General features: G+C 37.4%; 2 protein-coding genes and 1 pseudogene across 10 annotated transcripts in view; 2 read left to right on the top strand and 1 right to left on the bottom strand.

The window, feature by feature from the left end:
* LOC116880907 (sodium channel protein type 1 subunit alpha) overlaps positions 1-20,154 on the top strand; it is a 152,539-nt gene extending 132,385 nt beyond the window's left edge. For all 8 annotated transcript variants that reach the window (XM_032880360.1, XM_032880359.1, XM_032880353.1 and 5 more), the window contains 6 exons: positions 6,086-6,367; positions 8,779-8,832; positions 10,361-10,498; positions 12,557-12,661; positions 14,459-14,729; positions 16,869-20,154. In XM_032880360.1, the coding sequence (XP_032736251.1) occupies positions 6,086-6,367; positions 8,779-8,832; positions 10,361-10,498; positions 12,557-12,661; positions 14,459-14,729; positions 16,869-18,046 (2,028 nt within the window). In that variant the 3' untranslated portion in view covers positions 18,047-20,154. The remainder of the gene's footprint in view (positions 1-6,085; positions 6,368-8,778; positions 8,833-10,360; positions 10,499-12,556; positions 12,662-14,458; positions 14,730-16,868) is intronic.
* Positions 20,155-40,690: 20,536 nt separating this feature from the next.
* Positions 40,691-118,260, top strand: TTC21B (tetratricopeptide repeat domain 21B). 2 transcript variants are annotated; one of them, XM_032880351.1, is made up of 29 exons: positions 40,691-40,771; positions 44,180-44,309; positions 44,400-44,510; positions 47,786-47,952; positions 50,459-50,581; positions 54,118-54,275; positions 59,359-59,443; positions 60,607-60,705; positions 62,675-62,867; positions 63,360-63,457; positions 63,765-63,965; positions 67,646-67,775; positions 71,318-71,475; positions 72,963-73,187; positions 74,921-75,159; positions 76,563-76,635; positions 77,121-77,231; positions 77,928-78,066; positions 81,998-82,104; positions 89,194-89,382; positions 90,777-90,887; positions 91,890-91,971; positions 99,833-99,983; positions 100,175-100,336; positions 102,370-102,565; positions 106,116-106,340; positions 112,045-112,165; positions 116,218-116,285; positions 117,702-118,260. In XM_032880351.1, the coding sequence occupies exons 1-29, from the start codon at positions 40,751-40,753 to the stop codon at positions 117,777-117,779; spliced, it is 3,951 nt and encodes a 1,316-aa protein (XP_032736242.1). In that variant the 5' UTR covers positions 40,691-40,750; the 3' UTR covers positions 117,780-118,260. The 2 variants fall into 2 exon arrangements, with proteins under 2 accessions (XP_032736242.1, XP_032736243.1); XM_032880352.1 differs by lacking the exons at positions 40,691-40,771; positions 44,180-44,309; positions 44,400-44,510; ... (1 more) ...; positions 50,459-50,581; positions 54,118-54,275 and adding an exon at positions 54,341-54,546.
* Positions 118,261-137,951: 19,691 nt separating this feature from the next.
* On the bottom strand, positions 137,952-138,038 carry LOC116880972 (annotated as a pseudogene).
* Between the last annotated feature and the right edge of the window lie 6,141 nt (positions 138,039-144,179).

The following is a 144,179-nucleotide window of genomic DNA, read 5'->3' as shown; positions in this document are numbered from 1 at the left end:
AGAAAAGGAGTTCCTTTTTTTAAAAAAAGTCTTTTTTTTTTTTTTTGCCAAAACAAAGCTGCTTAGTAGGTGTGATTCTAATAGAAAAACATTGCTTTTTTTCTGCCTAAAATTTAGTTGTTTATGGAAACTTAGCTGTATTGAAGGCTTCCAATTATATCTTCTAGGTTGTTGATAGCCTTACCTGTTCTTTTAAAATAAGATTTATTGTAAATGTCACTTTTTATGAACATGAGACTTGTCTTTATTTTCCCTAACATATATAGAAAGTTTTTCCTCATTAGAAACAATTTAACACAATATAATGCAGTCTTATTTTATTTCTCACAGAGATCTTCACATTTTTACTAATATGTTAAAGGAAATTCTCTCCAGGGTATGTAAAAATTAAGTTTATTTTCCAGTTAAAATGTCACTTTCTTTTGTTTCAGACTGGCCGTTTCAGTTCTTAAGAAAAATATTATTTTTATACATTCTACTTGAAAACATATTGCCTGAATCAAAGTGATACCTTTTAAATGCCTTTTGAAATCTGAACAATGCTAAGTATTTGAAGCGGTTATAAACATTTTGAATTTAACCTTTTGAAAATGTACTAAATCCATGATTCAAATGGCCAGATATTCCCATGTTTAATACTTTATTTCCATAACAACATTGGTCTTGTGGGTCTACCTTTGATTTTTACAGAAATAACTTTATCTATAATTATTGATCGATAATGCTTTTTATATATGTAAGGAGAGGTTAACTTTTGCAACTGAGAATGTTAAAAACATAAACTTCTTATTGATGCTGATAGGAGATGAACTCTTCTTTAAATTATAGGATTTATGAATATGGTTACTTACCTCTTGTTATAGCATATACATAACCCTAAAATGGCTGATCGTTACAACACGTTTGGCATTGTAGAGACAAAATCACCTGATTCTTGATTCTATTTCTGTGTTTCTAGTGTTTGGATTTTTTTTTTTTAACTTTCTAAAAATGTAAACATGGATGATGGTGAGGATAGACGTAATAATGATGACTATAATTGGGAAGTGATATTTGAATATATTCAGAAACTCTCATTTTATTCTTTTCCCTAGCAGCATAAAATCACAATAGCTGTGTCAGAGTGTAAATCAAGCACTCATTTTATTTTTGTTGACTTGTCACTTTTTCAAGCATGTGCTTTTATGCAACATTACCAAATGAAGCATGTTGTGTAGTGCTTGATAAGAAGTTAGAAAGTAATAAATTATCATCACGTTGCACTTTATGTTTTGCATGTTTTATGCCCATTTCTGGCTGACAGCTTTTAAACATTTATTGTATTTCAAATTTCCAGTCCAAATTTTTCAACTTGTAAAATTGAACTGAGTGAATTGATGTTGTGAATATCGAGAGTAAAATAAAATTTGTACTTAAATTTGTATTTTAATTTTCCTAATCTAAGAAATCTTAGATACCTTCTTTTTCAAAAGAACTCAAGTCTTGATAGGGAAACAGACAGAGACCATCATATACATAAAGTAACACCAAATGTTCTGTCATATCAGATTTCTAACTAATAACAAACTATATATTTCTATTTTATATAGGATAATCTTGCTCCAACTTGGATGGGGTGGAGCGCTGGTTCCTCCCCTCAGCCCTTTATTATGGGTACTGTATTACCCCTTTTGCTACCTTTCATCCTTTCACTGTGACTTTGTGTAGTGGGATGAGGGAGGGATTGGGAAGGGTACTATTGCACCACAGTAGGGAAAATACACTCTACTCTAATCCCCTACTTTCGATTGTCTTAAATTTTCTTTTGAGAAAAATACCTTTGTGAATTTACCCTCTGTGGATCTGAACACCAACTGTTGATATTTTTATTACGTTTCACTGAATATGATTTAGTTCTATGTATATGGAGTCTATCCATTTATGGGGAGATTTTCTGATCGGTGAGGGTGGGGGTTTAGGAATGAATGCGTGAAAACTTAAACTTGTTGATTGATGATACTGTTTGAGGCATAAAACCCCTTGCCATTTTTTACACTGGTCTGGGGCCTGAAAACGGCCATCCAGATACCAGCAGTCAATTCCCAGCCTTGTTGATATGTGTGAGCAGATGCTGGGGTTCAATATTCCAGCTTTCATAAGACTGGTATTGATTACGTGACCATATTCATTTTTATTAAGTGAAAATTTATAAGGGTTGTTTTCAAAATGTAATAAGGTAAAAATATATTAAGAGTTGAGTCAGCACATGTGATTTGTGTTTTAAATGGGGAAAAGTTAATATAAAGAGATCCACATGTTTGAATTTTACAGACCAGAATACCTACCTAGAAATAAAACAGAAACATTTTACCATATAGAATTTAATGTATAAACTCATTTCTTAGAGCCCAAATAACTTTCCAGGATCTTAGAAGATATCACAATGCAAACATAAATATAAATGAATCTATATTTTGTTTATTCTTGAAGTTTAAAAATAATATAAAAGGAGAGTTTTTATTCTTAAGAGAGATGACATTGGAGATTTTGTTTGGGTAATTGTATCATATCTTTCAAAGATAATTATCTTAAACTCCACAACACAAATGTAATCATTAGACTTTTTAAAAGATTCCATTATTTTTCATACTTAAAAATGTGTCATTTTGTTTTGACTGCTTTTGATTTTTATTCATTTAGCTTTTGCATTTAGGTTAAAGAAGCATTAGAATCCATGAGTAGTAGTATTTGAAGTTTAAAGATAATTTGCTCGGACAAGACATTTCTATCTGTATCAAAATTCCTAACATTAGTTTGCATACTTAATTGTCAATCCTTCATTTTGTGTTGATTTAATAAAATACAGATAATGAATCAGATATGGGAAGAGTTTTTATAAGAATGGATTGTGGTAGAATAGAGAAATTCAACTGATGATGTTTTGCAAAACATTTGTGAGAAGAAGCAACCTCTAGTATTAATTTATTAAGACAGATCCTTCCTTAGACATCTTCTTTTCTGCATTCTGAAACCTCAGTCTGTTCTTTCCAATTTATTCAGGCCATTGCTTCCCAGTGCCTTTACCTCATGGGAACCAATTACTGCCGTTCCCTAGAACCTGAAAAGAATTAATACACCTCCCTCTGTGCTAAACCAAGAAATGGCTTGGGACTCTTGGGAAGAGACAATTCCTTTCTCTGAACTCTGTTGCTCCATTTAAGAAATTTTAAATATGATGGACCTTTGTATAGTAAATTTCCCAATACTTATGCGAAATGTTTTCCAACATTTAGTTCTTTTATCTTCATAAAAGTAAACCTTTTCTCTAGACCAAATGTATGCCAACATTGCAAATCATTTCCTGAAAGACACTGCTTCAGAGTACTTACTTGCATTATGAATTACAGAGAGTTCATTTTAACACAAAACTAATCCCCAAAGCAAACTGCTCAGACTTATTGGCTAACCCCCAATTTTTTTGTTGTGCTGGGCTCTTTATTCTCATCTCATATCCAAAGTAACATTAAAAATTATGTTTTCATCAATAAATGCTTACTTAGTTAATCTTTACTCCACTCATTCATTCAACCATTTTCCCCCTAAATTCAAAGTACTCTGTTACATTCCCATATTTGAAGCATTCAAGATCTTGGAGAATTCACAAATATATTTTTGCATCTTAAGTTAAAAAAAGAAAAATCCTCTTGTCTATCAAGATTACAGGAATGCAATTAACTCTAATGCAGAGCAATGTGGGAACCAGATAAATGGGAGCAACTCTAAGGAGAATGAGTGAGGTAGAATGGAAAGAGCAAACACTAGATGCTACTTCTAGTCTACTTTCTGAATTTAATCTATCTTAGCCTCATTTTTCTCATTGCCAACAGAGAACACCATATTAAATTATCTCTATGGTCCTGGCCAGCAATGGAATTCTGATTCTTAAATTCAAAAGAGGAACGCTCATCTTTATTTTGGAGGCTAACGTGGAGGGCGAAGTGAGGCTCCATGAAAGAAGTGCCACGTGAACTAGACCTTGTAGAAGAAAGAATGTTCCAGAAAGGGGGACACTGGGCAAGGGATTTCAAAGGCATCTCAGTTGTCTGGTAATTGTATCAGTTGGGTTGGCATGAGGGTAGGTGGCTAGGGAAGTTTAAGCTAGAAATGTAGATGGGTGGGGTGATTTGAATACCAATGTAAGGAAAATATTTGATGATCAGTGGGGATCCACTAAATAATTTTAAAGTGAGACTTAGGGATGATGAATTCATATCAGATAGATGAAAGGAAGGAGAAAGTTAGAGGACTCTGACAACAGTGCCAGTATGAATCAGAGGCCAGAGCTAGGATGAATGGTAAAAATGGGAAAGAAGTGCCAGAGGTGAGAAAGGGCTTGAAGAAAGAAGTGTGGAACCTACAGGTTGACATGTAAAGAACTTCAGGAAATAAGTATAGGACACCAGTATGCTGCCCAGTCTCTAAACTGGCTGTTGTATGTACAAATGTGCATTCTAACATGTACTCTGTGTATACACAATAAAAATAAGGTGTTGTTTTTTTTTTTAAATCTGGGTGATAGACAAAATATTCAGAAAGTGAGGGAAAGAACTAACTTGATTCCAGCTATCAAATTTTGAATCCAAGAGAAATCTAAGTGTATCCACACATTTAAAATATATAAAATAAGGATTTACTTGATCAACTGTATTACTGCACACAGGCAGATGAGGTAAGGTAAGGTACCATGTTTCAGTTCAGTAAGCTGCGTAGGCTATATGACCTGGATATTTCTGGATGACTCCACCATCCTATATGTTATGCTTGTTTCCTTACCTTTGCCAACAGTGGTTTTACAGTTTCCTTTGGCCCACCTAGCATACTGTTTTGGAACCCCGTAAGGCCTAGTGTTCTTTGCAAACTTGCAATACAGCTCAGAAGTGTATGGAGTTGGCTCATGTATTTGTTTTTTTGGATAGGCGATCAAAAAACTTTGCTCTAAAAATACACTGGCATCAAAAGGCAGATAGACCATATTTTGATGCTTATTGTATATGTTGGATCAGTTTGACAAGAATAATAGAAATACGCAGGTAGAAGTAACTTCGCTATCTGTGTTCAAGTCTGAGGCATCCTCTGTGCTTATGAGCATCTTAGGTCCTGTTAGCTACTCATAAATGCAGCTCCAATGGGTACCGTCGAGGAGGGAGGACAGCCATTCCTCCAGTGTTGCCAAATATGAAACTCAGATCTTTAATCTGGGATCCAAAAATTAAGAGGGAAAAAAAATGTTCCTATAGAAAAAAGAATAGATAATTATTTAGCACAGAATTTGATATTAATCACATCAGATTTGGGATCCATGTGTGGCATCCCTCCTTTTCTTACTTTCCTAGGAATCTGATTTCTATTATGTTTCATTTAAAATAAGTTTATTGAATTAAACTCAGTAAATGAAACAACTGACATGACTGGAGCTTGAAATAAACGATGTGATGATCTAATGAAATACATAATGCTAAATTGTCTTGCTTTTTATGCAAAAAATATTATTAGTCTTAGCAATGCATGAATAATTAAGGACAAAACTATAGTAGGCATTTAATACTATTTTTATATTTATACATCTGAATTTTAAATTTATTGAAGTATATTGGTCAAACCAAATTGTGTCCAAATATTTTAGTTTCATTATTTAATATATTGTCTTTTTAAAAATTAATCTTCTGTATTAGGATTTCCTACTTCTCTTTTTTCTAATAAACAACAAATATTATAATTTCATCTGGCAGCAAATTCCTCTGATTTTGCCTTTCCTTTAACCTTTTGGTACTTCCCCTTCTCTTTCTTTAAACTTTTTTTTCTTCTTTCTTTGTTATATTGTCTATATTTGTTTCCCTAAATGTATTGCTTAAGAACAAATGGATTTCATTTTAAGATTTTTTTGCTTTGCTTTTAAGTCCTAGAATAGTCTTGATCCAAAAAAAAAAAAAAAAAAAAAGAAAGAAAGAGAAAAAGAAAAAGAAATACCAAAGATTACTAGGGGAATGTCTTTTCCTTTTTAACAAATAAGAATTCTGACTTTTCTTTTTTTCCATTTGTGTATTAGGTGGTTGTGAATGCCCTTTTAGGAGCAATTCCATCCATCATGAATGTGCTTCTGGTTTGTCTTATATTCTGGCTAATTTTCAGCATCATGGGCGTAAATTTGTTTGCTGGCAAATTCTACCACTGTATTAACACCACAACTGGTGACATGTTTGACATCAACGAAGTGAATAATCATTCTGATTGCCTAAAACTAATAGAAAGAAATGAGACTGCCCGATGGAAAAATGTGAAAGTAAACTTTGATAATGTAGGATTTGGGTATCTCTCTTTGCTTCAAGTTGTAAGTGAACACTCTTTTCTCTGAAATTTGTTTATTGTTTGGAATAATAACAAAGTAATGACATACATCTAAGTTACTAAGAAGAGTGTAGTTATTACGAAGGAGGTTTATAGCATACTTTATTTCTAATTCTGATTTAGGAATACAACCGTATGAGCCCAGATGGGTGGCAGCTTGGGTCCGTGTGAACGCAGTGCAGCATAGTTGACAGTGACCAGCTATTTGACTTCTTCCCAAAGATTTTGTTTTCTCCCTGCCCATATTGTTCTCTCTTCCCATATAAACAAATTGATCATTTGTTAAGAATGCTATTATTTTCCCCATTGCAACTGGAGAGCTTTTGTCGCTGATGGATCAACCTCCCCAAACATACACACTTAACACAACTATTGGATCGGAACTAACTTGTGCCAATTACCTACTACTGAGTTGTGTGATTTGGATTGAAGACCGGGGAATGAATGATATGTAGGTTTTAGGGTTAGATCCTCATAGTGAAATAGAAATAACACAGAATAGTGCCTGAACCCAGAAGTGAAATACAAACAGCTGTGGTCTCACTTCAAATGACCTTTCAGTGCAACTACTTAAGTCTATTTTATCTAAATATTCATGCTTTTTCCTACTGGGTTTCTAAGCCTGATTTGTGAAAGAGAAAAATAGTTCACAGTTTACAAAAATGCAAAAAGTGGTGGCCCTTTAAGGATTTGCATTTGATGCTGCTTTTGGCAGGATCTGCATCACAGCAAGGCAGTGGCTAAAAACAGAATCCAGACTGAAAAACTCAGAAAGATCTTGCTCTATTTTGGCCACTGAAAACTCAGTTTAAAAAAAAAAAAAAAAAAAAAAGGCTATAAAAGTTCTTTCCTTGTTTTCCACAGAAGCTTTAGGGCAGAAATCCATTCCTATTCCCCAGGATTATGTTTTCAATTGCTCAACCAGGAGACTAACAAGCAAACAAATCTGCATTGGTCAAAACCCTCTTGCATCTCTTTCAGAGGTGTCTGTACTATGATGCCTTTACAAGTTCTTCCCATCTTCTTGTTGGAATTCCGATTTCCCTTCTCCATGTTTCTCACTTACTCTGAATATTTATGCAATTAACATAGGGATTTAAAAAAATCTGGCAAGTATGAATTCTTTCAATATTATTGTGGACCCACGATGACATTTTCTTGAGAGTTTATTCTAACCCTTAATTAATAACCACACTTGTAAAAATCACTAAAGTGTATCACTTCCTTTGTAAAATTGAGAAAGGAAAAAAATTTTCAAGCAATTCCTTAAAATGCTAAATAATTCTGAAAATGTAGGGTAAAGCTCTTGCAGGAAGCCATTAAATAAATTCCACCACTCTAAAGTACTACTTTATAGTTGCCTTTATGCAGAATCACCTCTGTTGATTGAAATGGTTCCTTGAATGGCTTTTTCTGTTCCTGTACCTAGTGTGTAATGGTCTTGTTCTATCATTGACCTCAGCCATTGACACTCAACATTTCCCTCTCTGACACACAGACAGCTTCTATTTTCTAGCTAAGAATCATTAGTTTTTCTTCCCTGCCATCACACCCACCCTTCTTTGGCTTTCTTGCCATGACATCCTGCACTTCACAAGTGTTAGTGTTATGGAAACAAAGATGTGTTGGGATACAGTTGCCGAAAGCTTTGCTAGACTTGCTCACTGGCTAAGAACAATCCTCTCAGACTTCTAGGGTTTAAAATGTATGTCCTATGACAAATAACAAATTATAATACTTTAATAGACGTGGGATGTCTCTTGAATCTGGTACACCCAGTGTCTACTGTATTATTTTCCATTTTTGCCCATGTGAACTCACTTTCATCAGAAACTACAGAGAAAAAAAATAGAATAAAAGACTATTTCTGGATGCTATGCTTCAAAATTCTTAAAAGAATAGTTGCAATCATGACTTTATATAATCCTATATGATCCTCAGACTGTTATGATCAAGAGAAATGTTAAACCTTCAGCCACTGTCATCAGCAGACAGATGGGCTTCAGTGGATGACTGGAGATCTAAATTGTAATTAATTGCCCCCTACACATATTGTCAAGTGTGTTGGCATTTGTGAAGCTTCCTAAAAGTATTCCACCAAATTTCAATAGCACTTCAAATTTGCATTATTCTATTAACTCTAAGGACTTGAGAAGTATTTGTGACTTAGTTATCAAGCAGGAGGACATATCAGATAATCATTTTGTTTATTATGAGTTTTAGAAATGAAAAGTCTTACTAAGATATGGTATTGGTCCAAAATCCATGTAAAATTTGTTTTGAAATGCCTTTCAAAAGTGTTCCTTTAAAGAAAAAAAATAGATGAGTAAGCATATTTATTAAACATCAGGTCTGAATTATTCCAAAGTAAAGCATGCATGTCCTTTTTATTAGGCCACATTTAAGGGATGGATGGATATAATGTATGCAGCAGTTGATTCCAGAAATGTAAGTATTCCTTATATCCTGCCTTCTTATAATATGTTTAGGTACTAAAATTAATTCAGCAGAGTGTAGCAGCCAAATGGGGTGATTCTATGATGACTATATTTAAAAAGGGAAAAACATGACTCAAATTATTATTCAAGTATAGCAGTGTTTATCAGAATGATCTTACTAAAATAAATCAAAACAAATTTTAAAAAAGTAACGCATTCATATATTTAATAACTAATGAATATCCTTCTGTTGAATATTTTTCTGTTTTGCTCTCTTTTTATCTACTATTAAATAATCAGGAATAGTTTTGGTGTGGAAAAGCAAATGTGAAAAAAATATATGATTGCTGTCAGTAGTTGAAATGTATAGTTAGTCTCCATAAATACACAGTGTGGGAAGTTAGGGATGTTGTCCAGGCATCCTTAGATTTCTATAATAATCCTTTTCAAATTCATTCTTTTACATGGTTTTAACATCCATAAATGTACTGGAGCTTTTACCAATGATGTTATCACTTAATGATCAACATTTCCCTTAAGTTTGGTATCAACAAAGGAAAGACCTATTTTATTTGGTTTCTCTTATAATAGCCTCTTCCAGGCTTCAAGGAGAGAACAGAAATCCCTGCTTATTCCAACTGTGCTCTTCAACACCATGTAAAAATGTAGTATGTTTTATTATTCTTCATCATTCTGCTCTGAAATCCAATCTGTTTAGTCTATTATCATGAAAAATAGCTTCTGTCTCTGTAATCTTTAAACTGACCCAATAGAGCTCACTTATCTTTTTTGATGTACACTTGCCATAAGTGGATTTAGTTTTATTTTGAGTACTTTCCTGATACCCTCCTGAGTTGTGTTATTTCTTTGTTACTACAATTTTGTTTTGTGTGTGAGGTTGGTTTTAACTGTTACTTTTAGAAGGACATGAATTTTCAGGGAACTATCTGGGGTGAATAGTTTACCCTCTACTATGTGATATATGGTAGCTCACTGATAACTTACTGTAAGTACAATCCAAAGACTAAATTATCAATCGAGTATTTGTAAGATGGATGTCAAGGTGTTTGCTCAATCTAAAAAATTCAATGTCTATTGTAATGTTAAAGGTATGATGCTGAACACCTAAGTGAGTAACTCAATTCTTGTTTGCCAGATAAATTCACGTGTACACAAATGTTTGTGTCTAAGCATAGTCTACACATATTTTCTGGAATAAATTTTTTCATCAATAATTTTTAAAATATGGAAATTCAGTCCTTTAAAAAATTTACCAAATTTAGCACTCTACTCTCCGAATGCAAGATACTAGTTGTACTTATAGTTGTAAAAATAGATTCTAAAGTGTTACAATAACTATATTTGTTTACATGAAAATATCTCTAAAGGCTAATTATAGAATAGCTGATTCAGAGTGAAAAAGAAAATTACTGCTAAGTATTACTAGGCATTTTCTTTTCTATTCTCATGAAAAAGCACCAGTGACTTCCACCAACAAAATGTATTATGATATTTTACAAACTCTTCTCCTTTGGTAGGTGGAACTCCAGCCTAAGTATGAGGAAAGTCTGTACATGTATCTTTACTTTGTTATTTTCATCATCTTTGGGTCCTTCTTTACCTTGAACCTGTTTATTGGTGTCATCATAGATAATTTCAACCAGCAAAAAAAGAAGATAAGTATTTCTAATATTCTCTCTCCCACTGAGATAGTAGAAGTATTTGTTTTCTCCATTAAATGAGTACTTTGATTCAGAAGCCAAGTGAGCATATATGTTAAGAGCTAATTTGCATCCTTTCCTTTGGCAACTCACTACCCACCTGTTTCAGGGTATAGAAAGTCAAGAGCAACTGTGCTCCATATTCCTGTATTAAATAACTCCACAAAACCTCTCTCCTCCTTTTTTTTTTTTTTTTTAATCCAGGGGCCACATTTCCAACCCTTTGGGAAAGAATAATTAGGGAAAAAAAAAAAAAAACTAGAAAAGAACCCAAGCACTTGTCTCTTTTCCAAGGTCAACTTGTTGTTTCATCCCTGTAATTTACCTCCTAAAAATATACTTTCTAGTCAAAACCCTTAGAATGTTCACAAATAAATTAAGTATAAGACGTATTCTTCTCCAAGTTTTCCTTTTCCTTCATGTATAATTTCTACCTCCTTCTCCCTGGTATTTCATTATAAACTATTAGTTCCAGGTTGAACTGAACAGCTCTTTATTTTATCATTATCATTTATAAAGCCCATTTTATCATCCTAATTATATATGCACATTATAGAAAATATGAAAGGTAAAGAAATGTCATTACTTGGGGGTAATCACTCTTCACATTTTATGATTTTCTGTTCATGCTTTTTCCATATATGTTCTTAGTACCAAAATTATTTTATCTATAATTGTAAATTGTTGGGACACATGAGTGGCTCTGTTGGTTAGGCCTCTGACACTTGATTTCAGCTCAGTTCTTGATCTCAGGGTCATGTGTTCAAGCCCAGCATAGGCTCGGTGTTGGGCTCGTGTTGGGCTGATGCTGGGTGTGGAGCCTACTTAAAAAAAAAGAGATGTTGCATATATATATATATATACATATATATATATGTATATATATATATAAATTCCCTTTTTGACTTAACGTAAATATATTTCCATTCTGTTAAGTCTTTTATATACATTATCATAATTTACTTAGCCATTTCCCAACAAATTGATGATTTATGTTTTCTAATCTTCAATGATTTAAAAAGTGCCTTGTCAAAAGTCTTCATGCAAAAAAAATGAGTAACTATTTTTTTGCTTAATTTCTAAAGTATTTTGCTTCTCCCATATAATGTGCCTGATCATACTCATAATCACACTTACAATAATATCCATAATATCCATACAGGTCAGCACTGCTTCACTGGCATCCAACAGCAATACTTCATATTTGATAAATGAAAATTGTTTTGAATTAATATATCTTTTATTACTAGTCAGTTTAAACATGTTTTTGAGTGCTTTTGCCACCTGTATTTCTTCCTTTGCTTACTATTCCTTCATCTTATTTATTCAGTATATTTTCTTCTTATGAGTTCTTCTGTTGTATGAGATGCTTATAGAACATTCCTGTCCCCAACCCCTTTTACTGTTATGAATATTCTATGGTCAATGTCAGGTTTTTATTTCACTTACTGGCCAAAATTGCAATCCTCTGTGCCTCCTGGCCTATCACATCCTTGTCATACTAATGATCTCTGATGTATCCCCAACTCTTCTACCAACTTAGCCCATTTCCTTTTTATCCATTTGTTCCAATTCTTGGCAGAGTGAAAGTGGCATCTTATGAGTAACATTAACCCGTCTTGCAATATACATACTATAATGCATTGCTACACAGGAATAAGAAAATCACTATCTTTAACTTATGAAAAACACTATGTATAGCATTAGGAACTGAGTATTTTGTGCTTCAGTGAATCAAGTTTTACCACTCACTGAGTATATGGCCTCTCAGTTTCTGGTTTTTTTTTCTGCCATAAAATAATAATGAAAATAATAAAGTCAATATTGGATAATTAGAGAATTAAATAATACTGTAGTACCTAAAAAATCCATTTCTTATTTTTCAAATTCAAAATTCTAGGCATAATTATTGTATCCATTTCCTTTTTTGACTGTCCCTTTCCTGTTTTAACATTGAAAAATTATGTGCAAAGGGACACAGTTTTAACCAATTTTTATTTTTCTTTTCTATACTTTGGAGGTCAAGACATCTTTATGACAGAAGAACAGAAGAAATACTATAATGCAATGAAAAAATTAGGATCGAAAAAGCCACAAAAGCCTATACCTCGACCAGGAGTAAGAAATATCAAATGATATGGGAAAAAATAAACAAAAACAAAAAATTTCATGGGTTTTCTCATAGAAGAGATAGCAACTAACATTTCCAGCAGAAAAGATTAGAGCTTCATTAATTCATGCCTTTTATGGTAATGGTAAAAAATTTTTAATAAGAGAGAGACCACCAAAAAAAAAGAAGAAACAAAATACACCCTATTTTGAGGGGATTTACAGCAAGAATCCAAACTAAATGGTGAAGACCCATAAGTAGGTGATAATGCACAAAAAAAAGTTGGTCATATAACTCCAGAGTATTTGCCAAGTAATCTTAAAGAGAGGAGTAAACCTTGGATGGGGTTAAAATACATGGAATTTTCTGCTAGTTTAACAAACAGACAAAGTGTTGAGTGAAATAATATCTTACTTCCATTTTATTTTCCATTAGAGGTATGGAAATACCTCTAATGGAGGTATTTCCTCTATTAGTGGAGAACAAGTGGAGAGTGGAGAACAAAAGAATTCTAGTATCTACTGTTTGTATATATGGCTGTAAAGTTAGAATTTACTAATGTCTTCAGAAGTCAGGGTCAATAAATACAATTCATGATGGTAAATAACACTTCTCATGTTTCCATGATAAAACCACCAAACAACTCCTGTGAAATGGAGAAGGCTTATCCCACACTGTATTGATTTTTGTAATGATGATCTAAGGAGTTAAAATAATTCCTGGGGTATATTAGGAAACAAAATGCTAGTGACATTCACAGCGTGCTAGCCGATAGTTGTCTTCTTGATGAGAAATACACATTGTTCTCTGGTAAGCCTTAACACTGGCGGAGAAATGGGTCAACTATGCATAGGAAAAATGTAAGATAGAAGATATCTTCAGGGTGCCTGGTTGGCTCAGTGGGTTAAAGCCTCTGCCTTCAGCTCAGGTCATGATCCCAGGGTCCTGGGATCAAACCCCGCATCGGGCTCTCTGCTCAGCGGGAGCCTCCTTCCCCCTCTCTCTCTGCCTGCCTCTCTGCCTACTTGTGGTCTCTGTCTGTCAAATAAATAAGTAAAATCAAAAAAAAAAAAAAAAGAAGAAGAAGATGATGATGATAACCTCAGAGTTCCCAAGTGGCCTTGGAAAATGAGTCAGACAATGGCCGGCAGGGACTAAAAGTGGCAGAAATGGGGAGCAGAATCACAGATCGTTGGCAGAGACATTAATTTTTGACATCAAAGCATAAGGAATGTCATTCTGGTCTGATTATTCCTGTGTAGGCTCAGCATTTTGTGTCAAGCAGCAAGGATTGTTTGGTGAAAGAACACCAATATTGCCATACACAGGCTTTAAATGCATATGTTATAGATGTGTTCTTGAAATTCCAAGCTCCCCTTAATAATTATTTGAGAATAAGACAAATGGAATGTTAATAGATACTGTGTTTTGAAGTAGCAGCATGGACCAACTGATCATAGGATATTCTTGTAAAACAAAAGTAAGCAGGTTTCTTAACTTTGCATAGTCTTAATATATTAATCTGCATTTTGTGCCTCTGAATGAAGTGTGTAGTATGCAGTATTTCTTATCAGAAATCCTCTTTTGACAGGGATTGTTATTCTGTGGAATACATATTGGTAAATAGAAATTGCGATAGCTAAAATTTTAAAAAATTAATGTGCAAGCCATCTTTTATGAAATTCAGGGTCAGTGGTTACTATGTATAATATTAGAAAGTTAATCAATGCAGAAAGTGCTTATGCAGATGCTAATATGTAGAGGTAAACTCCTCTGTTGCTAAAAGCATTTCTGTTTCCCTACAGAACAAATTTCAAGGAATGGTCTTTGACTTTGTAACCAGACAAGTTTTTGACATAAGCATCATGATTCTTATCTGTCTCAACATGGTCACCATGATGGTAGAAACAGATGACCAGAGTGATTATGTGACTAACATTTTGTCACGCATCAACCTGGTGTTCATAGTGCTGTTCACTGGAGAGTGTGTGCTGAAGCTCATCTCCCTCCGCCATTATTATTTTACCATAGGCTGGAATATTTTTGATTTTGTGGTTGTTATTCTCTCCATTGTAGGTAAGAAGTATTTTAAAATCTCCTAAGTTCAGTTTAAGAAAAGTAAAAGTTGGAACAGTCAAGTTTAAATGAGAGGTCACGCGACCACTCAGAAATAACTCCTCTGAAATTTTTTATGTATTTCATCCAGTGTGTTTATTTTTCTTACAAAATGAGGCTCTTACTATATGTGTAGAATTGTATCCTAGCCTAACTATTTTAGGCTATAGTGAATCTAGTGGTAAATTCCCATTCATTTGAACAGGGAATGATCTATTAACTAAGACAAAAATGTGTGTGACATGTCGACATTGAGTAATTTGTAAAACATCTAAATGCCTCTGATGAGAAGAGAACTAGAAATTTAGTCTGGTACTCAGGAGGGACACTACTTCAGATATACAGGCATAGAGCCATCAAGATGTAGATAGGAGTGGAAGCTGGTGGCAAGATAAAGAAAGGTATAGAGTGAAAAGAAAATAAAGATAAGAACAAAATGTTAGCAAATACAGATGGTAGTTTCTTTAAGGGTATCAGGTAGAGATTTTCTAGATAACCTTAAAATGGGGCTGTAGTAATGATGCACAAGGGGAGGTGGGTTGGTATGGGACATCATTTTATTATGTCTTTTATTATTACTTCAAAGTCTGGAATGTACAGCACATCATGTGAGCAATAGGTCATCTCATTAAAAGGAAGTGATGAAGTCTATCTGTGGGCCTGAAGTATTCAATCTTCCCTAAACCAGATAATATGATTGGGTCAACATTTTACCATTCAATATGGGGTACCTCTGTTGGGTAGATTTTCATGCCATTACCCCCTCTGAAGAAGTTGGTCTTATATCTAACCCATATGTTCCAGGTAGCCTTTGATTTCCACAACAATCTATGGTGTAATCAGTTGTGGAAAATATACTAAGGTTGTATTCACCTCTCTTCTCTCTCTCAATCTATCTTCCTCTTTCTCTTCCTCTCTCACACACCCACACGTACTTAGACTAACTTACTCTTTATAGAATGAGAATCGTTATTTCATTATTTAAAGGGCAATTGGAGAAAAAGGCTTAAAAGAAGCAGGCTGAGAGACCAACATTAGACACTGGAGACCAGTAAGAGCTTTAGTTTGGATCCTTCTAAAATTTATACCAGAATACACACACACACACACACATATATATATATACACACACATATATATATATATGTATGTATAATATTATAGTGGAATCTTAGGCAAGTACCAAGTTCATGGAGAGATGAAAATAGCATTAAAAATTACAGCATTAAAAATTATAGATACCTTTAGATGGATAAGGACTCCATAGGCAATTTCAGAAAAAAAAAATTGTAAATTGTTTTCATATAAATGTGTACTTATATCCTTGGGTACTGCTGTTCAAACAGACTTCATAATTTTTAACTTTTTTTTTAGATTTAGTCTTGGGATTTTTAATCCACTGAGCCACCTAGGCGCCCCAAGTCTTGGGATTTTTGTATAAGCTAAAGGTAGTCTTTAGACATTCCTGTAAGACAAGAAGTATTGTAAAATTGTTATTGAATATTGTCTGAGCTTGGAGTGCCATAACAAATTACTACAGACTGGGTGGCTTAAACAACAGAAAGTTATTCTCACAGTTCTTGAACTAGAAGTCCAAGATCAAGCTGCCAGCATGGTGGGTTTCTGGTGTGACCTCTCTCCCTGGCTGGTAGATGGCTACCTTCTCGCTATGTCCTCATATGGCAGGGAGAGAGAAAGTTCTCCAGTGTTTCTTCTCATCAGGGAACCAATCCTACCATGAGAGCCCCACCCTCATGACCTCATCTAAACCTAATTATCTCCTCAAAACCCTATCTCCAAATACCAGGGATTGGAGAGTTAGGGCTTTAACATATGAATCGGAGGTGGGGGGGGGTGGGCAGTGAGGAAGAAAGGACACAATTTAGTCTACATCAAGTTGAGTTTAATACTGAATGTCGAAATTAAGGTTTATTTATAGTATTATTATAGACAGTTACATATGCTATATGTATGTCAAATTTAAGATTATGTAACTGAATTTCAAGCTCTTAACTTTATGTTGGAGACTTAACAGAACTGTAATTATTATTTTAATGGATAGCTTCTTCAAAGGTTGCTATTATCATTTTTTATCCACAGGCATGTTTCTGGCTGAACTGATAGAAAAATACTTTGTGTCCCCTACCCTGTTCCGAGTGATCCGGCTCGCCAGGATTGGTCGAATCTTGCGTCTGATCAAAGGGGCCAAGGGGATCCGCACGCTGCTCTTTGCTCTGATGATGTCCCTTCCTGCCTTGTTTAACATCGGCCTCCTGCTCTTCCTGGTCATGTTCATCTACGCCATCTTTGGAATGTCCAACTTTGCCTATGTTAAGAGGGAAGTTGGAATTGATGACATGTTCAACTTTGAGACCTTTGGCAACAGCATGATCTGCCTGTTCCAAATTACCACCTCTGCTGGCTGGGACGGACTGCTGGCACCTATTCTCAACAGTAAACCGCCAGATTGCGATCCTAATAAAGTAAACCCTGGAAGCTCAGTTAAGGGAGACTGTGGGAACCCCTCAGTGGGGATTTTCTTTTTTGTGAGTTACATCATCATATCCTTTCTGGTTGTGGTGAACATGTACATCGCTGTCATCCTGGAGAACTTCAGTGTTGCTACTGAGGAAAGTGCAGAGCCCCTGAGTGAGGATGACTTCGAGATGTTCTATGAGGTTTGGGAGAAGTTTGATCCTGATGCCACCCAGTTCATGGAATTTGAAAAACTATCTCAGTTTGCAGCCGCTCTCGAACCTCCCCTCAATCTGCCACAACCGAACAAACTCCAGCTCATTGCCATGGATTTGCCCATGGTCAGTGGTGACCGAATCCATTGTCTTGACATCTTATTTGCTTTTACAAAGCGGGTTCTGGGAGAGAGTGGAGAGATGGATGCTCTCCGAATACAGATGGAAGAACGCTTCATGGCTTCCAACCCATCAAAGGTCTCTTATCAGCCAATAACTACGACTTTAAAACGAAAACAAGAGGAGGTGTCTGCCGTTATTATTCAGCGTGCTTACAGGCGCCACCTTTTAAAGCGAACTGTAAAACAAGCTTCATTTACATATAATAAAAATAAAATCAAAGGTGGGGCTAATCTTCTTGTGAAAGAAGACATGATCATTGACAGAATAAATGAAAACTCAATTACAGAGAAAACTGACCTGACCATGTCCACAGCAGCTTGTCCACCTTCTTATGATCGGGTAACAAAGCCAATTGTGGAAAAACACGAGCAAGAAGGCAAAGATGAAAAAGCCAAAGGGAAATAAATGGAAACAAATAAGAATAAATGGGTGGCAAATTGTTTACAGCCTGTGAACGTGATGTATTTTTGTCAACAGGACTCCTTGAGGAGGTCAATGCCAAACTGACTGTTTTTACACAAATCTACTCAAGGTCAGTGCCTACACTAAGACAGTGACCCCTTTTCAGAAAACTGTGACTCTGTGTAAAGGGGAGACGACCTCGGCAGGAGGTTACTGTTCTCACTACCAGCTGATACTGCTGAAGACAGAGACAAAATGGCTACTCAGACTGTAGGGACCAGTTCAAAGGGGTGCACACCTATAATTTGGGGGTTGTTTAACACGAAACACTTTAGTGTAGTAATTTTATCCACTCTTTGCATTTCAACTGCCACATTTGTCACATTTTTACAAAATCTGTTAGGGGATTCATCTTTTTTTTAATCCATACGTTGTTTATTATATGTGACTATTTTTGTAAATGGGGTTTCTGTTATGAAATAGACAAAGGGCCTCTTCAACAGGTATGCCACTGGGGGTTAGCGCAATCACATGGCCTCCCATCTGCACAAAGGCGTGGTTTGCATGAGGGCATGCTGCACTTAGAGACCATGCATGAAAAAAAAAGTCACAAGGAAAACAATGAGTTCTTAAATTCCATCCATGTTCCTGGGAGGGGTAATTGGGTGATAATTGGAGGTGCTTTGCTGATCTTGTTTTGTCAAATCCAGCCCCCAGACCAAGTAGATCATTATTGGGGGGGTAGGCCATTAAATCTTAGCAGGTGCAAACTTCCTTCAACTGTCTGGAGTCATAAATGTTGTGTTTCTGTTTATTGTATTTAAAAAAAATAATAATAACAACTGAGAAATGAGCATTGCTTCTCCCCTGAAGACTGAAATGACCAAAAGAACCCTTTATAAATTTCTGCTTAATCCTGCACTTTAGTTAGCCATCTTCAGCTCAGCAAGGTTGACAACTGTATATGTTAATGAAATGCTATTTATTATGTAAATAGTCATTTTACCCTGTGGTGCACGTTTGGGCAAACAAATAATGACCTAAGCACAGTATTTATTGCATCAAATATGTACCACAAGAAATGTAGAGTGCAAGCTTTACACAGGTAATATATTGTATTCTGTACCATTATAGATAGACTGGATGCTATCAGTGCATGTTTCTATTACCATGCTGCTGTATCTGCTTTCTCCCACTGCTCAGAATCTCATTTATGAGAAACCATATGTCAGTGGTAAAGACAAGGAAATTGTTCAGCAGATCTCATTTCTTTTAGTCATTAAGCAATAGTTTGCAGCACTTTAATAGCTTTTTGGTTATTTTTAAATTTTAAGTGAATAACATATGGTGTATAGCCAGACTGTACAGATATGTTTAGAAAAACAACAACAACAAACACTGCTTAACCTGTTAAAAAATGTGTTTAGAATTTTATAAGCAAATATAAATACTGTACAAAGTCATTTTATTTTATTTTTCAGCGTTATGTATATAAATATGAAGAGGAAATTATCTTCGGGTTGATATCACTGTCACTTTTCTTACTTTCTGTCCATAATACTTTTTCATGGAAGACATTTGCTAAATAAGAAAAGAAAACAAGACTGGGTAGTTGTAGATTCCTGCTTTTTTATTACATTTGCTAATTCTAGCTTATTTCACAATCTTAAGGGGCAAAATAGGTTCACGAGTCACATCCAAATTATGCTTTGCAATTGGAAAAGGGTATAAAATTTTATTTACATTTTTGGTAGTGCCTGCGCAAGCTAATTGAAGGTAATGCTTATTTTTCATTTTTGTCCTTTTCTTTCTAACTTTTGTTTATGTTTTCATTTCTTTGGAGTCATGCTGCTCTAGATTGCTCTAAATATAATGCGAGTTCTGCAATTTTTTTTCCCATAAGAACAGAGAATAGTAAACTTAAATAGACAATTACGTCAGGACATTTTGTGTTTCTTACAGAAGCAAACCATAGGCTCCTCTTTTTCTTAAAATTACTTAGATAAACTGTATCCGTGAACTGCATGCTGGAAAATGCTACTATTACCCTAAATGATGCTAACCAACACTAAAAATGTGTGAAACTAATAAAGATTACATTTTTTATTTTATTGTTTGCCCAGTTACTTTTTGTTAAAAGAATTTTATGAGAAGATGAAGCTATCTTATTCTACAAGTTGGGGGAGAAAGGAAAGTACACACACAAACGGGTCTACCTGAGCTGATAGTAAGAAAACCTGGCATAGAAATGGGACTAGGAGGAATGACCTTCCAGGGGCTACAAGAGGTAGGGTGTGAACTCTGCTAGAAGGAACTGATACCAGCGCATAAACTGGTGGCTTTAGGTGGAAAAATAGTATGGGAGCCAGAGCAATGGTGGATGGCCCTTTGAGGTTCAAAACGAAGCCCTTAAATCTGTATTTACAAAATTAGAAGTTGCCTTGTGGGTATTTTTTTGCTCCGCTAGAACCATGCTCCATGCTTCTCCATCCTGCTCAGTGGGAGGGTGATTTTGTGTGTTGCATCATTGGGCTCCATTACCCTCTGGCTCCCAACTGGGAAGCACCAGCAAAGAAAGCACCAGTGGGAGAGAGTGAACTTGGGTATTTATTCCTCAGATCCTTCTTTTTCGAGCTGCTCTCAGTTGGCAGGGGTACATTCAGCAACATGAAGTTATACTTTGGGTCAGACAATCCCATTCTACAACCAAAGCTACTCAGAAGTCTGGTCATCACTTCCCTATTCGTTCCGTTAGACCTGGGGCTGGACTTCCCTATTCCTGGTAGCTTTCCACCCATCTTGCCAACATCCTTTCAAATGGCCCCTTCATGAAAACATTCTCTGTTTCATCTGTCTCCTGTCCGGATGACACAGTAATTACATAACTTACAAAATGGGACCAACGACAAACATTTGCTTTAGGTCAGCTTAGTCACTCAATCTAACTGACTATGGTAGATAAAGGAACAGGAATTGGGGGGAACTACAACAAAGTCAAGCAAAGAATTCCATTCTTGGAGATCATAGAAAGGCTGCCATAGTGGTCCCAATAGTAAGACTGACAGTCTAAAAAACTTAGCTAAATGTATAAAGAAAGGGAAGCCTTCACTTGTCATTAGGTAGTACAATCTCTATTATGAAGCTAGAAGGGGGAACATGGCCTTGATGGGGAAGGGAGCACTCATGCACAGTGCTTCTCCTATTCTTCTACACTTTCTGATTTGTCTCTTCATAATAGCATGACAATTAATTCTGATTTATTAGTGGCTGAAAATAACTTCCTGTTTCCAACCAACACAAATAAGGATTATAGAAGAATCTCTATAGATTTGTTTTTTGGTTTTTTTTGTTTTTTTGTTTTGTTTTGTTTTGTTTTTACAGTCCACATCCACACCACACTTACTGGTATTTTTCCAAATATAAAAAGAACTCGTGAAACATAATCATAAGTTCCCATATTCCTTTTGGTATTATTTTGCACAATATTTTTCATGCCAGAAAGTAATATAATGCTCAAGGAATAATGCATCACATCAGTGGAACAAAGACCCTATCTTAAAGGGGGTTCCCACTGTCCAAATTGGGGAAAATTTGAGAATCAAAATAAATAATGATAGTAGTGGATTATAACATATTTAATAAAATAAGAATCCACAAGTATACACTGATATAAATAAATGGAAAAAAGCAAAATCTCTTTCTTACAGATGAAAGTCAACTAACAAGTATAGGAGAAATACTGGAGTTAGAAAACCACCATTTGGCAACTGTGATAATGACAACTGATTCATGCAAGAACAATGAACACTAAACTCGTGAATGAAAGTTTGATGGGGAATTAGAAAATTACATTGTCTCAAAGTATCTCTTTTTCATTAATTAAAAATTTTTAAGAAGAGGTTACAGTGGAGAAAACCAGAAGATACTACTTTCAAGTATATCATCAATTACAGGGCCAACTACACTCAAAAAGATACATACCTTCTTAGTATCCAGAAATAGCTTAGTGATAAGGAAAATCAAATTGAGGACATTGTGAAAAATAATTGAATTCTTCAAAATGTTAAGGTCATGAAAAACAAAGGTCAGAAATTGCCTGAGGTTGAAGAGCTAGGAGAACTAAACACAATCTGTGATTCTGTATTGGATACTAGACTGGGAGAATAACATTGACTATGGATATTGTTGGGGAAACTAAGTTTGAATATGGACTGTTGGTTAATTATTAGTATTATGAAAGTTGATTTTTCTCATTTTGTTAAGTCTAATGCAGCTATTACACAACTATAAGTAATGTCCTTCTTGGAAAATGCACACTAAAGTATTTAAGGGTGAATAGGATGATGTCTGCAATTCACTCTCAAAAGAAAATGTGTTCAAAAGAAAATGAACTATATGTGTATGTGTATATTTAATATATAGATAGATATAGAAATAGCTGTGGTATATCTTTGGGGAAAGGAGGAGTTTTTTGTTCCTGTTGAGTTATTGAAGTGTGTATGTATGTATGTTCACTCTATCATTTGTTTTTTGTGTCCTAGAATTGATTTTGACCCTCAAAATTAGAAATCCTACCTCTAATTACTTCAACCAACACTGTATTTTAACTATAATTTTTTTTCCTGGAAGTCGTCTTTCTGAAGTCACTTAATTGAATACATTTCTTGCCCTTTATGATACTCCTTATATTTTCAAAAAAAGAAGACTTTAAAAGAAATATATGACCTAGTGGTTAAGACATCTGTATTTGAAACTAGACATACCTAAATCGGAGCTTTATGATCTAAATTCTGGTGATTTTATCCATATCATAAAAGAAAGTGGCTTATTGGCGATCTGAGCTGGGACCAAGGCATTGTAGGTATAAATTAATAGCCCAAACACAGTTCCACAGACCAGCACCCCCATGACAAGGTTTTTATACGTTAAGAGTTAAGCCAGAAAATTAAGAATAATGTCATAAATACTTATAAAGCTTAATATAGTCAATTTAAAGATTACCATTATAAAAGTGTGTCTTTTATATTATTTTCAAAGACTAAAATCATTTTTATGTGGAAAAAAAAATTTTTAAAGATATTAACCATGAACCTGGGGGGCTCAGTCATTTGAGCACCTGACTCTTGATTCCCACTCAGGTCATGATCTCAGGGTCATGGGATCAAGCCCTGCCTTAGACTCTATACTAAGCATGGAGTCTGCTTGACATTCTCTCTTTCCCTCTCCCTCTGCCCCTCCCCCTGCTTGCTCACACTCAAGCACTCTCTCTCTCTCTCTCTCTCTCTCTCTAGTACACACATTTAAAAAAAGGAAATTACAGTGAGAATAAATAATAGTGACTTATTTGATATTTTACTTGGCCAGATTAAAAATTGGTGACTTTGTGTTGGTCTTCTCATTTATATTTTACATGAATTCAAAAGTCTAGGAACCATTGGGGTAGACAAATACTACCTGACCTCATAAATTCATGTTCATATGTGTGTACCCAAAAGTTCAGCTTAGAACTATAGAAACTGTATTAAAGACAGCAAATATGTCCTGTAATTGCACATTCTATCATGTGTGCCCTGGAATTTCATATTATTATAAGAAAAGAAATGTTTCTCAATCACCATGAATATATTAAAATATTTATAATCAAAAAATATTATTGCTTCAATCAGGTGCAGCTGATAGTACCGTTCTTCCTGGAACATGGAAATACTCCTTGAGGTTATCAATGAACAGTGATTCAATCCGTGTGGCAGCAAAGGCACTGAAGGAGGAAAATACACCAGGCAATTCAGTGTTGCTGGAGGAGTTGCATCACCAGGAAATGCTTACCAGCTGAATAATCCGCAGGCCAACCATATACTCAGTGTTGCTCAAGTGCTTTATCATCCCCTCAGAACCCTCCTCATATTTGTGGAGAGCTCTGCCTCTTACTCACCAAGAAACATGATGACACTGTCATGAACATCTTCAAATTCTTTCCTATCCAGTGAAAAAGGTCTTCCTTCCCCCCACTTCCCTTTCCTTCCCTTTTCCTTTCTTCCCTTAAATTCCCTTCTTTGGTCCTTGTCTTTGCTTTCCTTCCTTTCCCCTTCCTTCTCTCTCCCTGCCTCTCATCTCTTCCTTCATCTGTCTGGAGATAATTTCTTCCCATTCATTTTTACACACTCTGATACTTTGCTCCATAAGCAATTTACCTTCTCTCATATCTTTATTCTCTCTTTTTGATTGATCCTTTCTGTCAGGTTTTGCACTTACAAAACTGGTTCTTCCGATCTTGAAAACTAACTTTGCTCAAATCTGATGCGTCTTTACGCACTGTCCCATTACCTCGTTCCTTTAATTGATTCCTTCTGAAATCAGGGTTCTGTACTCACCACCTTCACTCTTACCTAAAATTAAATGAAATACAGGTCCCAGTCATGTTGACGAGAAAACTTGGCTATGAATAATCTTGTTGGGGGCACCTGGCTGGCCGAGTTGGTAGAGCATGTGACTCTTGATCTCAGGGCTGTAAGTTTGAACCCTACATTGAGTATAGAGATTACTTTAAAAAAATCTTGTTGACATAGCACATTGAGTTTTCAATGTGTTTTGCTGAATTTTATCAATAAATCATGAGGAAAAGATGAAAATACTTACAAAAGGTATTTACAGGAACAAAGAACATTACCCACATGGAACAAAGATGTACATACTCTGTTTTGGGTTACCATGAATTACATCTTCTCTATTTAATTCTTACTAGAAGGGAAAGACATCCACAGAGTTATTCAACTGTTAACTGTTGCATTTTGTTTGTTTTGTTTTCTAGGAATGTTGCCTTTATGTATAAAGGATAGAGACCCAAAAGCTTTTTTTTTTTTTCTCCAAGTTTTTATTTAAATTCCAGGTAGTTACCATGTAGTGTAATAATAGTTTCAGGTGTAAAATTTAGTGACTCAACACAAACATACAACACCCGGTCCTCAACACAAGTGCCCTCCTTAATTTCCATCACTTATTTAACCCATTCCCCACCCACCCACCTCCCCTCTGGTAATCCTCAGTTTGTTCTCTAGTTAAGAGTGTGTTTCTTGGTTTGCCTCCCTTTTCCCCCATGTCCATTTGTTTAGTTTCTTAAAGTCTATGTGTGAGTGAAATTGTATGGTATTTGTCTTTCTCTGACTTATTTCATTTAGCATAACCTCTCTAGCTCCATCCATGTTGTTGCAAGTGGCAAGATTTCATTCTTTTTTATGGCTGAGTAATAATCCATTATAAAAATATATCTCACCTTCTTTATCCATTCATCAGTTGAAGGACATTTGGGCTCTTTCCATAATTTGACTATTGTTAATAATGTTGCTATAAACATTGAAGTGCATGTATATCTTTGAATTAATATTTTTGTATCCTTTGAGTAAATACCTAATAGTGCAATTCCTGGGGTAATTCTATGTTTAATTTTTTGAGGAACTTCCATGTCTTCCAGAGTGTCTGTACCAGTTTTCATTCCTACCAATAGCATAAGAGGGTTCCCCTTTCTCCACATCCTTGTCAAAACCTCTTGGGTTAATTTGAGTCATTCTGACAAGTGTGGGGGACACCTCATTGTAGTTTTGATTTGCATTTCTCTGATGATGAGTGATGTTGAGCATCTTTTCACATGTCTGTTGGCCATCTGGATATCTTTGGAAAAATGTCTACTCAAGTTTTCTGTCCATTTTTTAAAAAATTTTATTTATTTGACAGAGACAGAGAGAGAGAGAGGAGAGCACACACTAGTAGGGGGAGTAGCAGACAGAGGGAGAGGGAGAAGCAGGTTCCCACAGAGCACAGGGAACCTGATGTGGGACTTGATCCCAGGACTCCGGGATCATGACCTGAGCCAAAAGCAGTCGCTTAATCAACTGAGCAACCCTGGTGCCCTGTTTTCTGCCCATTTTTAACTGGATTATGTGTTTTTGGTGTGTTGAGTTTTTTTAAGTTCTTGATATATTTTGGATACCAACCCTTTATCGGATATGTCGTTTGTAAATATCTTCTTATTACTTACAGGAAGTTGTATTTTAAGTGTAAATTTTTCATGAAAAAATGTATTATTATAGAAAGTTTAATTTGCTCATTAAGATATTAATGAATTCACTCTCCTGTGCTAAAGTTGCCAAAATGTACGTGTGGTGGGGGGTGGGTGTTTGGGAAAGCATTAAGATATAGGTTTTATCTTTCTACATCAAGCTGTTTGATAGAAATTGTGGCTCTAACAGATTCAAATACCACCCAGTGCTGATACTTACTCTTCCAAAATGACTTCTTTCTCTCTTTAATGCTCTCAAATCTGGGTCCTATTCCTGCCAGGCTACAGTTAGCCAAATTCAATGATCTTTATTTAGTCATTATCATATTTGACAGATTATTAGAATTTGGTGTTGATCATCATCAACACTTCCTTTATTGAACTGCATCTTCCTTTGCCTTCCATAAAACTATTTTTGATCTCTTCCTATATTTTAGAATCTTTGCCTTTACCATTTAATTAACTTTTTCTCTCCTTTTGTATTTACACAACAGCCTCAAGCTTTTTTGCTGAGCTGATGTTGTAATTTCAACTTTCTTTTGGTCTTCTATACTTGCATGTTCAACTATCACTTTCTACTTAATAAGGCCAAAGTGATTTGAACACATTCTATTCCTCTCAGCCACCAACAAAACTACCCGGAAGTCAACCTGCTTTCCCAGTATCTGTTATTGTGGGTTATCCTTCTAGTTCAACAAAGTAAGTAAGTATGTGTAATGGAGTATATACAGGGATGGATGAGTAACTCTATGGGAGGATACAGGAACAATTACGACAGTGAATCCTGACCTGGGTTTGAAGAATAAGAGGGGCAGAGCAGCCTGAGGGGCAGAAATATTATAGAATAGTGGTCGAAGGGATAGATTCTGGAGCCAGATTGCCTGGATTCAATGATCAGCTCTACTGCTTACTAGCTGAACAACCTTGAACAGTTTCTTAACCCTTTGCCCTCTCAGTTTTGTCATCTGTGAAGCAGTAATAAAAATTTTTCTGAGGATCAAATGAGTTAATACAAATGAAGTTTTTAGATCAATAGTCCCAAGCATATAGCAATTACTATTCACATGTTTGCCCAGCTGATGATCACTAAGACACATATGGAAATGGGAAACGGCATGGCACGTTCAGAGCATTCACAATAAAGTGAAAAGTGAGTATTTTTTTTAAAAAGGTTTTATTTACTTATTTGAGAGGCAGAGAGAGTGAGTGAGAGAGAGCACAACCAGGGTGGAGGGGCACAGAAGGAGAGGGAGAAGCAGACTCCTCTGCTGAGCAGGGAACCCGAGACAGAGCTGGTTTCCAGGACCATGGATGGGATCATGACCCGAGCCAAAGGCAGAGGCTTAGTGGACTGAACAACCCAGGTGCCCCGAAAAGTGAGTATTGACAGCAACTGAGAGGCATGCAGGGGTCTGATAATAAATGGCCCTAAGTACATGTCAGGGCTTTGGCTCCAATGTATAGTGATGAAGAGTCATTAAGACATTTGTGCAATAAGTGAAGGTAGAAGTGAAGATTCTAGAGAAGATTTGACTTTAAGGAAAAGGAAACAAAGCAGAGACATAATTTAAGACACTACTGGGAGAACACAGGCAAGCAATGATGAGACACCGTTAGCCTTATAGCCCTTCCTCATCTCACTTCCTCCCTACTGAAACTAAACCCCCACTTTTGGGTTTCAGTGATAGCTCCCTTGTAGCTTATCACTGCAAGAGAATTTCCTCTCCTATGAGCTTCCATGGGATTTTGATGTATATGTCCAAACCCAAACAGTTTTGAGAATTCTATTAGGAGGAGGAGGAGGAGACCATAACAATTATGCAGAAGCAACAGGCATAAACACCGACTCTTCCAGTCAAACCAAGACATAAGATCACCTCATATATGTCATTCATATGGCACTTAAGCTGCAAGGATGTAGTGGTTTGGAATGTGGTTGTTTCCTCCGACCACCCTCCCTCTCCACTTCTACCGCAGGAACACACACAGTGGATAATGTCTGATAGGCAGAGACTGGCTTTAAATGCCTTTTATCCTTTGTAGTGCTTTGCACACAGAATGTTTTCAGTAGGTATTTAGCAAATGAACAAATTAATTTTTAGCTTTGCTCAAAATAGTTCTATTTTCAAGAGTTATTTATCCCTCTAAGATATTTTCCTCTTATATATTATAATATCATTATAAATTGTGGCTCTAACAGATTCAAATACCACCCAGTGCCTACTTGGTCTTCCAAAATGCCTTCTTTCTCTCTTTAATGCTCTCAAATCTGGGTCCTATTCCTGCCAGGCTACAATTAGCCAAATTCAATGATCTTTATTTAGATAAAGACATAGATATAGGTATAGATATGTATATACATAAATTTTTCCAAGTTCATAAATTGATTTTTATCTCCTTAGAATTTACGGATTATATAACTCACCCCATTCTTTGCTATGGTGGAACTATTGAGCTTGCCATTTTAAATTTATTCCTCTAAAAGGAATTAGGGCTTCTGGACCTTGTTTCCTCTTCAACATCACTTGGCTTGATTCTTACCTGCATTATTAATGCTCATCTTTCATCAAAGATGGTGAAGAAATGTCTTGTTCAGCAGTATTTCCTGCAGTCATAGAAAACACAAATTTCTAAAGGCAAACAGATTGTGCCTTTGATCAACCTCAATTTTAAGTACAGCCATTTGCCTAAACTGAGAGCAAAGTCTGTTGAGTTATACTGACTGATAACCTAAAATAGGTGCAATGCCAGAGCAAACTATAGATAGTAACTACAAGATTGTGATCATATAAACACGTAAGGAAATGGATAATAGGATTTGTGGAGAATGGTGAAAGTACCTGGAAATAGTTTTCTTCAGAAACAAGGAGAGTGAGGAAGGACTTCATTCAAATACAGCAGAGGCTGTATGATTTGCTAAAATAAAATTCAGTATGCAGTTAATTGCACGAATCTAGTATACCATCCAGGTATGTCTTACAACTTTAACACACTCTCTTTTCTCCATACCAAAACCTAGTTATTTCCAAGGCATTCTCCCTGGATTACACCTTAAGTGTCTAAAACAATCCAAGGATAACTTCAACATGGTTGCTCCAAGTCTCTAAGCCTAGATATAACCTCTCTTACCTTTCCACAATCTTAGGGCAGTTTTCTTTTTTCTTTTCTTTTCTTTTCTTTCTTTCTTTCTTTCTTTCTTTCTTTCTTTCTTTCTTTCTTTCTTCCTTTCTTCTCCTTCTCCTTCTCCTTCTCCTTCTCCTTCTTCTTCTTCTTCTTTTAACTTATCTAATTCTAAAAACCTATCAGGGCAATAGCTAATATACAGTTTTAAGCGTCACCTCAAAGTATGTCAGAATCACTAGAAAAGGATTCAAAAATATCTGTCGAGTTATGCTGTTAGAATGAGGCCAGAGAAAGCTATAGTAAGCTCCCCAGGAGAGTCTTATGATTAACAACAAGTCTGTGAAACCCTCACTGAGGGGTAGGCAGCCTGGTATGGTTCAGGGACTTCAGGAACTCATCATTAGTGGGTGATAGTACTTAGCCAATAAAATATTTAATGGTCAGGAGCTGCTGGTGTCACCACAGATCACCCTCAATTTAGAGTTTGATTCAGTATGATACTTTGAGGTGCCCAAAGACTTCCCAGCAATCTGGGATGAATAAATAGAACAAAATAGTTAATCTTCAGCACATATGATAAATTCTAACATCAGGGACACAAAATTAGCTCACACAGACCTTTGTGAAAATTAGGAAAGATGCCCCTTTCTCCCCTGGGGAAAACGTCTGAGCACTGGGTTAAAGAATTTGGCAATTGGGTCATGGTTTTTTGGTAATGGACAATCTAAACCACAAGTGGTCATTTATTGATACAGACTACCAATACCAAGAGAGATCACACAGGGAAGACTAACTTTTGGCCAATGACCATTCTAATAGTTTACGGCTATGGAACACTTTTTTCTTTTTTTTTTTAAATTTTTTAAATTGTTTATTTTTTCAGCGTAACAGTATTCATTATTTTTGCACCACACCCAGTGCTCCGTACAATCCGTGCCCTCTACAATACCCACCACCTGGATCCCCCAACCTCCCACCCCCCGCCCCTTCAAAACCCTCAGATTGTTTTTCAGAGTCCATAGTCTCTCATGGTTCACCTCCCCTTCCAGTTTCCCTCAACTCCCTTCTCCTCTCCATCTCCCCTTGTCCTCCATGCTATTTGTTATGCTCCACAAATAAGTGAAACCATATGATAATTGACTCTCTCTGCTTGACTTATTTCACTCAGCATAATCTCTTCCAGTCCTGTCCATGTTGCTACAAAAGTTGGGTATTCATCCTTTCTGATGGAGGCATAATACTCCATAGTGTATATGGACCACATCTTCCTTATCCATTTGTCTGTTGAAGGGCATCTTTGTTCTTTCCGTAGTTTGGCGACCGTGGCCATTGCTGCTATAAACATTGGGGTACGGATGGCCCTTCTTTTCACTACATCTGTATCTTTGGGGTAAATACCCAGTAGTGCAATTGCAGGGTCATAGGGAAGCTCTATTTTTAATTTCTTGAGGAATCTCCACACTGTTCCCCAAAGTGGCTGCACCAACTTGCATTCCCACCAACAGTGTAAGAAGGTTCCCCTTTCTCCACATCCTCTCCAACACATGCTGTATAGGAGGCTATTTGAATAGAAAAAAGTGTTCCATTCCATGTGTTAGAATGGAACACTTTTTTCTATTCAAATAGCCTCCTATGATAAACACGAGAATTAAAAATTATGATAGGGATCGGGACTAGCACCTACTGGTCTTTGCAACCTTTATTGAAGTGTGATGTGGTTTTGTTTGTTTTTGATTGGGCTGTGAAAACAAAACAAATGCCTTTTATTTTTTTAATTAAAACAGGACAGAAAGGTATATAAGCTTATTTTTTCACTTTCTTTTTTGAATAGTTTCTTGAGTGACAGTCTGAGCATCTTTGTATGCAAATTATTGTATAAATATCATGTTGTATACGTATCACATTGTTCTGCAATTTGTCCTTTTAATTAATATATTCTGGGCATATTTTCAATTGGCACATATAAATCTACCTCATTCTTGGGGTACCTGGGTGGCTTAGTCAGTTTAACATCTTACTCTTGATTTTGGTTCAGGTCTTCATCTCAGGGCAGTGAGATATGGAACCCCAACATCAGGCTCTGAGCTCAGTGGGGAGTCTACTTGGGACTCTTTCTCCCTCTCCCTCTGCCTTTCCCCCAACTCACATATGCACTGTCTCTCTCTCTCTCAAATAAATAAATAAATCTTTTTTAAAAATTTTAAGATTTTATTTATTTATTTGACAGAGAGAGACACAGCGAGAGAGGGAACACAAGCAGGGAGAGTGGGAGAGGAAAAAGCAAGCTTCCTGCAGAGTGGGGAGCCTGACGTGCAACTCCATCCCAGGACACTGAGGTGAAGGCAGACACTTAACAACTGAGCCACCCAGGTGCCCCCCACCAAAAAAAAATTAAATCTACCTCATTCTTCTTAAATGGTGCATAGCCTTCCATTCTATAGATTTAATTAATGGGTCACTTCTTGATGCACATTTAGATTTTTTCAAGTTTTCTTTGTAGCTAACAAGACTGTAATGAATATCTTTGTTCCAGTATTTTTGTGAGATCCGTTAGTATTTCTGTTGGATAGATTTCTGAAATAGGTCAAAGATATTCACATTCTCCATGTTTACATTAGACAGTTGGGTTAGGTATAGGTGCTTCTCCTTGAAGCAGGGGCCTTCAAAGGATGCTCTTTAATTTTTCATCTCCCAGCATCTCTTCCAGGACAAACAGTTCTACAACCAAAGACCTCTAAGGACAGGAACCACGGTCATCTCACATGGTATAGAATAGTGCCAGCACTGTATTTTTTTTAAAGTTGAATAAATTAACAATCTACCAACTTGGATAGATATTGAAAACTGAAAACTCTTCTCACAATATCTTGGAATTTAGGATCAAAAACATAAAGTCAACAATACATTTTTTTGTAGTCAACTCAACACAAAGCAGCATGCTTAACAATGCCATATTTCAGATGACAGAAGCCACATATCATCACATTATTATTCAAAGAAAATGTCCACTTGAGAATGAAAATGAGGAGTTATTGCAAATGCTACAAGCCTAGATGATGCTATCCAGTTCCTATTGTATAGGAACTGAATCTGTGAATGATAAATAAATAAATAACGTAATTTAATTCAATTATCTTTGAACAATTATACTTAAAATAAGCTATCTCATTGAGCAATATAGTTTTTCTTTTAAAATATTGAAAAGTAGTGCCACATTTATTTCTGAAACAGGAATTATCTCCATTTTTCATTACAATAACAAAACATGATTACTAGAACAAAATTAAGCCTATAAAATTTACATAGTAGAAAATGAGAAGCCCAAAGACAAATACTGTTAAAACTTGGTTTACATTTTTTCATAACTTATTACTACATGTAACATTAGATCTAAACCTTTACTTAACCTTTCAAACTTCCTAAGCTATTGTTTGTCAATCAGTCTTCTAGAAGACTAGAAATACTGTTCTTCTAATAAAAATCTATAACAGCTTGAACTCATCATTTAACTTTCTTGAACATTAGAATCGTATTTACAAAATGCAGAGTTTGAAAAGACATGAATTTTTAAGGTGCATTCTAGTTTCAAAACATTATTTTTCTGAGAATAAAACCAATTCTGGCAGCATAAAACAATAAACTACCATAATTAACATGGTAGTTATCAAGTAAACTTTAATTTTCTAGGCTTTTAAGACAGCATACAAAGGATTTTTGGAGAGAAAGGACAGCTGCTATCTACACATTGATTTTGCTAGAATAACTATCTGGAGAAGAAAAAGATACAACATTATAGAAAGGCCACCAGTTCTTGGGAACCCATGAAAAATGATTTTCTCTCTGCTTTGGAAGTCTGTATTTCATGAGAGAGCTTATGTCTCGGTCTCCAACACAACTCTGAAATAGAACCTCACCCTAGATTATCCTGCCAAATCTAGTCTCCTTAACACTGTCTGAATTATTGTGGGGAAATAAATTATCAGGTTTTAGCATCTGTTATATTTGGCTATACATCTTGAGGCATCTTCTAAATCAATTATTTGGAGGTCAAGTTTTGTCTAGACCTAAGCTACTTAAGTTTCAGAAGCCATGAAGTTTTTTTGGTCTTAGACTTCATTCCATCCTTTGAATTATGAACTTTAACTGTATAGAAACTACGACTTCCTAAAGTGCTCTTACTAACTATTGAAATACCACACAACATTCCTATGCTAGACTAAGGCCAGATATTAGTATAGCATCCAGATTCTTCTCTGTGTCCATTATAACACCCTAATGATGAAACAACTTTGCTCGATAAGTAGTCTTAATGTCATATTTTACAACTTTTAGTAAAACAGTAGGTTTCAAAGCGTGGTTCTTGGACCAGCAGCCTCAGCAATCATGTGAGAATGTGTTAGAAATTAATATTTTTGAGCTCCCGCACCCCCAAATTAAACTAGAACTTTCGCAGGTGGCAACCTAGCAATCTGGGTTTGAACAAGCCCTCCAGGTAATTATGATGTGTGCTCAAGCTTGAGAACCACTGTTTGTCTTATGCATGAGACGACAATGTCCCCCAGTGGCCAAAAACCCACACACTATTCAAATACATGTACATGTTTCAAATAATTACCAAAGACAATGTTCACTAATTTTAGCGGGCTTGAAATTCAGTCCCCAAATTCACAGGTATGCAGAAACTTCTTATTTCTTTTTCCTCCTTTACATCTAATAAAATCCAAAGCTCAGTATCAGTCCATTGGATTGCCAGGAAATGAACTCCACTCATTATTAACAACCTCCTCAACCAGGACTCAACCAGAATCCAAGAGGCTCATATAGTGTTCAGAAAAATGGAAGAAGTTTCTTGACCCTCCAGTCCAAGAGAGTGTCTGATGACATCCTTATTGTCCAAACCCAAGTGGTCAGTATTATAGAGGTCAGTATTAGAGAATCAACTCTCCTGGGTACACCATGCCACCATGTATCTGAAATTCCTCTCCCTCTGGGTGCACTGCCACAGATTAGAGGCAGATTAGATGCCTGAAATTATAGGATCCTATTCATTTTCGTCTCTGTCTCTGTTTCTGGAAAGGGCTCCTCGTTTTCTTCCCTGAGTGGCACTTCTCTGACCCCTTCTACCCACCAGGAAGCCCAGATCCTTTATAAAAGATCTTTTTACTTTATGTAAGATCCCGAAGTCTTTAACATGCTGTAAAATTGAATTTCCTGAGATGACAAAATTATCCTCTCTCTGTGCTGTCTTCTACACACTTAGCTCCTGAGCATCTGAAATGTGTCCTGAGCAACTGAAGAATTTGATTTAATAAAGAATAAAATAATAAAATTTAATTATTTTAACTATGCAAATTTATTTTTTAAATTTTTTCTCTGACATTTAAAAACTTTATTTAAATACATTTCATTTAGATGTGTGTAATGCAGAAAATGCAATTGTTCTCTCAATCCCTATCCCCAACTCCCCAAGAAGTACCCTGTTAATGGATTCTACTTTTCTGTATACACTGTTCAAATATGTATTATAATTCACTTACAGATTTTAGCTCATCCATTATCAGTTTCTTTTTCTTCCACATATATATTTATTTTATTTTTTATTTTTATTTTTCTTATTATGCTCAGTCAACATATTGCCCATCATTCATTTTTGATGTAGTGTCCAATGTTAACTATGTAAATTTAAACAGCCTCATGTGGCTAGTGGCTACTTCACTGGGCAGCACATTTCTAAAGACTTTTGCTTCCACTCTGCTAGAAATTATAAACAGTCTAGTCATCTACGTAAATCAAAGAGAATGGAAAATCCGGAGAGCAATACAAAAGAGCATCTCAGGAAAGTTCTCTGGGGATGAGTGTAGGAGTGTTCATTGTATTGTTCAACTTTTGACATGTTTGAAAATTCCCAAAGTAAAGAGCTGAGGAAAAACATACTGCCACAAATTAAAGCCCAGTTATAAATGGATTTATGAGCAGGGATCCTGTGGTGTGAGCTCCAGCTGTTTTAATTCAGCTAATTCAGATAAATGGTAGGGTCAACAAGGAGGGCCTTGTGAAGGAGTAGCCAGGAGTTGGATGTGAAAAGAGAAAACCTGGAAAATTGAAGGTGAGGGGGAAAAAAAAATCTCCTCAGCTGCCAGAGGGAAAGATAAGCTCTGCTTCCAGGCATCACTCTGAATGGGAGAGGTGCTCTTTTTAGGGGAGATGGACTCCAGTTCCTTCACGGTAGAGGAAATGCCATGTGCCTCAGGGTAAGGTGACACGCTAATGAGCTTCCGGCCTAATTTCTGGTAGATAAAGAAATCAAAGTTGGAGGAATACGAGGTATTTAGGGCAAGCACATTGAAATGACAAGAGGGGAGAGGCAATTCAGTGAAGCAGAGGTTATCATACAGTGGCTGTTAATACAAATGCTGAAATGGATGCAGGGAAGAGAGAGACCTATGGGAAAGGCAGAGAAAGGAAGGGCGGTGAGAAAACTTATACCCGACATCCTTAAAGACAATCACACTAGAGCATAGCATCCATCATGACCTCACGTGTACTGGGCATGAAGCCACTCTTCCCTCACTTATTTTGGCAAACTCTACATTTTACATTAGCATGTGTTGCCCCTGAGGAATGTTGGTGACTAGTTAGAACCACTGCTATAAACAAAGTTAATAAGAGACACCTACAAAGCAAAAGCCTGATTTTTCTCAACCCTAGGATAAAAAGTAGAACAGACCTCTGGTTATGTTACCTCCAGAAATACTAGAACATCGAGGGAGATAGCAGTGTGAATCTGATGTTGGGTAAGATTTTTCAACTATGAACTTGGACCGAAGTGAGTGAATTCTAGGCTGAAGGGGGAGTTATCACTATTCTTCATTCTTATTTTATCAACCAGATAAAGATTCTTGAAAGGAGTAGAAAGACAAATGGCATCTTGTTAAGATGTTCTGTGTTTCATGGTTGTCAGCATTTAAGTAATTCATTATTTCTATTTCAAAATACCAGGCTCTTCTGAAAAGTATTTTTCTGTATCTTCTTTCTCCTGCTTTTGCATAAATGAAATGTCAACATATAATCAAGAAAACCAAAGAAAAAATAACTCTCCTGCTAAGTCTCCATCATGGCATTTAAGTAGAAATAGTCATTACTTACCATAGGTGAGCCAGAAGCAAATTGTTCTGTTATCAGGAAGTTCTTAGCTATCAGATATCCAAGCTGCTTGGGTATTTTTAAAGAAAAACAAAATATCAGTGGTTGAAAATAAGTCAATTTTAAGAATTGAGTAGAAGGAGTCTCTGGACTCTAACAAGTGATGTTAATTTCACTTCCTTCTTAATACATTAATCCCTAAAGTTGTGAAGAAACCACCTAATTTAGTCTCTCATTTAATGGCACTTCTTAAAACAGCTCTTAAAGCTGTCATTACTTGTAATTTATTCATTTCCTTTTGTGGCTACCTATTCAATATCTGTCTACCTTTACTAGGCTTTAAAATATAAGACGGCAGGAATGAGAATTTTGTCCTCTGTCATAGGCACTCATTAAACATTTGGTTAATGAAATGAATGATTAAACAATACATTGCTAGAAGTTAGATTACTTCTTCAACTACTTCTTTAGTGTTATTAAGCAAAATAATGTGAAAACCAGGTGCCTGACCATTACTGCCTTCTCAACTTAAATGAATAAAATTGTAGAATTTTAAATAGATGAGTTATGGCAATCACATTTTTTATGTTAGCAGATACCATGCTTCATATATGATTCAAAAATAGGGTACTTTTGTACTGTGTTATTTGGAAAAGAGCACTAGACAGCATATGAAGGGTTAGATCTTAATCTCAGAGAGGTAAGGTGGTTGCCCCTTAGTCAAACAGCTCATGAGTTAAGGAGCTTTGCTGTAATTGTCCTATGACGTTTTCCTGTAAATGTGCTATGAACTTTTACACAGTTTCAATTTTTTAAAGACCTTACTATAACCTCATTTAGTCTATACATTGACAAAGCAGATATTATAATCCTATTTCCAATTACTCATTATAAATATATGAACTAAAGCAGAGAAAGGTTAACAACTTGGCCAGAGTTGCAGAGTTATTAAGAGTCAGAGCCATAACTCAAATTCCTGACTTCAGTTAACCTCTAACTTTTCCATGATGTCACCACTGAGAATGAACTGTGTTCCAGTTTATTTGGATTTCACACGTTTTTAACCTCTTTATCTCCTGTTTCAATTTTAGAGTAATAGCCTTAAGAAGAAAAGATAAACACTTCGTCTTATCCATTATTCATAACTGCTTTGGAAATAGAAAACTGTGAGACCTCGGGTGGATTATTTCGTATCTTTGGTTTTCATTTTACTCCTTTGTAAAATAAAGAGTTGGACAGTCATCTCGAAAGTTCTTACCAGATTCCAAATTCCATATCTCTGTCTTATTTTTCTCCTACTTTTACTTTTATCTTCACCAGAATCACTTCTTTTCCATAAATGTTTACCTTTAACTTCTAGAATATATAATGAAATAACATAGATAAAAGTAGCTTAGTTTAAGAATAAGGGAAAAGAAAGCCAAACAGAGACAAAATAAAGGGCCTCAACAGTCCTACAAGAGTTACTAAATGCTTACAGAAGCAATAATCTATTTAATATTTGAAGAAGTTGGGAGTACAAATAGTTACATGTTAAAGTTATTCAAAGCTTACCATATATCTAATACTCCTGTGTCCATTAAATATTGACTCATTTAATCTTCTTAACAGCTTTCTGAGGTATTAGTCTCAGTTTATAGCTGAAACACAGAGAGGTTAAGTAATTTTTTCAAATGTATAACTAGTGAATAATAGTATTAGGATATGATCCCAGATGATTTATCTCTAGAGGCTAAGCTCCTACCCACTATACTGCATGCATGGCCTTAAGGTGCTCACCATATAATAGACAAGATTAAATTAACAAACAGTACACCAAGACCATAATACATAGAATATACAAGGCTGTAGGTCTTGAAGGGGACCATACATTTAATGGAAATTACTGGTTGTAGAATGCCGAGGGTATGCCAGGAACTTTCCATGTATGTCAAGTGTTAGGTTTCTTTGGTAATTAAGGAAATTAAGACTCAGGAAATTACTTCTTCCTGAATCACAAAAGTGAACAGACAAGAGCTCTACCTAAGGTCTGAGAGACCATATTCTCGCTACTATCCCATGCAATCCATCCAGTTATGGTGATTCTAAAGCCTTCCTACAGAATGAGATTTAAGATGAACTCTGAAGAAAGAGTAGATTTTCTCAAATGGAGAAAGAGCTCAGAGTAGGGGAAAGCATTCCCAGAAGAAAGAATGGTTGTTCCATTTGCCTGGAATAAAGACTCTGGGAGGGGTAAAACAGGTTTGAAAAGACAATGAGGTGAAGGGTCTTAGATGCCACACTGAAATGTTGGTAGACAAAAGTGAGCCAATGATAATGTTTGAGCTGAGGAATACATTCCTTAGTTTTTCAGAGAAGATACTTTTTCCCGGCCTGGGATCCAAAAGAAACTTCTTACCTTATGCAGAGAACATCAAGTTGCCAGGAGTGTCAAAGCAAATTCCCAAAGTAGATTTAATCTAATGGACACTCATGGAGTGCCAGGCATGGTGTTTTGTGTTAAATAATTAAACTTAGAACAAAATTCAATAAAGGAAATTCTGTAAAGGGTTAAATTAATATGATCCTAGCACGCAATCGCTTCTCTGCCTTTTGGGTAAGATCAAGTATGGTCCAAGCAGGTAGCCTTCCAATGGTCTGATAGTCGAAGTTTAGACTTCAAAATTCTCAGAAAGGTGGCTGGGCTACCTGTTCCTTTAACCATATTGTTGGTATTTTCATTTAGATGAACTTTTCACTTCGAACCAAAACTAAAAAGTTCGAGATTATATACTTTGATGAGCACCATGGCTTGTGGTATTTTCTGCGGCATACCAAGCGCAGATTATGCCACATGCTTTGAAAATCAGACCATCACCACCACTACTTATCTTGACTATGTATATGGAAAACGAAAAAAAAATCCTCATGAAATAATATGTGCCTTTTTTGGGTGGATCATTTTTTAAAAGGAAACCAATGAAAAATATTACCTAGCCTTGAAGTCTGGGAAAGTAACCACTTTTTCCTTCTAAGTTGTCATTACCTAACCTATTAGCATGGATAAAAACTAATGTTCATTGCTTCCACAACAATTTTTTTTTTTTTTTAGATTTATTTATTTAAGTGAGAAACAGAGCAGGAGTGAGCACGAGGGGAATGGGGAGAGGGAGAGATTATCTGAAGCAGACTCTGCATTGAGTAGCAGCTAGACGCTGGCCTGCATCTCACCACCCTGAGATCATAACCTGAGCCCAAGCTCAAGAGTGGGCAGCTCAACCAACAGAACCACCTAGGCACCCCTCCTCCTCAACAAATTTAAAATTTGATTATAATAACTTCCAAATATATCAACTAAAATGATTACCAATGGGATGGAAATTTGGAATCTACAAAGAACACTTAGATCTCTAATCTTTACAACTATTTTTAAAGTACCATGAAGCAGAAATAGGAATTCTCTAACTTCATTATATTTCAGTTTAATTCTCTGACCTCAAGAAATCTATGAGCAGCTGACAGAATTGCCTAATGGGTGCAAACGTAAAAGTTCGCATAGGAATTAATTCTTTTCTTAAATAAGTTCTACACCCAAGGTGGGTCTAGAACTCAGGACCGGGAGACCAAGAGTCACATGCTCTACGACTGAGCCGTCGGGGTACCCTATGTACAGGATTTAATTTTGTCAACTTAAAATCCTGGGGGGGGGAATGCTTCTATCATTATCACAGCTCGCAGAAAACAAGGACTAATTTAATGCGCATTCGAACAACAAACATCGGATTGCAGCAATGCCTGTGGAGAGCTCAGGAAGCTTATCACCTTTCTGTTAAGAACTGCGACTTCTCTGCGCCACCTTGCGGCGATAATAACCTACTACATGTAGAAGCAGGTTTTTCTCTGCACGGGTCAGACCTCCAAAGAGCCGCATTGCGGGAACCGGCCTCTACACAACCGGGCAGAAAAGGGTGTCTTTCTCTGTAGCCAGCGATGGGAAACACTGTTCTTTTTCCTACTTCCTCCCCTATTTCCTTTATTCCTTCATTCTAAATCCTCGGACCCTCCCACCCGCGGTCCTTCCAGGGCCGTTCCCTCGTCTGAAACCCCTTCGCCTTCTGCGCCATTGGTCGCTCCTTCTCTCCCGCAGCCGCCCTCAGCCCTTGCCGGGGGTCCACGCAATACCAACTCCCCCGCAGCCCCTCCTCCCCGCAAATCCCTGCGTTGAGTGCCCGCCCCCTGCCGCCGGCAACCAATGGCAGCGCGGCCCCGCCCCACCCCGCCCCTCCCGCCGCGTCCCAGAGCGCGAGCGGGGTTTGGGCCTGGGCCGCGGGGCCCTGAGACCCTGGCGCTTCCGCAGGCCTGTGGCGGGCGTTCGTCCCGGAGGCCTGCGACCCAGCCCTGTGGGAACCATGGATTCGCAGGGGCTGAAGGTGAGAGGGCCGCGGGCTTGGACTCGAGCAGCCTTTGCGGGTGGCGTGGGACCTGGGGAGGGGCAGAATTAACGAGGGCGTCGTTACCCTGCTGTGCTTTTGCTGCCCCCGTTCGCCAGCTGCCCCAGTTCGTGGCTGCATCACCTGCGCCGCTCCGTGGGCCCTGCTTTGAAATCTCGAGGTCTAGCCAAGCTGCTAAGGAATTGCCGTTAGGGGGCTTGTCCCACCCGGTCTGTGGTTACTTTTACTTTGCATCCCGTGGTCTCAGAAAGCTTGGTCGACGAGTCACACTTACTGTGCCTCCCGGTGCGATATTAAGGACTTCGTTAAGCAAGCTAGTGTCAGTAAACCGGTTGGACAGAAAGGGGCGCGTAAAGATTACATGAAAAACAAAGACACAGGCTTGAAAATGGAAGAGTGTTTGGGGATGATGGTCTTCTTTATCTGTCACTGATTCATCTGTGAAGCAAATGTTTTATGAGGGACCCCTTAAGAAATGAGGATCTAAAAACAGGGACAGGAGGCTTGAAAATCAGAAGTTTCTTTGTAGGAAGGTAGACTTCTCCGTTTGTTCACTGATTACTTGTTCAGCGTGTTGATGGAGGGCTCACTCTATGGCCACTAGAAGCTGGAGATAGTGATGAGCAGAACTGAACAAATAAACAACAATTACCGACAGATATTTTTTGAATACAGGCTATATTGCTGGCACTATTCTAAGCCCTGAAGATAATATATGCCCTTCAATATTAAAACTAAGAAAACTTCTCCCAGTCTTGGAGCTTACATTTGAGTAGGGGGAATCAGGCAGGTAGTAAAATGTTAGGTGGTGATAAGTGGAGGAAGGACAATTTGGAGGTGATAGGGAGCGCTGGAAGCTTTTTTGCCTGAGCTACATTATTTTCTGAGCCCTTTCCCCATCTCCTTAATTTTGTTTTCATCATTTTAACTTATCCTTTCCCCTACCACCCAATTGAACTCTTCAATAAAAACAGTTTCGTGCTAAATAGTTATGTTGATTCCTCATCACTTAGATTGGAGGAGCAAATCCAAGTCCGTAATATGAGGCCCTACTAGACCCTACCTTTCTCTCCAACCTCCGCATCCTATAATCGGTGTCTTAAGACTCTAAAACAGGGAATGGGAAACTTTTCCTATAAAGAGTCAAATAGTATATTATCTTGGGTTTTTCAGGCCATAGTATCTCCGTCCTCTAATCTGCCATTGTAGCCTGAAGGCAGCCATAGACATACTTAAACAAATGAGCACGACCCTGTTCCAATAAAACTTTATTCATGGACACTAAAATTTGAATTTCTTAAAATTTTCACGTTATGAGTAATTTTTTTCTTTATTTTCCCCCTCAACCATTTGAGAATGTACAAACCATTTTTGGTTTGCTGACCATATGAGGAGAGGTAGTGGACCGTAGTTTGCCAATCCCTGCTCTACAGTATAGAATGACATTCAGTCCTCTCCATGCCCCCATCCTTGTGTATCACTGCTGATTTCTTATGTCTGTTGTTGCAGTTCCCCTGCCTGGCTAAGTCCTTTGTCTTCCTCAAGGATCTCAAAAGGGAAATAGGGCGAATGTGTATGAGTGGAGGGAGAGTGAGGAGTTCACAAATCAAGAGGCACTTCTGAAGTCCTCCTGGAGGCTCTTTCCCTTAATTTTATTCTTCCATCCTCCAACACCCCAACCTCATTCTTCGACATCCCTAAAGCACTTTATGAACTCTTTTCTTGCTTGCATTGTATTTGTTAGTCTTTAGATTCTAGTCTCAGTTTCAGGAGAATTTAAACTTTTCTGGGTCAGGAACCATATCTTACTCATCTTCACATTCACAGCATCTAGCCCAGTGCCTGGTACTAGTAGGCAGTAAACGTTTGTTGGACTGAACAAACCAAGGAGTGGTAAGGTATGGAGAGTCGGAAGTAAGACTAGAGAAACACAAGAGTCTTACTGACTGGTTAGAATCACGGGGATTGGACAAACTGGAAGGATGAAATGACTTGATTTCAGGCTTGGGTAGCAGGGGAAAATGGAAAGATGAATCTGGAGGTTGGATGAGAGGTCTTGGTGGAATACTATGTTTTTTACTTAATCAGTATATGGGTTCAGAGGAACTTACTTTTTTTGGAGCTTTACAGCAGTATGATGTCATAATTAATCCTCACAATGATCTGTAAATAATTAACAGCATTGTACAAATGAGCAAACTAAGGTGCTGTAGGATGGACCAGAAGTTTAAAAACAGCTCTTTTCACCTTTTAACATCTGTGCCCTTTGTATGATATCTTTCAGGAGAGTTGTAGGTGCCTACATGCTGAACAGAAATCCTCAGTTGTGGCAAACTGAGAGGTCATCTGCGATCTTAAGGAAGGGCACTGGAGCAAAACTGCGCTTCACCGAAGTGTGCTGTGGGGGGCACAGGAAGTAGAGGGCAGTAACTGTAAGGAGGGAAGCTGAGTAAAAGTTACAGAGAATGTTTGCCTAACTGCTGTAGAGAAGCATGTGGACTGTAGCCTCCAGAAGCAACAGACCATAAAAAGCAGTGTAGACACTCATGTTTCAGTCCTGTCACTTGGTGTTCATCCTTATTTCTCACCCTTGCTGTACCAGCTGCAGAGTCAGAGGAGGTGAGGACGGGATGGCCCACATTGGTTAATGGAGGTGAATCAGGTGTACCACAGCCATAGTGAATCTGGCTTCCCTCTCTGATTAGGTTAGCAACTAAGCCTTAGTTATGATCCTGAGAAAAAGGTGTTAAGTATAGATGCAATTAATCAGAACTTAGTATCCCCTGGTACTAGATTTCTGCCATGTAAATCTAAATAATACAATTTTGAAAAGAGCTTAAAGATAGTTAATTTCCATTAAAAATCAGTTTGGATCATCTGTTCTTTGTTCTTACAGTTATTTGTTGTGGAACTCAGAAAACAAGACAACATTTGACAATGAATTTCTGAATTCACTTTGTCCTTACTATGTAATGCTATAACAACAAAATAGAAGCAAGATTTTTAAAAAAGAATCCTAAGGTTTGGCAATGGAAGGCTCTTATTATTCCTGTTTTTTGTCTGTTCCAATTTACTAAAACCTTTAAGAAAATGTGGACAAAGGCAAGAGGTGCAAGTAGCCTAATTTCAGTATTGTTAACAATTTAGAAAAAGAAGACTGAAATTATTAGGAAACGTTGAGTTTTTTCAAAAATTTTGTGTTCATTGTGTCTTGCATTCCTTACTGTTAAGTGCTAGCCTTTAACAATATTTCCAGGAACTTGGGAAAGAAAAAAAATTCTCATTATCTAATTTTAGATTATTCAAGATTTTAGATTAATATGTGTTTCTTATAGCATTTCAGAACAGCAAAGTCTCTTTTAACATTTAGTTCTTATTTCCTTTTAGACTTTGATTAATTACTATTGTCAAGAGAAATATTTCCATCATGTGTTACTTATTGCCAGTGAAGGAGTTAAGAGGTATGGCAATGACCCGGTGTTCAGGTTTTATCACGCCTATGGTACATTAATGGAAGGTACGTGCTAATTATTAAACCTGTTCCATACATTTTAAATTCATGTTTTGTACTATGAACAATTTTTCATGTTATCATTTTGATTTTCAGGTAAAACTCAAGAAGCTCTTCGCGAATTTGAGGCGATTAAAAATAAACAAGATGTATCACTTTGTTCTCTAATTGCACTGATATATGCCCATAAAATGAGTCCTAATCCAGGTATAGTATTTAAGTATAATGCTTAGGACAATTTTTTCTACTCAATTCATTTTGATTTTCTTCAATTAACTTTGCACTTAGTCTGATGATACTGTATTATAATTTTCTGTAGATACTATTTTATCAGTTTTTTTTTTTATCTTCCTGACAAGGTTACAGATTTATCAAGCACAAGAAATATGTGTCTTATATCCCTTTTATATTCCTTTATCTTACGGCAGAAGTTTCATTAATATATAGGGATCATTTGAATTCATATCAATTTGAATGTGTGTTAGCAATTATTGAGCAAAGGATAGCCCAAAAGAGGTATGTACAGAAATTGCTCTGCAGCAGCCTGCTTTATAGCTTGTTAAGTGCAAATCTATAGCTACATGCAATTTTTCTCTTCCCCTGTATCTTCAACTTCTTAGAGGCTTGTACACGTCCCCACAAGGGGGGTTGCTAGCTCTTAGAAGTTATTCAGTAACTTCTTATCCAGTAGTAGGTTAGGAAGTATAAGTACATAATAAAGAGAACTTAATGCATAAACCAGCAATTAAAATTGTGTGAACTGTGGCTCTTAATGGCGGAAGCAGAATATCATAGATAATAAAGAGGAAATAGTATTGTATTCTTTTATATACATTCACTAACAGCCAATAGCATTATGAATATAGATCGTGTTTTAGATAAATAGACAATAATCAGATGTCATAGAATTTTTTTTAATACTAGAAATTTTTTTTTCCTGAGTAAAGTATCACATACCTCCTTCACATACACTTGCACAGATCAACAAAAAGTTATTTAAAACATTAATATGTTTAACAGGTAAACAAATCTAATGATTAGGTACTTACTTTCTGCAAGGGACTATGTCAGATATAGTTAGAGAATACCAAAAAATTGTAAAAAGTGATCCATGACATCAAGTTTATAGTCCAGTGAAGAAAAGAAAATGTAGAACCCACAAAGGTTAAATGCTAATTTCGCTATTAAATAAAATTATGAGAAAACAAATGACTCCATAATTAACTGAAAACGGTATATACTATTAATCCATAGAAGAAGGCTGTGAAGGTTTTGTGAAAGATAGGGCCATAATCTGGTCCTTGAAGGACAAGTAGGATTTGAATATAAGGCATATTTGTCAGGCAAAATCGATGGGCAAATATGTGGAGGTTGTTCAGGGTTAGGTTCTTGTATGGATGGGTCTCTGATCCAGCAGGAGTGTGTTTAGGTGGAGCAGAGAATTGGCATCAAGAGATAAAGTCAGTAAATCTAAAAAAAAAAAAAAAAAATACAAAATATTTTCCTCTTAGAATCAAGTTTTCATTTAATTGGTTATTCTCGAGAGTGTTGGTTCTTTTGGGAAATTCCCAATATTCCCAAGAATATTGGAAATATTTCCAAGACACTAAAAAGATGAAGGCAGGAATACTGTTTAGAAACACCCGAGCACTGACTCTATACCGTAGATGATTGTGAGTGGGCATAAGCTCAGGAGGGACCAGATGTCCATCAGTATTGCCTAGGAAGGGCCTAGGTTGTTCATGCCCATTCTTCCTAAATGCTGACATAATTCCTGATTATGCATTAAGAACTTGAGCTGATATCTGGTAAGAGTCAGCTTTGTGCAGATGGTGTCACAGCTAACAAATGCCCCACTTGGGACATGGTGGACATCTGGCAGGAAAGTACAAATCCTGCCCCTGCCCTGATGAATTCTTGTTCTGTATCATGACTACTTAATGAAAACTTTCAAAGGGGTTCATGTATTTTCGAGGGTCTTATTGCCAAGCAATCTGTAGCCTTCCATAAACAGTTTTGTGAACTCAGAAAGTGGTTCCACATGTAAGTTTACAGTAGTACAGAGATAAAAGGAAGAGATATTACTGTTTTCTGGATGATCATTTCCAGAAAGGTAGTTGGTTAGAATCACAGCTTTCAATTTTGACATTTCTTATAACTTATTGAATAGCTGATCCTTATTCTGATTCAGTTCAGGGTTTGGAGCTCATTGACATTGGTATCCTAAGCACACACGTGATAGATTTAATGGTTAGAGATATTAGAGGTAGACCATCTTTTTAAGGGAGCAGCCAAGCATTTGGTATTAAACCATGTAAATAATAGTAATTATATTACCTTTTACTGGCCTATGACAACATCCAGGAATGTTTACATATTCTAGAATTAGATTAGGGAGTTGCGTAATTTGAGTACTATTCTTGGATTAACCCCTAATAATTTTAGAATCATTGCTAATTTTTCTAAGTCTTATTATTTTAAAATTTGCATATTTAGCCTTTAGATCTTGAGAATGACATAAATTGTAGAACTGTAGTGTATGTCGCAGGGATCATTAACCACACGTGGCTGCTGAGTACTTGACATGTATCTAGTTGGAGAAACTGAATTTTAAATTGAATTCTAATTAAATATGAATTTAAAACTGATGCTTGATTCAGTTATTAGAAAAGTTATGTTTGGGGGTGCCTAGGTGACTCAGTAGGTTAAGCCCCTGCCTTCGGCTCAGGTCATGATCCTGGAGTCCTGGGATTGAGTCCTGCATCGGGCTCTCTGCTCAGCAGGGAGCCTGCTTCCTCCTCTCTCTCTGCCTGCCTCTCTGCCTACTTGTGATCTCTGTCAAGTAAATAAATATAATCTTAAAAAAAAAAAAAAGAAAAGTTATGTTTGGAACAGTGAATATATGAATCTGCTGTTTTCAGCTATAAATTTTATGGAATCTATTTTTTTATTAAAGGTTTTTTAAATTTATTTCAGAGAGAGAGAGCAAGAAACAGAGGGCGGACAGAGGGAGAAGCAGCCTTCTGAGCAGAGTACCTGACATAGGGCTCGATCCTAGGACCCTGAGATCATAGCCTGAGCTTAAGGCAGATGCTTAACAGACTAAGCCAGCCACGCACCTCAAATCAAGTATTTTTAAAGAAAATTTAGCATTGTAATTGAGATACACTTTCTAATGACATATATCAGATTTTAAAAATTTAATAAGAGCAAAAGTGTCTCCATTTCATGTCAGTTTTGTGTTGGAATGAAAACTCAGATCTATTAGGTTAAATGTATTATTGAAATCAGTTGTATTTGTTTCTTTTTAACTTCTTTGATGTGGCTACTAGGAAATTTTAAATTACAAATATGGCTTATATTTTATTTCTATTAGTGGTGCTACAGAGAGAAGTACTGTATTCTGTGCTCTGTTAATTGACCCATTATAAACACTTCATCTAGAATCTAATTTTCATTTAATGCCTTTTTTCCCCTCCTAGATAGAGAAGCTATTCTGGAGTCAGATGCCAGAGTGAAGGAGCAACGTAAAGGAGCTGGGCCGAAAGATTTGTACCATGCAGGCTTATTTCTATGGCACATTGGCCGTCATGACAAGGCGAGAGAATATATTGACAGGATGATCAAAATGTCAAATGGCAGTAAAGAGGTAGCTGGGTTTCTTATTTTGAAACAGATGCACTACTAAAAGAAGTTCGTATTTTCAGTAGTATTCTTTGTTACTCTATTCTTATTTTATAAATAGCAGCTTTATTTCAGTATTTTATTATTTTGTAAAATTTTGATTGTCTAAGGTTGTTTGTTTTTATTCTGTTTATTAATTCATGAGAAGATCTCTCCCTGGTTGCTTTCCTCCCTTCTTTCCTTATCTCTGTCCTTTCCTCTCATTCCCCTCTTGAACTCTACATATAAGGCACTGATATTTGCACTAAGAATACAAAGATCAGGATTAAACTTTATTTACATGGATGGCTCAGTCTAATGGTGTCATAGAGCAGATACCCAGCTAATATTAGGAGAACTTTTGTAAGTGGTATGAGAGACATGTGATGAAAGTATAAAATAATAATTAACGGTTATTGCTCACTTACTTTGTGCTCGGCCTTGTACTAGTCTAAGGATTTAAGGGGAGATCACATCTATAAATGTAAGGAGAATGAGGAACAATTTCTTGAAGGCTGTAGCATTTGAGCTGAAACCTGAAAGATGGATACAGTTTCCAAATGCAAAGGTGATAGAAAAGGGAAGCAGGTACTCCCAAGGTGGGAAATAATAAGTGGAAATAAGAAAAACAAGGAGACTTGTTGGTTCTGGGTACAGTGAGAAGCTCCCATTTGACAGAAACACTGGGTGCATAGATAAAGAGGATGGAAGAAAAGCTTAGGGAGGTGGATTGGGACAAAGTGAAGGGCCTTGACAACTAGATACACATATTTATATCTAATTTGATAGGCACAGAGAGGTCATTGAGATTTTTAATCATGGCAGTGGTATTATTAGAGTGCAAATTCTTAAGACTGATTTATTGTTGGTTTATAGGATGAACTGGCCTGGGGAGATACTAGACTGCCGCCCCCAAAATGGTGGTACGTGCTTTCTGGCAGAAGGTTTTGAGGGCCTACACTAAAATATTGTACTGTGGGTATGACTTTGAAAATTATTAAATATCCTCAAGAGCTGTCAACTGTATAAATGGCAGGGCAAGATTTTGAGGTGTCAGATGTCAAGGATGTCTCTCTGAGGTCTTAAACCTGGATAGTTCAGAGACCAGTTAACATGAACAGAGAATGTTGGGATGAGAAGGTAATTTTGGGGGGGTAATATATTTGGTTCCAGACATGCTGTATCCATCTCAGGTGGAACAGTGAGATGGGGATAGTAGATGAGCTTTTAGAAAAAGAAAAGTTTAAAGAGGTATTGGACTAGAAAAAAGGCTGGGAATCATCCACACAGAGATAATAGTTAAAATGATTCAAATACAGACATTGAACTAGTGAGTAGAAACAGCATTTTTTTTAGGGGCACCCGGATACTCAATCAGTTAAACCTCTCACTTTGGGTCGGTTCACGATCCTGTGGTTTGGGATCCAGCCTGCATCTGGTTCCCTACTTAGGAAGGAGCCTGCTCTCTGTCTCCCTTTGCCCCCACCCTCACTTCTGCGCACACACGCACTCTCTCTCTCTCAAGTAAATAAAATCTTCAAAAAAAAAAAAAAAGAAATAGCTTTGTTATAATATTCATATGTCTTTTCAAGTGAAATACAGGGAGGTAAATATAATCTTAAAGATTTATAAATTTATGAGTAAACCTAGAAATTTTTTTTTTTTTTTTTTGACAGAGATCGCAAGTAGGCAGAGAGGCAGACAGAGAGAGAGGGGGAAGCAGGCTCCCCGCTGAGCAGAGAGCCCGATGCGGGGCTCGATCCCAGGACCCTGGGATCATGACCTGAGCCGAAGGCAGAGGCTTTAACCCACTGAGCCACCCAGGTGCCCCAAACCTAGAAATTTTTTGATAGAAGAACAGATTTCACAATGTTTTTGGCCACTGAAAAGTAAAGTAACCTATATCCGTCTTCTTTCTGAACCTATAAACCTTATAACCGACTGACTCATTGGCATTTCTGGAAGTAAACATCCATGACTTCTTGAATCTGATTTCTGCCATTTATCCCTTCATTTAAAACTCACTGGACTGGTCACAAGGATTAAGATAGTTGCCACATTATCTTAATTTTTAATATGTATCAAGCAAGACTCTTCTGTTCTTCCATCTTGGTTTACTTGGTCTGTTTGTCCAAAAAAGATTCTTGTTTGTGTATTGAATTACATGTTTAACAATTATTATTAATAACTTAGTAGCAAAATTCTGGGTAAGAATATTGATTATTCAGGATTAATGGAGTATTTGGCTAGTTAATGTTGATATTGAATACATTGTATCCTTAAAGTCTGAAATACATAACAGTCCCAAGACTCTAGGCTGGAAAGTGTTTAAAAACAGTTTTGCTGAACACTGTTTTAATTATTCATAACATTTTTTGGCAGAGTGATTTCTTGTTACTAATCACAAAAAAGGACATTAGGTTACCTCTTTCATCAACATTTATTTTGTTACCAATAAAATGGAAGTATGATTAGAATTTTTCATTCTACAGGGACAGGTTTTGAAAGCATGGCTTGATATCACAAGAGGAAAAGAACCTTATACTAAAAAAGCACTGAGATATTTTGAAGAGGGATTACAAGATGGAAATGATATTTTTGCTCTGCTGGGTAAGGTGAGTTGGAGGTGGGGTAAATAAATCATGTTTTAAAATTTATTCATAATCTGGGGCGCCTGGGTGGCTCAGTGGGTTAAAGCCTCTGCCTTCGGCTCAGGTCATGATCCCAGGGTCCTGGGATCGAGCCCCGCATCGGGCTCTCTGCTCAGTAGGGAGCCTGCTTCACTTCCTCTCTCTGCCTGCCTCTCTGCCTACCTGTGATCTCTCTCTGTCAAATAAATAAATAAAATCTTTAAAAATAAATAAATAAGTAAAATAAAATTTATTCATAATCTGTTCGAAACCCAACAAAACCGAGTAGCTCAAAAAAGGTACTAATTGTCATGTTACTTTTATCAGCTCTCAAATATAGGTGGTACTTGGATTTTATTTGTATAGGACAGTGAACAACAAACTAGAGAAATAGATTCCTTACCAAATTCCTGAATCTTGATTGGTTTTAATTGTTGTTGTTGGTGGTGGTTCCTATATTACTTACCCACTAAACATTTATATTTTGCCTAATATGTGCAAGGCATCACTGTCGATATAGGGATACCCTGAAGCAAAATAAAACTACTTGCTTTTATGGGGCTTATACTCTATTGTTGGAGTCAAACAATAAAATAAGTGAGAAAATTATGTAGTGTATTAGAAGGTGATAAGTGCAATGGAAAAAATCAGATAAAGGAGGAGATATAGAGCTCGGTTATGAATTTGTAGGTTTAAATGATGTGGTCAGAGAAAGTAACAGTTGAGCTGACACTTACACAGGAGGTGAGAGTTGAAGCTCTGTGGGCTCCAGTGGGAAACCATCACAAATAGAGGGGATAACAAGTTGAAATACCTTAAAGCATGTTCAGGGCATTGCTGGGAGGCCAGGAGATGAAAGTGGAATGAGCGAAGTGGAGGTTAGAAATGGAGGCTAGAGGAAAAGAAGGTGGATGTGGGTACAGGTGGGTGTGGGGTGAATGAGGAGAGGCAGGACTGATTGTATAAAGCCATTGGCTTTTAAAAAAAAATATTTTTATTAACATATAATGCATTATTTGCCCCAGGAGTACAGGTCTGTGAATTATCAGACTTTTCATTTGAACCAGGTAGATGGAAAGCCAATGGAAAAGAGAAATAATATGACCTGATTTACATTGTGAGGGATGAGCAGTTAATTGGCAGAGTCATTAGAGATCATTGGTAGTTATAAATGTATAATTCGGGCCCTTTCTTCAGTTCCATTGATGCCTTTAGAATGTCTTAAAATTTTTCAAATTTTTTTAACTTAACAGGAAATCAAATTCTATTTAATTATCTATTTAAATAATCATATTTCTTAATTATTAAATTATTAAATATGAATGATTATTATTAAATAATTTAATTATTTGTTTAAATTTATTTTATTAAATTTTAGGAAAACAGCTTGTTAGTTAAGTAGTAATTTGGGGGGATATAAAAGAGGATTATTAGTGTCTTGGCTGTTAATATCCCCTCATCACTCTTGTCAATTTCTGTGGCTTTTTGAGTTGTTGTTCAAATTGTTTAGATACGTGCCTCTAGTACAACTACTAGTATTCCAGCTGGTTGGAGTCAAGTTTTATCTAATGGCACTGCTAGAGGAATTGAGTGTTTATCAAGTTTTTAAAAAGTTTTTCATGATCATTTTTCCTCCTCCTTATTCCTTAAAGAAAACTAGTGATAATTTCCTCAGATGGGGCTATGTCAGGTATTAATATGGTTTAGGAGGGATTTACCTTTTTCCTCCAATACTTAAGATTGGTTCAAAATCTTTTTCTGATACAAACCATCCCAGTTATGTATTTATTTTTCAATTAATTCAATAGAGGATGTTTGCATTAGCCTAATTCCAACTTGGAATGATGTGAACCAAATACATAGCAAATTTAGTTTCATTTAATATGTGTGTGACATCCTATGGGAGGTGATGGTCTAAGGGAGTAATATATGTGTGGTCTTTTAACATGCTTTTCTTTTTTTATGTTACCAGCTATTTAGGCAGATTTTAAAGATACATGTAATTTGAAAAAATTCTCTGCATTAATCTTCAGCTTTCAGAGATTTTAATAATTTATCTTGACATAATGGCATTTTTGGATGGTTCTCAGACTTTCTTTAATTATATGGCAATATAATTATATGGGAATATACATGAAAATATAATCTTAAACCAGTTTTAGGATTATATTGCATCTTTTGAGATTGGATGCTCATTTTGAACTGAGATATTCCAGGACTAAATTTTTTTTTTTTAAGATTTTATTTATTTATTTGATAGAGGTCACAAGTAGGCAGAGAGACAGGCAGAGAGAGAGAAAGGGAAGCAGGCTACCTGCTGAGCAGAGAACCTGATGTGGGGCTCGATCCCAGGACCCTGGGATCATGACCTGAGCCGAAGGCTGAGGCTTTAACCCACTGAGCCACCCAGGCGCCCCTCCAGGACTAAATTTATTCCAGGACTAAATTCCAGGACTAAATAGATCTCAGAGCAAATTTTAAAAAAAACTTTGATATGTGATAAATATGCTTCATATCTTTTCTTAAACCACTAACTCTATAGCTTTATTTTTTCTGACTATAAAATTAATACACAGACATTGTAAAAAATACAATTCAGAAATATCTGAATTAAGAATAAATATCACCATTAGAGATAACCAGTTAAACTATTATAAATGACATCTCTTCATGTCAGTAAATATAGATCTACAAATCCACATAACCACCTAAAATTTCATTAAATGGATAGGTTATAATTTAATCCTGTATGGACATTTTGGTTATTTTTTTTTCTATTATATCTATTATAAATCTGCCATAAATATAATCTACATTGTTTTGTGACCTTACTCAATTATTTCCTTAAGATACTTCCTAGAACTGAAAATGTTGAGCTAGAAGGAGTTGTTTGAACTTTATTTTGCTTATTTTTAAAAGTCTTATCTTCTTTAGCCTGAAAGTATATTTTTTTTAAGATATAAAAATCTCCTCATTTTAGATGCTATTTGCAAATGTCCTGGAAATATTTTATTCTAAAAGGTAATTTTTCTATTCTAGTTATTTAAATTAGGGTTTTATTTTTTTTATTTTTTTTTTCATTGAATGAATAAAATAATTTTTTTTAAATTTTTTTTTAATTTTATTTTTTATAAACATATATTTTTTTTCCCCAGGGGTACAGGTCTGTGAATCTCCAGGTTTACACACTTCACAGCACTCACCATAGCACACACCCTACCCAATGTCCATAACGCCACCCCCCCTCCCAACCCCCTTCCCCCTAACAACCCTCTAAATTAGGGTTTTATAACAAAGTCATTTACATAAAATAGTTATAATGTTCTGTGATGTTTTAAAATTTTTGTTAAAAATTTGTTTTGTATTTCTCATTATTAAATAACTGTTCCTTACAGAAAAGTCAGAAAACAAAAATATAGAAAAATGTTAAATAGTAGTATTCTGCCTCTTCCAGGATAGCTGTTGTGAGAACCTCAGCATTAATGATCACAGTTTTGATGTAACTTTTTTTCTTCCATTAGGCACAATGCCTTGAGATGCGCCAGAATTATTCAGGTGCTCTGGACACTGTGAACCAGATAATAGTAAACTTTCCAAGTTTCCTTCCTGCTTTTGTAAAGAAAATGAAACTACAACTTGCCTTACAGGATTGGGACCAGACTGTTGAAACAGCACAGAGGTTAAGTAAAAAAAGATAATGCAAGTACCTTTGGATCTGGTTATACTTTCCAGGAAAAAAAAAAAATCTGTATTTTTTTATCATATTTTAAATTTGATTTTTTCAAACAATATAGAATTGAAGAACTTAACTTTGCATTGTTTTTAAAAACTGAACTTACTGATTTACATAAATGTCTGAATAGCTGTCCTAAGACACTCTTCAGTGGAAATGTCCCTGCCCTTGTGAAGCTCAGTTTCAAATGAGAGGAACCATGTAATAAGCAGAACAAGTAAGAAGTTATGTAGTATGTGAGAGTTATAAGTGCTATGGAGAAAAGATAAAGCTGGGAAGTGAAATAGGGAGTGTGGGGAGGGGTTCCATTTTATGGGATGGCAGTGAGCAGCTGACTTTTGAACTAAGGGAGCAAGCCATGCTTGCTTCCATGCCATGGAAGAAGACTTTGCAGAAAGAAGGAAAAACAAATGCAAAAACCTTGAGGCAAGGGGCGCCTGGGTGGCTCATTGGGTTGAAGCCTCTGCCTTCAGCTCAGGTCATGATCCCAGGGTCCTGGGATCAAGCCCCACATCGGGCTCTCTGCTCAGCAGGGAGCCTGCTTCCTCCTCTCTCTCTGCCTGCCTCTCTGCCTACTTGTGATCTCTCTGTCAAATAAATAAATAAAAATCTTTAAAAAACAAAACAAAACAACAACAAAAAAAAACCTTGAGGCAAAAGTTTGTGTGATGTTTTTAAGGAGTGGGAGGGAATAAAATGACTGGACAGCGAAGTCAGAGTAGAAGGATGGAGCCAGGGGAGCCAGGTTGTGGAAGGTCTTGGTCATCTTACGGACTTGGATTTTTCTTCTGAAGTGTGAAGTCATTGGAGGGTTCCTTTTCTTCCTCCTGATCTTCCTTTTTCTCCCTCCACCTGCTTCCCACTACTCCCACCTCTTTTGACGTGTAAGTTAAAGAACCCATCTTTTATCCTGTAGGTTTTCCATAAGAATTTTATTATTGCATGCCATATACTGTATAACTTATTGCTATCCTCTGACTTTCCTATAAATTGGTACTGGATATAGAGGCTTGGTTAGATTCATGTTCAATTTTTTATTTTCTATTTTTTTGCAATTACTAGTAAGTGGTGATGTGTTCTTTCATCAAAGGGACATAATCTTCACTTGTGTTTTTGTGGTCTTAGCAGAATATATCTTTTTTAAGAGTAGTGGGGGGAAGGGCAGAGATAGAGAATCCTAAGCAGCCTCCAACACCCAATGTGGGGCTTGATCTCATAGCCCTGAGACTATGACCTGAGCCAAAATCAAGAATTAGACACTTAACTGACTAAGCCACCCAGGCACCCTATTAGCAGAAATTTGTGCTCAGTACATAGGTGCTGTAGGATTAATGTGGTTATATCATTCTTTCTTCATTTCTTAGCTGGAGTACTATTAAAAGGAAAAAAAAAGATTCTAATTTACTGGTGGTTATCTGGTGTTATAATTCATTTAAGAAAAATTGGATAAATGCTTGAGTCTTTTATTTCTGGGTTTCAAAAAACCAAAAAAAAAGTTAAATATTCCCTGGCGTCCTACAGAGGTGACTGATTAGTAGTTTGGATTTGTTTATATGACATGGATTAAATTTGTATGTTTCTAACCATTTTGGTTATTATACTTGCTCAAATTGTCTCATCTTTGGCTCTTAGTAGCCTCTTCAAGTTAGTTCTCAGGCCCTTTTCATATGAACCTAGTAGTCTTTGATTGTTTCCTTGCTATTTGATAGAGAGCAAGATATACTAGGGCCAGGGGTGCCTGGGTGGCTCAGTCGTTAGGTGTCTGCCTTCAGCTCAGGTCATGATCCCAGGGTCCTGGGATCGAGCTCCACATCAGGCTCCCTGCTCAGTGGGAAGCTTGCTTCTCCCTCTCCCACTCCTCTGCTGTGTTCCCTCTCTTGCTGTATCTCTCTCTGTCAAATAAAATCTTTAAAAAAAAAAAAAAAAAAAGATATACTAGGGCCATTTTGTGTATTTACTACCCCAAACAGGTATTAGCCATCGTGGAATGCAATCTAACCCTTTAAGTGGGAAATGATATTTGAAGGCCACAATTTGGACATTAATAACTCTTTGATATTTATATTTTTCTAGATTTCTAGGCACTGTGTGTGAGTAAGGAGGTAAAGGGAGTATCAATATAATATATAAAAAATATATTTGTGGGGATGTGTGTAAAAACTAGACTTGTTATATAGTTTTTAAACTTGATTTTTCTTTTTTTTAAAGATCTATTTTAGGGGCGCCTGGGTGGCTCAGTGGGTTAAAGCCTCAGCCTTTGGCTCAGGTCATGATCCCAGGGTCCTGGATCGAGCCCCGCATCGGGCTCTCTGCTCGGCAGGAAGCCTGCTTTCCTTTCCCTCTCTCTGCCTGCCTTTCTGCCTACTTGTGATCTCTGTCTATCAAAGAAATAAATAAAATCTTTAAAAAAAAATAAAAGATTTATTTTAGAGAGAGAGAGAGAGTATGCGCGCATGGTGGGGAGGGGCAGAGGGAGAGGGAGAGAGAAACTCTAGCAGACTCAGGGCTGAGCATGGAGCCCGATGCAGGGCTTGATCTCACAGCCCTGAGATCATTACCTGAGCTGAAACCAAGAGTTGGACACTTAACCAACTGTGCCACACAGATACCCATACATTTGATTTTTCTTTAACTTAGTATTTTGTGGATGTTCTATTATATCCATTCACACAGATACACATAATTCTTTTTTAACAATGAAAACATCTATAAAGTAAACATACAGATAGTTTATATTTTCCCATAGGTAGACATTTAGGCCTACACACACACACACACACACACACATGTTTATACATGTAAGGTATATTTCTGGAGGATGATTTCCCAAATGAGGGATTAGTGAGTTAAAGGGAATCTTATTTGTTAGGGTAGGCTAAGCTCCTATAAAAAAATAGATATGAACACATAATGGAAATTTCCTTCTGATACGTAACTATTTTGAGTGTGTATAAATCCTGATCAGGCCGCCTTCCTCCACATCATCATTAAGGGACCTAATCCCTTTTTGTCTTGCAACTCTGCCTTGTCCTAAAACCTCATGACATCTGTATCCAGCTGGTACAAAGGCAAAGAGGGTGGAGGAGTCATTCCACTTTTCTTAAAAGCCCAGGTCTAGAAGTGGCATACGTTGCCTTGTGTCCAGAGGGCCACCTCTAGTGGCAAAGGTGGCAGGAAAATGTAAGCTAGATGTGTGCCCAAGCAAGTGAAGAGAGAATGGAGTTGAGGGGACAAATTGCAGTCTCTTCCTCACATATGCATGTTTGAAATTCTGGAAGACACCACCAAATTGTTTTCCTAAGAATTTATACTAATTTATGCTCCCATCAGTAGTCTACTGGATGCCCCCTCCTCCAACCTTAACCAATTCTGGCTGTTACCAGTGTGGTATTTTTTTTTTGTTTGTTTTTATTTTTGACAATCTGATAGAATAAAAATGGTAGAATCTGGTAGAATAAAACCTTATTTTTATTTTCATTTCTTCAATTATGTTGAGATTGAGTATCTTTTTAATAGTAAAAGCTGACTTTCCCCCTATATACTGACTGGTCCTTTTTTAAATATATTTTTTAGGTCAAGTTCTTCATCACATTTCTTTTTTGATAGTTTTCTTGGCTCTTCTTCTGCAGTTGACTGCCAGAATTAACTTACCAAGTTTAAAAAAATAAAAAAGAAAGAAATCTTACAAGATTTTGGTTTGAATTACATTCAATCTATAGATTATTTGGGAGAAAAACTTTTTTAACTAAAGTGTGTATTATCATGTGTCATTAGAGCATATAGGACCGTAGCAAACAACTACAGATCTCAGGGCATATGACTGTAAGCACTCATTTCTCACTATGGTAGGGACCCTCTGACCTCGACCAAGCTTGTGTGGTGTTCTGCTTCCAATTTTAAATCCAGCTGGCTGGGTGTGGCAACTCACTGCAGTTTGGTCTCTCTGGTCAGCTCTAGGATTGTTCTCTGGGCTCAAGCCAGAGAGCAGCAGCTATCCAGAGGAAACTCTTCTCGTGGAGATAGCAGAGATGCGTGAGAACAGGCAGAAATATTTAATGCCTCCGAAACTTTGGGGGTGGTACACTGCCACTCCTATTCACATTCCATTGACCAATATAAGGAAAATGTCCAAATCCATAGCTAAGAAGCAGTAAAGTACATGTCAGCATTTATATGAGGAACTGCTCACTTTCATGGCAGAAAGCTTATATTAATGGAAGGTGGGAAGATTGAGGCTAATAATTCAATATGCCATACCATTCATGATGATAAACCTAGTGTGTAGGTTACCCTATTTGTTCAGTTTCTTTTTCAAATTTCCTTGAGTAAAGTTTAGGAATTTATATAGCTTTTGCATGTTTTTTACAAAGTTTTTTGGGAAAGGGGAGTTGTTCCTTTTACTAATAGGGTATTTTTCCATAATTTTTTCTGATTTGTTTTTTTCACATAGGAATCTCTTTTAATGTTGTGAATTACATTAATAGATTTTAAAATGTTTAACCCATTTTTTCATTGCTGAAAGTCTTGCAATAATAAATCTTCCTGGTCAAGGTGAATTCTTCTTCTTCTTCTTTTTTTTTTTTTTTTGAGAGGGCAGGGGTGTTGGGGGGAGGGAGAGAGAGAATTTTAGACAGGCTCCACACTCCACACAGAACCTGATGTCACTGCCCTGAGATCATGACCTGAGCCGAAATCAAGAGTCGGACACTTAACCGACTGAGCCATCCATTATTCTTTTAATACACTGTTGGATATGGTTAATACTTTATTTAGGATTGCCAAAGGATTTAAAGAGACTGATACAATCTATTCATATCTTTTTTAAACATATTAAAGATTAAGATTCAGAGATTATTTTTTAGCTTAAATAATGAGGTTGATAATTTTCATAAAAGGTATATTATTTTACTAATTAAAATTGTTACTTAGACAGTGGAATAGTCAGACCAGCAAACTGCCTTTTCAGACCCTCAGATGAAAGAAAGCACATTAAGTCTATTTCAACATTATGTGAAATATTTTTTTGCAGGTTAATGCTTCAAGATAATCAAAATGTGGAAGCGCTAAGAATCCTGGCTCTTTACTATTTGTGTAGGGAGGGGGACATAGAGAAGGTAAGTTGTATTGTACTATTTAGGTTTCCTGTAGTAAAAAATACATAGTTACAGACACATATGCCCATACGTTAGAACCTTGAAGAGCCCTTTCAGAATGTATGCCATGGTAATTTTTACTTGAATTCCAGAAATACACTTTAACACAGTGATGCGCTTCTTAAATCAACTAATAAAGCAAAAATATCGAATAGTTAAAATACCTTGAAAATTCCTTAAATCAATTACGTTATATGTGGTTTTCTACATAAAACTCCCATGCGTGATTAATGTAACTGGTGATAGGTAAGAAAGAATATATATGCAAAATGTAGTCCTTAGTTTTTTTTAAAGTTTAACTGAGTTTGTGTAATTTAAATGGGTTCAGGATGACATCCCATTGGACCTTATAATATAATTCCTGTTTCTGTAGTAATGAGCACATTGATTAGGTGCTAGGTTATGGAATGCCAAAATCCAGTCTGAAGCAAATAGTATTGTAAAATAGTATCATATAGTATATTATATAGTAGTAGATTTGAATTGTGTTTAGTCTGGTTAGATTGTTAAATGTGACAGGAACAAGTAAGTTCTTCAGTAAATACCAGGGGAATTTTACTAGGGGCAGCTCTTCAGTAAATTTTCCAAGCATTGAAATAACTTACAGCATGTTAGTTTTTCTATTCCAGAGAGTATTTTAAATATAAACCAGACTATACAGGTAATCAAAAATCTGATCTCATATAATATTAATGTTTATAATTTTATTATCTATATCTCATGGGTGTCATGAACTAATTGTTGGAGAGGGAGCTGGGCATATATCGTTAATTGAATATTATGGGTTCTCTTTACCCACCAAGAGGTTTCCATTCAAAAACAGATATTTTAAAAACACACTTGATTTATTTTATTTTATTTTTTTAAAAGATTTATTTATTTAAGTAATTTCTATACCCAATGTGGGACTCAAACTCATGACGCAAGATCAAGAGTCACATGCTGCCTGAACCAGCCAGGGACCCCTAAAAAACACATTTTAAATCTCAGTTCTTTATTCGTAATTCTTGAGCTTTTTAAAAGAACCTTTAATATATTTCACAACATAGATTTTATTAGTGTATATGTCATGTATTCTTTTTTTCTTAGTTTATTTTAAAATTATCCTGATACTTTTGTTTCAGGCTGCCACCAAGCTGGAAAACTTAGAGAATGCATTGGATGCCATGGAACCCCAGAATGCTCAACTTTTTTATAAGATCACAGTAGCCTTCAGCAGAACTGTAAGAGTGCCTGCTGTACAGCAGAGCTTTGTTATCTGTGGCTAGGAATATTAAATAAGTCACAAAGGTTGAAGCATCAAAGAGCATATGGCCTAGAATGAAAATAATGTACGTGTGTAAATATGTGATACATTCGTAAGAAAGGCAGTTCAGGGGAGATATGATTTCTAACCATAAGAAGATTTCATGGAGGTGGGAAAGGATAGGGAAGTGAGAAATTCCAAAGGAAGTGGGAAGCCATTTATTAATCGGAGCATAGGATTTTTTTTTTTTTAAGATTTTATTTATTTGACAGACAGAGATCACAAGTAGGCAAAGAGGCAGACAGAGAGAGAGGAGGAAGCAGGCTCTCCGCAGAGCAGAGAGCCCGATATGGGGCTCGATCCCAGGACCCCGGGATCATGACCTGAGCTGAAGGCAGAGGCTTTACCTCACTGAGCCACCCAGGTGCCCCAGAACATAGGATTTATAACTAGGGTTATTCTTTATTTTGTTTTTTTGAAACTGCGGTTTACCCTTGAACAACACAGGTTTGAACTGTGTGAGTCCACTGACTGCAGATGTATTCAATCAATACAGTATTGTATTTTCCTTATTATTTTCTTTTCTCTAACTTTATTGTAAGAATATATAACATAGAAAATAAGCATTAATAGACTGTGTTTAGGTTATCAGGAAGGCGTGGTCAGTAGTAGGCTATTAATAGTTACGTGTTTGGGAAGTCAAAAATTATATGCAGATTTTCGACTGTGTGGTGTGGCAGAGGCAGGGGAGGGCATGGGTGACAGCACCCTCACCTCTGCGTTATTCAAGGGTCATTTGTATTTGAAAAACAGTTCTAACATGGGTAAGAGACAATTTTGGTGTGGGAAATGGCTGGGATCTTTTTTTTTTTTAATTTTTATTAACATATAATGTATTATTTGCACCAGGGGGTAGAGATCTGTGAATCGTCAGGCTTATATACTTCACAGCACTTACCATATTAATGTAATAGTAAAGAAATGTTTCATTACAATATCCAGTATAAAGAAGATAATCAGGAATGGAATAGAAAAATACTGCAGAATCTCAAAATCAATACAAGGACTGAAAGAATTGAAAAGGTCTTAATTAAACTAGGGAAAAAATAAGGAAAATGATATATACAAGCAGGTGAAATACTAGATATAAAATTGAAAGAAAAAATCAAGGATCGTAATTATTAAATGACATGAGGAAACAATTCTTTTTTTAAAAAACAGATTGTCAGATTGTGTGAAATTTAAAGGGAAAAAATCTGTGCTATTAACAAAAGTTTAAGTTAAGGAAGATATTTACCTTTTTTATTTACTTTATTGCCAGATAATTTATTTTCATTCGTTTTTAAATAAGCTTACAAAAATTTAAGCAGTTTAGTATTTTTTCTCTTAAAAGTTATTATGTTAGAATATTGCATACTTACTTTAGCAGAGTTTCCATTTCTTGAAATATTTTTGAACCTTTTTTCACAAAGATTCTAATGAGTAATCTTTTAAAATATTCACCCTGGTGGCATACGTCAACTTAGGGGGAAAGCAAATCCTTAAACAATCATGAGACAGTTAAAAAACTTTGAAAAAAGTTCTAAAAGGTATTCTTGTACAGCAACATCATTGTAGTATACTTTTTAAGAAGCCATTGTTTAAAATAGCTCATTAGGATTTTAAGTTCTGTTTGGGTATAATCTCTTGCTGTGCTATCTAGATGGTAAATAGAGAAGTCATATTTTTCTTTGATTATTACTTTTTTTCTATTTCTGTGAAGTACAAATACTTTGTATCTTTTTATTCTATTTCTATGAAGTTTTATTTTTCTTTGATTATTAAATACTTTTTAAACATTCTACTTCTATGAAGTACAAATAATTTGTATCTTTAGGAAAAAATAATTCTCTCACGTGAGTAGAAGTGTTTGACTTTCTAGTCTGAAATTTCTTTTTTCTTTTTAGTGTGGGCGAAGTCAACTCATTCTTCAAAAAATTCAGACATTGCTAGAAAAAGCTTTTAGTTTAACCCCTCAGCAATCAGAATTTGCTACAGAACTTGGATACCAGATGATTTTACAAGGAAAAGTTAAAGAAGCACTGAAGTGGTATAAGACCGCCATGACACTTGATGAAACTAGCGTCCCTGCACTAATTGGTAGGCCCGCTCTTTCTAAATGTTCCTCAGATAGATGCAAGTCATTAATTCCCTTAAATATCTGCTGTGAAAGAAGAAAAAAATGTATGTTGTGGTTTTCTAAAATTAAACTGTCCTCCATTATCCGCAATAGAAAAAAAACCAGGAATCTTTAAAATGAAGTTTTAATTTCTTAAGTTATTATCTTGAGAGAACAGATTTTTATGAGGTAATTCCTATAAATCCTGATTTTCTTAGTAACTGATTTTATTTGGGTACAGAGCTGCCCATTTTATTTTCTTTTATTTTAAATCTGAAGTAGTATTGCTTTAATGTCTAATGCTTTCTTATAATTTATTAATACTTTATTATGGAGGGAAAATCTTTTATTAATGTTTGTGTTAGCTTGATGTGTACATGCCAATTGATGTGGACTTTTATTAATGTTTGTGTTAGCTTGACGTGTACATGAATTGATGTGGACTTGGGCTGTTTTGTTGTGTTTGGTTTTAGGATTTATCCGATGTCAGTTAATTGAAGGGCAGTTACAGGATGCAGACCAGCAGCTAGAATTCCTTAGGGAAATTCAGCAGTCTATTGGAAAATCTGCGGTAAAGTGTTTTATTTTATCAGATCCTAAATACTGTTTATAAAATACGAGATTTTAAATTTTAGTAATAGTAGTGGCTTTAGCGTTAATATACATTAATTTTAATATATAATTGCATTTACTAACTTACCTCCGCACAGGATTAGACTTTAAATATTCTTGTATAAGATTCTAAAAGTTTGTCCAAGCTAATACTGAAATTTGAACAAATAATGCACATAAATAGCACTTCATAAACATTTGAAATCTAAGTGGAAATAAGTGACTTTACAACTGAATGGCATAATTAATGACTGCTTAATTTCTAGGAATTAACCTATTTACATGCAATTCTTGCTATGAAGAAAAATAAACGACAAGAAGAAGTTATTAATTTGTTAAATGATGTTCTGGACACTCATTTTTCAAATTTAGAAGATTTACCACTTGGCATACAGTATTTTGAGAACTTAAATCCTGATTTCTTGCTAGAAATTATTACAGAATATCTGAATTTTTGTCCAATGCAGGTAAGTAATTCTTTCTGAGCCTTATTTTCAATGAAAATATTTTCAACACCACTTACATGATGTTTTATAAAATGTATTAATAAATTGTCCTTCATGTGTTAGATTAGTGATCTTAAGATTAGCATCTTACAATAGTAGTATTTGTATCTATATTAGTCGAAATAGTTTTTATATCAGAATATTTATACCAATGACTGCTATCAAATAATAAATGTATTGGTTTACAAATATTCACCTAGAATTGATATAATTGTAAAATCTTCAGTTTAGAAGTATTATTAGAAGTCATTTAATTCAGACATGCATGTGATACTTGAATCTGCTCCACAGCAACCAGGTTAAGTGCCCATCCAACCCGTGGGTGCATTCAAAAATGCAGTTCTTACTCTAGGACTAGGACTATTAGACTATATTCCTATGTTGTCAGACTCAGCTTTTTGTTAAAAAAATTTCACCCATTTCCTGGTCCGCCTTCTCTCTGGAGTGCACAGAGCAAGTCCACTTTCTTCGCCAAAGCAAAGATTATTCCTCATCATAACACAGACCTTTGGATTTTAGAAATTAAGTTTTCACGTTCTGCCTAAACAATTCCAGGTTTTTAGCCATTTATTTTTTATATAACGTAGTTAGAACCCTGGCCATGAGGACGGCCTTATTTTGTCAGTAAGCTCTTGGTAAGATAACTGTTCCATGTATGGGTTTGGCCTTGGCAGATCCTCTTCTTCCCTAATTCTGGGGGTTCCTCGAGCTTTCTTTTGTGAATCATATTATATTATTGACCCCTGTTGAATTAATAGTTACCTAAAATCCTTAGATCTATTATTCAGTGTAACTGAGGACTTAGGTGTAGACTCTTTCCCTAGGAAATTTCATCTCCTCATATTCATCTCATAATTCCAGATTATCATATTGTTTTAGATCCTGATTGTCGTCTATTTTATATGGATCTTTACCGTCCTCCATGATCTGCCTTACCTACCTCTGAGTAGAACTGAAGATGGAACCTTTTATTGTATTCTCAGAGAGTTCTTTCCAAATTTATGTAGGTAGATCCATTAGTCAGCACTCTTGTTATTATAGAAAGTGAGTAGCTGACTTGACATTACTGTACTCAGCTCATGATTCAGTACAGGAATATCTTAAGAGAGAGTACCAAATACTTCATTGCTAAAAGCATAGTTCTTAGCATTCTCCCTGATTTACAGCTTCCTTGTATTGAGGAAATGAGGATAATGGCCTTTCTTTAGGGAAGCCATGCTGCTGTTTTGATCACCACATCCTTTTCCAGACTTTTCCTAATCTATTTTAAATTAACCCTTCTTAACTATGGAGAACAAAACTGAGGGTTGCTGGAGGGGAGGCGGGTGGGGGGTGGCTAAATGGGTGATGGGGATTAAGGAGGGCACCGGTTATGATGGGCCCTGGGTGTTGTATGTAAGTGCTGAATCACTGAATTCTACATCTAAAACCACATTGGAGTGTAAACTAACTAGAATTTAAATAAAAACTTGAAAAGAAAGAAAAATAAATTAACCCTTCTGGAATAACACCCAGGATCAATCCCAGTGTCCCCTGTCGTGATCTGTTTTCAGTTGCTTAGAGTTGGAAGTTCCAGTACTTGAGCAGTATTCAGAATTCACTCAGCAAATGCTTGTAGAGTACCCAGGGCTCTGCTTGGAGCTGGCGAGGTTGTTGTGAAGGAGTAAACCACAGCCTTTGCCCTCTTGAAGCATACAGAACTCACAGAGGAGACAGGTAATACAGTCAAGTCAGTGAGGTAATAGAAAATAACAGACTAGGGTAGGGGTGGTGATTTTGGATAAATGGTCTGGTTAGGCCTCATTAAGACGGTAAAAGTTAAAACTTCAGATGTTCATGTGGAAATACGGTATAGATTGTCTCAGGCACAGGAACAGTTGTGCCGTGGCCTGAAGGGACATGGGAGACTAAAGTGACCTGGATGCAGTGAGGAGGAGGTCACAGCAGAGGATACCAGACCTCGTAGGGCCTTAGAGATCGTTGTCAGTCCCCCAGCATCAGATCTGAGCACAGTGGGGAACCAGGTTTCCAGCATGATCTGACTCAGCAGTTTAAAAGGATTTCTCTGGAAGCTCTGCTAAGAAGTAATTGTAGGTGGAGCAAGAGATAATGTGTTAAGTGGAAATTATGTCCCCGGTCCACGACATGCTGTGTTCCTGCGGTCTAACCTTTGTCAGCGTGACGGCTCCTCATTAGCACAGAGTGCTGCTTTCATGGGGAAACATCCGGAGGACAGACTTGTCTGTCCTCCAGCTCTGTTCCTTTCCCCATTTATAAAGGTTTTTTTTTTTTTTTTTTAATCAAACAGATGTTATCTTAGAGATTGTCCGTATGTGCTTCACTCTGAAAGTGTTTACAGTAAAAATGCTGGTGATTCTCTAAGAAATAATTTTGTCAATAAATAATTCTTAGCAAATGGCAAAGAACCTTAACCTCACTATATCACCTATACTTTCACTGTGTTCAAGTGAAAAAATATGTTTAAAGAATTTACTCTGTATTCATTACTGTTTGAAAACATGTGAAATTCCAGTCTTCAAGACAGGTAAGACCCTAGCCATATAAAAGCAAAACAAAATACAAAACTATGATGGGATTGTATAAGATGATACAGAATGCTAAATTTTATTACACAGATCATAAGTGCTGTAGAAATTTAAATAAGTTGAGGTATTCTAGGCACCAATGGTCATATTTTGAAATTCTTTTTGAAATTTTTCACCTTTTTTTTTGTGCTGCAAGGTAGCAAGGAGATGTGGCACTTTCTTGTCAGTAACAACATCTCAGGGTAGAAGTGATTGTCTACTGAGACCATACTCTAGCCAGGAATATATATTTGCAGGGTATAGGGGGATGATGGGGAAGATTATTTTTCAAATAAAGGACGCAGAATTAGTAGGGGAAAACATGGAGAGTGAACATTTGACATTTAAATTCTAATATCACATTTGTAGCTTGTGAGTCGGTAACCATTGGATAAAAATCGGTTGGATAGACAGCCATTAAAACAATAAATGTTCTAGTACTGTTTTTGTTATCATATTCACTGCAAATTAATAAAGCGAGAAACTAAAAAAAACCTTTGAGGACCTTCAGCATGCCAGCAGAAAATGTGAAGGTATGAGACATTTCGTGTAGTACACATGAGTGTGTTCTACCTTCTGATTTCTACTAGGAAAAAAAAGAGAATTTTCAGAAACTGATCGTACAGTACTGTAGGGGGCAATGCAAGTTACCGAACTGAATAAATCACCAGGCAGATCAAGAATTAGAATTCACATTGCCTCGACTCTCAATTCCAGCAAGAAATTCTGCCTTTCAGTTATCTTTCCTTTGAATATCTTTCCTTCACAGTTTTTGAACAAATACACTCCTTTCATGTTATCAAATCTGTTAATTGTGTAATAATTTCATAACTATTTTACTGAATAAAAGCCATTAATTGTATGGTCTGTTCATAGATCCCAGAGACATAAATTAGTATTAGTCACATTATGGTAAAGATATGCAAAAGCAGAATAACAGAAATTTTGGAAAAATATATAGTTTTTCTGGTTTTACTAAAGTTTAATATGTGTGTTCACTTTTAACTAAATACTATAGTAAACTTATAAAATGATATGCTAATTTGTTTTATTTAGCCTGCAAGTCCTGGCCAACCTATTTCTCCACTTCTCAGACGTTGTACCTCAATCCTGGAGACTATAGTAAGAACTGTACCAGGCCTTCTGCAAGCTGTCTTCCTAATAGCAAAAGTGAAATATTTATCAGGTAGAATATACTTAAAAACTTAAAATAACTTTTTTATTCTGATGTTGACAAAATCAAGGGTAAATTAAGTACGCCACTTATATGGAGAATAGTCACATAGATGTGTTTTACTTGTGCACAAATAAGTAATTTTAATCCAAAATAAAATTGTATAATATTCACTTTTTAATTCTTTAAAAATTACAATAAACTTCTGTTTTTCAAGTGAATAGTTGGGTAAGTGCAGTTGTACCACTTAATAAAAAAGTCCGTCAGATACTTAGATGGTAGTAAAAACTTAGAGTCTTTGGTCCATAGTTATTGACTCATTGGTATAGCCAGATGCAAGGTTTACCAGGTTTTGGGCCTTTATGAAGTGTATTGATTAATTGATAATTAGTTATACATAATCTGTGATTATGTATAGCTAAAAAAATAACCCCAGATATATAACATTAACTTTTTAGGACACACAGATTTGTGACTATATACATAATATAGTCATAATATATATACATATATACGTAATATATACATAGTAGACATAGTAGACCAACCTTTGGGACTTATATTTATGTATCTTTTCTAGATGAATGCCATGCAAAGTAAATAAAATTTATAAAAGCATAAGGTTTAGAAACCAACCTAAAGGTATTATCCTAAACAATTATTTCTTACATATAATGGAGAGAAAAGATTGACTTTGCTAATTTTTTGGACCTCAGTTTTAACTGTTAAAAAAAAATAGATGATCTCAAAAGCTTGTATCTCTAAAATATTCTAGATATAAAAAGTGGCTCTGTAATAACTTCTTCTGGTTAAGTTCTGTTGAGTGACATGGTATTTCTACTTTGCTCTTAGTTCAAATGGTATTATCTACTAAGTAGTTAAACTGGGATTTTGAGTTCTGTTATATTTTTTAGACATTTATTATTTTGAAAATTGATAAAAATCAGCCTTAATGTAGTAATTCTTAATTGCCAAAGTCTCTAGAAATGAAAATCTCATATGACCCCATTTTTGAAAACAGCAGCCTTAAATCATTTGAAATAGTGCTGCCATATGTCCAAATAGCAGTGTCCTTATAAATTGCCAAGTACAATGACTTCTAACCCCAGAACTACTCAGAGTTGGACCAGACTTCCCTGGTTAAGGGCACAGACAGAAGCTACAAGTTCTGAGTTTGCCAAAGCCACCTGAGCTTCTGACTAGCTGGCTACAAATTTGGGGTTTCTATGACTCCTCAGGTTCAGATTCACTAGAATGCCTCCTAGAATTCAGGATATTGCTAGACTCATGATTAAAGTTTTAGTATAGCAAAAGGATACTATACCAAACCATGGAAGGGGAGAGATCCACAGGGTGAAGGCCTGGGAAGGTTCCAGATGTGAAGCTGCCATTGTTCACTGTCTATAGAGTCAGTATACATCGACATGCCAACACGTGTGTATATGACAATACATAGAGAGCATTAACAACCAGGGCAGCTCACCCCAAGTTTAGAGTTTTTATTAGAGTTTCATTATATAGGCATGACTGAATCATTGGGCATGTGATTGAACTCAGTCTCCAGGGTCCTGCTCCCCCATTCAGGTAGATAACATGTAGTTCAGAGCCCCAGTCCTCTCCATGGTTGGTCTTTCTGGCATGGCTCATCATGAGTCATATTCTTAACATAAGCTATCTAGGGCTTACTGTTCATCTTCTTACTTACATAATGTAAGTTCTTACTTACATAAATGATCAAAGTCAACCTCAACAAAGATACTTCTCTCACGCAGGAAATTCCAAGATTTTAAGACTCTCTCCCAGGAACCTGGGACAAAGGCCAGCCAAATTCTGTTTTACATAGGACTTTAGCAAAGACATACTTGCAGGACAGAAGTGTCTTTCATTTTTCACTTAAGGGAAATTGGGCTGCTCTTAGATAAAAGTGTGATATTGTTGGGTTCTTCGTTTATATGGCTATTTTCTTCAACACTGATGACCCATTTCTCATTTTTAAATATTTAGTGACCTTCTAAGTACTGACCACGCATCTTTCCCTCCCATCACTCTTAAAAGAAAAACAAAGATTCTGATCTCAGTCATTCGCACAGTCTTCATGTTCTTCAGTCTCTTATTTGTAAACCCCGGTTCTTTTCCTGTGTGCTTTCCCCCTTAGCAGTAACCTCCGGGTTATCTCCTTAATCCTTTTCCTCCTTAAAGAACATGGGAGTGGTAATTCGCACGCCAGTTTATTTACTTAACCTTCCCATTTCCTATTTCCTTCTCTGCCTGTTCAGTTCTCAAGTATTCGCGTATATCACAACAATAAATAGTCCAATATTATTTATTATGTTTGCTGGTTGATTGACACATTTTGTTACTGTGTTCAGTATGTTATTATGCAGCCTCAACCCGTTACTTGTTTATTAATCTTCTGTCTCTAAGAAATTGTTTTCTATTTAGATGGATTGTGTCATTGGTAGGTTGGGCCTTTGGGAACTGGAAGCTCTAACTGTAAGCCTTGTTTGTTCTGTTGAGGTATCAGGTGAGGTTAAGGAGTAAGATGGAACAGAGAGTAATTCAGGGTCTGTTCTTCCCCAGTGCCCCTAGTGACGTTGAATGGGGAGCTGGGCTCCTCTACCTACTTAACACCAGTCAGTGAGATGGGTTTAGGCAGATTGCTATGGGTTACATCACTAGAAAGTTTTTCTAGAACCTGGAGTTTATACTTTTCCTTCTCTGAAGAGCCTCTTTCTACCCATCTACCAGCCCAAGCTTAAAAGATTCCTCCATTCCTGTCATTTTAATTTTGATCATTTCTTCCATCTAAGACTCCCAGATAAACAGAGGATGTGTGTCCAAAACATTGGCTGTTACACTTGGCATTTAAAGGCATATTAGGGGGCGCCTGGGTGGCTCAGTGGGTTAAGCCGCTGCCTTCGGCTCAGGTCATGATCTCAGGGTCCTGGGATCGAGTCCCGCATCGGGCTCTCTGCTCAGCAGGAAGCCTGCTTCCCTCTCTCTCTCTCTCTCTCTGCCTGCCTCTCTGTCTACTTGTGATCTCTCTCTGTCAAATCAATAAATAAAAAATCTTAAAAAAAAAGCATATTAAATCACTGTCTCCTATTTCTGAATGTCTGGCATATATCCCTATGCTTTTTCTGTTATTTTATATACAGTGGTAAAATTTCTGGCCAAGGATGATTATAAGACTATAAATCCTTTCTTAATGTAAGTGACAGTACAGAATTCTAGCTATTTAAATATCTGGGTTTTGCAAAACTAACTGTAATGAAATTTTAAGTAAAAAGTTTTTTGATCAGGAAAATAGATAAAGGTACATTTCTAGTCCTCTCAGAAGTAGCAGTGGTGTTTGACTCTGATCTTTTCACAGCTTTCCCTGGTTTGCTCCTTATGGCTGGCCTGACTTACAGGAATATTATTTCATGAAGACTAGAAAGGGCTACCTGGGGCAGGTGGGCATGGAGTGATCCATAAACTACTTGTGTCCCTCCTCTCTCTCACATCTCTGTCTCTTAACCATTTGAATTATAATGCTTTGTTTCTCTTACAAGGTGACATTGAAGCAGCTTATAATAACCTGCAGCATTGCCTAGAACACAACCCTTCTTACGCAGATGCTCATCTCCTGATGGCTCAGGTTTATTTGTCTCAGGAAAAATTCAAATTGTGTTCTCAGTCACTTGAACTTTGTCTGAGCTATAATTTTAAGGTAAGTATTCCAAATTCAGGTGGATAAAACATACCACCCTCTTTGAACCTTTAGCAAGTGGTGACGTATTGTATTGTATTTTTTTTTTTTTGCCTGTAATGTTTTGCTAATAAATTTATTTTTAATGGAAAAAAGTTTGGATTTACAAGCAGTGGGAGAAAAAGTGGAGGTACTGTGGTGTAATTAAAAGCCTATATGGACTTGGAGACAGAAGACCTGGGGGTCAGTATCTGGTTTTCCCACTTTTCTCTCTCTGAACCTGTTTTCTTCTCTGTAAAACTCATATAATAACACCCTACAGTTATAGTGGGCATTAAGTGTAGTAATGGATGCATATAAAAGTAATTGTAAACTACAGAGCATTATGCCAGATGTTTTTATGTGTAAGAATTCTATTTTATTGCTTGTTTCTTTCCTGGATTGTGGGTTTTAATAACTTTTTAGAGTCATCATCAAAGAACACCTAGTCATTTTGAAAATTTTTATGTGCTTTGAGGATATAGACACACTGGACTTCTATCCCAAGATATTCTGTGTTACATCCCATATCCCTAAGCATTAGGGAAAATCATAGGTTCAGGTGCTTCCTGAACTACCTGGAGTCATGGAGGAGCTCCTCAGACTCTTGCTTTGGTTCACAGCGTCTTGAACCCTGTTATTTGAGGAGCCTTCAGTGGACTGGAGAAGTCAGGATTTGCAGAAGACAGTCCTCGCTTCTTAGATCAGTAGTTCTCAAGCCTAGTGATGCATTACCACCGTAGTGCCAGTACCTGGTCCCAATGAATCGAAATCTCTGAAAGAAGAGCAGAAGCACGAGTATTCACGCAGAGCCTACCGGAAAATGGGGTGCCTAGCTCAGGCTCACAGCCATAGCCTTAAGGATGATTGGAACCTTTCTAGACATTAGGTGGCTGCCCCATCACCTCATTCTGGATCATCTCCTGCCTTTGACTCCAGCTTTGATCTTTTTGTCATTTTCTTATATTGTCTGTATACACGTTTGGTACCCCAAATAAAGATAGACACTTCATAACTGTGTGTTTCAGAGTAGTATCAAAGTTTAAAACCAAGTTTGACGTGTTCTGAGATTTTTAATCTTAAAATTACAGAATAAAAGGGAAAAAACTGTGTTTCTAGAAATCTAATGACTTGATATCTATACTAGAAGTCCGGATAAGGTGTATTCCTTTTCTGAAAACTAAATTTCCTAGAATATATTTGCTAGCCCTGCAAGCTTTTTTTTTTTTTTTTTAATTTTTTCTTCTATCATGGTAAAAGCCCATAATCCCCTTGTTTGTCACCCAGGAGGATGCTAAGTAGTGGCAGGTTGCCTGAACCTGATTTAACACAATAGATGATCAAAAAGTTAATAAAAGGACAGAAATAGACCTCATGTATACAATCACAGGTAGACTGGTGGATTGTAAATTATGTGTTGGCGGTATAAGCACTCCAAGGAAGTATTTCTGAATACTGTTTTTTTTCAGGTGAGAGAATACCTTTTATACCATTTGATAAAAGCTCAGTCTCAAAAGAAAATGGGAGAAATAGCAGAAGCTATTAAAACTCTACATATGGCAATGAGTTTACCAGGAATGAGGAGAATTGGAGCTTCCTCAAAATCAAAATACAAAAAAACTGAAGTCGATGCAAACCATCGTTTATCAATCTTTCTTGAGTTGGTAGAGGTTCACCGCTTAAATGGAGAACAGGTAAGTCAAGTTTTAATTCAGTGGTTCAGCTCTGAACTTGGTTAGACAAGTATATGTATTAGTAGGAAATGAAAAAGCTGAAATTATTTCCTTGCTCAACTGGTCAAATTTAGAAAATTTATTTTTATTACTTTGAACCAAATCATGTCCTTTTGCAAGCCCCTGAGGTTAAACATAATTTGCACCTGGATGACCTCAGGTATCACTGTACTTTCATTAGCTGCCAGGCAAAATAATAATATATGTATAATATTATATGAGTAATAACATAAATTACTATGTACCATGAAACATATTAATGTAATATAATGAATATAGTAATATAATGTTCGATGACCTTGGCTACTGTGAAAGGTAATAATATTACATGGTTATCATTCTTTGGACTACTGAAAGGAGTCACACACACGCACACACACGTCTGTGCACACGCAGGTACTACTAGAAGCAAATAAAAGTACCAACCTCAAATTCTAATAGTTGAGAAAACAAAAGAACTATTTGATATATACACCTTTGGTAAATTCATAGGATGATCATAAAATCAAATACTTAAAATAATACATATAATAATAAATAGAAAGCAAGCAAGCCTGCACTTTTGAGAGAAGAGTCAAAGCCTTGTAGAAAATGAGGAACTTAACATCATTTATATCTGGTTTTCAGATTACAACAGTTGCTCATCAGTTATTTTCATATTTTAGTGGAAATTACGAAGGCTGTGTCTAGATAACTTGCCAAATCTCAAAATAATTTCTATTTCCTAATATATTAGCCTTAATATATATTTAAGGAGAACCAATTCTACCCTAGATAGTTGATTCTAAAATGCACTATTTTTTTTTTCACTTGTTAACATTTCTGAAATCAGAATGTCTTATAATCTCTTAAGTGGAGATGAATCCTAAAATAAGTGACATTTTAGATTCATTGAGGTACGGATTTGGAACTGGGGTAATGTATTCAGCTGAGGCATAGCAGAAATTAGGTCCTGGCATAGGCAATAAAGTAGTCTGTTAGTTAATGAAGAGCCATTTGGTACAAGGGAGGATTGTGGACTGGATCCCATCAAGGAGGCTGTAATGAGCATGGCTAAGAGTTCAGGCTCTGGGGTCAGGCTGCCTGAGTTTGGGTTCTGAGTCTGTCATTTGTTAACTTCTTAACTCTCCAAATTGCAGTTTCCTTACTGTAAGGTGGGGATAATGATAGCTACATCAGAGGATTTCTCTGAGAATTAAATGCGTGAATATAATGCTGAATGCAAAGTAAATGCTTATTAAATTTTAGCAGTAGCAGCAGCTCTCGTGTAGCAGCCGCCATTGTCCCAGTCATGAAAACACTTTTCAGGGCACCTGGGTAGCTCAGATAGTTAAGCGTCTGCCTGTGGCTGGGGTTGTGATCCTGGGTCCTGGGATTAAGTCCCACGTTGGGCTCTCTGCTCCTTGGGAAGCCTGCTTCTTCCTCTTCCTCTGCCTCTCTGTGTCTCTCATGAATAAATAAATAAAATCTTTAAAAGAATAAAAAAGAAAACACTTTTCAGCTAACAGATATTTTGAATTTGGTCTCTGAGTTTAGTTTTAAATTTTTGTACTTTTCAAAAATCTGTCAATATTTCCTGAAGATCCTAACTGTGCTAGCATTTACTGCTCATTCTGGATTAGGAGAAAATCTTCATTTCTAATGTAATTTGTTTAACATTTTGAAAGACTGTTATTTTAACTTCATCTTTACAGCACGAGGCAGCAAAAGTTTTACAAGATGCCATTCATGAATTTTCTGGGACATCTGAAGAATTACGTGTTACCATTGCTAACGCAGACCTGGCCCTGGCCCAAGGAGACGTGGAGCGGGCTTTAAGTATGCTTAGAAATGTCACAGCTGAGCAGCCTTATTTCATAGAGGTCAAGGAGAAAATGGCAGATATTTATCTGAAGCACAGAAAAGAGAAAATGTTATATATTACTTGTTACAGGTAAATGATCTCAACCCATTGTTGAGATACAACACACACTTGCTTCTTAAAATTAATTCCCAAATTTCTTTTTTTCTTTCTTTTAAGTGCTTTATAGTATAGACCCTTTCCATAACACGTTCAGCTGCCGATCACAATCACGCTAACCAAGCAATTCATTCTCCCTAAGACATAAACCATAGTGATTATGATTATTTCAGCCTGCGGCTTACTCTAGATTCTTAGCTGTCCTCCTTCATTATGTGATTTCTAGATCTTCAGTCTTCCTGTTTGGGAGGGGCAAAAGCAACAGTTACTTGCATTCTAATAGCTACAGAAAGCTGTGTAATGTATCAATTCCAGGCCATCTTTAATGCTCAGCGTAATAGCTCTAGCAATAGAAAATTATGGCTTAGTATGTACCACACTCAGGTGCGGATTACAAATTCTCCTTGGTGAAAGGTCAGGGACTTTAGAAGTTATGTCATATGTTGGTGTCCTTGGGGGTTACTGGGATACGCACATTCACCTGCATGCCCGTCTGTACATATGGACATACACACACACACACACACACACACACATACAGGTTGCTCTTACCTTTCTCCCCAAACAGAAAGATAAACATACAAGCACACACTTTATGTAAGAGAGAATCAGCATGTTTATCTGTTGAGAACATAGCAACATGTTGATGAATTCAGTCATTGGTTCCTCTGTAGCGTGTAAATATCCAAACTCGGAACACTGCTCAGGTTCTTTGTAGGTGCTGAGTGACTCAAAGAAACTGAGCGGCATCCCATGTATAGATGGATGAACTGGAGGTTCTAAATCATATTTTCTGTGGCATTTCCAAAAGATCAGCACTAACTGTCACCTCGTGATAGGAAAACATTTTAAAACAGGGTCATGTTGGTTTGGATGCTCTGTGATAGTGTAGTCAAAGGCATGGGCTTTGTTTCAGGCAGCTCTGACACGTTAGTTGTAGACTTCAATTCTTCAGCAGCATCTATAAAATTACAGTTCCCAAAACCATACGTTTTGGACCAAATGAATGAGAAACCATACGTTGCAATAGCATCCCATATTTTTGTGTCTCCACTCACACATCATTTCAGAATTAGAGATAACAAAACCTATTTCTGTAGAGTGAGAATTGAGATGTTTACAGTCTACCAGTACTCTTGCTACCTGCACTTCAGAAAAGGGAAAGATGGAATGAAAAAAGAAAGTTGATCTAGCATAAACAATCTGGGTGTGGGTATGGATGGGTTGTTTTTTCTTTTGCAATGTTACACTGTTGGAAATGTCCAAGGTCCTCTGAAGACTCTTGGTTAATTGAAATAAGTGAGCTTACCTTTTATTTAGTTTGTTTAGAAGATATTTGTATTCAGTATACTAAATAGAATTGGTCTAATTTCTAGAGAAATTGCTGAGAGAATGCCCAGCCCTCGTTCTTTTCTTCTTCTTGGTGATGCTTACATGAATATACAGGAGGTAAAGTTTCTGATGCTACTGAACTCAGATTAAAAAAAAAAAAATGCTAAAACTCTTTTGTGATTAGCTTCATAGTCTCCTAAAAGGAATTTTTAAATGTTATTTAATATTTGACTATCCAGTCATCAAAACAAAAAAGAGATAACCATTATAATGAAGTTGTTTTCATATTGGGATCCAGTAATTCAACACTGTCATTTGAAACAGAGATGGTACCAGAAGCAAATTAAGAGTCCCTTTTAAGTGGAATAATGAAGAGAGCTACTGGCCAAAATGGTGTTTACTGATAAGTTACACCTAACACTAGTGACTGTCACCTCTCTGAAGTAGTTACGGTTTCTAGACTTAAATATGTGCTTTAGTTGTCTTACTGAGTGAATACTGTAGGTGTAGAGCTTTAATTATAGCAATGTTGCCCTTTATTGGGATCCAGCTAAGCTGTTTAGTCATTGCTTTTTTTTTTTTTTTGTATCTGCCAACATTAGCCCGAAGAAGCCATTGTAGCTTATGAGCAAGCGTTAAATCAGAATCCCAAAGATGGAACGCTGGCAAGCAAAATTGGGAAAGCACTTGTCAAAACTCACAACTATTCGAAGGTAGGTACTTTATATGTTTGAAGTATGTCTATTGGGTTGTTTCAAACCCTGCTCTGTGAGAAGTCTTTAACAGGCACTGTTTATATCTTGATGGCTGTAAACTCCAAATTTGTATTCACAAACTGGAATTTATGTTAAAGATTTGCTCAGTGTCTCTTTGTCGCTGCATTTTGCAAGGGCTGGGCCCTAAAGTTAATTCTGGCTTCATCTTACACCTAAACCCTGCAACCCACCAATTATGATGAAGTTGCTGCGGTTGCATCTTTTTCATTATATAACAAAGCCTAACAGATGTCCTTTCTGTTGAACCAGTTTTGGTAAGCTGTATGCTTCCCCCCTGCAGCTCCAGTAGGGATCATGGATTTTCCTATAGTTGTTATATTCTTGTTCTATTCCTGGTAACTACTGAACATACAGCCACTGGCAGAGTATTTGCATTCACTAAAGCTCACTGGCCTCCAGACTGAAACTGGTAAAAACCGTTTCACCAAGCACCTTTTGTTAGCTGCTTTTCATAAGAAATGCTAGTTGCCTTGTCTAATGTTTGACTGTCTAAGAAAAATGGCATATTTAACTGATAGGCAGGTATATGCCTAAGCTTCTCCTGGGTTATTTCTAGTTTTTATATGCTTTAAGTCTGTAATATATAAATATCTATACCATCTTATTTTCCTAACTGAAATGCATTTTGTTTAGGCAATCACTTACTATGAAGCCGCTCTGAGAAGTGGACAACAAAATTATCTTTGCTATGACCTGGCTGAGCTTTTATTAAAATTGAAATGGTATGACAAAGCAGAAAAAGTTCTTCAACATGCTCTAGCTCATGAACCCGGTATGAAAGTCTTTCTGATTTGAAAAAAAAGTGTACCTTACCCGATATATCTGATCTGCTTTATTTTTATATTACATAAATGTTTATTTGTATTCTCAATGTTATATATGTGACATTGATTATTCATTTATGAGCATGTCACTCTACTAAAATAAGATACTTGAATAATAACAGTTTTATCAAACAGCCAATTGTGTTATAGAAAGATACTGTACTTTCCAAATGATACAAAGGGAGTTTCCTTTAAATTACAACTACATCTCATGTTTTTATTCATAAAGTAAACACTTTTATAATCTTTACGCTTTTAATTTTTTTTTTTTTAAATCCAGCACTCTAAAAGATGTGTAAGTCCCAAATTCTCCTGTGAATTCTACTTGCCTTGTTCTTAAATTACCTCCATAGAGGTAACCATTTTTGTGTTTTAGTATATATGTAAATATATAAGTATAATAAGCATAATTTTTCTTTTCAAATGGGTTGTTTTTCCTCTCCTGTAATTTTTTTCATGGACAGCATGTGCCAGATATAGTTTGATGTTAGTACATTCATCTCATTTTAATGTCATCATCATAATATTCTATAACGCCATAGTTTTTTGTTTTTTGTGTTTTTTTTTTAAACTTTCCTTCAATTATTGGGCATTTGGTTGGTTTCCCATTCTTTTGATATTAATAAACTGTTACAGTAAATATCCTTGTACCTCATTCTTTGATATACACTTGCTTCTAAATGTGATATGGTATGGAAACTGGCCAAATTACAAATTTGGTAGCTTTCTCCTGTGATCCAAGAAATGACCCATATCTGTTGTATTGGTTACCTATTGTCATTCATATTAACTCCAGCTCACCAATCAGGTTCCATCTCTGAGGAAGCACGGTGGATATGTTGAGTTCATGATTACATTGTTTCTAGAAGCAAGTTCTGAAGCATTGGTCTTCGCAGACCCTTCTGGCCCACTTTGAACTACAGAGAGGATACTGACAGTGTGATTTCATATCAACTCTTTGCTTCCTCCCCCAACTCCCCAAAAAACTGCGTGTATTGAAAATGTAACTGGATACTATTAATTGCCTTTTTAGAAATTTGTACAAATTTTCTTTTCAATTATCTTTATTTTAAATTAAAATCTATAGCTTACTCATCGCCAAAATTTAAAGATTACAAAAGTGAATGCAAGTTGTGTTGTCCTGCTCTTCAGAGAAAACAAATTTACCTTGAGTATCATCCTAATTAGTGTCCCCACCAGGCCTCTCTGTCTCTCTCGCACATAATCACATACCATATTTTTCCTACCAAAATGGGATCATATTATACTGCACATCTGTAGCAGGCATTTTTCCCTCAGTAGCTTCTCTCCATGTTGGTAAATGTAGCTCTTCTTTATTTTCTTTAGCATAGGTAGAGCATTCTACTATATGTTAATATCGTAATTTATTTGATGGGTCCCCTACTGGATAGACATTTTAGATTGAAGAAAAGTTGGAGACAGTACTGAAACTGGGTCTTGTTTATATACCTCTGTGTGCTTCCTGGAATTGAGTCATGCCCCATGGCTCTTTCTTAAGGCCAAAAATGTCCGATCATTGTGTAGATTAATTAGGGGAGAGAGAAAACACATCAATTTGCAGTTCTTGGATGATTGATAAGGCTAGGCATTATTTTTTGTCTGTAGATCACATTTTCTTCCAGGTTGTTTATTCATGTCCTTTGTCTTTGACCCTGAACCTCTGGTACATTACCAGTTAACCTGTTACTCATTTGCAGATGTTTTCTCCCAGCCTATCCCCTTTTCTGTTTTTTTCAGTTGAATTTGTCATTTCCTCAAATAGAATATTTAATTATTATATATGCCAGCCTTTTCTTTTTTTGAGTCCTGAATTTCCTGTCATGTTCAGAAATACTTCCCTCATCCTAACATTGTAAAAATATTTTTCTGGAATAATCCATATGCTTTAATCCACATACAGTTTTACTATATAGTTTCCCAAATGGAGAACAGTTTTATTTCAGTGCATTTTACTGAGATGCCACCTTTGCCGTATAATAAACTTATTTATATGTATGACTGATTCTGGGAATCTTCCTTTTCTTGCCCTGAGGTATTTTGCTTTTGCCAGTGTCCCTATCCACTGTAAATGTCTTGAGATATGTGATAAGGTCAGCCCAACTCTTTAAGTTTTCTAGTATTTTCAAAACAGTATTTTAATTTAGCTTTGATGAAATTGGTGTTAAAATTCTTCTAATTTGGGATACATTTACTATATAAAGTGTTATTTATTTCCATAAAAATATTTACATGGGTCTGTCAGACCTTGGTTGAAACACTACAGATGGCCTTACATGTGCATATGCATTTTTGAAAAGGCTGTGAAAGGAAATTCAAGTAGCATGTTCTACTTGTAAGGGTGTTAAGTTTATTACATTTAGGTAATATAAATGCTTTCATATAATATTTGTTGAACATTTCATTATATATTATGTCACTAATGTCCACGTTTGTTTTTGAGAGGACTATAATTATCTCCATCTTTAAGTTAGCAATGTAGTCTCTTGACATACCCACCTTCATCTAGCTGAAGGAGCACCTGGGTTCTAAGCACCTTGAACTTGGCTTGTCAGACGGAATTCCTGTCTGCCTCCTCACATCTGTTCCGCATGCAGCCTTCTTCATGTCAACAGCAACTTTATCCCTCTTAGCCATTGCTGAGAGCCCAAATCCTAGCCATCACCCTTGTCCCTGACTGTAGGAAATCCTGTTGATTCTACCTTCTGAATATATTCAGAACCCCACTCCGTGTCACTAGTTCCACAGCTGCCCCCTTGTACAAACCTTCATTGTCTCAAGTGGATTATGGTGGTCACCTTCCAGCTGGTCTCCCTGTTCCATTCTCAGCCCCACACCCCTTCTGTAGCAGCAGCATCGAGCCTTTTAAACAGAATAGGTCTGCTCTTGTCTGCTCAAGCTCACTGCTGTCTCTCATTTCTCTCAGAGTTAAGCTGAAGTCTTCACAGTGGGGTATGGGTCCCTTCTCATGTGTGCAGCATTGCTCCTCTGACCCATTGTGACAGCCATCTCACAGTTTCTCTTACCTGTGAGGTGCCAATAATAAAACCTGCCCCTCAGGCTGAGATTTTAAAGAAACTATGTATATAAACCACTTTGATACATATGTGGCACAGACCATACACTTGATAGTGGAAGAAACATAGTTTTGTTACTTATCTAGGGTTCTTTTATTGCTCTTAAATCACAAAATAATAATACCAAGTATTTAAATAGTACTTGCCAGGTACTAGACTACTTTAATTGCATATGTGAACTTATTTCATAACTTAAAAACTTTTTAAATCTTATAACAACCCTATGAGATAGGTACTATTATTTCTACTATTGTACAGATGAAAGAGAACCACAAACTGGATAAGTACCTCGTTCAAGGTTATATAGCTAGTAAGTGAGAAGGCCTCGATTTGAAACCAGACGGATTGCCATCAAAGTTGGTGCTCTTAAAGACCATATTTCATTGCTTATCAAGTATCTATTATTTTAAAACAGCAGTTATCTTCTCAATTACCCCATAGCAACTAGTCTATATTATTTTTTAATAACTTCAGTAAAGATGTTTACAGACTTAAAAATGAACATTGAAAATTTTATGTGTATTGTTACATTATCTCTTAATGTATGTGTAAGAAAAACCTTTTTCTTATCCAGTTCTTTAACTTTTTTCTTCCAACTAGATGAAAATCCTCAATCTTTTTTTTTTTTTTTTAATTTGGCCATCCTTCAGTTAACTGACTGAAAGTTTTTCAACTTTATTCAGTTGTTCAAAACCATTCTCTCTAAAGACCAGTTTTAAAACTTGTGGCAAAATGTAAACATTCATTTAAAATTAATATTTTTCCCCATTATCTTCTCTCATAGTAAATGAACTATCTGCTCTCATGGAAGATGGACGTTCTCATGTTCTTCTAGCAAAAGTTTATAGTAAAATGGAAAGACCTGGTGATGCAATCACTTCATTACAACAGGTAAATGCCATTGCTTGTGAGTGGCTGTGTGTGAGTGGCTGTGTGGTGGGAGGTGGGAACAGAAGGCAATATGCCACATGTAAGAGGAAGATAATTTATTTTGGCTCAACTGCAACAGAAAATAAGCCAAAATAGAAATAATGATTGAATGCCAGTGGGTTGTACTGCTTAAATGTGTTATTGCTAACCAATATAATGATTAGAGCGAGTTGATATTTTTAAATCTTTTATAGCTGAGGAAGTTAGGTTTAATAATTTGTGTAAAGTCACATGCCTAGGGTCATAGGCAGGATGTGAACTCATTTTTTTCTCCTTTGTTTTTATCTTCCTTAATTTCTCTTAATATTCTGAGGTTTTCTAAGGAGAGGTTTTATACATGTTTGCTTGGATGTATTCCTAAGCACCTGATGGTTTTTGATGATTTTTCAATTTCTAGCTTGTTGACTTTTTTATAAATGATTTAAATTTTATCTGCAGCACCCTGCAGCTACCAAGGTCATCATGGTACTTTTCTCCTATTTTTCGTTCCCTGTTAATGTACTGTATTAAATTGATTGATTTTCAAATGTTAAACCACCCTTACATTTCTTAAATGTCACTTTGTTATGAATTTTAATGTTCAAAATTTGTATGTCTATGTTCCTGAGGGTGTTTGGATCTCTAAGATTATTGTTGTTTCTTTAATATTTGGAACAATTCAGAGTTAAAACCATTTGGACCTTGACGCTTCATTGATGGAAGGTTTTGATTAGTGGATTCAACATCATTAGAATTCAGACTGATCATTTTTAAACTTCTTACATTAGTTTGAATGGCTGTATTCTTAAATTTGTTCATTATATCTTCTTGTTTTTGAATGTCTGCAAGTGCTGTAAAAATGTCGTCTTTTATGGCCTGATATTGGTGATTTTATTTTATTTTCCTTCTACTATTAATGATCAATTATGCCAGGAGTTTCATATCTTAATATTTTCAAAGAACCATCTTTTGCTTTTCTGGCTTCATTAAACGTTTTCTGTTTATCTCATTAATTAGTTTCTTCTACTTTTTTTGGATTTGGTTTGCTGCTCTTTGCCTAGCTTATTGAAAAAGTATCTTAGGTAATAGATTAGTTAGCCTTAGTTCTGTTCTTTCTCATTTAAGTTGATAATTTTTCTCTAAGTATTGCTTTGACTACCTCCCACAAATTTATTATTACTCAGTTCATAATATTCCTCCTTTTCACTTTGATTGCTTCTTTAACAAATGGGTTATTTCCAGGCACTTCTGATTTTCTTGTTATCTTTTTTTGCGGGGTACCTCTTAATCCATTTCACTATTTTGTTCATCCCTCTACCGCCTCCCTCCTGGCAACCACCGGTTTCTCTGTATTTGAATCCTTGTTATCTTTTGGATATTGATTCCTAATTTAATTCTACTGTGGTCAAAGACCTACTCTGAACAATTCAGTCCTTTGATATTTGTTAAAGCTTGCTCTCTGTCCTATATTTTATAATCAGTTTTGGTATAGGTAACTTGTGGATTTAAAATAATGTGTTTCTCTCATTACTGAGTGCTTAGTTCAATATGTGTCAGTTAAGTCAGGTTTGTTAGTTGATTTATCCTACATCTTCTCAGAACTTAAGTAGAACATAGAGTACTTCACTAGCAATCCTGTATTCTTTCTAGAATACCATAGTATTTGCCACCTTTCGACCTGATTTTCATGTACCCAGAAGAGTTCTGCATTCTCCAGATAATTTATCAAATGTTTTGACTTTGAGCTTTATTTTTTTTAAGGATTTTATTCATTTATTTGACAGAGGAGACAAAATGAGAGAGGGAACACAAGCAAGGGGAGTGGGAGAGGGAGAAGCAGGTTTCCTGCTGAGCAGGGGTCCCGATTCGGGGTTCAGTCCCAGGACTCTGGGATCATGACCTGAGCCAAAGGCAGATGCTTAACAACTGACTTTGAGCTTTAGCTAACAGTGATGTGTGTGTATGTGTGTGTAAAACAACATTTCAATAATTTGTCCAATATGTCCAATTTTTTTTATTCCAGTTTTGAATGATTTGAGGTTGGGTCATTAGATTTCTGTGATACCCATCCAAGTTTATGATTTCATTGCAACATGTCCTCTTTAAAGTGTTAATATCTTATCCTTAATTGTTGGTATGTTTTATCCCTATTTTCTGATCACATGGTAAGAAAATGATACCTAACCCTAGGATAGCTACCATTAGCTACAAAGAAAGTGTAATATCAGTAAATTTAGATGTTTAAAATATTTTAGAAGTGAATTTGGCCTATTTTACCTTTTTGTGACTATTACTAGTCCCAGCTGCCCTGTTTATGTGAGTCCTTATATGAGTGGATATATCAAGCAACTCTAAGAAGAAAATAAACAGTATACATGGTTAGACTATCTTAATGAACCAAATTTAATTAATTTTAAGCTTATATGTTATAGCACGGAGGTTATCCTCTTTAAATAAATTTAAAGAGCCATAAAATTCTTCTCAGTTGTTAACATTCTCTGCATTCTGATCTCCAAAAAGATAAATCTTGAGTTAACAGTTCAAAAGCAACTTCAAGTTTATTTATTCAGGAACCATTTATTGAGCTCAATGCCCACATTATAGGACTTTAGGAGTTCCATCAGAGTATTTTGCATGGTTGCTAAACATTTTAGGCAGTGGCAGAACTGCTACATTAGAGAAGCCCCAAGTCTTATTAATTCTACTTTCTAAAAGCTTCAGATTTCTAAAATAACTCCACACTTTTCTATGTCTTTCATCTCTGTCACCTTTTGCCCTGTCCCACGTATCTTTTCCCCACACCCCTCCATTAGCCTCCTAACGTATCCCTGTCTTTTCCAATCTTGTTTCATTCCAGTTAGTTCTCCTCAACATTAGCGTGATTGGTCTGAAAGACAGACCTGATCTTGTTACTCCATTGCTTATAATGTATATGTAGTAGTAACTGCTCTGTAGAAAAAAACTGCCCTCTAGAATAAAAAAAAAAAAAAATTATTTAACAGACTTACCTGATGTAAATTTTCTCCATCTTTCTAACCATTTTTCCTTCTAATTCTTTGGTCAAGCAACAGTATCCCTTATGTTCTTTTCTTCACCTATAATTCCTAATGCCTGTACTCCCGTTCCATCTCCTTTATTACTCCCGTTCCATCTCCTTTATTACTCCCAAACTCACGTGCGTGTAACTACCAGTAATTCTTTAAATCTCACTTCACCTCCAAGACTAGGTTAGGTCTCGTATTGTGTACTATCGTAGGAACTGGTATTTCCCAGGCATAAAACTCCTCATAATTGGCTGTAATTATTTTATTATCTATCTTTCTGCTAAAATTAAAATTTCAGTGAATGTAGGTATAAGCCCATGTTTTGTGACCCTAGCAAATGCTTGCCTTATTAGTTTTCTGTGCCATGTAACAAATTACCACAAATTTTAGTCAATGGAAACATTTATTTTTCCACAGCTTCTGTGGGTCCATATTCTGGACATGTTTTAGCTGGGTCCTCTACAACATGTCAGGATAGTCAAGGTGTGACCAGGGCTGGGTTCTCATCTAGAGACTTGTCTAGGGGAGGATCTACTTCCAAGCTTACACAGGTTATTAGCAGAATTCATTTGCTCAAGGCTGTAAGACTTAGGGCTCCAGCTTCTTGTTTGCTGCTTGTTGCAGATCCTAGAGGTTACCACACTCTAGAGGTTCATCACCTCCTTGCCTGGTAGGCCAGCTGATATGACTACTTAGTTCTTCAAAGCCAGTAAGGGAGAAAGGCTGTAGAATGAGTCTGCTAACAAGACAGAGTCTTACGTGATGTAATCATGGGAGTGACGTTCTATCATATTTGCTGTATCCTGTTGGTTACAAGCAAGTTCTAGGTCACATCTCACACACAGGGTGATTATACAAGGGAATGAAGACCAAAAGGTGAGGATCATGGGAGTCATCTTAAAATCTGTCATGATAGGTGTTTGAAATTTTAGTTGAATGACTCAAAGGAAATCATACATTATTTTAATTTTTTAATTGCAGGAAAAATTATGGGGAAAAAAATCACTTTTTGGCATATTAAATTAACCATCTTTCCTGTGAAAGTAAAATCTAAATAAATCAGATATAAACAACCCATGTGCCATAAAACACTAACAATTTTATGACTTTCTAACTTTATGTAGTTTTAAATAATATGAACGGATTATTTTTGCTTCTTTCACTTAACATTCATTTGTGTGGATTTTTCCGTTATGTCTATATAAGTCCATTTACTCTTTGTTAAGTGAATGCATAAATGCATTAGTGGATGCTTATCTGTAGCTCAAAGTTAAATTTTATTGTGAAAGCCTGAAACATAGGATTTCTCTGTTACTTAAAATTTAACATATAAGCAGTAATGTGATACTCTGATTTTTTTTTTTTTTTTAAGATTTTATTTATGAGGTTCAGGGGTGGCTTAGTTGGTTAAGCATCTGCCTTTGGCTCAGGTTATGATCCCAGGGTCCTAGGATTGAGTCCGGTGTCAGGCTTCCTGCTCAGTGGGGAGTCTGCTTCGCCCTCCCCACGCCCGCTCATTTTCTTTCTCTCTCTCTCTCTCTCACAAAAATAAAAATGCTTTTTAAAAATTTTATTTATTTATTTTACACAGAGAGAGAGCATACAAGTAGGCAGAACAGTAGGTAGGCAGAGGGAGAAGCATGCTTCCTGCTGACCAGAGAGCCTGATGCAGTGCTCCATCCGCATCCTGGAATCCCAGGACCCTGGGATCATGACCAGAGCTGAAGGCAGAAGCTTAACCAACTGAGCCACCCAGGCACCCCAGTATTCCAACTTAATTGGTATATTTTATTTCAATGTGATCTTCAGCAAGATATATATGTGTACAATAAAGCTATTGAGGTAGAAAGGAAAAATTAAGAAGTCTATGGAGTGAGATGTTTATACTTCATTCCACCCAAGGATTTTAGGGAATTCACAAAATAAGGCGGAGAGAAAAGTAAATGCATTGACAATCAGGGTTAACATAGTTATCATAACAGATAATTAAATTTAGTTCTTGTCTTTCTGGAATCCGAGGAAAAAAATAGGGAATGATATCAGTTCTTTGAGAGAATTTTATTCTGTATGAAACGATCATTATATATATTAGAATAATTGAGCATATTTTATGAAATGCCTTTAATTATAAATGCAAACAATTTTTTCTCAAAAAATCTGCTCTGATTATTTACCTTTAAGAAAATGCAAAGCATAGGGGCACCTGGGTGGCTCAGTCAGTTAAGCGTCTCCCTTTAGCTCAGGTCATGGTCTCAGGGTATTGGGATTGAGTCCCACATCTGGGCTCCCTGCTCAGTGGAAACCTGCTTCTCCCACTGCTACTCTCCCAATGCATGCTCTCTTTCTCTCTCCCTCTCAAATAAATAAACTCTCTAAAAAAAAAAAAAAAGAAAAAAAGAAAAATGCAAAGCATCACAAAATCTAACTTATAAAAGTGTTTCTCTAAGAAGTTAAGCTAATGAGATCTTACCTGACTTTTTAGAGATTTAGTTGATGAAGATAAAAATTAGACTATCCAGAGAATGAACTGTATATCTTTTAGACCTAGGGTGATCATAGAGTTTATCATTCAAGTCAAAATACTTTTGAAAGGGAAAAAGGCAGAATTAATCATTAAGCTGGCACAAGTATAAAAGTTACTGTAAGACAGAAAGATAATGATCACTGCATTTAGACCAGTTATTGCAGTTTTTTGTCTATGAGTGTGTGTGTTTGTGCACCTGTGTGCAAAACCATACACACCAATATTTACATATATAAAAAACCATGAAATACACAAATGTACACATATCTTCTGTACTTAAAAAACACATTAATATAACAAAAATAAAAATTTCAGGAAACAGTATTAACCTTTACTACTATATACACCATTATTTTCTAATCTTTCCTCTTTCATTTCCAAAAGAATGCTTATTATGACGCCTTAAATTAATTTTATGACCCATGGTTCTAAAGAATACTCAGCTTTAGACCATCTTCATCAAATACCAGTTGTCAACCAACATTTTGACAGGAGTCCCCAGAAGGGCTCCCTGTTGTAGCAGAATGTGTGGCAGATGGTGGGCATTTACTCTTTGTTAAATGAATGCATGAATGCATTAGTGGATGCTTATCTATAGCTCAAAGTTAAATTTTGTTGTGAAGGCCTAAAACATAGGATTTCTCTGTCACTTACAAAAGGAAGGTCTTAGTGTTTCAGAAATCAAATCTGTAGGTGATGAGGCTGATAACTCTTCCCATTCAGCAGCCTACAGTACATTCTTACCTTGAGACCCCTGCCTTCTTTCTGGGTATCTATGTATAGCATTGGACCTCATATATACCACCAACTGATTAGTCATTTCCCTGTCATTAGGCATTTGAGTTGCTATTGATTTTCTGATTTGTTGCTATAGTTTTTTTTTCTTTTTACAAGAAAGAACAGAGATTGTTTTTTCCTTATAACAGATAACATGGTTCCTTTTTTTTTTTTCTAAGTAATATCCATAATACCTTCCTAAGAGTGGAACAACAAAGTTCAGTAGTCTGGTTAGTTTTATCAAATTAGCATGTTTTGCTAGGGTGAAGATTGGACTCATTTGTATGCCATCAACAATATATGGATGTACTTACTCTCTGAAACCTGCCAATATTTGATTTAGTAATTTTTAGATACTAGTTTATTAATTTAATAAACACTTTACATTTCCACTTATTACATCTAGATTCTTTTTCAGATATTTGTTTCATGGCTGCATTTCCTCCTTCGTGAGCTTTCTGTATATACTCCTTATAACAGTGGGAAAAGACTCAGTAATTTTCTTATACTTCATTTGGAAAGAGATGTGCACGCTGGCTCATTTGCAAACAAACGCAAGTTTAAGACCTCAATTAAGACATTTTCTTTGGATCAGGCTTTGTTAGAGTGAGGGCCAATAATGCTTAAATAGATCTGTGCAATTATGCTGCATGTGGGTTATTGGGAATTGTTTAATTTATTTTCTCTTTCTTTTTCAAATTCCTTTTTATCCTTATTTTTTTCTAGGCTCGAGAATTACAAGCTAGGGTACTAAAACGTGTTCAGATGGAACAGCCAGACGCAGCTCCCGCACAGAAACACTTAGCGGCTGAAATTTGTGCAGGGATAGCAAAACATTCTGTTGCTCAGCGAGACTATGAAAAAGCAATTAAGTTTTATAGAGAGGCTCTTGTTCATTGTGAAACAGATAATAAGGTCAGTACCTTTATAAAATTGTCACCACCTTTTATTCCAGATGTCATCTGTTACATTGTTGCCCCAAATATAAAATTCTCACCAGCTTATTTGTAAAAAAAGAAATGTAAATAAAAACACAAGCTAAATAAACATCTTTGTAGAAATTCTTTGGAATCCTTATATGATGCCTTAAATGAATAATGTTAGAGTTTTAAAATTATTATAGAAAAATTGTTATAAAATAAAATAAATCTGTAAGCTCTGTTTTAATAATCACTTTAAAACAATGTCTCAATCTTGAATATCTGAATCTAGGTGATTCAGTTCAGTTTACCAAAGTGCAGTTGTAGACCTCTGTATTTAAATTGCTGTTTAGTGCTAGATGTGCAAAAAAAGTGACTAGATTGAATCTCCTACCTTAAGTGGTTCAGCATGAGAATAAATGTAAGGATAATGTTGGTATAGAAAACTTCTTTACATCTCTGGTTGTGTAAATTAAAATCCTATTCTCTCAGATCTTGATAGATGATTAATTTAAAAAACTTATATATGGCTAAATACTTCTTTTTTCCCTTTTTCTTTTAATTTAAATTCCAGTTAACATACAGGGTAATATTAGTTACAGGTGTACAATATAGTGAGTCAACACTTCTATACATCACCCAGGGCCCATCACAGCAAGTGTCATCTTAATCCCTATCACCTGTGTCATGCTCCCCCCTCCACCTCCCCTCTGGTAACCCCCAGTGTGTTCTCTGTTGTTAAGAGTCTTTCTTGGTTTGCCTCTATCTCTTCTTTTTTTCCCCTTTGCTTGTTTTGTTTCTTAAATTACACATATGAGTGAAAGCGTATGGTATTTGTCTTTCTCTGACTGACTTATTATTTCATGATGTGGAACGAAAGACAGCCATATGTTAGAATTTAAGGTTTTAAATTGAATATTTTTAAATGAATACAACTCAGGTGTAAGGCAAAAGTAACCTTTAAGGCATAACCAACAGGTACCTTGTTCAGTGGTGGCTGAGGGAAAGTTGTGAAATCTGAAGCATACCTTAGAAATCATCTGCTCCAGGCTTTTTATTTTTCAAATGAGAAAACAGGTTTTGAGAGATAACAGGGACTTGGGCCCACCATGGAGAAAGCCTGGACTAGAATCTGATTTAAGACCGGTGTTTTTTTCATAATGCTTTATGTCTCTCTACCTTTCGAGTAGGTTACTACTTGTTTTCCCCTGTTTCCAGTGTATACGAGAAAGTAGAGTTGAATATGCCCATACTTTTCCTGCCTCCTCAGACTTGGCATTTTTGTTGCCATCACTTTTGGTCAACTAAGGCATAATCTGTGTCCAGACATTTTCCTCACTCACATTTTATTCCAAACAGTTTCTGACTGACCTTGTGCTTTCTCTGTAGATAATGTTGGAGCTGGCACGATTATACCTGATACAGGATGACCCTGAGGCCTGCCTGCGGCACTGTGCTCTCCTCCTCCAGAGTGACCAGGACAATGAGGCCGCCACCATGGTTAGTCCCTGAGACTTCAGTGCCGTAAAGGCAGATGTGTTTTATATTCCATGGGGAGGTTTCAAATTTTTCTCATAAAGCTAATACTAGAGAGACCTGGCTTGTGTTGGCTTTTGGAAGAAATGATATTTTTAACATCAGTGGTACATTTTACTGGTAAAGACCAGAGTTTTTTTGTCTTAATAAGAATGGAAACCTCGATCAGGCCTTTACTTGCCCTTGCAGGCCTCATTAATTTTTCTCAATGCCAAAGAGGACACTTGGTCAGAAGAAGTTCCTGTGATAAAGCTGTAGTTGGCTAAAGACTGTTTTAAGTACTTGCCCAGACACGCTGGACCCATTTTAAAGCTTCTGTGGGACTTTTGGAGTTACAGAAGATAGCTCTGTATATCTGTATATCATTCTAAGATGGTGTGTTTCGGAGTTTCGCTTTGCTTTCCCATTTTTCCTGGTTGAGGTGTTTGTTAGCTTTCAGACAGCTACATAGATGACGGTGCTAGAGGTTCATTGAAAGTTATAATTATAACTGAAAAGAAGTATAAAAAGTCTCCCTTTTAAAACACACAATAAAAGCTCAATAGATCTTGCTCATTTTAAATTCCTTTGAAATATTGAGGGTTTAAGAGTGTTTGGGGTTGTTTTTTTTAATCTTCTGTCATTTTAGCCAAGTCCAGGGAGGCATCTTCTCGATGATAACACATAGAGTGTGCAACTCCCTTCAAATTTCTGTTTTTAAAATAACCACTTGAAACATATTTTCTACTAAAAATAAAGTTTTGCGAACAGAGCGATCTGTTTCACATCCTTAATTATCTTCTGTGAGGCTGATATCAGTGCTAATTTGCTGAAGGTATACTTGAATTTTAAATGGCTCCTTTTTCTAATCTTTGCCCTCCTCATGTGTTTCATATGTGTTTGCATAGCCCTGACTCTGTTTGATAGGAAAGATGTGCTTTCTAAAACATATGGCAATATTTTTAGAACCAACTTTTACCTTTATAGATGATGGCAGATCTCATGTTCAGAAAACAGGACTATGAACAAGCAGTGTTTCATTTACAGCAGCTTTTAGAACGCAAACCAGGTAAATATCCATTGATGATGTTTTTTCTAATGCAATCACTTCTTTTTCCTCTTTTTGGCTGTTACGGAAGCCTCGTGGAGCCTGGCTGTCTGCTTGGTCCACACTTGCCCTTGAGCAGCTGGGATAGGTATGAGGAAAATGTTACCCTGTGGACTGGCCTCCCTTTAAATGATGACCACAGGCCTCCGTGGGCCCTCAGATGCGGCCTGGCCATCCTGCTGTATTTCTGTAATGATTCACTCACTCGCCTACTTTTTACGCTTTCTCTTCCCTCCTTAAACCTCCAGTACACTCTGCCCGTTCCTTGTCCTCAGCTAAAAATGTTACCTCCTGTTTGAGTAGGAAAATATGAGCAACTGGAAGAGAATGTCTCCATCCACCTGTCACCAAGTGTGCCTGCTCCCAGCCGTCCTCTTCCCCAGGTCTGCTGTCCCACATGCAGCCAGCGTCTCCTCGTGGGCCGGGCTGCCACCCCCCACCGCCTGGAGTGCTTTCCTCCAGACTTCTGTCTCTCTCCTGCTCCACTGTTGTTTTCCCCGTCCGCACACAAACATGCTGTGGTAGCCCCTTGCTAAATATATTAATAAGTAAAAACTAGTTCTTAACTCTCCTTCCATCAACTGCTCCATTCTTCCATTTCCTTTTCTAGCAAATTGCCTCCCAGCAGTTTCGAAGACGTTTCCAGCTGGGCTGTGTCCCCTCTTCCCGGCTCCCGCAGTGAGGGAAGCTGCTTCTGCGGGGGCGGCCAGCCGTGTCCTGCCTTCATTTCTCAGCTCTCCGCCTGCTCGGCCTTTCCTCACGCTGAGCGCAGCTTCTCCCCTCCCTCATGAAGGACTTTCTCCACTTGTCTGCTGGCGTGCTAGGCTTCCCTGGGTTTTCTTCTTTCTGCTGCCCACCCCTTTGTTTGATCCATTTCCTCTTTATGACCTGTAAATCTCAGAATATTCTAGACCTTGGCTCTTGAACTTTCTCTTTTTTTATACATTCAGCCCGCTGGGTGACTTCATCCAGGCCCGTGGCTTTACAGCCCATGTGTGTGCTGGTGTCTCGCAGATGTGTATCTCCCGTCCTGCCTCACACACACCACCATCTGTTCACGTTCCCATTCCACTGTCCCGGGATCTCCGGCTTAACGTGTGGGTGGAGAACGGTTGATCTTTCCCTTCAAATCTGCTCCTTCTCCATACCTCACCTCAGTAAATAGCATCACCATTTACCCACTTAGTCAGGCCCTAATTCTTACAGTGACACCTGGCTCATCTTTCTCTGTACCACATCCGGCCTGCCAGATGATCCCTGTTTGCTCTACCTTGAAGGTCTCTCTGGAACCCCATCACCTTTTACCCCTTGTGCTGCTGCCACCTGGGGGCTTAGCCATCGTCATCCTCTGTCACATCGATTATGACTGCTCCATTGTCATAGCGCACCCTGGTTTCTGTTCCTTTCCACTAGACAGTTGAGAAATGCTTTCAGCTGAAAGGAATGGGGACTCCCCGCCTCGAAATTCCAGTGGCCTGAATGATTATGGCTTTTTATTTCTCACTTATGTAAAAGAAATTTAAAAGTAGGTTATGCAGGGAGTGGCATGGAGGGTCCACAGTGTCATCAGGACACCTGAGTCCTCTGCCTTTTTTGTCAGTCATCACCAACCTAACTTCCATTACCTTGCAGTCCAGGATGACTGCACCTCTAGCCTCAGTGTTCTGGGGTCCGGATGGGGAAGGAAGGCTGGGGCAGAGGTGGGCTGAAAGGCATACCTCTCTTGTGAACTATCTTTTTTTTTTTCCCTTTAAAAAACTCCTTTCTAGAAGCACCTTCATGGCTCCCAAAGATGGTAGGAAATGTCATCTTTTAGCTGAACACAGTGCCACATTGGATAAAATCAGAATTCTGATAGTGAGGAGGAAAGGGATGGTAGATATTAGGTAGGCAACAGTCCAAGCAGGTTAGTGCCCTGCTCTTCCGCCTTCCTGGGTTCCTCAGACAGCCTGGTGGCAGCAAATTCCTTCTTTCAGGACGTGGTGCCAGCCATGCCGCTTCCTGACAGCGCCCTTCCATGGCCATCCTGCATCAGCAACGCCTTTTACTGCTCTCTCCGTCTTTCTATCTTGTGTTTTGTTTTTGTATCTCACCCTTGTAAAACAAAACAAAACAAAAATGACAAATCCTAGAACATACATGTCAAGTGGCCAGGAAGTTGTTTTCGTTGCTGTGCTTCCAGGTTTTAGAACAGTATCTGGCTGGCTCTGGGCTCAGTGAATTTTGACTAGAAAGAAGAGTGGAAGGAGCAAAGGAATGGGGAAACAGGAAAGGAGGGTAGAAACAGTAATGTGTATTACTTCTGTTTCTACCAAGGAGAGTTTGAAGTCTCAGAGGAGGCCTAGAGCTGTCATTCAGTTCTTGTAAATCCTGATGCCTTCATGGCGGGGTGATGTGGCAGTCAGAGCTGCCTGGTCTGGGCGGCGTGGACAACCGGGCAACTGTCCCTCAAGTAGGGCAACTCAAAGAACCAGATGTCCTCTCCCTGTTGTAGTTACTAATGCTTCTAAAAAGTTTGCATTTGAGAACAACACTTTCTGCTTACAAATAAAGTACCCCTGGCTAGGGTCAAGTTGAAAGCAAAAAAGTACTATCTGTCTTTGTGGTAATATCAACATTTTTCTTTGTATTGTTTTTATTATATTTTTAAGTGTTCTCCTACCTTGGATTGCCTCAGGCCATGCGGTTGTTTCTTGGCCTTGTTGGTCCCAGCTCCTGCTGTGTGTTAATTACGTCAACATCTTACCTCTTCTACTCTGTAGCAGTCCAAAATCCAGGCCAATCCTACCGGCTCGCTTGCCTAAAGTGGATTCTTGCTTTCCTTAAGTCTAAGTTATTTTCCTTGTGCCGTTTCTCTCCTGGGTTCCAGACTCAGTTGTGTCCTTTCCTGCTTCTCTGAACCACCTCTTAAAGAGCTATACGTACTATTTTCATTCTGTCTCAAGCTGTTCACATATTGTAGCACTTCCCTCTGAGAGTAATCCAACCTGATTTCTTTAAAAACCACACCTCTGCCCTTGTAAGTATTTTTAAGGTATTGGTGACACCAGTGTGTTCACATAGGAGATTTAAAGACGCCCTCACCTGCCATGTGTGTTTTGTCTCAGCTGGTAACTCAGCGTCAGCGTTCTTTTCAAATAAATGGTAGTCACATTGGCTTAGTCGATTGCCAACTTTGGACTGTTTATGAACAAATACAAAATAAATTATTTATAAATTTAGTATAAGGATCTTGTACTCCAGAAATAATCAATTATCAAATGACATACATCCACACCTCCAAATCTTTGTGTGTTTCTTTTTCCTTTTGCCAAAGTACACTTTGCCTTCTCTCTTCTTCTCCTTCTCTGTCTTTCCCAACACATAATCCAAACTCTACTTACCCTTTGCCAAAGACCTGTATCTTACTGCCACCACCTTTCTCATAAGATGCCTCATGTGACGCTGAGTAGGGTGACCACCCACTGGCATCTGCCCGAGACTGGAGGATCTCCTGGACAATGTGGGACTTTTTTTTTTTTTTTTTAAGGTTTTATTTATTTGACAGACAGAGATCACAAGTAGGCAGAGAAGCAGGCAGAGAGAGGAAAGAAAGGCTCCCTGCTGAGCAGAGAGCCCAATGCGGGGCTGGATCCCAGGACCCAGGGATCGTGACCTGAGCCGAAGGCAGAGGCTTTAACCCACTGAGCCACCCAGGCGTCCCCAATGTGGGACTTTTAATACTAAAAGAAAGACTCAACAAACTGGGATGAGTTAATCGCCCCAGTTCTGGAAACTTTATGCATGCATTTATTCGTCTTCTCCATGAGACTGCAAACTCCCTGCATTGGCAGGGATCATGTCATGTTCATCTTACATCCCTGCTTGACACGTAGATGGTGCAGAAGAAATGTTTACTGGTTGAATGGATCAATAAATGATTCAAATACCTAGTCATTTAAAAACACATAATGTTGAAAAAATTGTTATTGTCTCTCATATTTTATGTATTCTATGCTTTATTCCCAGTAGGACTCCATTCACAGATCTGTTTTGTCAGACTTACGTGTCTATACTTTGTGCATGAATTATGGGACATCCTTGGCAGCACACGTTATACCTTAAGTTAATGCTGCATTTTAGCTCACCTTAGAAGTGTACTGTCGGGGCGCCTGGGTGGCTCAATGGGTTAAAGCCTCTGCCTTTGGCTCAGGTCATGATCCCAGGGTCCTGGGATCCAGCCCCGCATCGGGCTCTCTGCTCAGTGTGGAGCCTCCTTCCCCCTCTCTCTCTGCCTGCCTCTCTGCCTACTTGTGATCTCTCTCTGTGTGTCAAATGAATAAATAAAATCTTTAAAAAAAAGAAAAAGGAATGTGATATCTAGTTTGATTTAACCTAGCTAGTAGAGAATCCTTCTTATAGAAAGAATGACTCTTCTCTTGACAGGTGACACCACTTCTCTCAAAATCTCCATCCTGGGTTTTCCCTCCCCTGACACTAACTGCTGAACAAGTCACATCAGTTCTGTGTGCTGAAGAGCCTGCTGTCACACGCAGCCTGCCCTGTCCTGGCCCCCGGCTTTCACTGGGGCCGTTCTCCCCTCTCCCCATTCACCTTCCAGCCTCTCGGCTCTGGCTCTGGCTGCTCCACACCTTCATGTTCATAGGACTCTCCTATCACTTTTATAAATCAGAAGCTGTTCCTTGGTTTAAAAATTTAGGATGGCTCTCCAGGGTTGAGTCTAAAATCATGGCATTATTTTGATAATCAGATGGCCCTAAATTATTGGTCCATTTGTATTTCTCAGCTGTCTTCCTCCAGTTTAATATCTAGTAACCTCGGACTTAGCACTCCCTGGGCTCCACTGCTCTGTCTCTGCGCACACCATCTGCCTCTTGGAATGTCTTTGTCTGGCAAGATCCTCCTCTTCGCCTTCAGGCTGCCCACAAGTCTGATTCTGTGCGAAACCTCCTGCCTCCTCTAGGCAAAGTGACGAATTTCGTGCCCTGTAATTCCTTAGCACTTACTCATGCCACATCACATCACACTGTAATCATTTTGAAATCTTCTCACTATCCATCAATAAGTATGGGCTACATTTTTTTAGAATGTAATCCATTTCAGTTTTCAATGGATTCCTTAAGTACAGAAGTTTGCCTTCTGTCAAATTTTGTGGTTAACCAAGAGACAAGTTAATGTAATTTAATCTATCAGTGGTAATTATCATTTAAACTAATAATACATTTCAGTAATATTAGAAGGTGATAGGGCCCCCCAAGGCCTCCCAGGGTTGACTTTAAATAATATTAGCAATGTCATGCATTGCACATATTATCAATAGCATACAAAAAAAACTTCAGCCAGAAATTTTTAACCTTTACATATCTGTCTAATCCAATATAGCTTCTAGATTCTGTGACTTTATTATAGGTAGATATCCCTGGTTCCTATCAAAACTTTTGGAGTTGTAAATATTCCTAATGACCATTGTATTTTTAAAGCTCTTTCATGACTTTATTTTATTTGGTCTCAGTGACATTTTGAGGGTCAAGATTATAATCCTGTTTTTAAGAAAATAAGTAATTCTTGACTCAGAGAATTTTAATAATTTGCTTGAATTTGCATAGCTAAAAGACAAGACCGATATTTGAGTCCTCTTTTTCTGAAGCTACAGTCTTACCATGTTTCTGCTTTTTAGTGATGCCAAAAGGCAGGAAGAACAAAATCTTGAGACCCAAGATTATAGATCAAGGAAGGCAAATGATGATGGGGTCATTATAACCTGGATTATCTTGACATCGTACAATTCAGTAGATAATTATAAAGCCTACAGAGGTTCCTTTTTTTAATATTTGTTATTGTATAACATAACATAAAATACTTAATATAAAATTTACATTTTAGCCATTTTTTAAGTATTCAGTTCAAGGACATTAAATACATTCAGATTATTTTGTAACCTTCACCATTATTTATCTTCAGAACTTCATCATCCCAAACTAAAATTCAGTCCCCATTAAATGCTCCCCTCTCCCCATCCCCTGGCAACCACCATTCTACCTTTTTGTGAATTTGACTACTAGACATACTTTATATAGAATGGAACCATATGGTACTTGTCCTTTTGTGCCTGGCTTATTTCACTTAGCATATTTTCAAGGTTCATCTGTGTTGTAGCATGTGTCAGAATTCCCTTCCTTTTTAAGGCCAAATAATACTCCATTGTGTGCATATATACACCACATTTTTATTTATCCATTCATCTGATAATGAACGTTGGAGTTGTTTCAACTTTCTGGCCGTTGTGAGTGTTGGTGCCACAAACACTGGTACACAAATATTTGCTTGATTCCCCGCTTTTGGTTCTTTTGCCTATATACCCAGAAGTGGATTGCTGGATCATAATGATATTTTCTCTTAGGACATAAAATCAAAGATAAATTGCTTAAAAAGCTTTTGTTTTTGTGTTTTAATTCTAACCCTATAAATAAGATCAGCATAGCTTCTATAATGAGGATTTTTGCAAATCTACTACCATGAGTCCTGTGGTAACTGAAACTTGAGAGCCCAAATTACCTGCAAAGGACAACTATGGAGAAATAAAATGTGAGCCATCAATATAATAGACTGTTATGCGGCCATTTAAGTATGTTTTTGAAGACCATTTATTGGCATTTGGGAGATGTTTACTGTACCAATGTTAGGCCAAAATTAAAACCCCAGATGTGTCTACAACTTTGTACATATGTAAACAAAGAAATGTTGGGTTTTTTTTTTTAAGATTTTATTTATTTATTTGACAGGCAGAGATCACAAGTAGGCAGAGAGGCAGGCAGAGAGAGGAAGAAGCAGGCTCCCCGCGGAGCAGAAAGCCTGATGCGGGGCTCGATCCCAGGACCCTGAGATCATGACCTGAGCCGAAGGCAGAGACTTTAACCCACTGAGCCACCCGGGCGCCCCAGAAATAAGTTTTTAAATATCGATAGGATGGTTTTCAGTCATAAATATATGAGAGGAAATGTACCAAAATATGGTAATCTTTAGCTGGTGGGAATAGGAGTGAGTCATTTTTTTTCCTTCTTTATACTTTTCTTTTTCTGTCTTTTTCCCAAATTTTCTAAAATGTCTGCATTATTTTTACAATCTTAAAAATATTTATTACATTTTTCTCAAAACTTAGTATTTTAATTGTGCAAAAGAACTAAACAGAATTGGGAGAAGTCTTTCTAGGAACCTGCCAGGAAATTATACACCAAAGAACTAAAGTAATTATTTTTTTTAGGAGAAGATAAAATAGGATTAAAGTACTCGGACTGATTTATTACAGTTATATTATGGTAAGCTAGCATCTAGTACATTAGTCACATATGCATATTAGGGAAAGTATGAAGTAAAATTTCCAATTGCCCACCCCAAACATTATAATGAAAAGGTACTCATCCTCTTCCTAGCTGTAGTGAATAAGGAAGTCACAGATAGACTCACCCTGTGCAATCTCATCAACCCTCCTGAATTTTATAGGTAGAGTTTAGATGACCAATGCAGAGACTGTTTCTAGGTTTTGTTCCCAGGAACAGTTGATAATTAAATTACAACAAATGTACATGTTTATAGATTGGCTTGTATTTTATAGATAAGCTTCTCTCATTGTCCAAACCAACCAAACCCTTTCTAATTGCTCATATAGTCTCTTTAGGGATTTATAACCCTTAAGGCATTCCTTTTGATTGTATTTAAATTCTCCTTCATTTGAAGTAAACTATACTTTAATGAAGTAGGATTATAACTGTCAAAACAAGAAATATAAAATACTGTCTATATCTGAAATATTCTTTGTTTCTAGATAATTATATGACATTATCTCGTTTAATTGATTTCTTGAGAAGATGTGGAAAACTTGAGGATGTTCCAAGATTTTTCTTAATGGCTGAAAAACGTAACTCCAGAGCAAAATTGGAGCCAGGATTTCAGTACTGTAAAGGACTCTATCTTTGGTAAATCTATTGGTGAATAAATCCTACTTAATAGTTTTTTTTTTTCTCATTGTGAATGAAGTAGAATAAGCTTTCCTTTGTCTTAAGATAGATCTACATTTTAAAATATATTTTATTTCCCAAAGAGATTATAAATGACTCAACAATTGAAATAAGTGATTCTTTTTTTTTTTTTTTAAACACCTAACAAGGTATACTGGAGAACCAAATGATGCCCTTCGACATTTTAATAAAGCTCGGAAAGACAGTGACTGGGGCCAAAATGCCCTTTATAACATGATAGAAATCTGTCTGAATCCAGATAATGAAACTATTGGGGGCGAAGTATTTGAAAATCTGGATGGAGAACTGGGGTGAGTTATCGTTTGACAAATTATACCTTTTCTGAAAACATTTATTCGGGATAGGCAAAGATACCTTGTAAAAGAGGGCTCAATTCTAGGACAGCGCTAATGAAAGGTCAGATGAAAAAATCATAACTAGAACAGCTATTCTCTGAAACAAGCAGGACATGCTTTTAGGAGGTTTCCGAAATCAGAATAAGCATGTTGCAAAGATGCTCCCCTAGTTACTCTGTTGAGAACAGGATGAATTGTAGAATGTGATTACGTTAGCACAGCTGTCCTCACAATAGTAACCCCTTAGCAAATGGTAGTTCTGTGCCATACCCTGTGCTTCATATTTGGTATGCATTGTCTTATTTTCTCCCTGCAACAACGTTTTGAACTAAGCTCAGAGTTAACCTGTCTAATATAGTAAAGGGGAGGGGCAACATGTGGACTGAGTTCTCTGTGACCGCAAAGCCCCTCCTGGAGCCCCTGTAGTGCACTGTGAGTAATTGCTGTCACTGCTGTCATCCTGTGTTTGTTGCTGTTCCTGGAATTGGGCAAAACATGTCAGGGAGTGTGTAAAGATGTAAATGTATGAGGTATATAAGGAAGTTTCTGCCTTCAGGAGCATCTAATTTACCTGGGAGGCAAGACAGTATCTGAAACCAGTCTCTGACAAAACAGAAATGGGTGAAATGGATATTAAGTGTTACAAGAATTCATAGAAATCCTAGCAGTGCAAAGCAGTCGAGGGGTGGTGAACAGGGGACTGAGAAAAAATTAGAACCAGACAGCTGAGAGGTTTTAATGACAGATTTGAAGCCTTGGATTATAGAGACCATTGAAAGGCATGTTTACGTTTGTGTTAGAAAGGTTAAGGTAATGTACTGTTGTGCAACTGCAGACTGTCTTCCTGGAAATCTCTAGCAAATAGTTGAAAATACAAAACAAGAACAAAACAAGAGGGAGGTCACAGCTGCAGATACAGGTCTGGGAGACAGATGCTCAGAGTAGGTAGTTGGAACCCAGTGAGTGGCCTCTTTGCAAATAGAATGCAGGGACAGAAGTTTGAGAACTGAAGTTTGGGCATGCTGACATTTAAGGGGATTAGAAGGGAAAGGGAGCCAGAAACAGGCAATCATTGTAGTAGGAAGAGACCCAACACTGTAATGTTACAGAAGGCAAAGGAGGGGAACTCTGAAGCAGGTAGCTAACGATGCGTAATGTTCTAGAGAAGATAAAAGCTAAAGCCTAAGGAAAAGACCAATGGCTTTAGTGATTGGGCTTTGAGAATATAGTTTCCTTTTATTAATTGGTTTAAAAAAATAAGATAATTGATATTACATATTCAAATTTTTATTGTTCTTGAAATTTACAACCTTTTCATAGGTATGTAGTTTCTTTTTTTTTTTTTTAAGATGCTATTTATTTGAGAGAACAACAAGCACAAGCAGGGTGGGGGAAGGGGCAGAGGGAGAAGTGGACTCCCTGCTGCATGAGGAGTGGAGGATTTCAGTGGGATCAAGACCTGAGCTGAAGGCAGATGCCTAACCTAACCACCTGAGCCACCCAGGCGCCCCAGATACATAGCTGCTTTTCTGAGAGTCAAATAGAGAGCTAAAAATACTGCAGTGCTTGGTGCATAGTACGTGCTTCAGCAAGTTCAGTCACTTTTTACTCCCTCCTTTCTTTCCTTCCATTTTCTGAGTAGATCTACCACTTGATAATTATATGATTCCACTTATCCTAAATTCTCATTTCATATTAGCAGAAATGAATGCACTTATCCGTGTAGATACTGTCCAATTTTTTTCTTCAGTCTAAAGTGGATAAATGTTTAATAGTGCTTTATTGAAGGTATACCCATTTTGTTTCAATGTAATGCATTATAACTTTGGTTCACTTTGTATCAGAAGAGAATGAGTGACATTCTGCAAAAGGATTACTTCAAATTAGCAACAGAAAAGAAACCTATGTGCCCTAGGGCTCATTCTAATCTCAGGGAATTTTATTTCATGAGTAATAGACCTAAGAGATTTATTTTTAATTGTACACAGTAATTCAACTGAGAAGCAAGAGTCTGTGCAGTTAGCAGTGAGAACAGCAGAAAAACTCCTAAAAGAACTAAAACCTCAGACCGTTCAGGGTCACGTCCAGCTTCGCATCATGGAAAACTATTGCCTGGTCGCTACCAAACAGAAGGCTAACGTTGAGCAAGCCTTGAATACCTTCACCGAAATAGCAACATCTGAGGTCAGTAGATTTCATTTTTCAGCTTTATATTCTCTTTCCTTGACAGTATAGAAATATGTATTTCGGTTAGCTATGTATTTTCTGAAGAATGACCGAATTACAAGTAAAAATTGCCTCTATAGCTTGGCATAATTCCACATAATGTACCTTCATTTCTAGAAGATACTATGTTGTTGCTATTTTGACATGTTGTTGATATGTTTTTTCTATTAGAATGGTAAATTCTAGAGAAAGGCAATTCTTCAAAAGGGCATAAATTAATTCTCAAAGGAATGGCCTTATTGTCTGGAGAATTCCTGTGTTGTTTCACTTAAGTGACTAAGTGAAAATAAACGCCTGGGTGCCTTGATAGCTCTCCTTTTCACTTAGCCAAACTTGAAATGTTTCCAGCTCTAAGGCTACATGGGATCAGTACTGACAGCTTATAATTCAGGCATGGGAATAATGGTGGTGTTTTTTAGCCACACTGAAATAACCCCCTGCAGTAATAATAGTAATAACAATAATAACAATTAGAGGAAAGGCTTTCTTCTTTTTCCAGCTCACTCAGATCCACCTTCTCACTCTCTGGGCACTCAGTGTTTCCTTCCCTCACAAGATGCTGTATTTCTTCAGTTGCTTGGTATTAAGGAAAGGACTCTAGATGCCCACTCCGTGAGCAGTGGGTGACAGCTAGTTCTAAGCGTACTCTCTGGATTTCGTGTTCTTCCACTCAGCAGTGTTGTACGCCCCTGAAAACTCAGAGTGTGTGTCTCTCAGAGGGTTTGCAGAACTTGGCTGTGTTTCCTTGTGGTTCAGTGGTCACGGCGGTAGCATTAAGCTACTGAAAACTCCCTGCAGGGCCCCCTCCTGCTGCCTCCTAGGACCCGGGAAAGCTTTGGGGGACCTGCAGCTCCTGTTGCCGTTTGGGAACACGTATCCTGGATGGCGTTTTATGACCACTGTAAGCCACGTTGGAAGTAAACAGTAGGGTAGCTCCTGCAGCAGCGACATCCTAGGGCAGGGCTTTCTGTTGCCCTGAAGCAATGCTCTCAGGGGGTGGCCACAGGCATGATAGTGGCTGGCAAACTGAGACCTGAAGTAGGAGAGAGAGTTTAAAGTGCGAGGTTTGAGAGAATACCAAAAGCCCTGAGTAACGTTGCGGCTGTTTCCTAGAAACACCATTTTTTTGTGTTGGTGAGACTGCATTATTTTTACCAGTCGTACATATGTGATTAGTAATACGCTCTCCTCAAGTCTACTGACCGCACCAGCCAAAGACTGATGCATGAACTGAAGTTTCAGAAACCGCGAGTTTTATCTTGCATTTTTTTCCCTTTTAACTCATAAGCTGAATGTATTAAATATAATGAATATTCATTAAGCAGCCAGTGGATGCTAAGGACAGTGGGAATTGCGAAGATAAACCAAGATAGTCTCTTCTGTCAAGTTTATCACAGTCCAGGGAAGATGAAGCAAAGCATACTGACTGCGTACAAACCCAAATCTATTACATTCTGTTCTAGAGTTGCAGGTAAAAGTGCTGTAGGAAATAAAATAATGAAAATTATTTTCATCAAGCTCTAATATTAGGAGAGCGGGGAAGGCCTTTTTGTGGAGAAGTTTTGATTTAAGAAGAACCACGATAAATTGCATTTTCACAGGCAGAGGCAGAGAAGATACATTCTGGAGGCAGGGGGAAATATGAACAAAGACAAGGAGGCAGGGAAGCATCCAGTATATTCACGACACTGTGTGCTGTTCAGACTGAAAAGAGTTACATGACAGGAAGTCAGGGGAGGAAGCAGTACAAGATTAGTTAAACCCATGCAAAGTGTTTCCACCTGCTTTCATCCTGTCACCTTGAACCAGAAGGGTGCGTTGTATAACATGGCTGTATTGTCCTCAGTGGTCTAAACTTGTTGCAGCTCAGAGTGACTGAGAAAGACAGAAAAAAGCCAGCTGAATATCTTAGGATATCTGCACCAAAAAGACATGTGGGTCTAAGGCAGGGCTTGGAACTCAGGTTTGTACTTTTGAAACTATTCTTGAGTTCATTCACTAGTGATCGAGCTGTGAGGAACTAATTAATTCTAATCAAACTCAATGTGTGTGATTTAAAATCAGAGAGCTTATTTTAAAATGTATAGTGTAGGATATTTTTAGCATGTCACTAGATCTGGACATTTTTACAGGTCCCCTCTTGGCTTGGAATGTCCTAGGACCTGGCCAACAAATTCTTTCCTCTCTACAAGAGGAGGCAAGGGTCGGGGGTGCCCAATAATTGATGGTCTATCCCTCATGTCTCCAAAACCTACTACCAGTTGGCTGGATTTGGCACTCAAACTTTTTTGCCATTCCTTAATTAGGAGGACAGATTACGTATTGGAAGTTTGTTGGTAGGCATAGAATTACAACCAAAGAAGTTTTATGCTCTGAAAAATTATTTTCTTCAAGCTCTAAGGAATTGTCCTCCTCAATTCCAGGGCTATTTCTCACTTCCAGCCACGGTCAGTGTTGGACAATGAACAAATCACTCTGTTCTCCTTTTGCAGTGTTTCTTACTGGTTACCCAAACTTGCTATCTTACAGTGCACCTTTACTATAGTCTCGGTATTATAATTTCTGTATCACAGTTGCTCATCCTTTATTTGTATCTTAACCTGAAACCTTTCTCCTTATAAAAACATCATAATCCCTCTGCTGAAATGTAAAAAGCCACCCTTGCTTTGTCAGGGTTATACACATATTGCTCAGGTAAGTTGGTTTCCTGGATAGATCACCAGTAGCTTCCACTTTATACCAATTCTTATTAGTTTGTTGGTTTCACAAAGTGACATTTTCTGACATGGAACTCTCTCTAAAAGAACATTGTGTTTTACAGACACTATCAAGAAGCTGCAGACTCTAGGTCTAAAAGAGTATTTTAAGGCGTGAGTTTATTTCATATAATTTCAAAGTGACTAATTAATTGTATGCCTTGTTTATAACATTCCATTGGTTTACATTGTTTATAACATTCCATTCCTTTACTGGGTGAAAAGGCTTTTGAAGAATACAAGAAGAAAGGGAAAAGGAGCAGTAGAAGTCAGTATTGATAAGAAGTCAGTATAGATAAGTCAGCAGAAGTTCTTGTAGGTCAGGAATGTCATTAGCAGGTATATCAATGTCCTTCTTGTTTTAAAGTGAAAGAACTAAGGAGCCAAAATGCTGAATCTGAAACGCAAATGTTCAGTTAGGATTATATTGAAATAGAATTTTGGGTTTTTTGTTTCTGTATAAAACCAGTAAATAGCTAGTCAGTCCCATTAAAGATCAAGTTGCCCTAATTGTCTGAATCGTGTGGTTATGGCATCTACGTATTTATTGGATTATCTTTGGCCACGTGGTCAGCTTGAGGTTACTTGGTGTATTAACGTATGACCATAGCACAGTTATCTATGCGGAGCCAGATACGGAGTCCACAGGCCAACGTTCATATCGCGGAGCCCTTGCTACTTGCTGTGTTTCCTTTTAAACGTAGGACATCGTGGTTTGTGGATCGGGGGTCTGAAGTTTTGTGTTCTTACAGAAGGATCATATTCCAGCACTTCTGGGAATGGCAACAGCTTATATGATCTTGAAACAGACTCCACGAGCCAGAAACCAGCTGAAGCGGATTGCGAAAATGAACTGGAATCCTATTGATGCTGAGGACTTTGAGAAGAGTTGGCTGCTGCTTGCTGATATTTATATTCAGTCAGCAAAATACGACATGGCGGAAGAGCTGCTCAAACGGTGCTTGCGCCATAATAGGGTAGGTGGCCGCGGAGGGAAAAATAACTGTTGACCTTTGGAGTCATAGGTCGTTAGAGGGGGGACCAAATGATGGTCCATTTCTAAGAGTTCTTGTGTGTTTTTTGAAAATTGAATGTTTATTCTTACCACAATCGGGAAGTAAACATCAAAAGAAGAAAGAAGCCATTTGCTCTTGAAAATAGAGAGAGAGATTTATGCCTTTTCAGGTTCCAGCTGTGGTATGCCCCACTTACGGAAAGTGTTTATGGAATGTCAAGCATTTGCCTGTGATTATCCAGCGCATCCCAGATCTAATGAAAATTGCAGAAGAACGTTAATTGCGGACGTCTGTCCCTCCTATTAAGAAATACTCTAGATGAATTTACTGCAGCTGCGTGTTGTTTTCACATTATTAGAATCCACTATGCATAATATATTTTGTGGGTAAAAGTCTTTTTGGCATTTAATTTGTTTATTAAAAAGTCCTTATCTTTAGGTATGAAATTGAAAGTCTTCAAGTCTGTAGAAATCCAAGGCCTTTTAGTAACAGTGCATTTTGGTGTTTAGTCACAAAAAGAGGTCTTAGGGCATCATTTTTTAAGTTAAGAATTTGTTAGTATTGTTGAGAAATACTTGTACTCAACTTAGAAACTTGAGGATATTTATCTTTACAGATTCATAGCAGTTACTTCAAAATTTTAATCATAGTAAATCTTTTATTCTCAGCAAATTAAAGTACAAAGCAGATCTTTTGTTTTTTAAAGAGTTATGATCACCTAATCCTATTAAGTTACTTTCTTAGGGATTTTAAAAACCACAAAATAGCAAGCCATTTATCAATTTATAGTCGATACATCTAATTTTAAGTAAAATTGTCCTTGAAAAACAGATTCTTATGAATAGGTTTTGAAAAATCTAAACTTCATGCAAGGAAAACAAAACAAAAATAAACTGTTGGGATTACACCAAAATAAAAAGCTCATGCACAGAGAAGGAAACCATCAACAAAACAAAAAGGCAACTTATACATGGGAGAAGATATTTTCAATGATATATTTGATAAGAGGTTACTATCCAAAGGCATAGAGAAATTGTACAACTCAACACCAAAAAACCCCACAAATAATCCAATTCAAAAATGGGCAGAGGAGTTCAATAGACATTTTTCTAAGGAAGACCTACAGGTGGTCAGTAGACATGATGCTCAACGTTACTAACCATCAGGGAAATGCAAATCAAAACCACAATGAATATTACTTTATACTTGTCACAATGGCTAGAATCAAAAATAACAAGTATTGGCAAGTATGTAGAGATGAGGAAACTTGTGCACTGTTTGTGGGAATGTGTATTGAAGCAATAACTATGGAAAACAGTATGGACATTCCCCCCAAAATTAAAAGTAGAAATACCATGTGATTCAATAATTCCACTACTGGGTATTTACCCAAAGAAAATGAAAGTACTAATTCAAAAAGACATATGCATTCCCATGTTTATTGCAGCATTATTTACGATAGCTGAGATATAGAAGCAGCCCAAATGAAGGGCACCTGGGTGACTGAGTCAGTTAACCATCCAACTCTTGATTTTGCATCGGTCATGATCTTAGGGTCATGAGATCAAGCCCCATGTCAGGTTCCATGTTTAGCAGGGAGTTTGCTTCTCTCTATCTCTCTCTGCCCCCCTCCCCCTCCTTCTAAACTCTCTGTCCCTCCCCTACTCATGTTCTCTCCCACCCCCGTCTCTTTCGTGCTCTCAAATAAATCTTCAGAAAAAAAAAAAGAAGTGACCCAAGTGTACATCAATAGATGAATGAGTAAAGAAGATATGGCACATATATATACAATGGCATATTATTCAGCCATAAAACAGAATGAGTCCTTGCCATTTGTGACAACATGGATGAACCTAGAGTCTATTAAGTTAAGTGAAATAAGTCAGACAGAGAAAGACACCATATGATTCCACTTATATGTGGAATCTAAACAAATGAAAAAAAAAAAAAAACCAGACTCATAAACTCAGAGAACAAACTAATGGTTGCCAGAGGGCTCGGGAGTAGGATGGGCAAAATGGGTGAAGAGAAATGGGAGATACAGACTTCGAGTTACGGGGTGAGTAAGTCTTGGGGATGAAAGGTACAGCGTTGGGAATATGTGATACTGTAAGAGCATTGTATGGTGACAGATGGGAGCTACATTTGTGATGAGCATAACACAAGGTATAGACTTGTTAAATCACTCTGTTGTACACCTAAAATTAATGTAACATTGTGGGTCAACTATACTTCCATGAAAATAAGGAAAAAGGAAAATGTAAGCTGCCAGACGGCTGACCCTTACATGCCTACTCTAGGATTAAGCGAGATTACGTGGGAATTAAGGTTTCCGTGCAGACAGAATTTCAGTTCGCCAGAACACTGACAGCGTATATTGCGCGGTTGAACACAATGGCTACTTGAGAGACGCCAGTTTGGCTGATCAGACATGTCAATATTGGAAGCATGAGATTCAGGAACTAGAGCTTAGAAACCTTGAATTGTATAATTAAAAAATGGAGATCATCCAGATCTGGGATAGAAATGTACAAGATGATACCAGACCATCTTGTCATACCAGATGGCAAGGAAGCTATCGGAGATGATTAGAGTCACGTCAAGGACTCAGGAGCCAACTTGAAGACACTCACACTAGCCCAAGTTGGAACATGTTAACTCTCAGTAAGAATAGTAACCACAGTGGATTGAAACACACAGAATAAGTTTAAACCCACAAGTTTACAAAGGTCCAAAAAAGAACAAAAAAATAAAAAACCTAATTGTTTACCACTGAAATGTGCTGGTGAACTGTTATTTCTAAAGCCAGCAAATAAAGGGAAGGCATTAAGCACTTACCCTGCCTTTTCTGTGTAAACTATACTCCTGGGTAACAATACAGCATAAAAGGAGACATTTCTCATGATAGATGTTTTCCAGCTAATAAATGAAGAGAGAGTGGTAGACTATCACTATTTTCCATCCCTGATAAATTAGTGTATGGATATAACATCAAAAAAAGAGATCCTAATATGTGCCTCCTTGGGGAAGAACGCAACTCAAACCCTCACTTAGGGTCCAGAATTTAAAAGGGCCCTTTAAGTGTCAGGAATGATCTTTGGCTGCTGGTGCTACTCAAACTACATCCTCTAAACTGGGTGCCTTATAAACAGCAGAAATGGATTTCTCCCACTTCTAAGGCTGGAGGTCTGAGATCAGGGTGCAGCCTGGTTCAGTTCTGGTGAGGGCTCTCTTGTGGGTTGCAGACCACCAGCTTTTTGTTCTATGCTCACATGGTGGAAGGAGAGGGCGAGAGAACTGGCTGGGGCCTTTTTTTTTTTTTTTTTTTTTTATCTGTTAGCATTCATCGAATTTTTTTTTTTTTATTTCTTTTCAGTGTAACAGAATTCATTGTTTATGCACCACACCCAGTGCTCCATGCAATATGTGCCCTCCATAATACCCACCACCTGGCTCCCCCAACCTCCCACCCCCCCACACCTTCAAAACCTTCAGATTGTTTTTCAGAGTTCATAGTCTCTCATGGTTCATCTCCCCTTCCAATTTCCCTCAACTCCCTTCTCCTCTCCAACTCCCCATGTCCTCCATGTTATTTGTTATGCTCCACAAATAAGTGAAACCATATGATAATTGACTCTCTCTGCTTAACTTATTTCACTCAGCATAATCTCTTCCAGTCCTGTCCATGTTGCTACAAAAGTTGGGTATTCATCCTTTTTGTTGGAGGCATAATACTCCATAGTGTATATGGACCACATCTTCCTTATCCATTCTTCTGTTGAAGGGCATCTTGGTTCTTTCCACAGTTTGGCGACTGTGGCCATTGCTGCTATAAACATTGGGGTACAGATGGCCCTTCTTTTCACTACATCTGTATCTTTGGGGTAAATACCCAGTAGTGCAATTGCAGGGTCATAGGGAAGCTCTATTTTTAATTTCTTAAGGAATCTCCACACTGTTCTCCAAAGTGGCTGCACCAACTTGCATTCCCACCAACAGTGTTAAGAGGGTTCCCCTTTCTCCACATCCTCTCCAACACACATTGTTTCCTGTCTTGCTAATTTTGTGGGGCCTCTTTTATAAGGACACCAGTCCCTCTCATGAGAGCTCCATCCTCGTGACCTAGTTTTCTCACAAAGATTCCATCTCCTAGTACCATCACACTGGAGCTGAAGGTTTCAGTGTAGGAGTTTTTTAAATATCCAGTCCACTATAGATAAATAATCATTTTATCAAGATTATTGTAGATTATTATAAATTACAACAAAAGATTATTATGATAAATAATGCAATATTTTTTAAACCAAAATATCAAACGTTACCTAAATAGCATCTGACAGTGCTGTGCTGAGCGGTATTGAAGCCTGAAACAAAAGGGAAAATGTATGCCTCCATATCTATGTTTTTATGTATTTTTCAGCAGGTTATGATTTTAATGAAAATATTATTGACATATTTACTCCCATTAAAGTCAGAAAAATAAAATAACAAGTTTTGTTTGGTTATAAAGAAATACTCAAAATGTGAGTGTCAATATTGCCATTTTTCAATTTGATTTATAAAAATGTTTGGGGAAAAAATTAGCGATTAAAAGAAATCACAGAAACATGCATACAGAGTTGTGCATTTTTCCTTTTGCCTCAGGCTTCAGTGTGGCCCAGCAGGGCGCTGACCTATGCAGTCCTTTCACCTCTCTCCCCAAAGATCGAAATCAAATTTAAACCTCTAGATCTAATGACAACTTCCAGATATCGGTGACATAGGAATACATCACATAAGCACCACGAGGATGTACGCAACCGAACCTGGGCTGTGACAAACTCGAGGGTAAAAATTCTTGTTTGCCACATTTAACTGCAAAGAAAGAGACAGGGAGAGAGAGGGGTGGAAGGGAAACCTATAAATCAAATAAAGTTGAAAGACATTTCAGCCAGTCACAACGTGTGGGCCTTGTTGGGCTCATCATCCTAACAAACTAAAAACAAAACAAAATTATATTGAGACCATTTGAAATTTGAGTAATGACTGGATATTTAGTAATATCATGGAGTTGTTACATTTTAGGTATGATAAACTGTGGTTCTGTTTAAAGGAAATCCTTATATTTAAAGGAAGATCCTAAAATATTGATGAATGAGATGCTACAGTATCTGAGGATATTTTATTCGCTAATACAGAAGGACAAGTATGGGGGGTAGAGGTTAAAACAGTATTAGTCATGATTTAATTGTTGAATATAGGTTCCTAGTGCTCATTACACTGTTAATTTTAACTTGAAATTATTTATAATTAAAAACTGTATATATATATATATGTGTAAAATACACATTCCCTTGCTCTCCCTTAAAAATCCTGACTCAGGGGGCAGTGGGAGTTGGGCTTGATCAGAATCTTGTATTAAGTCCCATAGATGGTTTGATTGCATAACCAAGGTGATGGACACTGGGGAGGGTATGTACTATGGTAGTGCTGTGAATTGTGTAAGACTGATGAATCACAGACCTGTACCCTGAAACAAATAATACATTATATGTTAATTAAAAAAAAAAAGAAAAACATTTTTTTATGTGCCAATTAAATGAGTTAATGTGGTCGGCCTCTACAGTCCTTAAGCACCCTGTAAAATCAGTTTTAATCTATTAATACATCTTCCATTTTCCTTCAGTCTTGCTGCAAAGCTTATGAATATATGGGGTACATTATGGAAAAGGAGCAAGCATATACAGATGCAGCCTTAAACTATGAGATGGCGTGGAAGCATGGCAATCAGACAAATCCAGCAGTCGGTGAGTTTAACAAACTAGATATGAGGTTTTTACTGGAAACTTGGGTTCTATTTGTAAATCTTCATTTAAATGCATCTGATTTCTTTTTTTTAATTTTTAATTTTTTAAATTTTTCAGTGTACCCGATTTCATTGTTTATGCACCACACCCAGTGCTCCATGCAATACGTACCCTCCATAATACCCACCACCAGGCTCACCTACCTTCCCAAGCCCCGCCCCTTCAAAACCCTCAGATTGTTTTTCAGAGTCCATAGTCTCTCATGGTTCATCTCCCCCTCCAATTTCCGTCAACTCCCTTTTAACAATAAAAGAAACATTAAGAGCCAACTTCCTTATCAGCCCTTCTGAAAAATAAATTTTCTATTCATAATAGATTATTAACTTAATAGTTATTAAGTATAATTTCCTGAGATTCAAACTGGTCCTCAGTCACCTTAAAGGGCATCTAATCTAATTCTGCCCCTTTCTCTCCCTTAACCTTCTGCCATTTCCAAATGGTAATGCTGCAGGGGAAAAGTGTTCCCATGTCAGGTCAGTTAGGAAGACATTTAATAAATCAAGGTCCGCAGGTTTCTTTGCTGCAGGACTTCTCTGTGCCTTCATACAGTAATGTATATTGTAATGGATATCACAGACAGAACATGTTTCCCATGATAGTATAACCATGGACATTTTTTTTTTCCCTGAGCACCTAGAAACATCAGTTTGTTCCAGTGATAGACTCAACGAATGTGGTCTCCAACATCCCTACCAGATAGACAGCATCTGGAATATACTGAGTGACTAGCCTCCCCCCACATTGTGAGGGAGCCCATCCCTATATTTTCCCTTTCTTTGTACTGAGCTGAAATATGCTGCATTGAAACCTGCCAGGTCTCCTCTCTGCAGCAACCCACAGAGTCCTTCCCTTTCTACACGTGTGGCACTCTAATTCAGCTTTCTGTCCTGTTTCTTTGAACGCGTTTCTTCAAACTATCTCAGTTACTCGCCCATTCTTCCTGAGACTTGCTTCCAAATCTTTCACCCTCCTTGTTGCTGGAAACTCTAAAATAGTGCTTCCCAATCTGTGCTTTGGAATACTTGGTGAGATATTAATAGTTATTTCTTTACAAAAAGGAAAAAGTGAGAAGAGAGAGTTGAGTATGAGGAGATTAGATTTCATGGCCAAATGAGTTTGGAAAAGGCTGTTCTACTGGTCTCTGCCCCTCCTGACCTGTTTGTGCCAGAAATGAATAAGTTCTTAAGAATAATTTAAGATCTAATTATACGTATAATCAAGCTGTTTTTTTATTAGGCATTTCCGTAGTTGTTAACTCAGCCTTAAGGTATCATTCGTCTTTTAGCAGCCACGTCATGGTGTGGACTTAGATTTAATTTGCAATCGACTAGGTCATGTTTACATTAACTACTGTTAGCTCAGGACTTCCCCCGCCGTGTATTTTCTGGAGTCTGATTTTACTAGACTTGTGTAGGGCACAGGAACTAATACAGTACCATTTGTTGATGGTAGTTTTCCTTCTCAAGTATCATGAATCCTATAGAATCAGGTCAGCTTATAAAATGAAAATTCCTTGAGGCGCCTGGGTGGCTCAGTGGGTTGAAGTCTCTGCCTTCAGCTCAGGTCATGATCCCAGCATCCTGGGATCAAGCCCCACATCGGGCTCTCTGCTCAGCGGGGAGCCTGCTTCTCCCTCTCTCTCTGCCTGCCTCTCTGCCTACTTGTGATCTCTGTCAGATAAATAAGTAAAATCTTTAAAAAAAAAAAAAAAAGAAAATTTCTTAAATGCCTTTAAAGTATATATAATTTTGAAACTTCATTCCATAGAAGGTATACATACATTTAGAAGTTAAATTACTTAAACATTCTATTCCTGGAAGACTTCTCAACAAATACAGAGATTGTAGCTCATTAGTTCTTCCATTGTGACATCTGTGTATTTTATAGATGGTTGTGTCAATTTCCCCGAATTCTCATTGGTAAGTTTTCTCTGAGGCTGTCTGTGTATTCTTTAGCTTCTTCCTTAAGATGGTCATTGCATCTAATATCTGCAGTTGCCTGGCCAAGTTAACAGTGCATTTCACTTTTTCAGTTGTCAGGAAACCCTTCAAATCATGGTCATGTTCTTTCCGTAAGATTCAGGCTTGAGTTGCTGTAACTGTGAGAAGCACCAGGAACGGAGAGCCAGGAAGAAAACACCTCCGAGTCTGCCCCTCTGCGCCCATTCTCGGGACATGTGACACCCATTAGGTTGTTCACAGGGTTCGTGCTCCTCTTCCCTCCTCTGCTATCTTTCTCTCCTGATTACATAGTGTTGAATTTTTATAAACTTGACAGGTATAATGTAGCTGCAGTACACATTTTCTTTACCATTTCTGGCCCTTTATTTCCTCTCTCAGATTTTTTGGACAAGATGATCTATCGGGTTTCGTCCAACATTAAAACTTTGTGCTTCCAATTTAGTATCGACTAAATTGCTAATATATGTGTGGCACTCTAAAACTTTTAAAAGCATTTCACAAGTATTTCACTAGATCTTAAAATCGCAGTAAGAGTTGGATTGGGGGTCCGATGAGGAAACTTGAAATTGACAGCTCACCTGACTTTCTGAGGTCTCCAGGCTAGTCAGGAAGCCGGAAACCAAAACCAAAATCCAGGTTTTTTGGCTCTAGTTTCTGTGTGATGTATGATTGGTGTGACATAACATCTTAAATTGTTTTCCTTTTTAAATGTCACCAATTCTATTTTTAGCCAGTTTTACAATTCCTTTGTTATGATACCAAGTTTAACTCTTTGAAACTTACTGTTTTCATCTTTGACAGTTTTATAGGCATGTATGTTTATGTGTATTTATATCAAATATTATGAATTTTAGATAATTCCTCTTTATTTCATTTTACTACCCTATGATTACATTAGCTGGTAATTCTTTTCAAATATTTGTTTGAAATTAAAAAAAAAATGCTTTGGTACTTTTATTAGGGCTCAAGAGCAGCATTCAAATTTCCCTAATTTATATTTGTAAGAGGTAACGTGAAGTGCTGAATTTATGAATTATATATTATTTTACATGGTGATATATCATATTGCATTTGTGGAGTACAATGCCACTGTTAATTTCTTATCTCCTACTATTGGCTAACTCTCATGGCGTTCTTATAGAAAAACAGCAATCCTTTAAGAATATCTTAAAACCTTATTTTAAATATCAGTATTTGAAACATGACATTTCAATATAGTACTTGTGATAATTGTTACGAATGGTTGATGTGGGATGTCTGACGACTGCTCTCCCCTCTTCTGGCTGGCTCTCCTAACTGCTCTGCCCTGTCATGTTGTACTCTGGGTCTTTCCAATTCCTGTGGCTCCCACCACTGCCTTTTATCTGAGCAGTTTCTTCTGCCATAAAGTGTCCCTGCATTCGTTGGCTTGGCCCAGTTCAAGCCTCTTCCTTCAGATTGCAAGCATTGCCTGATACCCGCCCCCTCCCCAACCACATTTCTTTTTCGAAATGTCTTGGCCCCTGTCTTTCTTGCATACCATTTATCTCACTTTTGAAAGTGTAATTTACTCATGCAATTATTTAAATAACCTCCTTTATTTCCTAATAGAGTATAAACCCCCTGCCTGCAGGAACAGTGTGCCTCACATGTTAAGAGCTAAATCAATCCATGCTGTATAAATGGATAGCTGTGGTATCCTTCACTGTCCAGCGATGAGTCTGTACTATAATCGGAAATAAATGGGACAGTGTTAATAAGTTACAAAAGCTACTCTCGCAGGATGGCAGTCTTCTCACCCACCAGGATATTCACTGCAGTCATTTTTCCGGCCCCATTTTCCTTTGTGCCTGTTCTACCTTCATGTGGCTCCACCTTCCATCAGCCCCTCATTTCCCTCTCCTAGTGTGTTCACCAGCCTTTGTTTAGGCTTCTCCAGTGAGTAAGCAAACAAAGGAGGTGGCAAAAAAGGTAGTGCTAGTGGTGTGCTCTGTACATAGTACTGATCATTATGGGTTTTCTTGTCTTTTTTTTTTTTTTTTGTCTTAACAGGATACAAACTGGCATTTAATTACTTAAAAGCAAAAAGATATGTGGATGCCATTGACGTGTGTCACCAGGTAACACTGCAGATTAGATTTCTTTAAATTTTTCGGCTGCTGAATGTCCTACTTTTAGTTCATCTCAAGATGTACATGAACAAAGGTAGAGGATGTTGTGTTTTGGTTAACGACTCATCGAATACATCTAGAAGAGATTACCACCTTTCCAGTTTAGAAAATGACAAAGTTGGGGCGCCTGGGTGGCTTAGTGGGTTAAGCCTCTGCCTTCGCCTCAGGTCATGGTCCCAGGGTCCTGGGATCGAGCCCCACATCGGGCTCTCTGCTCAGCAGGGAGCCTGCTTCCCCCTCTCCCTCTGCCTGCCAGTCTGCCTACTTGTGATCTCTCTCTCTCTCTGTCAAATAAATAAAATAAAAAATCTTTAAAAAAAAAAAAAAAAGAAAATGACAAAGTGTACTTAAATCAAACATGTTTTTAATTGGGGTTCCAGTAATAAAATGTTTCTCTCACGTTAAAAACAGAAGGAGAAGCATGTGAAGGGAAACTACTGATTCTTCAGGCCACTGTTCTGAATGAAGTTCTTGTGAATATGTCCAAGTCTGGTTGGTAGAGAATTCAGATTTATAAATTAGAGATAGGAAGTATTTCTGTTATTTAGGAGTCATTTGGTTACATTTCTGTAAAATCCCTAACTACATGATCCCTTACTAAAGTGACAAATATTTAAGTTGCACTTCTAGAATTTGTTTTTTTATATACATTGTCTTATTGATATATAAGGCATTGCCCCATTGTTCCAGATAGTGCATTATATTGAATATTGTTAGGAGCTCCAAGAAAAGCTCTAAGAAGAGAATTAAGTAATGTCTCCTTTCCCAGAGTGCTGTATCAGCATCATTATAGTGAATACTTGGCTTCGGTGATTGCTATTGATTACTGAAGCTCTCTGTGGGGCAGTATTTCACATTAAGGTTAAGGTTTTGCATTAACGTAATGTTATAGATTAGAATCATTCGTGGAATTCTTTTTAAAATGTCTATCTCCCCACTCCTAGACTCAGTAGACCTAGAAATTTGTATGTTTCCAAAATCCCTCCAGGTAAATCTGATGTGTACTCCTGGTGAAAAATAACTCTGTAAGGGTTCTTTCAAGTATCATATGACTAGCTAATTTTCTAAATATTTAAAATCATTGATGCATACTTGTTTTTTGCAACTGATAATTAAGGAAGTAATTATATTTGTTGTATTTCTCACATGTATTTGGATTCTATTGTTGTCATCTAATTACTGTTTACTATGAGTTATGTCACATTTCAGATGTCACCTTTAAGAAATGTTTATATTTGTAATCTTAATACAATGAAATCTCAACTGTAATGCTCATTTCCAGTAAGTTTTATAGCTCTCCAGTTTTCAGTAATCAATTACAAGTTCTCATGCTTTTGTTTTTTGTTTTTGTTTCTGTTTTTGCAGGTTCTTGAAGCACATCCAACTTATCCAAAAATCAGGAAGGATATACTTGATAAGGCCCGTACATCTTTGAGGCCTTGAAAAGTATTTTAATTTCTTTGGTTGGTTATGCAGGAAATGAAAGGAATCAGTTCTTATAGTCCAGAATAGATTTGAGCTAAAACTTTGTAACAGAAGCATACTTTTCTTTCTCCAGCAGAGGCTGCTATTGTATATAGAGAGAAATGCTAAGTCAAATGGATGGGTTTCCGATGGAGAAAGGCAATGGGAGCTGGTTTATTTGATTGATTCTCTTGCTTCGGAACAGATTTGGTGTCTCAGTGGTAAAGATTATAACCCATTTCTATAAAGAATCTTTTGTTAAATATGAGGTAATTAAATATCCAATATCTTTTCTAAAGAATATTAAGTTGTTCATTTCAGGAAATCTATTTAAAATGCTGTTATTCTTTGTTAAATTTTTTTTGTAACATTCTCTGTTGTTTCAAAGGATTGAGAAAATTTTCTTGTAAATAATTTATGAAAAGAAAAAGTATATTTTAATAAAAAGTTTATAAATTTATGGTTTGTATTGTTCTTGGAACTCAAAAGACATGGTAAGTTTTGCAAATACAGGGTAAGCCCCCTAAACAATTTGCACTGTTAATGAGTACTTGGAATATGTGACATTCCTAGAAAAATCTTTTTGGGGAAAAATGTAAAGAATGTGAGCTTCCATTCCCTTTGTTGAACTCATTCTTTCTGCTTTCAGTGCCAGTGTTATCTTAAGAAATAATCTGGATATAAAATCCGTTAAAATAGGTAAACTCTTGTAGCAATAATTCGCCTTAGCCTGAAGACTAGTTATCTTGATGTCACTTCAGATACTGTAATATCTGCCAGGGAATGGTGACAGAATAGTTCTGGTCAGCAGGGACTCCCCAGGCATACCCTGTGAAAGCAGCCACCTCCCTTACTGTGCCTACCACCCTCTCGCTTAGCGGTTCTCAGCCTTTTGGGTTAAAATTAACCTAACCTTAATAAACTCAAATTTTAGCATTATTTCTGACTTGTTATATACATCTTTTTCTGTTGTCTTTAAAAGTACCATAAACAGGGTCTACTGTTTCATTTACATTTCCAATAAATAGAGTATTTTTAAGTTGCCTGTTGCTTTTAAGTGTCCTATGTTTATTTTTTTTGAGCTATATTCTCTTGTTTTTGACTACTTCTGCAGTTTTCCAAAGTCCTTTTAATTCCCTTTGTACATCATAAAATTCTAATCATTCTTCTTTTTCCCCTACCTTATTTATAGCATTTCATGAAAATATTTAAGAGCATTTATGAAGCATTTCATATCTGTTAGAACACTTTCACATGTCTTATTATAGTTGATCACCAGGACCCTAGAATATAGGTATCATTATCCCTGTTTATAATTCTGGAACTGCAGCAGGTTAGCTCTTTCTTTGCAATTCAGCCTGAATGGATATTGTGAAGGATCTTGTATAAGAGTGCCTTGAGTAGTTCCAGTGAATTTGCATCATGGAATGCTAGAGTCCTGGCAACTGGATAGAGAAAGTAGGACATCTCGGCTTCCAGCAAGACACTTCCCAAATCAGTCTTCCTATCTGTAAAATGGGGAGTTTGTTTTGTTTCTTTAGCAACCACTGTTTTGCAGCTGCCATTTGTGAGGTACTATTCTAGGAAATTTACTTGCATTATGTCTTTTAATTCACACTCAACACTCCAGAGAAATAATACTCTTATTTTTCAGATGAGGTGGATGGAATTTCAACTACATGATTTGCCCAAGGTCACTGAGAAAGTGTCAGAATCTGGATGCCATATTGACCCAGACACCTTCAAAGCTCATGTCCTGTTTCCTATATTAAGACATTTTGCATCAGTAAGAGAGATTGTGTTTATAAGAAAAAATTCTCTTGTCTACACCTGGCTAATAGAAGAAACTAAGTGTTCTGTCACAGAGATAGCCAAGTAAGGAGGAACAAGATCGACTGAGTGGAATGAGCAGTTCTTACAAATGTGAAATTACAGACTTACCGAAGGGAAGTCTGGTTGTGGAGTAGTGTAGTGTAGCAGTTAAGTATGTGGATTTGAAGTCAGACCAGCCTGGGTTTCAATTTGGCTCTACCACTTGCTAGATGTTTAACCTTTCTCAAGTTATGTAGGTTCTCTGACCTTCTGTTTTCTCATCCATAAAGAAGCATTTAAGGATAATCTGCCTCAGGTGGTTGTAAGGATTAAATGAGGGAACATACATAAAACCTAATAATGAATCTGACTCACTTGGGCTCTTCATGGATAGTAGCTCTCCTTGTTTATTTAAAGTGGAATAGGGCCAAGTAGTAACTGCAACTGAGAAAAACCTCCACTGAAGAGAAAATAATGAAGTCCAAGGTGAGATAAAGAGGACAAGTGGGCTCCCCAAGAATGCTCAGCCATACGGGATTCTGGGTTCTCATTTATGCTCGCCCTCCTCCCCACCCGACCCCTTCTCTTTTCCCCTGTCCTCTCCCCTCCCCCACCAAACACTGCTGTACACTTTACTTGCAGAATCTCTTTTCATCCTTCTCTGCCTTTGCTCTAGCCCCCTCTAACCTGGGACTCTCTCCCTGCTCTCCTCTCCCTTACCCTGCTTCCTGTCTCCAAGCTTCCCACTCTAGGCTTATTCTTTCTTTCTTTCAGGTATCAGTTTATTGTCACCTCCTCAGAGGCCATGTCCATGTCCAGCCCCAGAGTGTAAAGTAGCCAGCCTGTCATGCTATATCATGTCACCCTTTTAAAACTGTTTAGCACTCAATCAGCCTCTGATGTTTCCTGTTCACTGAGGGAGGCATACCTTATATGACATACCCAAGATCACAGGTCCAGGAAAGCAGGAACTCAGACTGCTCTGGACTGCTAGTTGAAGGAATCCAGTGAAATGAGAGTCCGGGGGCTGCGCTGAGGAGAACGTAGGAGCAGAGAGCAGAGGAGCACAACATGCCAATTTTCTATCCATCTGGGATCAGAATACCATCTCCTCATGGTAAGGAAGCAGTTATTCATTTAATGCACTTTGACCTTAAGCTAGCTAGTATGATGAACTGGATCCCAAGAAGAAATAGTCTTCTTCCCTAGAAGTCAAGAACCCAGAGCAATTCTGGAAGGGTTTCCTGCATGCACAGCTGAGGAAGCTCCGTTGAATTTTGCATTACAGTCCAAGTAGGTAGTAGAGTCAGTGTGGAAACCAAATGGCCAATTAAGACTGACAGCAACTTCTGGTTTGGGATTGGAGACAAGTGACTAGCCTTATAATAGGATTAAACAGCAGTGCTAGTGCTGATAAAGTAATAAATGAAAGATTTGCAAAGTTGCAAGGAAGCTGGCACGTTCACACTCTGCTGGCACAGAGTAGTCAGCCTTCCTAAAGGGCATTTTGGCAGTCTGAAGTAAGAGCTTGTCCTTTGAGTAATCGCACTTAGAGAAGTTTTTCATAGGAGGTATTCAGAAATTTCTCCAACTTTTTCAGTTAAAGAATAACAGCAAAAAGGTTTTTTTGTTTATTGTTACCAAAACATTCAACATAAAAGAAGTGGTCAAATACATTACCCAATAATGGAATACTGTGTGGTCATCAAAAACTATTTTCAAAGATGTTTTTATGTGTTTTTTAAAACTTTTCAAAGATTTTTAACTGCCAAAATTTTCACAAAATAATAAGCAAAATAGCAGGAAACATAACTCCATATAAAATACTAACGCAGAAAAATAGATACGTAGATATTAATACATACAAAACCAAATGAAACTAACCCAATTTTGGGGGGGGCACTTGGGTGGCTCAGTTGGTTAAGCTTCTGCCTTCGGCTCAAGTCATGATCCCAAGATCCTGGGGTCGAGCGCCCCATGTCAGGCTCCCTGCTTAGTGGGGACTCTGCCTCTCCCTTTCCCTCTGCCCCCCCCACCCCACTTATGCTCTCACTCAAAAAAATAAATCTTTAACAACAACAAAAAAAAATTAACCCAATTTTTAACTTGTTATATCTGAGTGCTGAAATAATCAGAAATTTACTCATTTTACAAGTTAACTGCAATGAACATATACATTAAATACATATATATGTATAATTTTTTTAAAGAGTAACATTCTCAAAACTTGCTTCTTGCTGACTGTTTAAAGTTGTTTAGCTGAGCAAAGATGAGTAGGAAAAAATAAACAAAAGCTAACATTCTTTCAACTTAACACCCACACTTTACTACTAATTGTTTATGCAAAATGTAATCTGGTTTATTTCACTTGTCAGAGGAAAAGATTCAGGATGTGGAAGATAGAAAAAGACTCTGCTGGGAAATGTTAACAGAAGTGGTAATAGCCATGATAATAGGAGAACATGAGGTTACCAAGGAGGCTAGAAGTTTTGCTTGTCAGAATTGGTTAAGAGCACAATCTCGCAACTACAGAAAAATTGAAAGCAAAGCCAGTTCTCTGCACTTTTAGCTCATATTCTAATAGAGTTTTAGTGATGACCCTACCAAATTTAATAAGAAACCTATGGAAATAACTGAAATCACACTGGGTGCCAAAGCGTGGTTGTGTAGTTTGTGACCCAGCTGAGGCGGGAGTGGGTGGAAGCTGAAATCCAGCACCCAGATAGGCCCTACAATCCCCCTCCCACCTTTGGAGGAAGAGGACCCCCCTCTTCTAATCTGAACACGGATTCCTTGTGGGTTAGTAACAGCCCTGTGAATGGAAGGTGAGGGACTACAGACAGCAGTCAGCATAGGAAAATGTTTAGATACAGAGCTGAGGGTAAGGGTGTGGGCGTGTACTGGCTGCAGAGCCATCGGACAAGAGTCTTGCTTTGTTTTTCTGTTTTCTAAGATAGGAGCTACTTGAGCATCTTGAAATAGTTACAGAATATTTAAAGCCAACAGATTTTTGAAGATAAAACAAGAAAGAGAAGAGGGAAAAACTGGAATAGGAAAAGGGTGAGGTTCTGGGGGCATTTAGAAGAATTTGAATTTACAGGGATGTGTGATTTTTGTAAGGACAGTGTCAGAACCAAATAAGTGCAGAAAAGAAGTCTGACATATAAAGGTGGCCTCAGGAGCCCTTATGCTAAATGGCTCCAATACTTTTGTAATAAATAAAGTGGACTTTGACCTAAATGCAGTACCACTCCTTCATATGTGTGGAATTTGGGGGCCTCTGTTTTCCTTGGGCTCTGAAGTATTTTTCAGTTACTTCCAGGTTCCTGGTTGTGGTTGCTGGGAGTCTGTCTGCCAGATTAGAGGGGGGTTACTGTAACATAATAAATCATAGTTATGGGCAGAAAAAAGTGCTACCCACCTTTGAATACTCTTCTTAAGGGCCAGATGTTTCCTAGAAAAATGCTTCCCTCTACAATCTGCCTTACAGTGCACATAAATGAATCTGGCACCATGCCCACAAAAGCAATTTGATCCCATAAATGAAAGCCGAGTAATGAGCAGGTTCTAAATGTCTTCCTTCCGAGTGGTATAACCTTAGAAGCTATGGCAATCTTTAAACCAAACTGTTTTCAAATAGTGTGCATGTTATTTTTATCTTTCTTCAAACAAATTGTTTTGGCAACATAAAAGAAATTCTGTTTAAAAAAAGCTGGGGGGAGTATTTTAAGAAGGTAATTACTATTTCAGTTTCCACCAAAGGCAGGCTACTTTTATTTTTAATGGGTAAATGATGTAAAAAGATTAAAAAAAATTTTTTTTGAATCAAACAGAGCTGGGAAGTATCCTCACTTATAATGGGTCAGGGTAAAAGTTCCTGCTCCCCAGTTAGAGATTAAACTTTCTTTGAAAAACACACTAAGTTTAAAAACTTTGAAGGAAAAAAAAATGTGCTAAAATGCTAAGCAGTTATATAATGCTCTTTTCAAACAGTTTAAGTTAAATATTTGAAATTGCTCTAGTTAATGAATAAAAACTTCTCCCCTGCATATAATTTCTTGAAAAACATCTGGCCAATTTTTCAAGTTGACTTAAGTCACAAATTGCAGAGGACATTTAGAGGGGAATTTAGGAATTGGGCAAGTCCAGGATTTTGAGAACACCCAAGAGTAAAGTTAAAATGATTGACCATATGCCCCACAAAGAGGCAAGAGGAAGAAATGTTACAAACGGGGTGTGTCTGGATCCTGCTAGCCCTTCTCTGTGCAAAACACATAACTCTAAGTTATCGTGTCCTATCTTTTTGTATGTGTTGGGTTATTGTTGTTTTCATAGATTTCTTAGAATGTCAAATATTCATTATTTTAGTTCCAGTACAAATTGTTTTTGTTTTCACAAAAAGAGAATTTTTTTTCTTTTTTGGTTGACTCTAACTTTTCATTTGGAAATCTTTTCAGACTTACTAAAGTTGCATGAATAAGAAAAGTACAAAGACTACTCCCTGCTGTTTACCCAGATATAAAAATATTGCCATTGTCTTACCTTAAGGCTCCATTCTGTGTGCCTTCCCTGTGTGGTTGTGTATGTTTACATATATGTTTATGCACACACACTTATATATTCATACCCATATCTAAGATTTTTTTCTGAGCATTTTGAGAGTAAGTTGCATATATTATACATGCGCCTGTCCTAAGCACTTTCTTGTTTATTTCCCAAGAACGGGGATCTCCTCCAATCACAGTATAGTTGTGAGTGTGAGTAAATTTAACACCGATACAATACTTTTAATCTCCCACGCTACTGCCAGTTGATCCCATAATGTCTTTTATCCCACAGCATCCTTTTCCTCCAGTCCAGTTCCACTCTGGGATCAGGGACTGCATTGCTTGTCATGTCTCTTTAGCCTTGTTTAGAACTGGGACAACTCCCACAGCCTTCCTCTGTCTTTTGTAACACAGCCATGTCTGAAGGATACAGTCATTAAGCCCTTTGCTTTATTGTAGAGTTGTTCCTCCTTTGGGAACTGTCTGATATCTCTTCATGATTAGATTTACATTGCGCATACCTGACCATAATACTATATAAGTAATGCCTTGTCCTTAGGGTATCCTCTGGAAGCACACAGTGTCCATCTGTCCTGGTTAGTGACATTAATTTTGATCACCCAAGCAAGTTTTCCCACTCTGGAGATGTTAGTTTTTTCCCTTGTAACTAGTAACCAATCTGTGAGGAGATACTTCTTGATGATACAAATAGTCTACTCTTCTTCAAAAATATCCCCTTGATAGGCTGATTCTTGCCTGATCTCTTCTTTACCATGATGGTTATAAAAGACAGTCTAGTCTGTCATCATCGGCACATTCTCCACATGTACCAACCAGTCAGCCCTCAGCATTTTACTGTACGCAAGAGCCCCTCCCCTTCTTATTTATTTTTTACTTTTTATGAATTAATCATTATGGATTTATGAATCCCCCCCATGACTCATAAGTCATTAATGTCCTCATTTTGGTACTCAAATTGTTTCAGATGCGGCCAGCAGGAGCTGCGTTAAGCCGGCTCCCGTGACCTTGTGACAGCCCCCATCATATTTTTTTTTTTCTTTTTGAGTACTTCCCCACTTTTTAGCACAACAAAATGTCTTAGGTTGAATTCTAATGACTCTTCCCTAGCCCTGCAATCAGCAGTCTCTCCAAGGAGCCCTGGTTCCCTTTAGTGAGGGGATGGTGTTGGAGAAGAAGAACTTACTGCTAAAGTGCTCATTGCTACTAGGGTGACTTGCTTCTAAACACTGAGGGGTGCCTGAGGGACACAGTGAAGTATCTGACTCGGTTCCAGCTCAGGTCACAATCTCAGGGTCATGAGACAGAGCCCTGTGTCAGGCTCTGCCTCAGAAGAATGTCTGAGATTCTCTCCCTCTCCCCTCGTTCACTCTCTCTCTTTCTCAAATAAATAAATAAATCTTTTAAAAAGAAATGTAGACACTTTAAGCAAGCAAAAAGCATGCATGCATGTGCACAGGTACACACAGATACACATACGTGTGCGCGCACACATGAATGCACACATGAATATATGCACACATACACACATTTTAGAAATCACAAAACTACATCCATTTCTCCAATTCCAATTTATCACCTTGGGTTCTTTCTTGCTTTCCGCCAGTCTTCGTTTGTATCTCCCTTCTTCCACAGTGAGACCCTGAGTCCTAACAACCTCCACATATTTGTTCATTTCTCCAATCCTATAATCCATCTAAAATAGTTTCAGAATTGCTTCACCCAACACTCAGGACAAAAAACAAGCCCACTAAAAGACCTCAAGATTTGTTTGCTGTCCCCCACCTTCCTTATCAGCACCAATTTTGATTGATTTTAATGTTGATAAACTTAACCTATCTTAAAGTGTTGCCATAAGCATTTTGCAGTGGTATGAGGTATTTTAAAAGTCAAACTAAATAATTTACTGCTGACAAGAGTGTATGCTTTGCTCCAGAAACCAGCTTTGCAATCTCCCTCCAAATATTCATTTCCTTGCAAAATAAATGCCATCCCTTCCTACACCAACCAGTGCCACATTAATGATGTGGTGGCAGGAAGGAGAATAGGAGACTCTGGAGCTTAAGCAAAACATCACGTGCTGAGGACTGAGAGTTGAGCTTTTTGTTAAAAATATGTAGCTGATCTTATTATCATAAACTGATTTCTGTTTGCCCTCACATATTTTCAGACCCTTTGCTATCATAGTTTACATGGCGGTTATAAACATCTCTAAAATCATAGGAAAATTTGCTTCCTAGATTATTCAAGATACAAGTTTCTAGATTTACAGCCACTAATACCATTTTCCCCTCAACCTGCTCTTTCATACTGTTGCCTTGTTCATTGAGAGAATCCTCATCTTTGCTGGAAAAAAGTTAGATGTATTTCCCTTAGTCTTTATTTTCACATTTACATTTTATAGCTATTTTCTTGAGTCCTGCGGCCTCACAAAATGGTTTTGAATAGCAGGGCTGCAGAGCTGATGGGGAGGTCAGCTATGTTAATTTCAAAGCACCCCAGTCTTCGGTGTGAGGTTGCCTAGCAACCCATCTCTCAGGCCTCCTTTGTGGATGTGAGAAGAGGAAACAATTCTTCTATACACTCTCAAGCCGAGATGGTTTTATAAAGTGAAAAACCTTTTGCAAAGGGTCCAACACAACCCATCCCTGCTTTTCAGCCCACTTTGTACACTTCACACATGATGAGAGACCTAGTCCATCCTTTGATGCCTTAGATCTGATACAGATATAAAACAGAGTTACACACGCTATGGTCAAACAGTGGAAGTGACCTGTATCCCTATGTTAAATTGAGACACATTAATTAAACCACTCGCATTTCCCTTTCTCTTACATGAAAGCATACTTTCCCCTCAAGTTCTAAAAGCCAGTAATGTTAAATGAAACTGCCAGTGCCTGCGGAGCATCGGTTACCATAGCGACGCAGGCGGGAGTGGTGGTTCTCTCCTCAGGCACAGGATGGCTGAAATGTGTTCAAGCAGGGATTCATGCAGCAGGCTGACTGGAAATCCGGCATCTGGGAAGAACCTGTTCTGTTCCCTTTTCTCCACACTAACGTGAAAAAAATAAATAAAAAAAAAAAAACAAACTAACCCCTCTGCTGTTTTGCCAAAGCTATTAGCTTTTTAGAACTGAACTTCAGTGGGTGTCAGAATTGCCCTAACTGAAGGCATATAGGAGAAAGAAGGAACAATAATGCATGACAGTAAAACCCACATGGACAACTGAGACACGTAGAAAAGAGTATTCTAGAAGATACGCTGCCCTTTCAGACATTTGGAAAATACAAAGTAAAAATAACAGCTTGAAATGCATGCTATTTTCACATGGTGAAAATATTGATGGGCAAGATTTTGAACCATTTACGATCCCCTAACTTTATTTTCCAGGCAGACAGTGCTATTCAGGAGAACGTGATGGCTCAGATCAATATTATTTAATGGAGAGGCTTCATGATTGCTAGTTAAATCAGGTAGAGAACCAAATGCCTTGTGCCCTTCTCACTTGCCTCCAATTGTGGCTGAGAAGGGGGAGGCAGGAGAGCGCAGCAGGAGCTGGAGTCAGACAGCCTGGCTTTCGTCCTCTGCCACTTGCTAGCGGTGGGATTTGGGACAAGCTGCTTAAGTTCTTGAAGTCTTTCCTTCTTAACATTTGAAATGGGCCTAAAAAGGAGATTGTTGACAGTGTAAAAGGAGAAAATGTATGTACAGCGACCTGGCTGTCACTATGGACCTGGTCCCGTCAACCCCCGGGCACTTACCGTATACAGGGTACGGGCCCAGCATGGTGCTCAATGCCAGAGGGATCCCGAGGTCCCAGCCAGAAAGAGGCAGCCCCGTGTGAGTGATGCCTGCAGCTTATCCCCCCACCCTTGCAGACATTCCAGTTTGATATGTCATTGTCACGGATCCTTCTTGCCTACGGCACGACACGGCACAGCCTGGGGTCTGCCTCCAGGACCAGGTCAGGGGAAAGCTGCTATTTTCCAACCAGATTTGCCCTCTGCCCAAACTGGTGTTACCAGCAGCCTCAGTCACCCTTTCATCAGACTGAAGTTCTGGAGGAAGTTCACGTAGTGGGCGACCACCTCTGAATGCACTTCCAGAAGAGCTGCCAAACTGGTTTCAGCAATGACACAACAGGGAAAGTGCAAGAATTTCCCAAGTGCCTATCTTGGGCACTGTTTTCTGGCAACATTATATCTTCTATACAAATCATTGGCGTAATTCCTAGAAAGCATTACCTCTTAAAAATGCAGATCATTTAGTCTAATCGCTTCATTGCATATATAAGGAAGAGAGCTCAGGGACACTGATTAATTTATCCAGCTCATTTGGAGATCTATGTATGTACATGATACTCTATATACATGCACATGCACACACATACACTCATATAAACATACACTTACATAAAGAGAATAAGTCCTTGGATTTTTTTTCATGTTTGTCTCAAAAGAGACTCCAAAGTCCCAATTATTATTACTGATTACAATTTGCATGTAACAGACACCAACATGGACTGGCCCGAGTCACACATCAGGTTCTTAGGACATCGTGGAGGGCTACAAAGGGCCCCTGGGGCTAGGAGGCAGGAAGGAACTGGAACCACGAACTGGAATGTGGGCAGGATTCTTCCCCTTTTCCTCCGCTGTTTTCTGCATGTCTGTATTCATCTTTCTATCAGCCATTTACTAATTCAAGGCATTCAACAAAAGCTCACTGCAGACACCTTCTGGGCCAGGCAAGAGGAGAACCTCAAACAGGACAGACGTGCCCTTCTCCGTTTCTCACGGACATTTCCCTGCTCCCATGCTCAGGTTTAGCCACAGGCAGGAATGGACGTACAGTCCCTTGGTCCCACCTCTCTCCCACTCTGGCCACGAGAGAGGCTGCCCAGTGAAACCAGCTGCTCAAACCTCCCTCTATGGTTCAGAGAGCTCTGGGCAAGCAGCCCAAAGTCTCCACTAGGAGCATGTCCTCTGACCTTTTTGCACGTCTCCCTCCTTAGTATTGAATACAATATATGTATTTTCAAAGACACTCAGGACCTAGCATGGCTGGCCATCTATGTAAAAAAGCACACACTTCAGTGAAATCCCTCAAGTTTCACTGATAAATAATTTTTAACATGGTAAATCATTTGTTCAAAATCATAATGCTTCCATCTGGTTTCTTGCTACCAGATGTCTAAAAAACACAATCGAGAATGTCCCAAACTCTGCACCACTTCAATGCTGACTAGGAGTTTGGGGGTGGAGTAGCGGGGGCTGCCTTGCTGAGAGTCTCAGTGACTCTGTAACTGCACAGGCCAATGCTTTTCCACATCAGGGGGAAAGCAGCCCTAATGACCAGTGTTCCTCCGTGCTGATTAGTAAGTTATTTCAAAGAATATGTTGATCTATAACAAACCTTTGACCTGCATATTCCTTCTGTGTAGGATGGCCCTTATATTTACGTGTTATTTTATTATCAGGTAAAAGGAGGCTTTTAAACATTATCCCATCTCATGTGAAAGACATACTGGTGGTGGTGCAGGGGGTGGGGGTGGAGGGGGGTGGGGGGATAGGGGAGGATAACAAATTAGACTGGTTCTGCGTAGCTCCCAAGGATTTTTTGCTGTGCCATCCTATTAAGTTTCCAGGACCCCAGCCCACTTTTCTTGGGCTCATATTATGTCCGTAGGCAGTGTGAGGTAAGACCAAGTTAGGCAGAAACCAAGCAAAATTTAAGGAAATGGATAGGCAGCATTTCTTCAGGGAGGCTGCAATTAAGATGCTAGCTGATGGAAGGGAATCTTCTGGTGAAGCGAAGGGACGTACAGCTAAGGGAGCCTGCAGAGGCAGGAGACACTTACTTGGATGACAGCAACACTTGCCTGTGATGACTGTTCCTGCGAGGTCACTGGTGGTGATGCTACATCTTGCTGGGACACAGTTGAGGTAAGAATACTATGGCAAGGTTATTCGAGGTCCAACAGCTTAGGTATAACCTCCTCCCCTTGCCCCATTTCCTCCCCGTCCCACCCCTGATTTACATACACACAGTACTGGTACTTTCCTCTCTCTTCTTGTCTGTCCCCATGACAGGACCCCTTTCTCACCTGTAGTGAAGCCCTACTGCTTTCTGTTTCTGTTCAAGATATTTCTTGGTGCCCCAAATTTTCTCGTTTTGGCTTCTAGATGAACTATTTTGTCCTCTTTCTTATAATGAATCTTAAAAAAACAAACAAGCACCTCTTTAATATTCAGCTTTTTTATAACGAAGTTGATGGCAGAGACCCCAAATCTAGTCAACAAGAACAACAAAAATGTCTATCGTTGCTTCAGGCACAAAGCTCTTCAACTCTAACCTCTTCAAGTGCAACAAGGAAAGAGAAGAAAAGCAAGGGTAGCTGTTCCATTGCAAAATATTAGGAACGTAATATTCACAATTCAAAGAGAATTAATGAAGACTCTGAAAAGCAAAAAGCATGCTTTGAAGAGTCTTGGATCTTGCTGGCCTTCTTAGATTCATCATTTCTCTTTCTTTTCCTCGGAGACGAGCCTGCCTGTCCTGGGCTTCCATCTGTCATTAGGAGAACATGACCATCTGGAATCAGAACAAGATCATCAATCCTTGCACATATCCAAGTTCTTAAAAAAATTTTTTTTTCATATAACACAACTGAGAAGTCATTGTTAAATTCCTCTGCTGGTTCTGTCTGATTTCTGTTGGGGATTCATTCCACCTCTGAGTGTGGTGAGCAGGGCCATGATTTGAGGGCAAAGATGCTGCCTTTGGGATCTGTATTTCTTTCCTATTGCTGCTGGAACAAATTACCACAAACGAGAGGCTTGGAAGAGTACGAGCTTATTTTCTCATACTTCTGGAGGTCAGAAGTCCAAATGGGTCTTATGGGGCTAAAATCAAGGTCAGGGAGAACGATGTTTCTTTTGGAGGCTCTACGGGAGAATCTGTCCCTTGACTTCCAGATGCTAGAGGATGCCTGCATTGTTTGGCTCATGGTCACAACTCTCTGACCTCTGCTTCTATCATCACAACTCTTTCCCCAAGAAGACCCCTTGCGTTTATATTGGGCCCATCGGGAAATGCAGTATAATTTGCCCATCTCAAGATCCTTAACTTAATCACATCTGAAAAAATCCATTTTCCCACGTCAGTTCACATATTTTTAGGTTCTAGGGTTTAGGAGGTAGATATCTTTGTTGGGGGGAGAGGGAGGGCAGGCATCTTTTTGTCTGCTACAGGGTCTGACATAATTAGAGACTTACTTCCTGGAAATCAGAGATCCTGATTTCCAGTTCACTATTAGGTCACTGCATGGGGATTGTTGGTATCTGGGTTTGACCTTTGGCTTATTTAACTGTAATTCCAAATTCTGGTCTTAGGCTATAGGGTGTTACAAAGAGGAGCACTGGCTTCAAGTTAGACACACCTGGGTTCTCATTTCCACCACTTAGGAGCTCTGAGAACCTGGGCAAGTCCCACAGCTTCTCTGAGTTTTGATTTTCACTTCTTTCTATGGGGATGTTTTAGGGGAAACACACACACAGACCCGAGGGGGTCTTCTTTGGCATAACACTAGGAAGAGAATGAGGGAAGCAGGATTGGACTGCCATGAAGTCACAAGAAAGGCTTCAGCCAGTCCCAGAGGGACTCCTGCTCAAACGGCCCTTCAGCATTGTCCCTCTGTAGGGCAAATGAGCCAAGCAATGGTACCACCTGCCAGGGCTGGGACTAGAGCGAGGTAAAGGAGGCACTCGGCTCAAGGACAAAATTTAGTGGTGCCAAAAGGCTCAGGAACCAGGATAAATATTCTATGCACTATTGTTAGAAATCTAAATTAATACAATATCCACAATGAACAAAATAGGCAACATATTAAGTAAAGGTGGGATCAGTAAGAGTGCTGTGTGGAGCCGTATTGGAGCCTCAGGCCGAAAGAGAAATTGGTTATTACCAATGCTGCCTTAATTTAAAACTGTGATATTTGATCATGGTGGATTCTTTATATTTTTTATTTTTAAAAATAGTGCATGAAAATATTATTTCTCTTGATCACTGAGTTCTGTGGCAAGGCCAGCTCCCCACTTGCTCCAGCCTCCTCTTGGTCCTACACTGAGTGCGGGCTATGCCTCCCCCGACTCCAGGAAGGAGTACAACCTTTGGCCAAGGAGAATTCCTAAAAAAGGGATCGTGAGCCACCAGCAGCCAACATCCTGGCAGCTGGGAGAAGGAATGCTTTGATCCTGAAAAGAAAGATGATGCCTAGTACAGAATCAAGTGGTGGGCTGCAATGCCGGTGTATAAGGAGATTACTTTTTTATTTAGTTTTTCCAATCATTGGGATGGAAAAATATTCATTAAGCACTTAGAGACTTATGTGGCTACTGAAGCTAATTGTTTCAGGCGCGAGTCATGCTAGTGAATATTGTCACAGCCAAGGCTTGCCTGACCTCTTCCTTCATCTTCCTGAGATGCACACATCTGAGTGAAAGGCCCAGGTAGCTTACTTAAAACTGAGGGTAACATTAATATTACTGTAATCATAAGACTTTGATCTCTGGTTTATTAGTTTGGGTTAGAATTGCTGAGCAGATCAGCCAAAGTGAAACTTCATTCTATCCCATGGCCTGTCTATACCCTTAAGCCCAGACAACTTTCTTCTGTTGGTGATCACAATAAAGGGGTGGATAGGTAGAAATCTTTCATTACTACAAGGAAAAAAACAAAATCAAACAAACAAAATTATATATATATATATATATATATATATATATATATATATATGATCTCAAAGTGCAAGCCCTACCAAATGTAAGATAGTGAATTCCTTTGGGGAATCCAGCATATACACACGTTTTGGAAACTTGCTAACTTAGCATGGAGGAAAAACACAAATTCTTTATCTTCATTCAAAGATGAGTAATTCTGGGAAGCCTGGGTGGCTCAGTCATTAAGCATCTGTCTTTGACTCAGGTCATGATCCCAGGATCCTAGAATCAAGTTTCGCATCAGGCTCCCTGCTCAGATGGGAGTCTGCTTCTCCATGTCTCTCTCTCTCTCTCTCTCTCTTTCTCTCTCTCTTTGTGTATCTCTTATGAATAAATAAATACAATCTTAAAAAAAAAAGAAATCAGTTATTCTTAAGGGGGAAAGGAGTTTATAAACCTTTGAGAAGATTAGTGATTCTCAGATGGGGAAGAGGCTTACACCCCTTGTGATGGAGGGCTTACACCTCTTGTGATGTCCTATCACAAGCTCCTGAGGGAGATATTTAAAGCTGTGGCCCTTTCTCAGCTTCCCACTAAAGAAGCGTTCTAACACTCAACATGTCTCCTCTGAAGGATTCATGATTATTGCAGTGATACCTGTTACTAATAGGAGGATAACATTTATATCCAGTATGGTGGGATAAGAAACACTGTTAAAAATTTTGACACAAGTGTTCATGAAACAAAACAGTGGCAAGACTTTGCACAACTAACTGCTGTGCCTGCTGTCACTTGCCTCATGAAAAATAAAACTGCAACTTTTACTCTTTTTTTAAAAGATTTTATTTATTTATTTGAGAGAGAGAGAGAGAGAGAGAATGAGAGCATGAAGGGGGGAGGATCAGAGGGAGAAGCAGACTCTCCACTGAGCAGGGAGCCCGATGTGGGGTTTCGATCCTGGGACTCCAAGATCATCACCTGAGAGGAAGGCAATTGCTTAACCAACTGAGCCACCAAGGCACCCTACTTTTTTTTTTTAAATACTGAAGAACAGTTGACGCACAATGTTAATTAGCTTCAGGTCTCCAGCACAGTGGTTGGACAAGTCTATACCATGCTCACGACAAGTGTAGCTCCCATCTGTCGCCATACAGCACTGTGAGAATGCCGTTGACAATACTCCCAATACTGTGACTTTTATCCCCATGACTTTTTCGTTCTGTAACTGGAAGCCTGTGCCTCCTGCTCCTCCTCACGCATTTTGCCCTCCCCTCTGGCAACTTTTTCATGAACTAAATTTCAAGAAAATCTATTGAACGGTATTTAAAAAGTACATCATTTAAAGAACCATCTCTTTTCAGGAGTACTGGAGAATTTTAACTTTTGTATCTTAGTTGAAGGAAAAAGAAGGCACTTTATTATATTGCAATAAGCCCTCTCCACGTTTGGAAATAAACATGGTTGACAGTCCCTTTTGCTTCTTGGATTGATACTAGTTCTCCTTCTTTCCCCCCCCTCCTCCCCCTCCTCCTCTTTCTCCTCCTCCTCCTCTTCCTTCTTATAAAACAACTTCACCATCTTTACTAATGCAAACCTCACATTGATTCTTATGAAAGAAGCAACAGAATTTCTGGACACTGTGTACTCTTCAGATAATGCACCTCTACAATGAATCAGTTTCTTTTTCTCATTTTGCAGCTCATTTAGCAAAGTGTACATCCTAAAATGGTTTGTGTAAATGCTTTTTCATCTGTGAGCTTATTGTATTTCCTTTGGAAATTCTTCTTTGTGATTTTAACATCCTCTGGGGTAAGGTGCTGATGTTTTATATTTAGTTTTGTTTGTATTTTTCTCTAGTTGCCTTTTAAATCCAACAGTCACTTCTCTTTCCTCATGATAATCATTTCTTTTATGAAAGCACTTTGTTTCTCTTCACTGTAATCCTAGCTGATTGTACAATATCTTCATTGTTGCTCAGCGCATAAGGCTTGAGGTTTCGGCCGCAGCATCCAAACCATGATGAGCTTCAGTCATGGCCACTGACGGGAGCCCCAGCTTTCGGCTGGTCTTTGGAACAGCCTTATTTACTGCCCTTAATATAATGCTGTTGGACGGTTGTTCTCCTAGGGGATCTGACGGAGGTTACACTTCAGAATCATATAAAATGAACGAATTGAAGAGTCTGCAAGACAGATAAGTTTTTGTGAGTATTTCCCACAACCATCCCCTCCCATTTTAAGCTAAAATGTTGTGTAATTGAATGCCCACTCACATTTCATGTTTTTTTTTCTTTTTTTAAAGACAACTCCCATCCTTCCAAAAAAAAGCACCTCCTCCTATACAAGAGGAAGAAAAATACCAGTATTTTCAAAAACCTAGAAAGAACTTTGAACCCAAGAATATTAAAGTAAAGTTGCAGATAAATTAATCCTGCAAGTTTGAAATTGAGGTAGATGACAAAATAAATTATAATAACATGGATTAATTGTTGACCTTTAAGGTGGAAAATAAAAGAATATTCTTAAATTTAATGAACTCTACATGTTTTAATTATTGTAATATTATGCTTTAAAAGTGGCTTTCTACTGGACATTCTTAAATCAACTTTAAAAATTACAAAAACTTCTGATTGCCATGAGAGTTCTTGTACTTTATATGTATATCATGAGAAAAATATTAGATATTAGATATGCATAGGCTTCTTTTTGCATTTGCCATGATTGGGAAGTTTTTAAAGTATCACGGAATACATCAAGTATTATTTTATTTATTTTATTTCTGCTACAAATGGTAAACTGATTCAATTGTTTTCTATAGTTTTCTTCATTGAAAACGGTCACCTATCACTTGTTGGTAATCTTTTTTTTTTTTTTAAATACACACAGAACTTTTTTTTTTTAAGATTTTTATTTATTTAACACACAGAGAGCGATCACAAGTAGGCAGAGAGGCAGGCCAAGAGAGGCGGAAGCAGGCTCCCTGCTGAGCAGACAGCCCGATGTGGGGCTTGATCCCAGGACCCCGAGACCATGACCTGAGCCGAAGGCAGAGGCCTCAACCATCTGAGCCACCTGGGTGCCCCACTCATTGGTAATCTTGATTTGATTGTTACTACTCAGAAATATGCCCAAATGTTTTGTCACTTTTTTAGGGAATGAAGTTCTTTCTTTGGGGACTATGCATTACATGTAAATTTGTGATAGAGTCTTATTTGTGACTTGAGAGTATAATAAAAATATGAGATTTACACAGAAGTATTGTCTCAGTATGACATCAGAGTTCACTGTACATTATTATTTAATAATATTAAAGAAACAAAGATAGGAATTAGAAGATAGTCTTCTAGCATATTTTTTCCTTTCACAAAAATAGCATGTGAGCCTCTGAGAAAGGACCTTTCATTAATACTGATTGAAGACATTATTGACTTGGAGGGTGACTGTGGGAGTCCAGCATATTGCAGTTTATGCTTTTTAGACCTTTAAAGTGTTGCTCTCCTGGGTATACTCTGACTGTGCTTACAGACCCAGATTTGCTCATGTGGGCAGTCAGTTTGTCCTCACGCTGTTCTGATGGCCATTTGATTGACTCGGCGGTGCATGACATGGTGCACAACCCCGACCACCCAACCCTTCCTCAACTCCAGCAATTACAGTCCTGCAAAAAGGGAATGTGGCTGATACTTCTGGAAACCCCTAAGTTGAAAGAACGCAGACCAATTCAGAAACAGTTTTACCACTGAGCTTCTGGAACCAGCCTAGGTAGTTAGATGTGCCTTCTTTTATTCTAAGTAGGGCCAACTGGTTATTGTTATTTTTAATTTCCATTCTGAAAAATGAAGTTGAAATGTTTACTGGTTAAAGTTATTTTAAGGAGTAAGGGAAGGGGAATGGTTCTCTATTATTTATAAAGTACCTACTACCAACAGGGCATTGTATTTAGTGTTTGAAAGGCTTATGTTTGTAGGTCACAGTTTATGTGCTGTACACCATGATAAAAGCTCAACTTTAGAGGGCCTCCAATGAAAAGTTGTTCACTGAAATTTTGTTACAGTTCTACTGCTAAGCATATAGACATAGAGAGCTTCATTCATGAGGCTTACTTTGTGTATCTGGAGAGTAGGATTTTAATGAGAAAAAAAAAAAGCCTGGGAAGTTTTATTCATATCTCTTCAGCTATGCTAAATTTTGCTGTTGCCATAGCTAGGACTTATGAAAATTCAGGTTTTATTAGCCTCTGGAAAGTTTTGGAGTTAGCAGAAGAGAACAAAGGAAAAAAAAAAAAACAACCTTATTTTGAACTCACTAGTAAAATGCAGGGGTAGCACAATAAAATAGGTACCAATAAAATTTTATCTGGTGTTTTGGTTGATCACCTTGTAGAATGAAATGAACTATAAATTCCAAATGGGACACACATTTACCTATTACTAGTCAGGAAAACCCTAATAAAAATAGTGACAGTTTGATTTAAAATAATTACAGTCAGAAGGGATTTTCTAATCTGGGTAGCACTACTCTTTCAGAATTTGCCTTGGCTATTTGAGTTGGATACGCACACCAGGAAGTAAGAAAAAATAACTACTCTACGTGGTTGTCACAAAGTCCATGGATTCTATTCCGATGTAAAAGATGTGAATGTTGTAGGCATGGGGATGGCCAAGAAAGTTCAGAAGAGCTAAAACAATCATGGCAGGAGGAAATGACAGAGACTGAGAAGGAAGATACCAATAAAAAACAGATAAGGTTTGTAAACATGTGGAATTCAGGGCTATTTGTGTGATGTTAAGCCTTTACACCCCAAAGGCCCTTGCAGACATTACTGGGTTACATCAGAGTTGATGGATACCTAAGATCTTATGCCTAAAGTTGTATTATTAATTTCTAACCATTGTACAAACTAGAAAATTCTACAGAAAGTGTTTACATTAAGAAAAAGATGAGGGTGAACTAAAAAAAAAGTAGTCATTAGGCTAAGTGATCAGTCACTTATATAAAGCATTTCATCATTCTCCAAAGGTACAGATAAATGGAGTAATTTCTCTCTCTCTCTTTTTTTTAATATGGAATGCTTTGTGAATTTCCATGTCATCCTTGCACAGGGTCCATGCTAATGTTCTCTGTGATGTTATATTTCTTACTCACCTTTTCTTTATCCTCCATCTATTGGCTGCTTTTCAAAATAGGCAAAAAAATCATTTTCAGCAAATGCTAACATTTATTGTGGGACATACTCCCTCAAATTCATAGCCAATGGTGATCATTTTATTTATAGCAAAGACATGTACCTTGTATTTTCTATTTTCATTTGCCTTGCTTTCATTAGTTTATTTGTTTATTCATTCATTCATTTATAATTTGTGACTTCCTAAGTGAGTTCTAAAACACCAGATTGAAAATGTATTCTGAACTATATGTCTAAACAGTGTCAAATATGTGTAATGGTTTGGAAAAGACATACTTCAGCTATGCCTTGTAATTTCTTCCCTGTGAACTCAGACTGACTGGGATTTAAAAAAAAAAAAAATCCACTGGTGTGCCCTGCCTTGTTGAGGTGGATATTCACATAGACCTGAGTATGATCCCACAGTTATTGGTTAGAGAATATATAAGTGGGATGCACCGTGAAACCCAAGCTGAAAGTCTCTTTTGGCTGTTTATACATAGATAGAGTGTTATCTACTCTTAAGATTGCTCTGCTCAAATGTAATGATTTCATCAGATTCTCTTCCATTAAGACAAGACGAATGAGTAAGCTCTAACACCTTGCCAAAATATCTGTCATTGTGTTTTCTCCAAGTACAAATCTAAGAAATTACCCACTTTATTTTTAGGAAAAAAAATATCTCTCTTCCCCTCAGCATTTCAGTGTGCATTATCCTGATGTGACTCTTCTTTTTGGGTACCCAGGGCACCTGGCTGGCTCAGTCTTTAAGTGTTTGCCTTCGGCTCAGGTCAAGATCCCAGGGTCCTGGGATTGAGTCCCACATCGGGATCCCTGCTAGAGGGAAGCCTACTTCTCCCTCTCGTGCTCCCCCTGCTTGTGTTCCTTCTCTCGCTGTGTCTCTCTCTGTCAAATAATAAATAAAATCTTTAAAAAAAAATTGTGTACCCATATTTTTAAATTCAAATATCCAAGAGTCACATAAGGTCTTTAGCCAATAATAATAAAGCTTCATTCCACAGCATTTTTAGTTGTCTTTTGGGGAATCTCAAATGCTGAGAGATGTATTAATTAGTTCATAATTAACAATTATTAGTCTGGTCAAGACCCCACCTTTATTTTCCTTCATATTTTTTTTTATTTCAATCTATTCCCTATCCCTCCCCTGACACCTACCATCTATCTTTCTCTCCCCTACAGGCAGCCATTTTTAATGAGTTCAATACAGGTTATTGTAAATGTCTTCTAAAAATGCAACCAGTATGTATCCGTGTCTTAATATACATAAGTGGTACTGTACTGTAGATCGCATTCTCTCCTGTGCTTTTTATTCATTCAACACTATATTTTGAAAATGATGCTATATGTACTAATTCATTGCTTCTAACCACTGCACGTTATTTCATAGGAGACATCTAATACATTTTAATTATCCATTCTTCCATGATAGATCTAGGTTGACACCAGCTACTAGCTTCTACAAACTACGTCACAGACCCTAGTGTTAAGTCTTGGAGCTATGCATGGTGAATCTCTCTCCAAATACAGCAAATTGATCTAATCAGACTCACCAACACTTGCTATTACTGAATGTTTTAATTTTTACCAACCTGAGGAGTATAAATGTTTCTCTGACTGCTAGTTGAGGGGGCACTATTGAACTGTATAGTTAAAAGTCATTTGCAGTTTTCTTCTGTGAATTGCTTTTTTTTTTTTTTTTTTGCATCTGTAGCAACCTTGGGTTTAAAATATGGCATGAAAGTTAGAAATCACATTGTTTGGGGAAATTTCCAGGTAGTGAGAACTGTTAATTATGTATTTAATCACAGTTTCACAACTTAATTGCTTGTTGACTTGGAGTAAAGCACTATCTTTCCATGTGTCTCTTTGCATACATGCCAAGCATGTGAGCACACGTGTGTGCGTAAAATGGGGTAAAATACTTATGTCTTATTGTGAAAAACTTATTGTTATTTAATATAGGATTATTTATATAAAGTTCACAGTACAATACATGAATAATTTTAAGTGCTCTGTAGAAGTTGGTTTCTTCCTATTCTGTGTGACGTGTACTAGGAACTCATAAACATAACATTCATGTCATCATCATCATTGTCAGTGTATGTTTGGGAAGGTTTAGGGACAACCTTACCTGAAGACAAACACAAATCACCTGTTTTAAGTTCTTAAGATCCTCTTCAGTCCTATATATTCACAGAATTCACCCATAAAAATTTGCCTAAACCTCCCAGATCAGATAGATATTTGATGTTTGCTATTTTCTTAAAATCTCTTAAGGTAACTTCTTTGGGTGTTTTCTAAACTGATTTTAAAGTGACCAAATAAATCCTCTAAAAAAATCTAAAAACTTTAACTGAAGCTATATTCCTTCCTCCCTCCCCCCCTTCTTTCCTCCCTCCCTTCTCTCTCCCTCCCTTCCTCCCTTCCTCCCTTCCTTCCTTCCTTCCTTCCAATGGAGACATAGTTTTTATGCAGCATCTTTATAAACTAACACTTTCTACTAGTTATCTCTTACTGTGTGATCAATTACCACAAATTTGGTGGCTGAAAGCAGCGCACATTTATTATCTCGCAATTTCTGTGAGTCTGGAGTCTAGGCATGACCTAGTTGGGTCCTTTTCTTTGGTTTTACAAAGCTGCAAGCAAAGTGTCAGCTGGGCTGTATTTTTTTTTTTTTTAACATGTAGTGTATTATTTGTTTCAGGGATACAGGTGTGTGATACATCAATCTTACACAATTCACAGCAGTCACCATAGCACATACCCTCCCCAGTGTGGGCTGTATTCTTATCTGGACGCTTAAATAGGGAAGAATCTTCTTCCAAGTTTATTCATGTTGTTGGCAGAACTCATTTCCTTGCAGTTGTAGGACTGAAGATCCTGGCTTCTTGTTGAGTGTCAGCTGGATGCTGACCTCAGTTCCTAGCAGCCACCCCCATTTCCTAGAGGCCACCTGCAGCTCCTTGACATACAGACTTTCCCGTGGCTTCCATCTTGGAACCAGCAAGGACAGCCTCTAGAGTAGTCTGCTTGCCAGGCAGTTTTATATAAGGTAACATAATCTCAAGAGTAACACCTCCTTACCTCTGCCATATTCTTTGGTTCAAAAAAGGTCAAAGGTCCTGGCCATGTGCAAGGGGAGAGAATTACAGAAAGACGAGAACTTCAGGAGGCAGGAAACATGAAATGTCCCCTAGATGGTGTTAGCCACATACCTCCCACACCCTCACATGTAAATAGGCACATAAAGGCAAAGACAGAGAACACTGTTAACAGTGTTGCGTTCTGTCCTACTTACTTAGAAATCTTAAAACTTTGTAAATTAATTTTTGTAATTATAATTTTTAAATTGTAATTATAAATTTTATAAATTTTTTAACTATTTAATTATTTACAGTTTTTGTACCTCTCTTATTTGGCTCCTTCGTTTGATAGAGCTCAGGTCATAGGGAATCAAAATTTAAATGACAACTATAATATAATGTTACAAATGTTATCAGAGAGAAAGCCAAGGTGATGGGTAGGCACATGGGAAGGATACCCAACCTATTCTGGAGAGGAAAGGAAAGATTTCTCAGAGGATGTGACTACAACATTTTAAACTGGAAATCTTGAATACTAGTAAAATAGCAGACTAAGAAAGTTTATACCGAGAACCAAGATTTTTTATGACCTAAGCAGTAAGAAGAATTGCCTTTATTTGCACCTGTCTACTTGACATTACAGCTTAAACCTCAATAAACACACAGTAAAGTTTTAGTGATACATTATTAAAAATGGGACTTTAAACAAACTCATAAAAGATTATATAATAATGTCCTTGAATAAAATTATTATTAGGTATTTAAACTTAGGCAAAACTCTTCTCCATGGCTCAGTTACCTCCTCTATAAAATGAATTCAAATTGGTAATTTCTAAGATACTTCACAAGTTCTAAGTGCCATGATTCTATGAGTTTATTGGATTGAGAATGGCTTTATATGAACAGGAATGATGGTGGTGGCATGCAATTCCACTGAGATCCAAACCTGTGTCTCTCAGCCTGTCCAAGCAAGACCTCCGCCAGCAAAGACTTTGTGGGAATTATCAAAAGGCTTCCCATCCCTGGTGGATACATTACAGAAAGACATTCCTTCTTTAAGACCCAGAGTTTTTCAAGAGCAATGAGAGATGGATTTCAGGCCCTCAAATGCCACAATAACAAAAAAGTCTATGATGGTACTGAGTCCACTGTTATTTCTCATCCAGGTAGGACCATTCAAGGCTCCAGCTTCACAAGAAATCAGAAATGTTCTGAAAAAAATTACTACCAACCTCAAATACATATGAATTCCTGAACACTCCAGTTTTAGAAAATGAGGTGCTCTTGGATTTATTTTTAACATTATTTACCTGGGCACCTAACATCTTTGAAGACAGAATTGTGTGTTTGTTCGAAATAATTTGATTTCATCCCCCCCCCCCTAATTTAGTCTGTTTTTCAAGCTCTGGTATAATTGTACTTAAGACATTTGGGGGAATGGCAAAATTAGGAGATTTATAAGGTGAAGGCTACCATCTTTCAAGGTGGTTTTCCCTTTGCCCCTTCTGAGTGATAGCTCCTGTCACAGCTCTCTCCCTCTGCCCCAGAGCCGTTGGTCCACATCATCAGGCCCCTTCCACGGAGCAGACGCCCCCAGTTGGGTCCTCCCAGGGACTTGCTACCCATGGCACACTGTGACTCATCTTCCCAGGGGAGTCTGAGTTACTGGTTGCCTGGTAGCTATTCAGGAGCCATTAGGCCCATTTAATCCCCACTGGTCCCACAGGCCCAACCCAGCAGGCGTCTCTTCTTCCAACAAGGGATCATTTAGGTTCCCAAATGCCCTAGAAACTAAAAGCCTTCTTTGCTGCCTCAGCAGCTGGCAGATGGGTGGACTATATTTTTTGTTCAGTTTTGGCACCAAGCTGGATAGTCAAAAGCTGAGCAGCTCCTGGAGAGAACCAAGCTCAGGCTGGAAGTCCTCCAGGATATGACACTCACCTCACCATAGAACAGAGCCCAAGGAGGGTCTAAACTGAAAATATGAGGAATACTATACATATTGAGTAATGTTTTATAGATATAAGGGATAAGAAACCATTTCTTTGAAATAGCAATTTATTGACTTTTAGCTCAGAGAAATGGTCAACTTTAACTATCATTATTATCAATACCATAATAACTAATATTTATACCTAGTCTTTTACTATGTGCAGACTTTAGACTAAGCACTCTCCTGAATCATCTAATGAAATCCTCACAGTGCACAGAGCTCTACCTGTTATTATTTTATTTCAAGAGCAATCTCCTTTGATTCACAAATAATTTTACAATAGCTCATAAGTAAAAAGTTTAAATGACTCCCTAGAAAATGTTTAAAAATGAGATAGATGGATATGTACTGACACAGAAAGATGTTCAAGGGATATTTTAAATGGGAAAACAAAATGAAACAAAACCCGAAAGCTATTGCAAAATTTTCTTTTCTGCAATTGTGAACTTTCTGCAAAAATGATTGCATTTGTTTTGTAAAGAGAAAATGTGTGTCTATGTTACTATACAAAAAATAAATATTTACTTACAAGGAATTATTAATTAAACTGTTAATATAGTTAATTCTAAAGAATGGGGTGGGGATGATGCCTGGGTGGCTCAGCCCGTTGAGCATCTGCCTTCAGCTAAGTTCATGAACACAGGGTCCTGGGATCAAGTCCCACATCGGGTCCCCTGCTTCTTTCTCTGCCCCTTCCCCCTGCTTGTGATCGATCTCTCTCTCTCTCTCTCTCTCTCTCTCATAAATAAATAAATAAATAAATATCTTAAAGAAGAAAAAAGAACGGTGTGTGAACGAGAAGGAAGGAAATGGACTCTTGTTTTACTTAAGATTTTGTAATTGTACTTTAACTACAAACACTACATTGATTTTTGTAATGGCGAACTTTTTAAATGTAAAAGTAAATAAATAAATGAGGTCGTAGTTTCGTTGGGTTCTATATATTTCCTTTATATTACTCAAATGAGCATTTCATCAATTTTAAAGCATCGATATAATAACAAGCCTCTAAACATTCACAATT

This window comes from Lontra canadensis, unplaced genomic scaffold (genome assembly GCF_010015895.1).
Source record: "Lontra canadensis isolate GAN:19392208 unplaced genomic scaffold, GSC_riverotter_1.0 scaffold69, whole genome shotgun sequence".
Taxonomy (NCBI): Eukaryota; Metazoa; Chordata; class Mammalia; order Carnivora; family Mustelidae; genus Lontra; species Lontra canadensis.
This window is presented reverse-complemented; position numbering and strand designations above follow the sequence as displayed.

What these genes read in the sequence shown, in the direction of transcription:
- TTC21B (XM_032880351.1), top strand. Translation starts at nt 40,751, where the DNA reads ATGGATTCGCAGGGGCTGAAG. An exon ending in GGGAGGGGGACATAGAGAAG is followed by an intron (nt 59,444 to 60,606) that starts GTAAGTTGTATT and finishes CTTTTGTTTCAG; the next exon opens with GCTGCCACCAAGCTGGAAAA. An exon ending in ACCGCTTAAATGGAGAACAG is followed by an intron (nt 73,188 to 74,920) that starts GTAAGTCAAGTT and finishes TCATCTTTACAG; the next exon opens with CACGAGGCAGCAAAAGTTTT.